This window comes from Meriones unguiculatus, chromosome 16 (genome assembly GCF_030254825.1).
Source record: "Meriones unguiculatus strain TT.TT164.6M chromosome 16, Bangor_MerUng_6.1, whole genome shotgun sequence".
NCBI lineage: Eukaryota > Metazoa > Chordata > Mammalia > Rodentia > Muridae > Meriones > Meriones unguiculatus.
The window spans coordinates 3,613,907-3,737,967 of NC_083363.1; the positions used below are offsets into that span (position 1 = coordinate 3,613,907).

Consider the following 124,061-nt stretch of genomic DNA (forward strand, 5'->3'; position numbering starts at 1 on the left):
TTGCGCACTGAATGCCCACCCCGTGTCACCAGAGATCTGTTTCCAGGCCCATCTCACCGAAAAGGAAACCGAGGCCCAGGGGAGCTCCTGCAGCCTGGTGGTGTCAGAAACTTCCGGGAAGGACAGGGACCCTGGCTCACTCTTCTTTAGAACCGGTTCTTGCCAGTTCAGCGCTGGGCTCAGGACTGTTGGAATTTCTCCTCACCCTATACAGCTCTGAGAGGCGGGCTGGGCGGGCACCATCAGCACCACGGCACACACACACACCCCCCAGGCATACCTCACGGCAGGAGGACGTGGATGAGGTCTCGGGCTCCCCGGCCCGCTGGGCCAGTTCCAGGCCGACACGGCCGGGGGTCGCACTTTCAGAACAGGCATTGCAACGCCAGCCACGACCACGAGGTGGCGACGGCGCTCTGCGCTGGGACCGAAGCCAGCCGCGTGCGAGCCTCGTTCTGACAGATTCCTGTGGGGACCCAAGTGGCGCCCAGGGGAAGCTGAGCCGCACCCCCGGCACCCCCACCCCGCAGGCCCGCTGACACCCAGCGCCCCCGACTGTGAGAGGCAGGCTGCGCCGTGGACAAAGGTCAGCGAGGACACTGCCCGGCAGGCCTCTCTGACCCCTAACCAGTCCTTCTGACCTTTGGGGACCGTGGGTCGGAGAACCCCGAGTCCGCAGGCCCTTCACTTGAGCCTCAAGTCCACCTTCGACCTTGGGGACTCCCCGACACTCCACACCCTCTTCCGGAGGGAGGGATGGAGTTAGTTACCCAAAGGACAGGACAGCGCATCTCACAGCTGTATGTAGGCTATTGCGGCCCCGAGAGTACCAGCTGTGGGACTCTGGACTAACCACGGAGCTTCCCTCCTCCCCAAAGGGGGAGGTAAAAGCTCTTGCTGCCATGCCTGACCCCCCACGTGCCATAAGGAGAGCACCGACTCCCACAACTTGCCCTCTGACCTCTGCCTACCTGTCGCGACAAGGACACACATAAGTCAATCTGATAATTTTTTTAAAGCATTTTTGAATGCTTTGTTCATGCATGTCAGTGTTTACCTACACATGTGTCTGTGCACCGTGTGGGTGCCTGGTGCCTGGTCAGGAGAGGAACTAGAAGAGGCCATGTAGGTGCTGGGACTCGAACCTGGGTCTTCTGCAAGAGCAACAAGTACTCTTAACTGTTAAGTCATCTCTCCCGCCCTATAATTTTTTTTTTTTTTTTTTTTATTTAAGAAACTATTACCTGGTATGGTGACACACACCTGTACTCCCAGCACTCAGAAGGCGGAAGCAGGGGGATCTCTGTGAGTTAGAGTGCAGCCTGGAGTTTCAGGAGTGCGAGGACCGTCCTGAGAAAGGAAGCACACTTGTGAAACAGGATACCGCGTGTGCCGACTGCCTGATACACTCTGCGTTGTGTGGTGCTGGGGACTGGACCTGGGGCTAGGCAAGCCCCGCCCCACTCCTGGCGTCATTACAGGCTAGCTCGCTGTGGCTCCTTCTCTGAAGGCCCCTTGCTGGCGCTGAGAATGATGGGGAGGATGCCGCCTCCAGCGATTAACTTGGCAAACAGTTGAGTTCTTCCGGAGATCAGGCCAGAGAGGCGTGTTCTTGCTGAAGGGCACCGGGAAAGTTCGGAAGAGGCCACACCACAATGTGGTGTTTTGTCAGGACACTGCAGGCGGCCACCGGGCCACAGAGAGTCACCGCTGGATGCATGACTCCGCTCCTTCACAGAGGCTCAGCCCACAAACACACCGTGGCGTTCTGGGACTCAGTCCCTCTGCCAGGAGCTGCGTGCAGCTGTGGCGGCTGCTCACCAAAAGGGGACAGTCTGGTGGGGAGAGGTCGGAGGTCAGGACAGAAGCACACTGAACTCATAGCTGAGGTGAGAGAGTGAGATTCCCAAGGGAAGGTCACAGGAAAGGTCAGCCGTGGTCTGAGTGTGCTCCCACCCCAACCCGCCAATCTGTGGTTGAGTAGTCCTTACTGCTCCTGCAGAGGACCTGGGTTCGGTTCCCCGCACCCACATCAGCGGTTCACGGCCTCCAGGATCTCAACCTCCTGATCCTCAGGTATGTGTATGTATGTGTGGTGTGCATAGACCTGTGCAGTTACACACGCATACACGCATACACACGCATACATGCATACACACACACACACACACACACAATTTTGTTGTTGTTTTTTACTTTGTTGTTGTTGTTTTTCTGACGCAGGGTTTCCTCATGTAGCCCTGGCTGTCCTGGGACCTGCTCTGTAGATTAGTATAGACTGCTGAGGTCAAAGACATGTCTCACCACACTCAACACTCCCCACATCCCAGACAGGGTTTCTCTGTGTAGCCCTGGCTGTCCTGGGACTCACTCTGGAGACCAGGCTGGCCTCACACTCACAGAGATCCTCCTGCCTCTGTTTGCAATATCTAATATATACAGTATATTTTAAACATGTATTTATAGTTGATATAAATATATTCTATATAAATATATATATTTTAAATTAAAAATATATCTTTTAAGTCAGCAAGAGCTAAAGCAGCTGCACATCAGTTAGCGTGCTGGAGCAAGCGAGGTTAGCCTGCACCCTGAGCTCCTGCACACCGGGCCCAAAAACCAAACAGGAAAAGGCGGCCTGCTCTTCATTAGCCCAGACAGCCTCCCTCCCCAGCATTCTCTCGGTGCCTAGGACCTCAGCAACGGCTCCTTGATGGCAACTTTCAATAATGTGCATGCCTGTTTCAAATTTTTATGACGTGCCCTTTAATAAACACTACGCTCTTGGGAGAAATGTGGGTCGCGCCGCTGCCACCCCAGATGAGGTGGGGACCCCGGGCAGGGCCTGCTGGGGAAGGCCGTGTTCTGAGACCCTATTGTCCATCCTCCAATACGGTAGGTTTGAAATAAACACGGCTGCTAGAAATGGTGTCACCACTCAGAGCTTTGATTTGTTTTCAGTTTTCAACTGGGAAGATGGTTTGAATGCCGCAGCAATGAGCCCGGAAGACAGCTATGGGCAGCTGTCGCCGCTGGGAACGGCTCTTCTGACACTGCATCCCACATAAAGCCTCACGTCTCGGGCTTTCCCCACAGCTGTGTGGCCCCGGCTTCATGTGAGAAGAAAGGTTTCCAAATAAAACTGAAGCAAAGTTTCCTCTGACCAGCTGGCATTGGTAGCTCAGCCCGTAGTCTTATTTAGCACTCACGAATGTACGGCAGGAGGATGACCATGAGTTCAAGGCCAGCCTGAACTACAGTAATGAGCTACATTTTAAAAAGTTATAAAGCCAAGAAGTGGTGGCGCATGCCTTTAATTCAGCACTCCGGAGGCAGAGGCAGGCGGATCTCATGTGGTTCAAGGCCAGCCTGGTCTACATAGTGAGCTCCAGGACAGCCAGGGCTACACAGAGAAACCCTGTTTTGAAAACCAGGGCGGGGGTGGGGAGGGGGAGAGAGAGAGAGAATACAAATTAAAGGTGGATCGCTGAAGCCATGGCTGAACCCAGGAGCCTGGTCTCCACAGTCAGCCTTCACTCACGGGAGGGCAGCTCTGCTTCTTCCCTTTGCGCTTTGAGCTGGGCTCCTCTTCCTCAGACTAGCCTTCAGCTTCCGGCTCAACCTGTCTGCCCACCTCAGCCTCCCATGGCCAGGGGCATTACCCGCTGCACCTGGCTCCTGTTTTATTTTGTTACTATGATGATTTAGCCGTGTGAAATTCTTTTTTTAAAGCTTTTGCATTATTATGATTATTACTATTGGCCATTATTACTGATGTATTGAGCATTATTCACATTAATGTGTAGAGGAAGAAAGCTTAAGAAATGTGTCTTCCAGAGCTGTTACACAGAAAAACCATCTCAAAAAACAAAAAAAGGGAAAATAACTAAAAGATACGTGTCTTCTCGGTGCTGGCAAGGCAGCTCCGTGGTTAGGAGCTCTGGCCGCTCTCACAGAGGACTTGTTTCTCAGCCCACAACTAGATGACTCCAGTTCCGGGAGAGCCAAGGACCTCGCACGCCTCTGTAGGCCCTGCACACAGAGACCCTCACACCTATCAAATAAAATGATCTTTTGAAAGAACGGAGAACAGATGAGCAGCTTGACTAGAGGAGACAAGAGAAACCCCGCACACACCCACGGCCGCCTTTCCTCCCCTGCTCCGGCCCAGTTAGCTCCGGTCCACACGTACCTGGCCCACCTGGCTACAAAGAGAGGCAGGAAATACGTCCTTCTCAATAACACCATGAGCAGCGGCTTGAGGGGGTTCCCTAAAAGAGAGAGGCGTGCTTTCTCAGTCACTGTCCTATCACTGTGAAGTGACCCCATGACCAGGCAACCCGAATGAAAGAAAGCATTTAGCTGGGGGCTGGCTTACAGTTCGGAGGTCTAGTCCTTTCTCGCCATCGTGGTGGGGAGAACGGCTGCAGGGCAGTAGCTGACAGCCACATCCTGCCACAGGAAGACAGAGAGAGGCACCAGGCCTGGTGTGGGCCTCTGAAGCCTCGGAGCCCACCCCCAGTGACACACTTTCTCCAGCAAGGCCTCACCTCCTAATCCTTCTAAGGCTTCTAAATCTTCTCGAGTGTTGCCCATTCCCTGATGACCAGGCATTCAAATATATGAGCCTGTGAGGGCCATTCTTACTCAAACCACCACAGACAGATATCAGGGGACAGCTGTTCTGTCACTCGGAGAAAGAATCAGGCTCTTCCGTCTGTCTGGTGGAGGCGGGGGTTTGCTGTATGTCTAAACTGACCCTGGACTTACTACGCAGCTTAGGCTGACCTGGAACTTTCAGAGTTCCCCCGGAGTGCTGAGATTAGAGCAGTGCGCCACCAACCAGGGGATTTTACGAAGAAAGGCGTGAGCTACAGGTGCATGGGAAGACCGGAAGGATCAGGTGGGCTTGGTGGCAGCAGGTGAGGCTGCTGAGGTGAGGGACGCAGAGGGAGAAGGGGAGGGAGAATCCTGTAAGGAGATCCCCTGGCTGGAGTGTGGCAGCTGTGGACCCCAGCTAGAGCAGAAGCAAGCTTGTGCTGACCTCCTGAGGTCCAGACCTGTGGCCACCCCAGGACAGTGTAGGGTAGGGAAGGAGAGGAGAAGGTCCACTGTGGAAACTGAGGCACCGGGCAAAGGCTGGGCCGACTTGGACAGTATCAGGCAAGAAAGAGAAGAAAGTAGAGAAGACTGAGAAAGGCCAAACGCCGGGAGACGAGGGGGGGGGGTGCTGAGCCAGGAATAGGACTTGGAGATGCTGTGGAGGAGGCCTTCTGTCTGCCTCACTCTGGGAAGTCAGGGAAGGCTTGGGTCCAAGGCCAGGAGCAAGTGGCCTGCGCTCTGTACATGCCCAGGCCCTGCCTTCCTGGCTCTCTCTGTAAAACAGGGGCAGCAGCTGCCCTGCTTTTCCAATACCATTCTCCACATGCCTCAGTAGAGCTGTGGGTTAACTGGGGGCAGCAGACCAAAGGCCTCTCTACCCTCCCACCCTATTCTATAGAGACAGGAATTCTAGCCAAGCAAGTGGCTGGACAGCTAAAGACTACATTTCCCAGTCTCCTTTGCAGTGAGATGCAATCCTATGATTGCAGGTGAGGCACCCAGGTATGAGGGAACATGAATTTTTCATAAGCAAGTCCACCTTCTGACCTGGAAGAAAAGCCATGGTCTGAGGCCGCTGCCTCCACAGCCTCCCCGGAAGGAATCTTGAGCAAAGGGCAAACAGTGCTCCCTGTTTGCCCTTTTCAAGGGTATACAGACACACCTGGTGAGAACTGCTTGGGAATGAATGGGAAAAAGAGGCCACGAAGACTCAGGCCATGGCTAGGGGCGTGGCTCAACGGCCAAGTGCGACCTCTGCCTGTGCAAGCCTTGGATTCCATGGCCAGAGCGGGGGAGGAGGGAGATGACCACACAGGATGTACTGTCGGCTGCCGTTTCTGTCCTGCACTCTATGTTTAGACATCGTGTTTGGGTTGCTGGCAGCCATCTTGTGGCAGCCATCTTGTGACCTGCAGGAAAACATGGCTGATACCTTCAGCAATGATGACAGGTGGCAGATGTGAAACTTAAAGACAACCTTAGCTCCCCGTGGTGCGTGGTGCGGGGTCACTTGATGAACCAGGGCTGGAGAGAGGGCCTCACCTCTGGCCCCATCACAGAGGAGCATAAATTGCCTCATGGCTGAAGTCATTCCCCCGAGGACATTAACACAGGCAGCCTGAGACTTGCTAAGAGACACTGGCCCTCTGTCGCAGACATCTGGGCCACTCTCAGCTCCTTCTAGCTCTGAGCCCTGTGCCTGTGTGGCTCCTGACCTGTGTCCCTCAGGAGGCACTGTCCCTGAGGACTGTATGTGGGGCTAAAAGGAGTTCAGCTTTGTGCCCCACCCTCCCAGGCAGGAAGGCTTGGGAAAGGGGCATGAAGGATTCCTGGGGAGCTTGGGGCTTGCTCCCAGGGGGTCAGGATCCTATGAGGGTAGAGCAAAGCTGGAGAGGAGGAAGCTTCCCGACACTCAGCACCTCACTCTCTGGCTTTGGGCTGTGGTGACAGGTGACTTGATGGACCATTGTTCAGTTCACAGGTGCAGGTTGGGAGGCCATATGCTGGCCCCAAATGGGGAGGGGGAATCCAAGTGCCTTAAGTAAGCTAATAAGGGAATCTGGACCAAAGCAAGCATTTCTTTACCTCGCAATGCCTCAAATTACCCCTCTCCCAATTAAATTCAAAATCTGACTCTTGAGCCCCAGGATATGAGAATGTAGGTGGCCAGAGAGTGGCGCTCACTGGTCACTTTGCTGGCCATGAAGATCCAGACCCTAAGATCCATTCCCAACACTATGAAATGCATGCATACACGCACGCATGCATAGCACGGACAGAGGCCTGGAACCTCTGTTGAGGGACGTGGAGACGGCATGCACCCTTCTTCCTGAATAGCATCGCAGAGCAACACAGGCCCAGCATGCCTGGCAAGCTGGCGGTGCCCCACCCATGCCCCATCGCCCAGCAGTCAGTTCCCCTGGGTAGAGCTTTGTACGGATGTGTCCACATGCAGTGAGCACAGGCTGGATAGGTAGCTCGCCTGAGGGGCAGCACCCCTTGGGTGTTAGAAGCAGGGCTAGCCTGGTAGATCCTGACACAGGGGTGTCTGTCACAGAGGCTGCAGGACAGGGACACCCCACGTCCACCCCTAAGGAGCTCTGAGCAGAGAAGAGGCCTCCTAGCTTGACTGGAACCACCGCAGGGACCAGGGATAGGGGGTGCCGTGTGGGGACAGGGTAGGGATGCCGTGTGGGGACAGGGTAGGGGGTGCCGTGTGGGGACAGGGGTAGGGGTGCCGTGTGGGGACAGGGGTAGATGGTGCCGTGTGGGGACAGGGGTAGGGGGTGCTGTGCTGTGTCCCCCGCAGTATGACCTCAGTGACAGACACAGGGACAAACTCGTATCCTCATGCTGTCCCAGCTGCAGCAGGTCACGGGCTACTTGAAGAGCTAACCACTCAGCCACTCTGCCCAGACCCTGGAACTGGGTCTGTCTCCCTCTTACAGAGGAGGAGGCGCTGGGCGGCCGGCCAAGGCTCTGTCTCCTGCCTGTATTGGCCTGCCCTGTGCTGTGCGGGGCATCCAAGGCTGGGGGGCAGCAGCCTCCGCAGGCATGCCACCTCACCCTGTTGGCTCCTTGTCCCTTCCACACAGTGACCCATGCAGGCCAACAGTACCCAGATTCCCGAGGCCATAACAGGCACCCTGCACCTGCCTTGCTCAGTGTCTGGGAATGCTCACTCTGGGGGACAAAGGTCAGCTCGTGAGGACACCCAGCCACAGGACAACATCGTCAGCTCTCAGGACTTACTCCTCCGCCTCATCTCCCTGCTGATGCGCTATGCAGCCAGCAGGCTCAGGACAGTGCCTCTGGTGCCGGGAACTCAGACAATGCCCTCCCCACAGCAGGTCCTCCAATCCCTGCCTCTTCATTACTGAAACTTCAGCCTCCGTGATGATTTTCCCTCCCTGAATGACCTTGGAGAAAACAAATGGCTCCCATCTGAATGAAGTCAACTCTCTTTCATGTTCAACAAGATACAGGCAGCCAAGGCTGACAGGACCAAGGCGTGCAGCAGGCCAGGACCCCAGGCTCCTGCTACCTCACTGAACATTCATCCTGAATGTTTTCTCTGTTTGAAACAGGTGCCTCTGCTCCAGCCCTCAGTCCCCATTCTAGCCACTAGAGAGGAAAAACTGCAGAAAACATTTCTTTCTCTTAGAAACACTTCGCTTATTTCCAACTGACCAGGGGAGGCAAGGAAACAATCTATTTTGAGGGCCAAAATGTGCCATGCGCTCAGCTAAAAATACAAGAGGGTTAGTACTCCGGGAGGCACGTGGGATGAAGGCAGCCTCTGCCGCACTGTTGCCCAGTAACGGGCCGCATGCTCACTCCTGTTTATTCGGCAGTGCGAAATAAAGCCGTTTAGAAAGCAGGCGCTGAGCCAGCATTTGGGAGGCAGAGGTAGGCACATCTCTGAGTTCAAGGCCAGCCTGGTCTACAGAGTGAGCTCCAGCACAGCCAGGGCTACACAGAGAAACCCTGTCTCGAAAAAATAAAAATAAAAACAAAACAGGGGTATGGGGTGGAGAAAGGAAGGAAGGAAGGAGGGAAGAAGAGAGAAAGAAAGGAAAGAAGGAAGGAAGGAGAAAGGAGGAAGAATAAAGAGAGGGAGGAAGGAAGAAGAAAGGAAAGAGGAAGGAAGAAGAAAGAATGAAGGGAGGAAGGAGGAAGGAAGCTGAGGCCAGAGAGAGGCCAGAGGTGGTAGCTGTGTCCTGAGTGTCAACCACACTGTATCTCCTTGGTGGATATTATTTTATAATTAAGGAATGAAAAGCACATCACAGCAGAACAGCCAGTTTCCACCTAAATTACAACATAAACTGAACAGACTATTAGTGCATGCGTGTGCGTGTATATGTGTATGTTCTCTTCATGTGCATGCGTGTGCGTGTATATGTGCCTGTGTGATTGTGTATGTATATCTGTGAGTGTGTATGTGTGTGTGTTTTCCTCTTCTTTTTGAGGGTCTCACTACATAGCTCTGGCTGGCCTGGAACTCACTATGTAGAACAGACTAGCAGTGACCTCACAAGATCTACTTGCCTCTGACTTTCAGTTGCGGCGACTAAAGGAGGTGACACCAGAGCCAGATGCTGTTTTGTTTTGTTTTGTGACAGTGTCTCTAGTGTTCCAGGATGAACAAAATCTCCCTATTAGCTGAGGATGACCTTGAACTCCTGAACTTCCATCTCTACCTGTGAGCGTTGAGTGTTGGAACACGGCTTCGCTCGCCGTTTGCCTGGCTGCTGAACCCAGTGCCCTGCGCATGCTCGGCGAGCACCGTGCCACCTGAACTCCTTGCCGTCATGACATCACACTTTTTAAAATAACCATGGTTGTGCTTTCTCGCCCAGCTTTTGGGATGGGAAAAGGCCCCCAGTCCTTCCTCTTCCCTCAGGTTCTGAGCCTAGGGGCACAGAACAAAGGCTGTTTGTTCTCTGTAGATGGGTGCTCTCTGGGAAATACCTGAGAGGTAGGCCATGCAGGCCACCCAAACTCTGGCACAAAGCCAACAGATAGATAGATAGATAGATAGATAGACAGATAGACAGATGATGGATGGATAGATATACGATAGATGAATGGTAGATAGATTATAGATAGATGGATAGATGGATACATGATTGATAGACAGGTAGTAGATAGATGAATGATAGATTGATAGACGATAGATAGATGATAGATGGATAGATATTTGATAGATAGTAGATAAATGATGGATGGATAGACAGATAGATGATAGATAGATAGATGTGTTAGATGATAAATAGAATCACAGATAGATATATAGATAGATGATAGATGGATGGATAGATAAGTAGATGATAGATAGATAGATGATCAACCACATAGAAATATCAGCAATAAGAAACAAACATGCAGTGAACTGAGCCAATTAGTGGGGTTTTTGTTTTATCTTCTCCTTTCCTTCTTTTCTGAGGAAAAGGTTTCACTGTGCAGCCCGGGCTGAAGCTGCACCGGAGCCCACAGAGCCTGCCTGCCTCTCCGCCCAGTGCTGGGATAACAGGCAAGCCATATCTTTTTGGATATTTCCATATTCTCAATCATAGTGCATTTTCCACTACAGACTGTGCTTTTTGCATTTTAATTTCCCCTCTCAGTGCAGCCTTCTGGGAGTTCTCCTCGACTCCTCCCAGTCTGGCCTCTGACATGCCTGAAGACCACCTCGGCCAAGCTCAATACCATCATACTAAATTACCCTTTCAGAAAGTTAGGCTCTCTAGCTTGCTCTCTCTCTTCCTCTCTCATTTGAGACAGATCTTAACTTGCTTCCAATTCATGTGCAGGCCTGGTCTACAGAATGAGTTCCAGTATGGTCAAGACTATGCAGAGAAATCCTGCCTCAAAAAACAAAACAAAACAAGGAAGGAAAAAAAAGGGAGGAAGGAAGGAAGGAAGGAAGGAAGGAAGGAAGGAAGGAAGGGAGACACACTAAAGCTGGGTGTCTTGGCGTATACCTTCTATTCCAGCATTAGGCACTCAGGAGGCAAGAGGCAGGCAGAGATCTGAGTTCAAGGCCAGCCTAGTCCACATAGTAAGTTCCAGTCAGGGCCATATGGAGAAACCTGTCTCAAAAAACAAACAAAACAAGATGAAGCTGAGTGGAATAGGCTGGGCTCTTTACCTAGCACCACTGACTTCTGGGTGAGCTTTGGAGCCATGGGCACATAGGGTGAATGACAGCAGAGGCAGAAGTTAAAGCCGACTCAAGCAAGCCACCAAGAGTGGGGGGCCATCCCAAGAGACCTCAGAGAGCATGGTCCAGTCCTGTCCCGGTCCTGCCTCCTTGCACCCAGGGAAGCAGGCGCCTCGCATCTGTGGTCTTCATCATTTTCTTGTGTGTGCTGTGTCTGATTTGTTACACCCAATGTCTCCTTTCTTCCTTCTTTCTGGAATCCTTATAGGTGGTAGAAGCCAAGGGCTGGGGCTGGGGCTGAGTCACAGGACTACAGGACTACACAATGGCATGAGACTACGCTCCCAGCATTCAGGACATGGAGGCAAGTTTGAACCAGTCTGGGCTACTTGAGACTCTCAAAAATTATTAAATAAGTAAATAAATAACAATAGAAGCCAAATATGTTGGCTCCTCAATAAAATCCTACCTCCTGGGACACTGAGGCCAGAGAACTGCCATAAACTCGATGCCAGTCTAGGGTGCAAAGGAAACCCTGTCCTAAGCAAATGGCCTTTTCCATGGTGGCCTCCACCTGCTGGCTGCTTACACCCTAGCAAGCCTTGTCCTTGGCGGCCGGCCTGCGGTCGACTGCGATCGGAAGCACCAGCAGCATCTTCTGGCTTCTGAGAGAATTTACTCTGAAGAGCCACGCTAACCCTTGTGAGACATTTCCATCACACTTCCCTCTTCGCTCCGCGTTCTCTGTGGACCGGTCCAGTTCTTGTTTTCACCAGGCTGGTGGTGGGACACCAGTCCCTGGCCCTTTCCTAATCCTGCCGGAGAAGGAGCCTAGAAACCAGCCAGGCCCGGTGGCGCATGGCTAGAGATGGCAAAGGCACCCCAGGCTTCCGCTCTTCCCGGCTCTGCACACACCTCCATCACCTTTCAGGACGGCAAACCGGTTTCCAGAAGCTTGGAGACCCGGAAGACTGGCTTTGTTACTGAGCTCCCAGAGACGGAGGCTGGCCTTAGGCTCGGCCAGCCTCTCACCCTGGGCCACACCCACTTCCAGGAGAGGTTTGGAGGGGCGGACTTGGAACCAGGCAGGTAGGTGGGTGGGAGTCCCACGTTCCTGTGTGGTCCTGAGAAAGTTACTTCCCCTCTCTGGGCCCGTCTCAACCCTAAGCCAGCGACAAGGAGAGTAGGTGCCGCATCTGGGCCCCTCCTGGCACTGGGGAGGCTGCTCTGACGGGGCCTCCTCCCTGACTGAACCTTTCCAGGAAACTGCAGCTGCGGCTGCTCCACGGTGCTCCTCATTGAATGAAGGCCCCTCTTCCTTCTGGTCTGCCTCCCCGGCTGGGTGGCCAGGGTCAGAGAAGGGAAGGTGGTGAGGCACTGGAAGCCCCCCACCCGCACCCCGGCTGAGAGGACAATGAGGAAATGCTGGACTGGACTCTGGGGCGACCCTCACAGAAGGCTGAGGCAGCAGCCACGCTAAGGACCAGAACTGCAGGTACCATTCTGCGCCGTCTCTCCTCCCTAGGGCTCCATCCATTCTGCAGATGGCAAGACTGAGGCCCAAAGACAGAGTTGGGAAGGCGCTGGGAGAGAGCGAGACTCTCTGCTGGGGTCCCCTGTCAGTCTCCCTGGATAGGGCCCCAGGAGACGGCAGGAGACAGGGACAGACTAGCTGCCTCTGTCATCAGCAACGTCACCCTCACTTTGCTTACCTTTTGCTTCCGCAGTCCTGGCCTCTGGGAAGAGTGCCCTTTCCTGAGTCCTTCCTCACGTGCAGGCCCCTCTCCTGGCTTTTAAGCAGGGACTTCCTCTCTCCATCTGACATCTCACTTTGCTCTGTTAGTCCCTGTGGAGGTTGTTTTTTTCCCTGATGACTATGTATCTCTGTATTTATTGTCCTTTCTTTCTTTCCTCTTTATGTTCCCTGGCTGGCTTGGAAGCCATGTGGAGCAGGCTGGCCTTGAACTTGATCTAGAGCCTAGACAACCTTGAGTTCTTGAACCTCCCGAGTGACGGGATGTATCATGCTAGGCTCATGTTTACTTTAGCTGTGGTTGAGTGTGCCTCTGTGGGTCTCCATGGAGAGTTGGGGAGGCTCCTACCAGCCCCTATGCCTGGCTCGGCCGCCCAGCCTGGACAGTACAGGGGGTGGGGCTGGCAAGGTGCCTGCCTGAGTCACCAGCATGAGGCAGCCTGAGTCAGGCTGGGAGGGAAGTCCCTGCGGAAGGGTTTTCACAGCGGGATGGACTCACAGGGAAAGAGAAAGTGTACGACTTGCCCCTTTGACACAGTGACCTTGTACGAGCCTGAGCCGTGGGCACCCTGCCTCTTGCTCCCTGCAGACCACAGCTAGGGATGGAGCCTAAGGCTCCAATGTCTCAGGCAGTTCGAGTGTGGGGTCAGGCACCTCAGCCTCCTGAGGACTCAGCCAGGGCCCCAGCCCACACCTAACCACACGGTGGCAGTAAGGAAGGACCCCTGGCAGTCTTCTGAGTGTGGTGCCAGGGCAGGCAGGCAGAGTGCCTCCCTTCTCCCAGGCTGTCCCCAAATGGACCTTTCCTTTCAATGATGGAAATTCTGAACATCTACTACATACCGGGTTTTCAAAACCTGAGCTAAGAGAGTGAACAAATATGTCTACACCTGCCTGGCCAAGCGCAAGTGTTCTGGCACAGAGGGGCGTTTCCCACCCTCAGAGGGCAGAGGCAAGCAGGTCTCTGTGAGTTCAAGGCCAGCCTGGTCCCACCACATAGTGAGACCCTGTCTCAAACTCCGACATCAAAAGGAGCAGGCATGCTGGGCTCAGACACAATAAACCATAAACACGAGAGCTGTCTAGGCCAGCTACCATACAGCAGAGATGCGGACTCCCCCAAGGAAATGGAGAATGTGCTTTTTCAGTTCAGTGTGTTTTTAAAAGACTTGCTTATGAGTACTTTGTGTGCTTGGATGTCCCTAAGTACACAATTGTTTGTGGGTTTGTTTGTGAGACAGGGTCTCACTTCGTAGCCCTGGCTGGAGCTCACCGTGTAGACCAGGCTGGCCTGCCTCTGCTCAGGTGTGTTGGGATTAAAGCTGAGGACCGGCAGGCCCGATTACTGCTTTTACTTTTTTTTTTTTTTTAAACAGGGTGTCAGTGTGTACTCCTGGCTGGCTTCAAACTTGCCACAATCCTCCTGCCTCAGCTTCCTAAGTGCTAGGATTATGTGTGGCACCCCATCTAGCTAAACATTCTAGTAGCCGTATTAAAATGAAAACAATGACAATGACAAAAATGCATGAGATTGACTGTTGACTGTAATCCTGCACGCAGGAGTAGCCATCATGGAGCAGCCAGATGTGCCCCACCCACCCAGCTGCCTGGGACACCCACTCTGATGACAGCCACCCTCCACCCTACCTTGGCGCCTGGACCTTTTACCTACCTTCATCCTTCGCTAGCTGTACCTAACTCCTGGGTCTCAGCCTGACTGTCTAAAGGAGTGCTCTGAGCTCTTGGGAAGTGGGTGCTTCCAGGGGAGGCCGCCCCTTTAAGACAGACATTGTGTGAGAGGGGACATCAGGAGGCAGCCTCAAGTCCATCTCTGTGGAAACTGTTAGAAAAGTTAGCTTCTTTTTCTCCTCTGTCTTCCAGGAGCTTGACCTCTGGCCCCGGGGCCCATCTGAGTGGTGGGCAGACCCAGAGCGGGGTGAAGGGGCAGAGCCATGCCAAGAGAGGCTGTCGTTGGTAAGGGCTTTGAGTCCCTGTATATTGATTCTGCCAGCCCAAGGGACTCTCAGAGGGTTGGCACCTAGCCCCTCCCGGGGCCCCTGAGCTCAGGACTGAGGCTGCTGCCAGACTGAAGGGGGGGATGGGAACACGCCCCAAAGGACAAGGACAAAGGCCACAGAGGGGCGTGAGCTTCAGAGGCACAGCGCACGCACGTGCTCCTCGCCCAGGCCTGGGAACTGGCAGGGACCCGGGATGGTGACCCAGAAACCTGGCCGTCAGCTGCTCCTGCCAGCACTGCCCGCAAGAACTGCAGCGGATGGCCACTGTCAGCAGGGCAAACTCTGGGCTCGCCGTTCAGCAGCCTGTGCCTGGGGACCCCATCCCAGATGCTTCAGGCCTGGAGGGGATTCCCAGCGCAGGGCAACTAACTGCTGCAGCCAGGTCTCGGCAAGTCGCTCACCTACGCTGCTGTGGCGAGGTTCCTACAAAGGAGGCTGCAAAGAGGCTGCCCGAGAGTCAAGGGGGACTAGGTGTGGAGTCACCTGAGACCTTGTGCGCAAAGGCCTGGAAAGCACTGGGGAGACTGGGACCAAGATGGTGGGAAGGCGGGGCGGGGCGCTGCACCACCATCTCCAAACCACATTCCAGGCCAACAGCCTGCCCGCTCCAGCCCCCACCTCCATCTCCTGCTCCACCTCCCCTCCCCAACCCCTCCCCGCCAGCTACCCATTTCCTCTGCTCCTCCTCCAGCCCTCAGGCTGCCTTTCATTCAACCATCCATTCACCAAACTTTCACTCAGTCATGGTTGCTGTGGGCCTGGTGTCCAGCGGCTGAGGTGGAAGGAGGTAGAGAAAGAGGAAGAGGAAGAAGAGAAAGAGAGGATGAAGGAGGAGAAGAGGAGGAGGAACAAAGCCTAAAAGCTCTGACAAGCGTCCTGGAGCGTGCTCATGCCCAGACCCAAAAGATCTGCTGGCTTCCACCCTGCTCAGTTCCTAACACTTCCCTCTGCTTAGACTAGCACTCAGGCCCGAGATAACGTTACGCTTCTGAGACCCTGTGGTCAGAAGCCCTCCTGGCCATCCCCACACAGAGACCAGGAGTACTCTCTCAGCCCCAAGAGAGGTCAAGTGAAGAGTCAAGGTGGCCTGGGGTCCCTCATCTAGGAGCACATCTGCTCTGAATTCAGTAGGCGGCTGCCTCATCCAGAGGCCGGGAAAGGGCTTTTCCCCACAGCTCCGGAAGGCGGCAGTTCCGGGGATCAGGCTTGCAGCAGCCACTGCTGCATCTGCTTCCCAGGATAATCCCACCTCTCCCTGCCCCACATCTGGTGGGTGGGCTTTTTCAGTTCCGAGACAAGGTTTCCCTGTGTAGTCCTGGCTTTGGAACAAGCACTCAGAGATCCGCCTGCCTCTGCATACCAAGTGCTGGGATTAAAGGCCTGTGCCATCACACCTGGCCTCCAACCCAGGTCTTAAGGAGCAGACCTTAAGAAACAGGGTGAAAATGACCTGTAACCCCAGGGCTTCTTCCCATCAGAGTCACATGGGTGGCAGCAGGCGGCTAGAGACGGCATTTCCAGAGCTGGCTGAGAGCTCCGAGTGTGGCTTGGACCTGGCTGTCAGCAGGCAAGCCAGCCCAGGCCTCAAATTAGAATCCTGATCCCTCTTAGTACTCAGAAGGCCCCAGGCTAGTTAATGGGCACTGCCCCACAGGCCTTAAACTGCTGGCTCAGGAGGACGCTGTGGGAGGGGCTCTCGAGGGCAAAAGAGGTCTTGGCATGTTACCTGCAGTCTGGAGGGGCTCTCGAGGGCTCTACAGATGCCCTGGGTGGAAAGAGGTCTTGGCATGTTACCTGCAGTCTGCCGCACTGGCCGGGCTCTGCATGCAAGTTCCCTTGACTAAAGGCAAAGTATTTGATCTTCCTTTTTTTTTTTTTTTTAAGATTTATTTATTATTTATGCAGTATTCTGTCTGCATGTCAGGAGAGGGCACCATATCTCACTATAGATGGTTGTGAACCACCATGTGGTTGCTGGGATTTGAACTTAAGACCTCTGGAAGAACAGCCAGTGTTCTTAACCTCTGAGCCACCTCTCCAGTCCGATCTTATTAGGAAGACTTCACACTGCCAGGCATGGTGGCGCACGACTTTAACCCCAGCACTGGGGAGGCAGAGGCAGAGGCAGGTAGCTCTCTGTGAATTTAAGGCCAGCCTGATACAGAGAAACCCTGTTTTGAAAAACCAAAACCAAACCAATCCAAACAAAAAACAAAACAGCAAGGAAAAAAACAAAAACAAAAAAACTCACTTTCTAAAACACTCTTTCCCAGCCCAGCTCACCCTGAAAACTAGGGACAACCTCTCTGTGGCCACCGAGCAGCCTTGCCAGCCTCTCTGCTCCTGAAGACGATGAGAAACAGCACTTTCCGTGTTGACAAAGGACAGCACGGGGACGTGTGGGAGGAGAGATCTGCTCCCTGAGGGTGCGGGACCACCCTGCCACCCACGGCAGCTGCCGTCTCCTGCCTTCAGCTTGCCCAGAGGTTTGGTGCAAAGCGCTGGCGCAGGATGTCTATGGGTAACAGACCCTCAATACTGTGCCAAGTCCTTGGCCTACTACACAAAAACCAGGAGACACAACTGTGTGACTCAGGGAGGTGGCTTTCCATACGAGAGCACGTGAACTGTTTACCGACAACAGTTAAATAGATAAGGAGGGAAGAGGAAGACAAGTTTTTTGTTTGGTTTTTTTTTAGATGGTGCAAGTTCTAGGTGGCACTGGCCGACCTAGAACTTGCAATGTTGACCAGGCTGGCCTTCAACTGGTGGAGATCTGCCTCCAGAGTGCTGGGATCAAAGGTGTGCACCAGTCTGGCCCGGCTGCACGCTGAGGGTTTTAAACTAGGAGGACAGGCCTTGCATTCCAGGGAGGAAGAGGTTTTGCACAGGTGCTTACAAAACTGTTGGAAAACTGGAGGAGCAGGCTCCAGGCCGGGCCTCCTAGAACAGGCCTGAGCTGCTGGCCTCTGCCCCAGTGAGGCGAGGAGGAGGACCGACCAGGAGGACAGAACAGGAAGCCTGGTTGCCACCATAACTGTATCCTCACCCCACAAGCACTGGCACTGGGCATTCCTCAGAGCTCCTGGTGGGGGTGCCACAGAGCCCCTTTGCCCCGGCTTCTCCTTTTGTCACTCTTTGTCCCGAGACCTAGCGCCTAAGGCAGCAGCCTCCAGAGTGGGAGCAAGGAGACTGAATGCCAGCCTGCCAGCCTGCCAGCCTGCCAGCCTGTCCTACCCCCACGCCAGCCATCTCTCTGGTCTGCGCTGCTGCTTCCCCGACCCAGGCCTGGGAGCCTGCACTGTATGTCGATGGACCACATGTGTCCTCCCCTTCCACCCAATGTGAGCGCCTTGAAAAGTAGCTACCCTCTTCAAGGCTGGGGCCCACAACGGTGCCCTGAGAGCTGCCTCTGCCTAGGCTGAAAGGAGCAGCGCAGCGCTGGGAAGAAAGGGACAGAAGCCTAACCGCAGTTCTGTTTGCTTTCTTTGAGACAAGGGTTTCACTGTGTGTCCCTGGCTGGCCTTGAACACAGAGAGGCCTACCTGCCTCTGCCTCTTCCATGCTGGGTTTTAAAGCCCATGCCCCCTTGGCCAGACCAAGCCTCAGTTTTAGTTCCCTGAGGATTGGGGAAGCAATACTGCCCCCCCGGTAGGGGAAACTAAAGGAGTGAAGCAAGCTTCATAGCTCTGTTCTTGCTCATCAAGCCCACCTCTTCCTCAGGTTTCTTCTGAAGGTGGATAAGAGCTGTTTTACCTGAGGATATATTCTCTCTCTTTCCCTCCCTCTGTGTGTGTGTCCTGGATTTCACAGCAGAGAGAAAGTCAGGCAAAGAGGTACTCCTTCTTGGTCTGTTCTCTCTGCCTGACAGTTTTTCCCTCGAAAGTTGGAACCAGAAGAGGCCTCCTCCCCGCTAGCCTGCCAGGCTTCCTGGCTGTGGAGCTTGTGGTCAGCAGGGTTGAGGCCTGATCCTGCCAGAGGACCAGACACACTGGTAGCTGGGTGACTCTGTGACAGTGGGCAAGCACCTTGTGGCAGGGTGGCGGGCCCCAACAGCAGCTGGCATGGATCAGACCTTGTTGGTGTGGCCCAGGGCCAGCACCGTGTGCCAACCTAACCCTGGCCGGCACGGGTCAGTCCTGGCTGGTTTGCGCTGGGTCAGGTTGATGCCTGCTGTCAGGTGGTGGCTATGAGTGGCCCTGTCACTTGTGTCCTGTGTGCCTGCTGAAGCCCAGCACTCATCTCCCATGGCCCAGCAGTTCCTCTCCCAGCCAGGCACCCAAAGGTGCCGATCTGCTCACTGCGGATCCTCAAGCCACCGTGGCAGCGTGCCCTTTAACAGCCAGAGGCAGCAACTATCCAGAAACCCTTCAGCAGAACAGGGTCAACAAACTGCTGGGCATTCACACTTGGTAAGCACAGGGTCCTGAGGGCGAACTCTGCAGCCACACGCGGTGGCGTGGATGACTCTGCCTGGCAAAAGGCTGGGGAAGTCAGTCTGAGGGACCACAGCCGACTGCCAGCGGATGTGCCTGGAGACAGCAGGTGAGATGTTGGCTCCGCCACGAAGAGGCAGACCTACTCTTTGGTCTTAACACAGTTGCTTCAGAGGTGTTCACTCTGCAAAAATCACGGCGCAAAACACTTAAAATGGGCAATTTCTTGCTTATTTTGGGGGAGGTTTTTTTTGTTTGTTTGTTTTTAATCTAATATTGCAGTGACAAGTACTTGCCACAGAGTGCAGCCTGGCCACAAGCTTTGGGGGATCTCTTGTCTCATTCTTCCAGTGTGTACAGAATTACCTTACATACATGTGTGGGGGCACACAAGGTCAGAGGACACCTTGTGGGGGTTGCTTCTCCCTCTTCACCATCTGGGATCCCAGGATGCAACTCCGGGAATCAGGCGTGTCCCCAGCTGAGCCATTGCTAGAGCTTAAAAAAAAAAAAAAAAAATCAAACAGGGTCTCATTATGTAGTCCTGGCTGTCCCGCAACTCAGTATGTAGACCAGGCTGGCCTCAGACACACAGAGATCCACCTGCCTCTGCCTCCTAGGTGCTGGGAGTAAAAGCAAGCCTCCATCATTCTATTTGTTTTGGGAGACAAGGTCTTTCTACATAGCCTTGGCTGGCCAAAAGCTCTTACCTGCCTCAGCCCTTGAGTCCCACCATGCTCGCTGTTTTTCTTTGGAGACACAGTCTCTACATATGTGCTGGGACTCATGAAAGCTGCCTGCCTCTCCTCTACTCCCACAGCTGGCCCTCAGTCATTTTTATTGAAGTTTGAGGCACAAACCTAGGGCCTCTCATTCCAGGCTTCCCTTTGTCAAAGTTCAACTCGTCTTTCTGTCTTCTTTTTGTTTGTTTTTGTTTTTTTTTTTTTTTAGGCAGGGTTTCTCTGTGTAGTCTTGGATGTACTGGACTCGCTTTCTGTAGACCGGGCTAGCCTCGAACTCAGAGCGTTTCGCCTGCCTCTGCCTTCCCGGGTGCTGGGATTCGTCTTCTACTTTCTGTGTAGGGCAACACAGAGCACCAGACTGCCCCTCACCAGGCCCCTCGGGAAACTGGCCTCCAAGTGGACAGCACTGTCTCTACCAGGCCTTCTATGTGTCCCAACAGACGAACTGAAGGACGCAGCTCACTTGCCCTCTGCACAGTGCAGCTGGGATCTCTGAAGGTCGCCGCCTGTGCTTGACTAAACATGGAAGACAGCTCTGATTCAGGCCCAGAAACCTGTTCCACCCACTCTCCAGATCCCAGGCCGGCCTGCACAGGCTCCTGGCTAGCTCAGCTGGCTTCCAGGAGCTCCCGCTAAATCTGTAAGGACCTGCAGCAAGTCCATGCTTCTAAGGCGCACACGGCCTTCCTCACTCACAGGCCTCTAAGAATGTGGAAGTCAAACAAGGTTTTCAAACCTCGTGACTGCCTCCTGCCTGGTCTGTTACATGGCTTTGTTTTTCTACAGACATGAAGTGCAATAGGAGGTCTCACCGCCCCCCCATCCCAACCATCCACTCTTCTGCTTCAATCTTATTACTACAAAAAGAAAGGAATGGAATTCAGGGCCCTGCAAGATAGAAAGATGGAGGTTGTGTGCATGGGGTCAGTGGGCAGTTTGTATTTCAGGAGTGGACAAGGCAGGAGACGGCCAAGAAATGTACTTATACCTGCCTCCTTCTAGAGTGGGTCTTAGGTAGCTGACACAAGCACACACAAGATACAAAACAAGGAAATCAGGATGAAGTGAAATAAGTGGAAAAATAAGAGCAAGCCAATTTACTAAAAGTAGACCAAGCAATTGGCCAAGTTTTCCCAAAGCCCACTCAGGAAGGATATCCCTTTCTGGGCTCCATTCCTCTCCCAGGGATGGCCGAAGGTCAGAGGCGTTACACGAGAGGGGTCAGTCGCTACTGCGTTGGGGGAAGCGGCCTGCAGAGCCATCCCCACACTTTCCCGCTTCAACGCCATTAGCAAGGGCCTAGAGGCCTAGGCTGCTGGCCATGGCCTGTACCCTGGGAAGATGTGCTGGCGCTGGTGCGAGTTGAGAGCTTGCTCAACCACACCTCGTTAAGGAAGGTTCCTCGGGGCTCGCAGCAACTTCGTGCCCCTCCAGCCAACTCCGCTCGCGGGGCACGAAGATGGAGGGCGCGGCGCGCTTCCACCCCGCCCCGCCCCCACAGCGGCTGCACACAAAGGGGCAGCCGCTCCTCCCCCAGACTGCCCCGGCGCCCTAGGCTCCCCTCCACCCGGTGGCCCGCCCCTCCGGGACTTCCTCCCTCTCCGGTGGCACTGCAGGGGTTGGGGTCACCTGGACCTTGCTCCCGGACCCCCCGCGGGCCGGCCGCCGGCCCTAGGCCTCCCGCGCCTTCCCGCCGCGCCCCACCCCCACCGAGCACGTGCTGCCCCGCGCCCAGGGCGCCATCCCACGGCCCGTGGGGGGCTGGGCCCGCCGCGCTCCCCACCCCCCACCGGAAACATTCCTGAGGCATTCCTGAAACTTGGGAGGCCCGCCTCCCCCCCCCCGCCCCCGGCCGGGCGCACGCTGGGCCCCGCGTCCCCTCGCACCGCCCGCGCGCCCCCCGAGGAGAGGGCTGACCCGCGGAGGAAGGGGGAGCGGAGCCGTGAGTCACAGCCGTGTGTCACCGGGCCCGCATTGCAATTGCCTGCATCACGGGAGGTGTGGAAGGGCCGCCTCGGGAACCGAGGTGGGGAGGTGCGTCCGGGGCCCGCGCCCGCCCGGCCTGCAGGGCGCGCCTGTGCGCCCGCTTCCCCGCGCGCCATCTTCCCACTCCGGCTTTCTCCCGGGGCCCGGCAACAAGTCTTTTGTTGAGCGAGGCCCCAGAGGCGGGAAACTCGAACCCCTGCCTTCAGGGCGCGTCCAGGTGCCCCCGGCCTCTCTAACTGCCTTGAGGTCGCAGTGGAGGGGATCCCACCGGTGGGGCAGCGTACTTCCCAAACACCGCGGAGCAGGTCGCTCCCGGCTCCTCCCTCCAGGGTACCCGCGGAGGAGCCAATGGCAGGGCTCCCCAGGAGTGCCTGCACCTGGGTGGCGGCCGTTACCACATTTAAACGGTTGGCATCTGCCAACTTTCACATTTGGGTTTCACAAGACCGGCGTCTCCACGCGCCGTATGGCCTCCAGCGACGCACATGCCGTCACCTGCCTGGCCACGGGGAAGGACGAAGGGGCGGCCGTCGGCGCGGGGACCGAGGAGGTGCGTGCAGGCCGTGGACCTCCGCGGGCATCAGCCCGCGTCCCGCGAGGCCACAGCCCGCGAGGGGCGTCCCTGGCACCCCGCGGCGACGGCAGACCCGCCGCCGCCCTCCCCGGCCTGCCAGCCCCAGAACGGAGGGAGAGCGGGGCCGTCGGCGCGCGCCCCCGCGCGTACGGAGCGCGCGCAACCTCCGCGGGCCCGGCAAGTACCCGCGCGCGGCGGCGGCGGCGGGCGGGCGGCCCCGCTTTTAAATCCCCGGGCTCATTTGCATGGCCCCGCCCCCCGGTGACACGGCTGGCGCGGGCGGGCCCGTCCCCCCTGCCCCTGGGTCGCTCTTTTTAAGCTCCCCTGAGCCGGGGCTGCGCTCCTCTAATTGGAACTCCGAGTCGGGGCTATTTCTGGTGTTGGCGCGGCTCCAAGAAGGCGTGAGTTCGCCGCCGCTCGGCTGGCTTCTTTTTTTCCTCTAGGTCTAGAATCTAATCACATTATTATTTATTGAGGCCGCGCACGGGCCGTGCCCAGCTTCCTGCCCCTCGCCATCCTCCCGGGGAGCGGGATCCGTCCGTGCTCCCTCGCCCCGGTTCGGATGTGACACACATCCCCGGCGGGGGCCCGGGCGGCGCGCACGCAGCGGTCTCAGCGCCTCTGCCCTCTCCCGGTTTCAGATCCGCATTTGCGACCGGCGGCGGCGGCGGCGGAGCCCAGGCCGGTGCCCTGCGCCCAGCCCCGCCGCGCCCGGCAGCCCCGAGCGCGCCCCGCCGGCGGCCTGCGGAGCTCGCGGTGAGTGTCCGCGGCGCGCCCGGGGGGCCTGCGGCGCGCGCTGCCCGCTTTATTCCCAGGCCCCGGGCTTGCGCGGGCCGCGGGAAAGGGGAGGCCGCACGGGGCGCGCGCGGGCGGCCGGCGGGGCCGGGGTGGGCGCTCCGCTCGGGGCCGCCGCGTCCTCCGGACCCCAGGCCGAGGGCCCCCCGCGCGCGCCCGCGGGGGTGCGGAGATCCCCCCGGGAAACGGCGCGCCGAGGGGGAGGGGGTGCGCGGCTGCGGCGAGCGCCGCTTGTGCACCCGGCGGCGCCCGTGCACCTCGCGCTCTCCGCGAGCCCGGCCTCCGGGAGGGGCGCGCGCTGCGCAGCGGCGGGAGGTGGGCGCGCGCCCCCCCAGCCGGGGAAGTTCCAGAAGTGCGGGGGAGGGGCCGGGCGCCCCGAGATTCCTCTCTGGCTTCTGCTCGGCCTTTCCCAGGGTGGCGCTCTGCGTGGACGAGGCCGGCTCGCGAGGGCCTGGGTTTCGGGTCTTCACCCACACACACCTTTGGCCCTGCCCTGCGCCTCTCCAGCCCCCAGGGCCGGGCCTGCCCTCCGCCCCCACAAACTGGTTCCTCTGCTTTGCCGGGTTCTGTTAGAACTAGTCCCTTTGACTCCCCGTTTTTCCCCCCCCCGGTTTTGGTTTACGGGGAGGGAGGAGGAGGTGTTCTTCCGACTCGCACCAGGTTTCCTGCCCCCAAGGCGGGCTTGGGTGCCCCCTCTGGCAGGAAGTGGGGCCGGGCGCACCCGCGTGGTGGTGCATGTGGTCGGGGTGCGTCGTTTCCCGCGCCTGCAGGCTCTGCGCCCCTCCCCCTCGCCCTAGCTCCTGGAAGCGCCGGCCTACAACCGCCAGGCCCGGGACACTGGCGGAGGCACCCTCACTCTGAAGTAGAGGGCGCCAGGGTCGGAACCTGCTTCTCAGTAAACAAAGTGGCGGTCTGTAGGCGTTCCGCAGGAACCTCCATTTTTGCCAAGTTGCTGTGTGACCTTGGGCCGCTCAGGGGTCTTCTCTGGGCTATTTAAAGGGAAAAAAAAAAAACAAACACGAAACAATGGACCTGCCAGGATGTTAATCCTCTGGTCGTAACTGCCTAGTGCCTTGAACACTGAGAGGCCACATGGCGAGTGCACCCTGTGAGGAGACAGCCTGGAGGCCCAAGAAAGCACAGCGGGCGGCCTTGGACTTTAATGTGACTTCTGCGCGCCAGGCCTGCCTGACGCTGAGAAACAGGTGGGGAAGAGTTTCCTTGGCCTCAGTGGACAGGGACTCTAATAAGGTCTGTGTGCAGTGGGGGCTTTGGGGAGAGCAGGTGGTTTAAAGGGCTCCTAACGGCAAGAAGCAGGGAGGCACCAGGTGGCATCACAGCGTCCCGGGGGACTGTCGGGCTGGGTGCTTGGTCCCTTGGCCTGGGGCTGGCTTTCCTCCATGACCCCCCTCTGAAGGGCCCCGGCAGACCTCAGTGTGAGGTCAGCGCTCCTTGAGCTGATTAATTTTGATGTTTGGTTTGAAGGAGACCTGTGGTGTAATGTAAGATTCTAATCACGGCCTGTAATTAGAGAACAGACCAAAGCCACTAATGACGGAGCTGGCCCAGCTACCCTGCTCTGAGGGGTCTCGAGGTTGAAGTATTGTACTAGAATAATTAGCTAGAGCCCCACCATCTGGAGGGTCTCTTACTGCTTGAATTAGGAAGACCGTTAAGTGTTTTTAAAAAAAAATCACAAAAGTTTTCGAAAATGTTTTCCTGCCAATGGAGTCAAAAATTATCAGTTGTCTCACAGGAGGGAAAGAGGGTTGGGCGACAGCCTGTGTGAGAAGAGCACTGCCCAGCATTGTGAGGCCCTAGCATCAACCCTCAGCTCAAAAGGAAGGACCTGGTCCTCACAGTGGCCCAAGGTAGCTCTGCCTTGAGGCTACTGCCTCTGGCTTCTGCCCTCCTTGAGGACAGGCTGTTTTGAGTCCCTGAAGGGGCTCCTGGGCCTGTGGCTGGGGGCGCACCCTGCTGGCTGTCTTGACCTCTCCAGAGGAGATCCCTAAGTGCAGGGTGCAGGCTCTTCCTATGCCAATCTCCACCCCCCTGCACACGCATTGTGTCCTGACCTGGAGTACCAGGCTTCTTACTACTGAAGTCTTTAGGTTGGGACCCGCCCTTCCCCCCCCCCCCAGATGCTATCCGTCAAGGAGACCCTCGGCCCCTCCCTCTGCCTCCTGCCCCTTCTCTGGCTCTTGAGGGTGTGGTGGGCTCTAGCAGTGTGTTCCGGTTCTCCGCCTTGGAGCTGCTGGGTGTCAGCCCTGGCAGGCAGTGGGCACAGGGCTTCCTAGGGCAGCAGCTGGCAGAGGGAGGGCAGGGGTGAGGGACCCTTGAGGTAGGTCTGACCTGGCGGGGCCTCGTGGGTGCTCTCCCGCCACTGTGCTGGGGAGGGGCCTTGTCTGGTCCAGGGTGGTCGAAACAGCTGTGTAACAGCCCTGTCTCCCTGCCTCACAGCCAGTCCCTCAGCTGCCCCCCGAGAGAAGGAAGATGAGTGAGTCGGGCTCCAAGTCCAGCCAGGCCCTGGCCTCCAAGCAGGAAAAGGACGGGGCTGAGAAGCGAGGCCGGGGCAGGCCGCGCAAGCAGCCTCCGGTGAGCCCTGGGACGGCGCTGGTCGGGAGCCAGGTGGGTGTTGCTTCTGTTTCCTTTCTTGGGGCGGGGAGGGGTACGGAACTGTCTCCTTCTGTCTGTGCATGTGTGCTCCCCATCCCCGTGTATGTTCGCTGCCCAAGGGCACAGTGGGGCAAGCCACCATGTCTTAACACTCACCCAGGGAAGCAGAGGCAGGTGTGGGGTCCAGGCAGGAGGATCAGGAAGGCTGGACCCTGCCGTAAAGGTGTCTAACATTTTTGCCCTGGCCAGAATGAAATCAAAGGCTAGGTGCCTTTTCACAGTTGTGAACGTGTAGTGATACTCTGTCACGTTGCTGTCAGGGTTTTTACGTCCTTACTACCCATTTCTGTACTTCCTCATGTCAAGTGAGAGAGCGTTCTTGGACTTCCATGTGGCCCTTTTTGTTTACTTATTTATGCTGGCCTTGGCCCTGTAAGTGGGCACTGAAGCCCTGTGCGAGGTCCCTGCAAGGGAGGCCAGCAGGATGTTGGCTGTGCCACCTGCCTGCCTCTGCTGGAGCTCTCAGCGCTCCACAAAGTTGTGTGGGGCGGGGAACTGTTGGTGGCCCTGGGGAGGAGGCAGAGTATGTCCCGCCAGGTCGTCTTAGCTGAGAACGCCTGCTGGGCGATGGGGTTTCGCTGCCGACTCCAGACGGGGGTCGTTGGACTGTGGCTGCCTCGGGGGGTCTGTGGCCCAGGCTGGCTTCCGGTGCACTGCGCTGCCGGGTTCAGTGCTGGGGTTGGTGAGCGGGAGCCCTCCGGCAAGCACAAGCTTGGGGTCTGGATGCGCAGAGGGGTTTCCTGTGTGAGGCGTGAGGGGCAGGAGCAGTTGTGGGCGTTGGCCTCTCCACCTTGTACAGGTGAGACAGGCTACAGTGTTGGGCATTTTGCAGGCCATCAGTGACACAGTAGAGAGTTGATGGGGCCACCTGACAGTGCTCTCCTTGCTCTAGAGACACCTTTCCTAGAGGTCCCTGCTTGTTTATCTTTGGCTGTGGGGCCCACGGGCTTGCCTGCTGCGTCTCCTGTGGACTCGGGTGGGGTGACCTCCGAGGGGCTGACACAGCTTGGTTGTTACTGTTTCCCTGACTCCGTCCTTGCAGAAGGAGCCCAGTGAAGTGCCAACACCGAAGAGACCTCGGGGCCGACCAAAGGGAAGCAAAAATAAGGGAGCCGCCAAGACACGGGTAAGGCTCTTTCTGCGTAATGTCCTGGGATTAGGCCAAGAGTGTTCATGGGTCTTTGCTACTGTGGAAATTGGGGTGCCCAGGACAGTGGGGAATAGATGGAGACTGAGGCCTGTGCCAGCTCAGGCCTGAGAGTGTCACCTTCATTCATTCTGAGGACACGGAGCATGCAGGGAGGGCCAGACTCACATTGGCATCAGCCTTTCAAAACTGTTGTCTTGTTTTTTATTTTCTAACACACGACTCATATCCTTTTGAGTCACTTGTGGAGGAGGGAGTGGGAGGGTGTGTATCTTGGGTGGGGGCTGGGGGCTGGCCAGTCATCAGCAGCTGGACTTGGGTGGGCCTGCTAGTGGGGTCCTGGGCGGCCCGAGCCAGCCCCTCGCCCGGTCACACAGGGCTTTGGTGTCTTGTACTGTTGACCACTCCGCACTTAACAGCTTGTTTTTTCCCCAACCCTCTAGAAAGTTACCACAGCTCCAGGGAGGAAACCCAGGGGCAGGCCCAAGAAGTTGGTAGGTTGCTCTTCTGTTTGTGTGTGTGGGGGGCAATGCCCGGGAGTGCGGCCAGGGATGCTGAGTATACGAGTGGACGTGAAGGTCAGGGTTAGCTTCTGCTTCAGAAATCCCTTGTCTCCAGAGAGGAATTCCTAATCTCAGGTACCCTTTGTGGGAGGGGTGCCATGGGACCGCATTGGGCCCCCAGAAAGTATCCTGCAGAAGTGCAGGTGTAGACCGGGAAGCCCCATAAGTGGGGCTCTGTAAGGAGACGTCAGCCCTAAGGGTGCTGTGCTCCTTCCTGAGTCCCTTTTCCAAGCTGTCTTTAAGATTCCTTGATCTGAACCACCCCGTACTGGAGGGGAAGGGGGCCCTCTGGCCGGGCCCCAGGATGAGTAACAGGAAACTAGTTGTTTTGGAGTTTGCCTGGCACTGTGGGGGCCATGGGGCCCTGCGGTGTCCCAACATTCCCGCCCAGTGAGTGAGCCCCCGGGGCACACGCTTCCTTCCCACCCTTGGCTGCCATGGCGCTCCCCCCCCCCACCTCTGGTTAGCAGCACCACACCTGTTTCATGTCACCTTAGAGTTCCCCTCCAGTTTTTGTCTCTTGCTCTTCTGCCTCTTCCCTGGAGAGCCTGCTGCTTCCTTAGCCCTCAGTGTAGGCCTGGGCCAGGCGCCTGGTCTGGCCTGTGAGAGCAAGTGTGTGTGTGTGGGGGGGTTTTTTTCCTCCCTTTAAATCCTTCATTTTTATGAATGAAAGCAGCGTGGAGGTTGCTGAGTCACCCACACACTCAGCCCTGACTCATCCCCCTTCTGCAGAGGAGAGCCTGGGGGGGGGGGGTGTCGCGGAGGAGGGCCAGGCCCAGAGTCTCCTTTGCTTCCCACAGGAGAAGGAGGAAGAAGAGGGCGTCTCCCAGGAGTCCTCGGAGGAGGAGCAGTAACCACCGCAGCGCCGTGCAGCCTGCTCCTCAGGCTGAGGAGCAGCTTTTCCCCTGGGACTGGAGGCCCTGCTCCCAGGCCCCTCCCCGCCCCAATGCACACTACCGCACTAGCTGCAGGCTCTGCAGCACCCACGGGAGCAGGCTTCGGCGTGCCCTCCTCCCCGCCACACCTGCCCTCTCCCGACAAGGCTAACCTCCCTCTTAGCCGCAGCCCATCCTGCTGCACAGCTCCCCTAGAGACCTGCTCTCCGGGCTCTTTGTTTCTCCAGTCCCTTCGCTCTGCTGGTCCTGGCTTCCTTGTAGGGGTCCTGGGCGCCTTCCCTGGCCTTAAGGGGCCCCAGCCCCCGCTCTGCTCCTGACAAGCCCCGTTGGCTGAGCTGGCAGCAGCAGGTGTGCTCAGGCAGGGGCTGCTCACGTCCCAGCATGCCCTCACCAAGCTCTGACCGGGTGGGTTTTTTCAGTCTCCTCCCCACCCTACCCAGGCCCCGGAGGTTGGCAAAGCCCCTTGGGCTACTGGAAGCAGGACAGGTGTGGGCCCACCACCTTGTTCTCACTGGGACAGTGACAGATGGAAGTTAACACCCCTCTCCAAGGTGAGGTCCTCTTTGGCTTGCACCTAAGGCAGAAGGGGGACTTACTCCCCCCCCTTCCACTCTAGGCTGCCCCCTTCCTGCAGCGGGCACTACGGAGCTAGCCTTGCTCCCTCCCTTTGCTCCTCCCCGGCCCCCAAGGTTCTGGTTCCCTTTTTTCCTCTGTTCACAAACTACCTCTGGACAGTTGTGTTGTTTTTTTGTTCAATGTTCATTCGTAGACACCCACCATTGCTGCTGCTACCAGCGCCAACATTTATCCTCCCGTTTGTTTTTTTTTTTTTGCCTGCACTCCTCCCCAAGACACTCTAGGGGAAGGGGGCTGGGGCGCAGCAGGCCGGTCACCTACTCCACACCAGGGAAGATGGGGGCCTGCCCCATGGATGCTGCAGCAGAGTGAGGAGGGGGCCCACTTTGATGGGAAAGGGTGTAGGGCCACCGACTCCCCTTGTTCTGTGGGGGAGGGGTGGCCAGTGTTTGTCCCAGCCTGGGGCCTCCCTCCGGTTTCCTATTTGCAGTTACTTGAATAAAAAAATAGCCTTTTCTGGACTGAGTTTCTGATGTGAGACCAGGAGGTAAGGCGTAAAGGAATCAAGGAATGAAGCCACGGAGCCAGGACTCAAAGATGGAGTCCACCCCAAGGAGGGTAGCTTGAAGTCACAAAAGTTTATTTACAAAGTATATACACGTGATACTACACAGCTGGGCCTGCCATACAGGACTGGCTCCAGGGACCTCTTAGGGAAGCAGAGCCACCCAAACCATGGAGAAAAAAGATCCGTGAGGGCCTGGCAGGCTTGGCTCGGACCAGCCGTGTACCGGCGGGTGGGTGGCGGGAGGGAGGGTCGTGGACACTCAGGTCTTGATGTCCAGCAGGGGCATCCTCTTGTGCTGGTAGCTGTTCTGCCAGCCGTGTACCACCTGTGGGGCAGGGCCGTAAGAGCGAGGGCTACGGCGGGCTATGGCCGTCCTGTGTTAAAGGAGCCTGGCTGGTGAAGGGGAGTGGGGGGGGCTTGCTCACTGACCTTGGGGTCTCCCACATCAGACAGCAGCTCCTGCTCAGCCTCATGGAGCTCTTCTGCAGGGTCATAGCTGTACATGGGGAGCAGGTGATGGCGAAGCCGGTCCACCCTAGGGAATGTGACAGCAGGCTCAGCCCAGGCCCTTGAACCCGGTGGCTAGTCCCCACCCTCAAGCCAATGATACCATCTCGGACCATAAAGGGACCTCTCCAGCGACTAGCCAAAAGCCTGGAAAAGCATTCAGCTAGGGCAGAAGGCATAGTGCAAGGAAGCAAGGACACTCACCGCTTTTTCTTCTGCACATACATTACCTGTAACAGAGACACGGGGCTGGGGAGGTCAGCCTGGCCCATCATGAGGGCCCACTTCCACACCCTTAAATAGCTGAGATGCTGTGGGCACCAGGCCAGGCCCACCCAGCAGCTGTTTCAGCCGCATCTGATGTGGGGGGCTCCTTACCACAGCCACCACCACCCCGACCAGGGTGATGAGGAAGAAGGGCCCCAACACATAGCCCACCATCGAGTCGCTGTTGGCCTGGGGGGCATTGGGCACTGTCGTGTTGCTCATGGCATCAGCTGCCAGATGGCTGAGTGGTCTGCATGGGCCGTGGTGGCTTCGGGAGGGCGCCTCCCCTGGGCTCCCTGGGGAGGAGGAAGGGAGGTTATCAGTTGCACCTATGGTGATCTGCAGGTCTGTGTCCCTCCCCGAGACTGGAAATCCAGGAAAACTTTAAGGTCAAACACTGGGATGATCAGCCAGGCGGCTGTGGCTCTGAGCACCAAGATCCCGGACTGGCCTGCCTGCTTCCTGCCCAGCGCTTAGGACAGGAAGGTGTGGCCCAGCGCGGATGCCTGGTAGGCACTTGCAGGGTGTCAACTGCAGGTGCAGGGCTAAATGGAGGGAAGAGAGGGACAGGACGGTGTAGGGGTGAGGTAGGGTCATGTGGAGGGATCCTGATTTTGTACTGCAGGCGGGGAAGCCCAGGCCTGGTCCTACACGCTTCTTGTCCCTGGAGTAACCCCAGACAACGGTCCTCGGCATCGGTCTCAGTGTGGTGTGGACACTGTAGAGATGGAGAGTATCTAATCTAGATGTCACCCGCGTCGAGTACGCCCGGGGCTCCGCCTATATCCCTCCCCTCCCGGCCAGGGCTGACAGGCGGAGGTGGAGAGGGTGGCCTCCACCGACAGAAACGAAATCATCGCGGGGCGGCGGCAATGAGATGGCCCAAGTTCCTGTCCGGGACTATCAGACAGAGGAAGAGGTGCGGGTAACTGCCCCAGGCCCTTGGGCCAGTTTTGCCAGTTCCCAGTCGCCAGCGTCTCAGGCCGAGGGGCCAAGCCAGAACGGGAAGGCTATGAGGCCGCACTTCTTAGGATTCTGGCCCACCACGGCGGGCAGGAGGTGGTTCCCGCGGCGCTGGGAGGCGCGGGGGACGCGGGGGGTGCCGAGGCGCCCCTAGCCGCCTGGGTGCCCTGGGACCCCGGCACCCCGAGCTGCCCGTGCGGGCGCGCTGCAGCCCATCCGACCCGGCCATGCCTTACCTCCCGCCGTGCAGCCCTGACAGCAACACCGTGGGTTGGCTCCGGCCCCGGAAGAGCCCTCCGGCGCGTGATCAAAGAACCCGGAGAGAAGGCGGGGCCTTAGCGCGACTCCAGCCTAGTGGCCAATCCGGAGACGGGTGGGCGGGCCGAACAGGGCCTGCAGCGTCCACGCCGCGACAGCAGGGGGCGGCCGAGCGCCGCGCAGCGGGAAGGTTGCGGGGCGGCGCGCTTTCCCGGCTGCACCCGGGCGGTGTCGGCGGGGAGCTGGCGCGCTGGGCCGTGTCCGCGCGGACGGGCGGGCCCCACGCCTGCAAAGCAGGCTGTCGTGAGGCTGAAATGATGGCGTGGGACCGGAGCCCGGCACATCCCGGGGCGGTAGGGCGCTCGCCTGGGTCACGGGCAGCTTGTTAAGTTTGAGTTCAAGCTGTTACGGTCTGATCATTACTCAGACCGGAGAAATCTGAGTATGACTTAAGTTTAGGTGGAAGAGGCGGCTCAGCGGTGAAGAGCGCGTACTGGGAACTCAGGTTCCCAGCCCCCGTGAGGTAGCTCGCAACCATTTCCAGAGGATCCGACACCCTCCTCTGACCCCCGCGGACTCCAGGCAAAACACACATCAAAATACATCTTTTTTTTTTTTTTTTTTTTTTTTTTTAATTGATGGGATTCAAAAATGTTTTGTGTTTGTCCGTGCCAGAGTCTCACGGTTTAACATCCCTCGCTGGCGACGTAGCTCAAGGAAAACCTGTACTTTTTGTGAGCCTCCTGGATGCTGGCTGCGCATGTGTCACCACGCTCAGGGAGGTATCACCCCCTGTCTCGAGTAGCCCAGACTAGTCTTGAACTCCTGATCCTCCTGCCTCCAGCTCACCTCCTGAATGCTAGCCAAGCGTTCTACCAGGTGAGCTAGCTCTTTCTCCCTCTCCCACCATTTCCCTTCTCGCCTCCTTTCCACCTACCAGATGCTGGGAGTAAAGGCAGGACGTGCATTCAAGGCATATGGACTTACAGTTACCCTGAGCATGTGTTATGGTGTGTGTGTGTGTGTGTGTGTGTGTGTGTGTGTGTATGCAGTCATGCAGCAGACCTCTTCTCCCGCTCAGTGACAACTGGACGGCTCTGGACTGGTGGTGCTGGAGCAGGCTGAAGCCTCCTGGGTCGGTCAGGCGGTAAGCAGGACAAAGGACAGCCCTAGGGGCCTTGTTCTTGCAGAGGAACCCCAGGGGGCAGGTACGAGGTGCCCAGGGAACTTAGGCCTACTGGCTACTTCCTGCCTGGCAAGGATGTTGTGTGTTACTTTGTCTGAGCCTAGATTTCCTCTGCCCCTTCTAGAGACAAGGGCAGGAGGGCAAACGGAGATACCACGGAGAAGCTCTTTCCTCGGACACTACCCCCTGACTGGGCAGGGTCAGGCAGAGGGAGAGAATCAAAGAAGCCCCGCAGTCCAGAGGTTCCAGGGACAGGCGCTCTCACCTTCAGCAAAGAGACCGGACACCCTAGGCTTCAGTCAGCCCTCCAAGGATGTCGGAGCACGCACAGGATCTTAGAGGCTGGGCCCCTTAACACCCAACTTAAGTTCACCGTCCAGACTTTCACAATTGACCTCTTTCCTCCAGACTTCTACTCCCGCCTCCCGAGCGCTATGAGTAACAGCCATGCGCCACAATGCCCAGCTGTTATACATCCAGATGTCTAGGAAGGGTAGTTCCTGTGTGCAAAGAGCCAGGGTCTCAGGGCCTGGCCTCACTCCTAGGACAGAAACCCCGACAAGCTAGGCAGGGCAGGGGCGCAGCCCGAGGCCCTGAGCAACGTGGTGACCAGCCTTCTGTGAAGGAACGTGGTTGGCTACTGTGTCTCTTCGACAGCTCTGTGCTGGCAGCTGCTCCAAAGCTGCATTTATTTAATAGCTATAATTTTAAATTTTATGTGTGCGTCTTAATTTTCATTGCTGTGATGAAACACCACAATCAAAAAGCAAACTGGGGAGGAAGGAGTTTAGTTGGCTTACTGTACTGTTTATCAAAGGAAGTCAGGATAGGACCTCAAACACGTGGGGCATGTGGACCACGCCACCAGGGGAACTGGCATAGAAGGAGAATGGGGTGGAGCGTGTCCAAACCCTGGAAATCTCAGCCTTGAGATCGGCAGTTCTGAGCCTGCATGCCCTGGCACACAGGGCCCCGACCCCCTACCTCTGCAAGTCTCAAGGTCACCAGGTAGCCTGGCAGCTGGAATTCCTTTCCGTGCAAACAGAGCGTCGGCCGCATCCCAGCTCCAACCAATGGCATGTGCTCGGGATCTCGTCCCCCTCCCTCAAGGCTCTATATACCCCTTACCCACTCAGAATAAACAAGCTATTTCATCGACTGTCCTCTGAGAGTGGCTGCGTCTGACGGTACCACCTGAAGAGCTGCTTCGAAGAGGGCTTTCTCCTGGCATTCACCGCTGGACGTGGGTGCGGCACTGCTCACCGGGCTCGGCTTTGTTCCTCCAGTACCCGGATGCCCGGAAGCGAGGAAGAGGACTGGGCTACTATGGCCCATAAGAGCTGTAACACTGAAAACTTCAGGGAAGGGCTTCTTCCCTCCGGACTGGAGAGCTGTAACGGAGAACTTTTGGAGAAAGGACTTCTCCCCTGGGCATTATCTTCCACCCCAGGATCCTGTGGACCCCAGCTGTTCGTGTTCTGCTTCCTCCTTTCCAGCCCAATGTGCAGCGGCACCTGGAAACCCCCGAGGAAGAAGCAGGATGAGGAACCACAAAACAGGGCAGAGGCCCGGAGGCAGGAGCCGAGGCAGAGGCCCTGGAGGGTGCTGCTTACTGGCTTACTCCTCACCGCTATTCAGCAGCCTGCTTTCTTATAGAACCCAGAACACCAGCCCAGGGATGGCACTGCTCACAGTGGGCGGGGCCTCCCCCATCAATCACTAATTAAGAAAGTGCCCTGCACCATTGTAGGCAGCCTGATTTTATGGAGGCATTTTCTCAATTGAGGTTTCCTCCTCTCAAATGACATTAGCTTGTGTCAAGTTGGCACAAAACCAACCAGCCGTGTCACAGTGTTTTTGTGTGTGCCTTGCCACTGAGGGGACATCCCAGTCCTGCTCCTTTTGCCTGCCTCCTTACTGGGGCTGCCATCTGAGGTCACTGTTGGGATTTGTGTGATCACACCCAAGGTCCTGGTCGCTCTGTGCCCTTTTGCACCATACTTGCCCGGCAAACCAGGAAACCAAGAAGGCTGAACTGTTCCCAGGTGACATAACTACATTTCACAACAAAGCTCAGCAAGCCGCAGGCCCTGGAAGGCAAAGGCGGTCAGGGCTGGGCATCCCTCACACGAGCCTTAGGGGTGCACGGAGCCTCTGTTCCATCCCCAGAAGTCCCTGACAACTACCCAAACACACTGGGAGGAGCCAGGCATGGCAGCACACACCTTCAATCACAACACTTGGAAAGCAGAGGAAGGAGAATCTCTGTTGAATTCAAGGACAGCCTGGTCTACACATAAAGATCTGTATATAAAGATACACAGATCTGACAGCCAGAGCAACACAGAGAAATCCGGTAGGTAGGTAGGTAGGTAGGTAGGTAAAGGAAGAAAGAAATCAACCCACCCAAGCAGTGGTACACACATCTTTAGGCCCAGCGCTTAAAGGAGGCAGAGTGAGGTGGATCTCTGTGAGTTCAAGGCCAGCCTGGTCTACAGAGAGTTTCAGGACAGCCAAGGTTACACAGAGAAATTCTATCTCAAACAATAAAAAAACATAAAAAGAAAGAAAAAAAGAAAAGCTCACTAAGAAGGCTAGGCTGGCTTGACAGCACTGGGGATCCATTTTCCTCTCCTCCCCAGTGCTCAGATTGCAAGGATGGATCAGAGGCGCTTTACATAAATGCTAGAGAGGAGGCTCCTCCGGTCTTCACGCTTGCGCAGAAGCTCTTGACTGACCAGACTGTCTCCCCACCCACTTTATAACAGAGCTGTAACCCTCCTGAGTAGCCCAGGCCATCCTTGAACTGATGCTCTCCACCTGGCTCCCAAGTGAATTTCCAGTGTTCCCATCCATGTCTAGCTGGCTGCCCCTTCGTCCTACCGTTGTTCTACAGCTAGGAACTCCAATATCACAAAACACCGGGCATACGGGGTCCAGGCAAAGTGTTGGCTTCAGCTCAACCCAGTCTGGGGTAAAGGTCAGTGGGCTAAGACACAGGAGCCACGCAGTCCCTGGCCCTGGAGCTTGAGGAAGTAGGGCACGGCCTTTGTTTCAGATCCGTTTCTGCTCACCCGCCCAGCCACGTGGCCCATCTACCCGCCCTTGGCCTTGTGGCCACGTTTCCCCAGCTCCTCCAGCGAAGGACGCTGCAGGGCTGCATCCCCGCCCCCACCCCGCTCTTCCCAGCCAGCCTCTTATCCTAGAGGTCTTCCTCCTCCTCCCAGGGCCGCAGGGCAGCATGTTTTGCGCATGTGTGCTCACCCTGTCTGTGTTAGAATGTGTTGAATGGATGGGGTGACTGCTGCTGGGCACACATGCCATTTATTGCATCTTCAAGATGCCATTTGGCTGTTTTCTCCAGCCGAAAAACGTATTCCGCAGCAAACTGAGCTGTGGGGAGGGACTATGCTCCGAAAGCGCCTTGAGAATGGGGCCACGTCCAGGGGGACACAGTCCAGTTTAGAGGCAAAGATCTGAGATCCTTCCCAAAGTGGGGCATGGAACATGTGAGCAGGGAGCCCAGTGCCCTGGGTGAGCTGCAGAAGCTCCCAGGACACAGGAGCGGCGAGGAGTCGGAGCCGGCTCAGAGCAGCCACTAAAGGCTCTGTGAGGGTTAGCGGGGCAGCGACCCACAGCCACTGCAGTGTAAAGGCCAGGCCACCGGACCTCAGCTGACCTTCCCTGCAGCACTGCCCCCCACTGCCACCAAGCCCGTCCGGCCAGGGGTTCCTCCAGCAGGGACAGCCCACCCTTATAATCCTGCGGTGACGTTTCCTCCTTTGAGAAGGACCCAGGTCTTTGCCCATCCAATTAAGTTTTCTGCCACCAACCCCTGCTTTTTACTTCAATGATTTCTTTTGGGGCGGGGGGAGAGACAGGGTCTCACTGTGTAGACCTTTCTGAAACTACGTAGGCCAGGCTGGCTTGCCTGTCCTTATCTCCTGAGGGCTGGGATTAAAGGCATGTATGTCACCATACCTGGCTTAAAATCTGTGTTTTCTGTACTTGTGCGTGTGTGGGTATGACACAGTGCATGTGTGGCGGTCGGAGGACAACTTCTAGTGAGCTCTCCCAAGTGGGGCTTGGCGATCAAACTCAGGTCATCAGGCTTGGTGGCATATGCTTTTACTAGCCATCTTGCCAGCCCTTTGCTATTTGTCTGTCTGTCTATCTACCTACCTACCTACAAAACTACCTACCTATGTGTTTGGAGACAGTCCACGTATTTCTGGCTACATTCTTGGAACTCATAAACAGGCAAGGCTGACCTCAAACTCACATCGACCTACTTCCCAAGTGCTGGGACCAAAGGTGTGTGCCACCATGCACAGATACTCTTTTTGTTTGTTTGTTTGTTTGTTTGAGACGAGGTTTCATTTACTGAGTTGTCCAGGCAGGTCTTGAAGTCACTCTGTAGTGTGGGCTGCCCTTGAACCAGACGGCCTAGCTTCCTGGGTCGTGATTCACTGCACTGACTGCCTGTCATGGTAATGCTTTTGTCTGCTGTATGATTAGCAAGCTGAGTAGCGGTGACAGGAGTGGACAGAAATGGCTGCTTTTCCTCACAGTCTCAGAGGTGCGTTTGTAGCTGTTCAGGCCATGGTGAACAAGAAACAGAGAGCAAGTCAGCAAGGTGCCAGAGACAAGAGAGCCCCAGGGATCATCCTCTTCCGGCTAGCCTCCAGGTTTCCAGGCAAACAAAATACGTGGGACTCGGCTTTTATCGTGAGTCTGTGGGGATACGTCATAACCTCCACAGTACCCCATCAGCTCTGCTGCCACATACATTGCTTAGAACACAGTAACTGGGTTTGGCAAATGGTCCAAAGCAGAGAGGCCATGGCTGCACCCTGGCCTGGCTCCTGCGATCACACACACTCACATCCTACCACACCAACAAGCTTCCTTTCCTTCTGTGGTCCTCGCCGACACAGCCCCTCCTACCCCGATTCCCATGGCTGACTCTCTCCAGATTGTCACCCCTCCCGTTTCATGCCATCTGTCAGCCAAACAGACGACTGCATGAGGACTGTTCGTGCCGCAGTTAGCACCAGGCTGGCATCCAGGACACTGAACTCGGAGGCTTGTGGCCGCATTCTCAGGTGTTCAGGATTAGCTGCGTGCCCTAAGACCACGGCGAGAAAACAAACCCCTCACAACCCACTGAGTCCAGACTGAAACCAGAAAGGGCACAGCTTGCAGCAACAGCACAAGAATCACATGTCAAGGGACAGGAGCCAAACCTGGACGGGTGGTCAGGGCTGCCATGCCGACATCAACACAGGGTGGCAGGAATGCAGTGCCCAGTGTCCTCAGTCAGGAGCCTTCGCTTTCTTTGGGGGACGAACCCCCCCAAACTTCTGGGGGCCTTTTACTATCTCTCTTTCCTAGGTCCAAAGCCTGGACGTTGCTAGGAGGCCAGCCTGCAGGAAAGCTTTGATTTGCTCTGAGAATGGCCTCAGCAACTGATGGGAGGAGTGCGACCGGCCTGCGGTAATCGTCACAATGTAGGTGAGCGCAGTCTCCTTCCAAATCCCAGCTACAACTACAGGACAGCGGGCTCATCCCTCTCTGTCAGGGAGAGGGGCTGGGCCAGGGCTGCACACCGGCAATCCCAGCCGAGGACGCTTAGGCAAGAGGATCATGAGTTCAAGGCCAACCCGTGCTACCTAACAAGATCCCGTGTAAGAACCAAAGAACAGGCAGCGGGAGACAGCTGTGCTCGTCAAGTACTGTGTAGGCCAGCCAGGCCAACCTGAACTCCATCCCTGGTACCCATGCATGCTGACACAGTAGCATGCGCCTGTGACCTCAGTGCTGTGGAGGCGGAGGCAGGAGCACCCCTGGGGCTTTGCTGGCCAGCCAGTGCAGCAGAGTCAGCGAGCTCAGGCATAGGAGAGGCTCTATCTCAAAGGAGTGTGCCTGGGAGACCCCGTGCTGACCTCTGGCCTCCACACATACAGGAGAGGGAGGTAGCCAGCACCGGAGAACGGACGCCTGCAGAACCTAACCTCAGAAGCAGGGTGTCCAACGCCAGGTGACCAGCCTATGGTGAAGTTAGCCGTTCTGCTACAAGGCAGCAGGCACGCCAAGCAGCCGACTCGACCTGACCTTTACGGTCGCCCAGGCGACTTCAGCACCTGCTGGGCGCGCACACTAGCCTCTGTGCTGGGGCCTCCTGACTCCTGTCCTGGAGGCCTCTCTTCAACCGGCCGGAAGAGGGATGGAGCAGTCTGTGCTGGGTACTATGGCTTTCATTCCCACCCCTAGTCCATGTGGTACACCTCTACAGGCTCTCGGACACTTCAGGGGTGGCTGCCACATGAGCCCTGCTCCAGGAATGTGCTGTGTTTATGGGTCATTATTCTATAGTGGGTTAGTGGGTTTTTGTTTGTTTGGTGTGTGTGTGTGTGGTTGGCCTCATTATATTGTTTTTAAAACAGGGTTTCTCTGTGTAGCCCTGGATGGCCTCAAACTTAGAGATCCACCTACCTCTGCCTCCTGGGTGCTGGGATTAGAGGCATGTGTCGCCAATCCTGGCAGATTAAACTAAAAATGTTCTTCAAGATCGATATGGTGGGCTGACCTACAAACCTGGAATTTGGGAGGCTGAGGCAGGAGGACATACCTCTGAGGTTGAGGCTGGCTGGTCTACACAGTGAGACCCTCATCTCAAAAGACAAACAATGAAGCCCCCTTTTCCACGTTGGGGTCAGGGGGCACAGCTTGCTGAGTGCTGCCCTCCCCATCCCCACCCCAGTGCCAACCTGTTTGTCGCTTCTGCCTTCCTCCCGTCCTGGCTGGGTAGGTGGGGCTGGCCCTTGCTCAGCACAGGGCACTGGCGGTCTAACCCCGCTCTCCCGCCTTCAACAACGCAGACGGGAGGAAAACAAAACAGACCCTGATGCCTCGCTCCTGCGCTGCCTGTCCCAGTTCCCTGAATGCCTCCACCACCTCTGACCTCCACAACTATTTCCAAGAACCCAGCAAAGGAGGGGAGGAGGGGCGGGGAGGGGGGCGCAGGGAGAGGCAGGCCAAGTGCAGTGAAATCAAAGGTTCATCTGACAGGTAAGAGGAGTAAAGGCAGCTGCTGGTCAAGCCTGAAGGACCGGCATTTGCCCCAGTAACGAAGGAAAAGGCGGAAACTGAGAGGCTCCACAAGCTGGCCTCTGCCATCTACGTGTGTGCCGTGACACAGCTGTGGGTAGACCCCCTCCCGCAACAACAATAAACAAAGTCAAGTTTTAAAAAGGGCTGGGAAGAACAGAGCGGGCTCCAACAGATGTTGCGTCAAACACCGGGTTTTATGGGTTGATCCAGTTCCAGCGCCGTCCTCGCAGAGCTCGAGGCTGTGCAGCAGGAAGGAGGCTGCGCAGCACTCCCAAGGGTAAGCCTTAGCTTTGAGGGGGCTGTCGAGGGGTGGAGGCCAGACTTGAGCTCTCCGAAGCAGGTGAGGGTTACCTGAGAGCCGGCGGAGCGCCTCCCTGCCAGCTGTACAGGGCAGGATGGTACTTGCAGTGTGCCTGTCGTGCGGAACTGTTCTCTGCTCCCCCTACAGCCCAGGGGAGAGGTGTGGAGGAACCCCAGAATACTGCGTCGAAAAAAGCCAACAGGAAAGCCCAGCTTCCTTCTGCTTTCTCAGGACAGGGCTCCATTTCAGGGCTCCATTTCAGCCTCCCTACAGGGCTCTAAGGACAGTGGGAAGGAGGCCAGGTTGAGCTGGTGGCAAGTGCCAGGCAAGGCTGTTGGGAAGATGGAAACCATGCCATGCCCCACAGGCTGCGAAGCTCTGAGACCCGGTGCACATTTAGCCAGGAGGAAGGGAATCACCCTCCCCCCACTGCTAGTCTCGTCCAAACGCCGAGAGCTTTCAGTCTGGCCCTCCGCAACCCTTCCTTCTGTCCAGGGGCCACTCCTCCCAACTCTACCCAGCTCACGTGGCATCACTCATATGACTCCTTCAGCGACTCTGCGGTGTCATCTCTGTGTTCTAGGAAGGCCAGGATGTCCAGCCCGGGCCTGTGTCGGCTCTGGCACTAAATCTGACCAGTTGGCCTTAGCTAAAAGTTCTGAAGGGACAAGACAGAATTAAACCCAGCATGTGGCGTGGCTACTTTCCCCAGGAGGTGGGCTCTTGGGTGAAGACAGCGTGTGTGGACAGCACACCTACAACAGAGGGACACATTCAGGTGGAATGGTCCCAGCCACGGGAACCTTTCTGCTGCCGAGTGGAGCAGGGCTGTAACTAGGGCCTCGCTACCCTCAGGTCCCAGCCCATCAAGTTCTAGATGAAGGCAAGATCCCTGAGCCTGGCACTCCGGCACGGCCTGAATGAGCTCTTTCCTCACATCACAGCAGCCGCTGTCGCCGCTTTAAGCTCTCCTGGCTTCCTTTAAGCGCTCACCCAACTGGGAGCCATCTGTGCTAACTGAAGTTTTACTTTTAACCACCAACCTTGTCTTTGATTATAACCAGCTGTAAGTGTTCAGACCATAAAAACAGGAGCACACAGGCAGCGCGCAGAACCCTTCCACAGGCTGTTTCATTTATAATAAACCAGGCCTGTTCACTGCGTCCCTCATAGGGCCTCGCTCTGCACAGCATACAATTGCCTGTCTGCCGAGGCTGGAAAGGCCAGGCCACACAGGCAGAGACACCCTCTCCTTTGCTTCCCAGCCCTCTGCTGAGGTTCTTAGAGGCCCCTTGGACAGTTCTGAGAATAGCACGCACAGACTGTCTGCGGCCTGCCGTTTTCAAGTTCACCCTCCCTTTCTTGAGAGGACATGGCCTCTTACTGAGAAAGGCCTTCTCAGCCTGCCTGTGCTGGGGTGTTCTCTCAAGCCTCAGCCGGAGCTGCTCCTGGGTGGTGCTGTCCTGTTGCTGGCTCTCCACACAGCCCCAGCCTCGGCCTGAAAGCTGGCTCTCTTAGCTATAGGCAAAGAGCAACCCACACTTGCTGTCTTCGCATTTCTGACATGTCTCTCCACCACAAAGGGGCTGGAGACCAAGGCTCGGCTGCTCCTGAGGGGCTTCTCGCTCTGTGAAAGGTGGGGAGAGGTCACCACTGCACCGCTGGCTCGGAGAGCACTCCACTCCAGGCTCCAACCAAGAAACGCCTAGGCAAAAGGTTGTCCTAAGAGGGACCACTTCACCCCACAGACGGGAGTCTGAAGGCCCAACAGCCAGACTGAGACCACATCATCCCTCTCCCTATGAGGTTACAAAGACTGCTCTAAAGCCAGGCATGGTGGCACACACCTTTACCCCCAGCAACTTGGGAGGCAGAAGCACGTGGATCCTTGAGTTCGAGGCCAGCCTGGTCTACAGAGTTAGTTCCAAGACAGCCAGGGTTACACAGAGAAGCCCTGTCTTGAAAAACCAAAATAAATAAAATAAAGATCTTTTCCAGTATTGTCTACTAAGAAGTCAAACGAGAGTCAGGGCTCAAAACTGGTTCTTTGTAAGTGATGAAGAACTGGGATTGAGCCAACAACTGGCCACTAGGGAAGGAAAAGCAATGACCCTGCCTCCTAGAGGGGCCCCTCACCGAGACTTGCGCCTCCCCAGCAGAGGCCCCGCCTGCGGGAGAACGGTCTTCCCATTGCTCTCCTCCTTAGGGCATATGCCAAGTTCTAAGACAAGTGAACACTCGCTGAACCACTCTACAGGGAGCTTTAGGGACAGGAGTGACTTTAAAACAGCTTCACGTCAGAGAGCCAAACTCACACTACCACTGTGCTCAAGGAGTGGACCCCAATACCACCGATGGAAGGGGGGGCAAATGAAAACAGGTGAGTTCACACCATGAAGGTGAGAGGCGCTGCTCTCTCGGGCCCCTGACCAAGCTCACGTCCTTCCAGCACTCAGCTAACAAGGTTTTCGGCTAGGACAAAGCCACGGCCAAAACACAGGGCTGCAGACAGTCGGGTAGGGGATCCAGGGCCTCAGAGCACAGGGACACTCTCAGATGGCAGTCAACCCAACAGTGCTATACAATGACACGGAAAACAGAGCTCTGTGGACACTGGGGTTTGCCTTATACTCCAAATGACAGGGTTCACTAAAGGGCCATCCCCGAGGCAGAGGCAACAGGCCCTACCCCAGGCAGCGGGTTTCAAGTACCTTTTGAAAGAGCCAAATGGCTTCCCCGTTCTCCCAACACTCTGACTGCACTGTCCTGCCTGCACATTTTGTCTGTCAAGAAAAGGACCATGTTGTGAAATATGTACGGAAGTATTGTCCCTTATAGCCAATTCCCTTTCCCTGAAGAGGTTTTTTCTTCATGTATCTCCTGCCCAATTCTACATCTTATCTCAACTAGAACATGCAAAAATGCAAAATCAGCAACTGCAACAAAAAACACGCCGCTTAGCCATGTATAGGGGCATAAACCTTTGGTCCCAGCCCTGTGGAGGTCGAGGCAGGTACTCTGTGAGTTCGAGGCCATCCTGGTCTATACTGTGAGTTCCAGGACAAGCAGGACTACATAGTGGGACTCTACTCAAAAAGGAAAAAAAAAACCCAAAAAACAAAACAAAAAAAAAAAACAAAAAACAAAAACACAACAGTGCTTCCTCAGGCTGAGAAGTGACTGAGAAGTAAGTGTGGCTCAGGCTGAGCTGTCTCTAAAAGGAAGACAGACTCGAACAAAGGTGTAGGCCAGCACAGAACAGACACGGGAAATAAGGAGAGCAGAGGAACAAGGGCCCGGCCTATCTGTGCTGCAGAACCTCTAGTGAGGGTTATAGCAGAGAGAAAGGAGAGGACAGAGGGGCAGCTGCAAGCTGTTCCTCCCCAGCAGCCCAGGGGCCCTCAGGCCAACTAATGCACGAACAGTATCTCTGCCACCAAGAAAGCTGGCCGTGCAGCTACGTTTTACAAACCACTGACCCACTCCCAGGGGAAATGACTCAGCCTGCTCCCCGGGGCTGCAGGAAGGGAGGCCTCCAGCAGGCCTCCCTGTGGCAGGCCCCGTGCAGTAGGGTCTGGGGAGGGGAGGCCCCGGCGCTCAGATTCCAGGCTTCCAGTGGCCTCGTGGATGGTGACGATCCCATAGCTCTCATCCAGGAAGAGCGGCGGAAGGAGCTTCCTCCCTGCATACTGACAGGGCGGCAGCACAACTGCTGCTCCACTGTCCAGCCGTCGGCCTGTGTGAGAAAATCAGGACTCTCGCTTGACCAGCTGCAGCTTCTGGGACACTACGACAGAAAAATCTAACATGGCTGATCAATATTCTCTCTCATTCTCTCAGACTATGGAGCGCAGGATACCCTTAACTGGCATCAATCCTCCTGCCTCAGCCTCCCAAATGTTGAGATTGTAAACTTGCTCTAGGCTTCTTGCCGGTTTGCACAGAATTAATTCCCGGTTCAAGAAGATCACATGATCTCACTGTTGTTTCCCCAAAGTCAATAGTCATAAATAACCAAAACCACTCTGCGCTCTTTTCCTGCCCCGTTAAGAGTATGGTGGACTCTTACAGGTATTTCAGTAGCAACAGAATCTAGGACATGCCAATGTACCGCGAGCCTGAGCCCAGGCATGCGAAGCAGTTCCCAGCATGCCTGGATGAAGCAAGCACGAGGAAATCAGCAGCGCCTCCATGTCGATGGCAGAGTCTGGACTCAGGGTGGTTTGTTTTTCACTCTCTTGTTCCACTTTCTTCGCCACGTTAAAGACCGTGGGTCTAACCAGTCTATCACAAAAGGACCTCAGCAATGCCAGCGTGCTGACGGTGCCAGGAAGGAAAAACACCAGCCCCACTCCTCCCGGCAGGGGAGAGCGCTAGAGTACGGACCGGTGCTGCTCCGAGCTGGCCTCTCTTAGCTGAACTTGGGGCCCAGCCTCTGCCGCTACCTGCTACACAGGCCACTGAAGCCACTGAAAAAGACTTGGCACATTTTGCTTTCTTGACCCAGTGACTTCAAAAACCAGCCTTGACGCAGGTGCAGGGAGCACCCCTTCCTCCACACAGCTGCTTCCTGCCAGGCAGAGTCAGGCTGCTTTACTTGACAAGCGGGACACTCCGGAGCAAGCTAGTCTCTGGTTCAAGTCCACAGGTGCTGCCCCGAAGTCTGAGAGCATTCCATGACTGCCCTGCCACCCCACCCACCCACACTTGGCGGAAACCGGTGTTTCAACAAATGACAAGTGTACGACTTAAAGTTTACCAGTTGATACCCAAAAAGTGTTGAACGCTGTTGGCGCGGGTCACCACATATATCTCTTAAGTGGAGCAAAGAGCAAAAAATGTTTCAAAGTTTGAGTATTTATTAGTTTTTAAATAAAGAGAAGTACTATTTTAACGTCACATCTTGGCTACGTTTCAACATAGGCAATGCCACAAAGAGTACCAAGTTCCCACGCTAAGCCAGGAGTCAGTTCCCTCTCACCCCCCCTTGCTGAAGGCTCTTTCCGAGACCCTTTACTTCCCAACTAAACACCACAACTGGCAGATGAGTTCAGCACAAAACCTGTATGAAACAGTGACAGGAGCCTGAAGCAAGCCAGGGGTCACAGCGGCCCCTCTACAGATGGCCTTCCACACTGGGCACTGAGCACGCTCTGGGTGAGCCCCTGGCGCATGCTCAGGCCTCGGTGGGGCCTCTCAGCACAGGGACGGCACTGCACAGGATGGCTGCGGAGCATGGGGCCATATCCAGGCCAGCGTGGAGTAAGGCATACAAGGGTAGGAGAGGCCATGTCAGCAATAAATAGCATTACGGGAAAATTCCCAGGCAGCAGGGCAGACGCGGTGCCTGACGGCCCAGTCTCTGGGACAGTGAAGGTGTCCAGTTTAAAGCTGACTGTGGGCATAGAGGGCAGAGTTCAGTTTTTGTCACTGCTTCTCCAGGCTTGGTAACAGAAAAGAAAACAGGTTCCCTTCTGTTTTCCTTGGCATGGGAACAGCCTAGACAAGGCCAGGGTCCCAGGAGCGTGAGGAAGGTGGCTAAGCCTGCCATAGCTGGGAATGGAGGACAGGGAAGCCTGCTTACTTACTCACTAGCGTTGAAACAAACATGTAAAGGGGGGAAGGGGTTAAACCCAGAAATATCTGGAATAAAAAAAATGAAAAAAGAAAAAACAAAACTTGAAAAACTGAACAGTTAAGACCCTCTTTCTAAGCCACTTATTTACATACCGTATGTCAGAATATAATGCGTGGACAAATGCATCCTGAGGGGAACGTGGCCAACCTACGGGACTCAACAGCACGTTACAGGACAGATTCTTAGAAAGGTTCATCTCACATGGATTTCTTTTAATGGAAAAAAAAAATCAGAGAAAATATCTGGCCAGGCTGGGATGAGGCAAATGGGCACGCTTCAGAACCCAAGGGGAGAGTGGGTTCCCTCTCTCGGAGGGCAGGGTGAGCAAGGGAGGAACGGAGCATGCAGGAAAGTACTCAGGAGTTACACCCCAGTCCCCACCCTCAGGAAAAAGAGAAAAAGTTCCCACCATGCCACACCCCACCCGCCTCACTCCACATCCCACAGCGGCACCTCAGTGTACCCTCTCCACTGCCCACCATGGTGAAAGGAGGCGTAGGAAGGTGAGGGGGTGGTGAGGAGAGCCACAGTTCAGTCTGGTTTCCCCTCTCCTGCTCTGACAGGAAGTCTGCAGTCATCTGATGCCTGACATGGAGCTGGAGTACGTGGCGGTGGCCACAACAGGGGTGCCATTGTTGGCGGAGTAGCCTTGCCGCAGCGTCTCAAAGTAGGACGCCTGCACAGGCTTGTGACACTGCAGCACCTTTATGGCCTCTTCTATTGTAAACCACTCTCTCTTCCTTCCTGCGGGGAGAAGAGGGAAGAACTGAGCACAGGCAGAAGCACTGAGGACCATCCCGAGAGCAGGCAGCAGGCTCTGTGGCCACTGCGGGGCCTGTGACCCTAGCACTCTGGAAGGCAGGAGGATCAGGAGCTGAAGGTCATCCTTGGTTACACAGGGAACCCAAGGCCAGCCTGGGCTACAAGAGAGCCTGCCTCAGCCCACACCCCAGAGCAGTGCTTCTCAGCGTGCTTTGTTCCTTACAGAAGCAAAGCCAGACTCCACATGGTTCCAATATTTTGCAGAGCCCACTGCAGTGCCCGGCTGGTCTGGGGCCCCAGATTAAAGACTGCTCACAGCAGCTTCTCCAGGGCTCTGAGCACCATCGGCCTGCATCTCCAAGGCAGGTCCATCCTCCTCACCTTTGGCAAACATTAACCAGCGTCAACTGCCAGGGTCATGGAGGCTGACTTATAACCTGCTATCCTTTTATTAGCCTGGTACACTGGGTCCGAGCGCTGAACTGACTCCACAGTGCTCTCTGACTCCGCACTCATGCAGTGGCACGCTTCTACGACACAGACGCCACACATGCTCATTTAGAAAAAGAAAATACAGGGCTGGAGAGACGGCACAGAGGTTAAGAGCACCTGCTGCTCTTCTAGAGGTCCTGAGCTCAATTCCCAGCAACCACATGGTGGCTCACAACCATCTATAATGAGATCTGGCGCCCTCTTCTGGCCTGCATGCAGACAGAACATTGTATACATAAAAATAAATAAATTATTATTTTAAAAGAAAAAACAACAACAACAACAACAAAAAAAAACATGAAACCTAACAAATCACTACTTTGAGTCAACTTTTATTAAAATTCATGTTTTGTTTTATTTTTTGAGACAGGTTTCTCTGTGTAGCCCTGGCTGTCTGGAACTTGCTGTGTGGACCAGGCTGGCCTTGAACTCAGATTGTCCTGCCTCTGCCTCCCGAGTGCTGGGACTAAAGGTGCACACTACCATGACCGGCTTGTGTTGCTCATATAAACACCCTCTTCTAGCTCTCTGGGAAGCACAATATGACTGCTTCAGACTGGAGAAGCAGAGCCGGAGTGAGCTCAGTGATGGACACTGTCCTCTCAACAGTACAGAAAAGCAGGTAATACAGCCAGCAGGGCCAGCAGCAAGGCCATCAAGTCAGCATGCTAGACTCCAAGCAGATCACTGGCTCCAATGAACTGGGGAGCCTCGGTCAAGTCACAAACCCTCATGCTCCATGTCCTCATCTGTAAGATGGAGAGTGAATAGGCCTGACTTCCTAATCTGCTTTGAGGATTAATTACAGGAAGCTGTGAGCCACCACATGGACTCTGGAATCTGGCCTACGTCCTCTGGAAGAATAGCCATGACCATTAACCTCCAGCCACCAAGGGGTAAATTTTTTTAATTAGAGTTGGTTCTTTTAAATTTTGTATTGTTTCTTAAGTAAATTTTTGTATTATAAAAATGAAACTTGGGGATTAAGAGACAGGTCAGTGGTTCTAGCCATCCCTCCAGAGGACCTGCCTTCAGCTACTAGCGCCCATGGTGGCCCACGACTCTCCTTAACTCTGGTTTGAGGGCATCTCTTCTGGTTCTGTGGGCATTAGACATGTATGAGGTGCACAGACATACACACAGACATGACATCCATAAACATAAAAAGGGAGAAATATTTAAAGAGAAAGCCTGATTTAAGAGTGAGGCCCCAGCCGGGCAGTGATGCACACCTTTAATCCCAACACTCGGGAGGCAGAGGCAGGAGGATCTCTGTGAGTTCGAGGCCAGCCTGGTCTACAGAGTGAGCTCCAGGACAGCCAAGGCTACACAGAGAAACCCTGTCTCAAAAAAATAAAAACAGTAACAGCAAAAGAGCTAGGCCCCAAGCCATGTATCAGACCACACTGCTGGCATTTAACCATTCCCTTATCAGGGATGCCGATAGCCTGCCATTTCAGCATTTATAAATAATGGCATTTTAAAATTTATATCTATCTTGGCACATATGTCTATATATAGACAGGTTGCATGTGTGTAGACAGGACCTGGGCCTTAATGTGTAATGGGCAAATGCTCTAGCACCAAGCTAAAACCTCAGGCTCTAAGAAAAGACACAGCTTGGTCCCGCTGTTTGCTTTAACCCCCAGGGGGGCTTCCAGCTCTGCCACTGCAGAGCTTCCCACAACACAGCTGGCCCCTCCAGAGCACGGAGAAAAGAACCAGAACGTCTGCATAGGGTCAGAGCTTTGCCACAGAAGCACAGTGCTAGCCTTAGCCCCTAGCTCTGTGGAGCCCGGCTGTCCTGAACTCACTTTGTAGACCAGAGACAAATGCAGCTCTGATCACTGTGATCTACATTTCAGACCCACATTTTCACCAGCAGAGGCAATGGGGAGCTGGGTGGGCTGGGGCTTGCTGCCCCTTCAGCACTCCGGAGGCTAGGCAGGAGTCGAGAGCAGCCACGTGAGACACAGTGACGAGGCTCAGGGGCTCAGTTCTTGCGCTTTAGATGCTCTCACTGGAATTAACACTGAATAATGCTGAGAAGCAAGGAAAGGCTAGTCTGGGCACTAAAAAGCAAGGGAACCCTAAAAACCAGGTGTGGCTCCTGCCAAGCTGAGTGACAAGGACAGACAGGTACAAAACATAAACATCTTTATCTGAAAAGTATAGCAGTAGAGCCATTTTGGGGAGGATGCGATTTTATCTTAGAAATATTTCTACTTTTTGTGGCCCTATTCCCAGCCCCAGCTTCTTATTAGACCTCCATATACTAATGTCCTAGGCGTTAGTATGTGTGTGCTGGCTTACCCAGCATACCTCACAGCATCGCTCCTAGCCAGCTCCTGGCTGGGCACGACTGAGGGAGCTGCCCCATGCCCTGTGGGGACTCACCAATGTTCACCGAGTCTTCCCAGTCTTCCAGCACCTCTGTGACAATAAGTACGTACACGTACGTCCTGTGCTTCCTCTCCTGGTTCTGAAGGGCAGAGAGAACAGGGAGAGGTTCTCCTTAGTGGGCTAAGATGCTTCAACATACAATCCCATGCACCGCCCAGGGAGCCTGGACATGATGCCCTCTGCTTCTGCCGCTTGCCCAAAGGGGTTTCCACCAGAATAGAGAGGGCACGCCCTTTGGACAGATTTCTTCTCTTTTTAAATATGTGTGTGCATATGCCCATGAAGCCCAGAGAAAGGTGTCTGATCTTCTGGAGCTGGACTTAGAGGTAGGTGTGGGTCCTCTGTGAAAACGGCAAATGCTTTCTTTTATTTCTGAGACAGGGTCTCACTGTGCAGCCTTCACTGTCCTAGAACCTGCTGTGTACACCACTCTGCCCGTGAACTCAGGGAGACCCTCCTTCCTCTGTCTCCCAGTGCTGGGACTACAGGTGTGTGCCAACATGCCCAGCCGGCAAGCACTCTTAATAGACTCTTCAGGTCCAAGCTTTACACTCTTTTCCTTCTTTCGCTAATCACAATGTCACAAGAATATGGTGCCTTGGAGGAAAGGGAGTGCACAGACTGTGGGTATGCACCACTATCATCAAAGTGAGTTGAGTAAGGCCTGTGTACTTTCTCCCTACTGACCTCTACACTTCCATTTCTTATTTCCTAAAACCTCCTTTTACATCTTCTCTTCCTGTCTACTCTCACCTTGGAAGAGCAGGAGGAATGGCAGGAAGGGCATAAACTACATTTCTGGGGCCAGAGTTTAACTCCAGAACCCACGTAATAAGAAGCTGGGCACAGAGGTTAAGCCTGGAATCTCAGCACTGGGGTAGGAGAGCGGGGGGGGGGGGGGTCTCTGGGACCAACCTAGCCCATCTGGTTAGCCCCAGGCCTGCATCCTGACTCCACTAATCCTGCGCCTCTCTGTTCCCAGTTCTTTTTTTGGGGGGTGGGGGAAGGGGTGTTGGTTTTCCGAGACAGGGTTTTTCTGTGTAGCGTTGACTGTCCTGTACTTGCTTTGTAGAGCAGGCTGGCCTTGAACTCACAGCAATCTGCCTGCCTCTGCCTCCTGAGTGCTGAGACTACAGACGTGAGCCAGTATGCCTGGCTCTGTTCCCATTTTTTATCTCCTGAAACCTCCTTTTACACGCACTCTTCCGGTCTTTATTCTACTTTCCTCTCACCTTGGAAGAGGAGGGTAGCATGGCAGTAAGAGGCCCTTTCTCAAAAAATGAGGTAGATGGCTTCTAAGGAACGACACGTGAAGCTGTCCTCGGGGCTCCAGCCATGTACGTGAATCCATATAAACACAAAACAAAAAAAGCCGAGGCTGGGTGGGACAGTGTATGTTTTTAATCCCAGCACTGAGGAAGCAGAGGCAGGTGGATCTCTGTGAGTTTGAGGCCAGTGTAATCTACAGAGCAAGTCCAGAACAGCCATAGCTATTACACAAAGAAAACCTATCTGGAAAGAAAGAAGAAAGAAGAAAAAGAAAAGCAGAGAATGTTAGTCTACTGTGCTGCCCGTTCTGACATTCAGGGAGACACACAGGCCCCTTCCAAGATCAGGACAACATGGCTATTAATGAGTCTTAGAACAAAGGGAACAGACGTAACAGACTTACCTCAAAAATTCCAACTAATCTTCCCAATGTCCCTTTTACTCCAGCCTGAAAGGAGGAAGAATGAACACAGTGAGTTGCCACGTTGCCCAGAGCTTTCCCATAGTCTTGTAAATAGGGGTGTGGGGGCTGCAGGGATGGCTCAGTGTCTAAGAGCACGGGCTGCTCTTCCAGAAGACCTTTTTGGGGCCCAGCACCCATGTCTGGTGACTTACAACTGCCTGGAACTCCAGCTCCAGGGGATGTCACAACCAGAGTGGTCGCAGGAGAGTCCCTTCATGTCTCTCCACTCTTTCTCACTCCTGAAGAGTTTGCCAAACAGTTGACTCATGAAGGCCAGTGAAGATATACCAAAAACATTTTGATAATTCATTTATTCACCATGCCACAATTACATGCTGAGCCAGGAAACAAGGTGAATGACAGAGGGACAGCAATGCCCGGGTTGGGGTACAAACATGGTCCAAGACAGACAGCAAAATGTGAACTGATATGTCCTTGGCTGCCTGTGTACAAGAGGCCGCAACAGAGTCCAGAAGCCTCAGGACCCAGCAAACAGCCAGGCAATGAAACACCACCACACGCTTCTCCTAGTGACGGGCATCTGATGGACGCTAACAAAGTGATGCAGAGCGCATGCAGCATGCTCTTTATTTTTGTTGTTGTTTTTCTTTTTTGATTGTTTTTCGAGACAGGGTTTCTGTGTAGCCCTGGCTGTCCTGGACTCACTTTGTAGACCAGCCTGGGCTCGAACTCAGTGATCCGCCTACTTCTGCCTCGACCACCCAACACCGCTTCCATACTCTTAATACACACTCTTTCTGTCCAAGGCCCTTCTGATTGCTGTTTGGGTTCATGAGCAATGAACATTTCACTTCATTCCAATTCACTGGCTTTCCCAAGTCCAGAGCAGTTTCCACTTCTAACTCTTCTTCCACTATGTTACTTTGGTTTCCACATCTCCCACCTCTTTATACAGTTGTTTATTCACTTAAAACTTTTTAATTTATGTCTATATGGTGTGTGTGTGTGTGTGTGTGTGTGTGTGTGTTGTGCGTGTGTGTGTGGTGTGTTCTGGGAACCAAACTCGGGTCTTCTGGAAGACCTTGCATGCTTAACTGTTGAGCCCGCTCTCTAGGCGTGTTTTCTAAAATTCTTAAGAGAAACAAAAAAAAGACTGATTTTTAAAGGACTAGATTAGATTCCAGCCTGGCGATGGTGGCACGCCTGTAATCCCAGCACTCAGGAGGCAGAGGCAGGCAGATCTCTGTGAGTTCCAGGCCAGCCTGGTCTACACAGTTCCACAACAGCAAGCTCCACCTAGGGAGACCCTGTCTCAACAAAACAAACAAAACAACAAGATTCCTGGGTGACTTGTATTTTGAAATTAACCTGTTAACTGTCTCAAGTCTATTCTTTTCTATCCATTCACCTATGGTGGCTTTTGGTATTCTTGTGTTATACAAACTGCTTCTCTTGCATTTCCAACAAAGATTTTTCTTCCAAGTCAGCTATTTCATGAGCTAGCCAGGGAATGGCCTGAACAAAGCTGTGCTCTTGGCAAGCCTAACTAGAAAGCCAACTCATTCTCTGCCTTGCTCCCAGGCAGCCTGAACACAAGCCACAGGCCTCTACCTTGGGTAGGGGAACTACAGAAGCCATCACTTGATGTGCGGTGTGCTCTCCCCAGCGGCCACCATCTGTTAATATACACTTTTCTTCAAGTCAAAAACTTAGCAATGGGAATGAGCTCCAAATTAAAAGTACAAACCAACCTGTGATCTTTAAAAAAGGCCTGTTTACTATTTTTATGTACATGAACACTTGCCTGCATGTCTTTGCAGCACGTGCAGTGCCTAGTGCCTGCAGGTCAGAAGAGGGGTCAGCTCTGATGGAGTTACAGTACAGACTCTTGTGAGCTGCCAAGCAGGCGCTGGGAAGCTGAAACACGCTCCTCTGCAAGCCCAACACGGCTCTTAACTACCAAGCCACCGCTCTAGCCCCTCAACTTACAATTTTGACAAGGCAAACAGTAACTTTTTAAGTCAGGGACTCATTTAGCCCATGCAGGCTGGCCCTGTATAGCTGAGATAACCTTGAACTCTGACCCTCCTGCCTCCACCTCCCACATGCTGGGGTCATAGGCATGATCCTCTAGCTTGTGTGTCGAGGAGATGGGACCCAGAGTCTCAGGCATGCTAGAAAAGCACTCATCAGCAGGGTCAGCTCTGAATGTAACCACAGTAATTTCTGCATTGGGCAACAACAGGAATGGCTCGCTTTGTCAGGAGCAGTTGGAAATCACAGAAAAGCATCTTTCAGAATGACACAGATGTTCTTGTAAGTGTAGTACAGCTCAAAAAGTGCTGTCACTGCATAGAAAAATCCTCACTTTAATCTTCAACTTATAAAAGTTAACAGTTTATTTCTCCCTTTACTTTACTTTTAAACTAGTGGGGCATAGTACGCCCACCACCAATTCTCCAATTAAAAGCAGAGCTACAGCAGGCATGCTGGCTCAGGCCATTAATCCCAGCACTGAGGGGCAGAGGCAGGCAGATCTAGCTCTTGAGCTTGAGGCCAGCCAGGGATACACGGTGTGACCTTGTCTCAAACAAGCAAGCAAACCCAAACAAATAAGAACACAGAAACACTCTCCTATTTACCAGCTTTAAAAGCTGGAACTTAGTTTCTTAGAGGAAATTCCCTTAAAGAAATGTCAGAGGCCAGGCACAGTGACCCATGCCTGGAATTCCAGCACTTAGGAGACTGAGGCAGGAGGATTATCTTGAGTTTGAGGACAACCTGGGTCACCCTGCCAAAAAACAGCAACAACAACGAAGACAAGAAAAAGGAGGGCTGAAGGGCTTCTTGGTATGTGTAGCAGGAGGACTGGGTGTGATCCCTAGCAACACACACAGCAGTGCAGACAGCCAGACAGCAGTGCGGACAGCCAGACTGCAGTGCAGACAGCCAGACTGCGGTACGGACAGACAGACTGCGGTGCAGCCGGAGGCTGGCGGAGGAGGGCTCTTCACGGCAGGATCCTCTGGAACCACTCCTATCCGTTAGCTCATGTTTTCAGTTCCCAGAGGGCAACTCTCAACTGCGCAGTCTCGAGGGCTGCCGCAGTGTGAATGCGGGTATTTTTACCACCCACATGACCTCGATGCAGGTTGGGACAGGCGCCAAAGCAGCATCTGGCAGCACCTGCCTCGGGCATCTGACTTGGACGTGTGCAAATTCAGTTCCATCAGTGCACACTTGATCCATCATCTTTAGGTCAAACTCTGATCCAGAAGGAGTCTCTAGTAAATGACACTCTTCACACTGGTAGGGCTCTGCCCTCCATCACCCACGACAAGAGAGCACAGAGAGAGTGCAGAATGCTGGTCCAACATGTGGCGGCCTGAAGTTTAATTCTCAATAGTGCAAAAGCAGCCAAGTGTGAGCCCACCAAACAAGGACACTGTGTCCATTCTAGTATTTTCTACCTAGTGAGCAAAATCGACTATTTGTTATTATTATTACTTGTTTGAGGCAGGTTCTTTCTATTAATCTGTCTGTGCTGAAACTAACTCACAGAGATCATCCTGCCTCTGTCTCAGTGCTGGGATCAAAGGCTTGCACCATCACACCCAACTTGAAAACCCTTTAAAAAAAAAAAAAAAGACACAAAACAAAAGAAACTTGTGTCTGTTTCTGCTTGAGGAAGAACTGTTCAGAGCCCTGAGTCTGAAAAGGCCATGTGGCTACACAACCCAGGCGAGGCAGTGGCGGGCCACGCAGGCCTAGTGCCACAAGGAGTCCTGCTTTAGCACCCAGGTGGACCAGCTCTTCCCAAATGGCTCTTTCCCTCACGGTAGGTGTCTGGCAGGCACAGATGGCACCCTACTTGCAGGAACACCCCTCACTACCAGGGCACCCAGATTCTGTCCAATTGTACAATGTGGCTCAACTGGGGAAGGTATGCCTGAGCATAGTACGCAGCGAGCATGGGCTCAGGGGTGCTTCATGGGACCCAATTCGGGTCAAAAGTTCCTAGGAGGATATCTCTTGGGGACTTGTGGGGAAGATTTCCTACCCAATAGACAGAGTGGACAAAAAGAAACACTATACTTCTGGCCCGTCCAGCAGGGACCTGAAACCTGGAGCTACTGCAGTTACCTTGTGACCCTAAAGTGAAGGCCAAAACCACCAGTGAGACACCAACATAAAGCTGTGACCGAAGCTGCTGACGCTCAAGTGGCCAACCTTGGACTGGAGAAGACAGGGTGGAAGTGAGCTCTAGCAAGGAGCGCTTTCCCCGTGCTGAAAAGCCCCTTCTTCCTTCATTCAAGGGCAGCTAGTTTTCTGTGGGAGATTAAGGACGGTGTGCTGAAGCTCCCTGTACATGCAGAAAGCTCAGTCCCAGGAGGAGCCCCTGGGGCCAGCTCTAATGTAAGGGCCGGCAGGAGGACACCCACAAACAGTGTGTGGTCATCAAACACTCGACACAGGACAAGGACCACACTGAGGGTACCTAGAAATGGAGGAAGGCCAGCAGAGGCCAGCAGAAACAATCCACAAGGTTTTTACTTAAAACTAAGTATTTTCAACAGCAAAAGGGAGAACAGGGCTAGAGAGAGAGCTCAGATGTTAGAAGCACATCGGCTTTTACAGAGGACCTAGGTTTGCTTCTCGCACCCACAGCAGGAAGCTCACTACTACTTCCAACTCCAGTTTTAAGGGGTCACGTGCCTCCTCGTCCCCATAGGTACTCATATGGCACACACACACATTCATGTAGGGACATACACATTAACAAAACAAAACAAAACTCTTTTTTAAATAAGGAAAATTTCACTGGGCAAAGGGCTCACACTTTTATTCCGAGGACTCATGGCGGCAGAGGCAGGCAGATCTCTGAGAGTTTGAGGTCAGCCTGGTCTACAAAGGATGCCCAAGGCTACACAGGAAAACCCCACCTCCAAAAAAGGGACATTAGTAAAATATTTCTATTGCCACTAGCTAGCCATTATCAAATATTAACATGTAATTTGGTACCTTAAAAATATATTTCTTTTTAAATTTATTTATTTTATATATATTTGGTGTTTGGCATGCATATATGTCTGTGTGAGTGAGTCAGATCCACTGGAATTTGAGTTACAGACCAGAAAGCTGTGAGCTGCCATGTGGGTGCTGGGAATTGAACTCTGGAAGAGCAGCCAATACTCTTCACCTCTGAGCCATCTCTCCAGCCCCCACATTTATATTTCTTATTTATTTTGTGCATATGCACAAGCCACAACACGTGTGAAGGTCAGAGGACAACTTTGGGAGTAAGTTCTCTTCTTCCATGTGCATCAGAAGGTTAAACACAGCTGTCAGACTTGACAGCCTTTGTGCCTGCAGCCATCTTGCAGGCCCCAGAAATAATAATATTATTGTTGTTGTTAAAACTACCATAGCCAGGTGTGGTTACACAGGCCTTTAACCTCAGCACTCAGGGAGGCAGAGGCAAGTGGATCTCTGAATTAGAGGCCAGCCTGGTCTACAGAGTGAGTCCAGGACAGTCAAGGCTACACAGAGAAATCTGTCTTAAACAAACAAACAACAAAACCCAGCAACAAGCCTCTGGTACGCCTGCCCCTCTGCTGTAAGGAGCCCTGACAGGGCACCCACTGCCCTGTTCACTGCCCCTCTTTCTGCTCAGGCTTATACCTGCTTTTCACAGCATATGGCATTTTCTACAGGTTTCTCTGTAACAACAACAAAACAAAACAAAAACAAAAACAATGACTCCCCTCATTGGACAGTTTTGGCTATGCTGATGCAGACAGCTCTAGTAAATTTGACTGACCTGTTCAACTTAGCTGTTTTAGGAAATTACCACTGTTTAGCCCCATAATAAAGATAATGTAAGGGGCTGGAGAGATAGTTGAATAGTTATGAGCACTGGCTGTTCTTGCAGAGGACCCAGGTTCGATTCGCAGCACCTACATGGTGGTTCACAACCATCAATAACTCCAGTTTCAAGGGGACCCAAGACCCATTCCTGGCCTCTGCATATAATTCACAAACGTGATGCATTTACATACATGTGGGGAAAAGAAATAACAAAATCTAAACACAAAAGCCACTGTCCCAGGGCCTTGTGTCCACATGGTCATGGGGTTGCTGCAGCACTGAGAGGCAGACCTGTCCATCATCCTGGATGCTATTAGCGGTCTTCATCACAGCAGAGCAGCTGCAGCTCGGCTCCATCCCAGCTCTCCCTGGGCCCAGGGCCTCTGAGGGACTTGGGCAGGGAGCTGCTCCTGTCCTCCCCTGTGACTTAACTCTGGCTGACAGACTGTATGGGGAGTGGCCTGATGGCCCCACACTGAGGCTGCAAGGGCTCTCCACTCTTCTTCGTGGGACCCTGCGGGGATGTGATGATGCCTTTTCTAGCTGCCCGAAGGACAGAGGACCACAGCTTCTCGGGCCTATAGCTTGCTAGTCTCTAACCTGGAGAGGGAGACGGGATCAAAGCTAACAGCACAAGTGAGCAGGCCACTGACTGGGAGTATTGTGTGACGGCACTTGAAGCACCCCCTCCCGTGGGCTGCCGTCACTTCTGTCCTCCTCCACACTCAGTGCTCACTGTTGGCTAATCCCTACTCCCTCCCTACTCAGTCAAGAGAAGTGAAGTTACATCACAGCACTTTTCATTTTCTTTGCTTGGTGGTTCTGCAAGATCTTGTGCCCCTTGGGAGCCCTTAACCGCAGGGCTGGCTAGAGCCTAGCCCTTGACTTTTTTGAGTCAGGGGCTTGCCAAGTAGTTGAGGCCGTCTTCGAGTTCATAATCCTCGAAGCTCTACCTCCCTGGTTCTGGGATCACAAGTTAAAACCACACACTTTCTTGTACATTCAAGGAAAAGCTGGGTTTTGTTAGTGTGGTGCTGGGGACTGAACCGGGGCTCCGTGTATGTGAAAAGCACCGTGTGATACCACTCTGCCAAGCTGCCCTTGAACTTGTTCTGAGTAAAGGATGACCCTGGGCCCCTGGCCCCTTGCCTTCACTTCCCAAATGGCTGGAGTTGTGTACTCCCATGTCTGCTCGGCATTCATGCTCTGGTGTGAGAATCCAGTATTCTTTCCAGATGCTTGTGGCTTTTAAATTTATGTTATTATTAGTGTGTGCATGACACGGCAGCACATGAAGGTCAAAGGACACCGCTGTGGAGTCAGTTCTCTTCTTCTACCAGATTTTATTATCTTGAGACAGGGTTTCTCTGAAACCCTGGACTATCCTGGAACTCACTCTGTCGACCAGGCTGGTCTCAAACTCCGAGATCCCCCTGCCTCTGTCTCCCCATTGCTGGGGTTAAAGGTGTGCGCCACCACACCTGGCTCTCTCCTTCTACCTTTATGGGAGCTCCTGAGTTTAAATTCAGGTTTGCCCACTGTTTTCGCTTTGAGAGAGGATCTTGTTTGCTCAGAATAGCTTAGAGGCCAGGATCTTCCCACAGGCCTCAGTGAGACGCTTTCCAGGACACAAGGTGGAGAGCTGAGGAACCACCGACAGCCCCGAATGCACACACATTTGTGCGCACCATGCAGGTCTCTATAGGACGGGCTACAAGTGGAGACTCTAAATTTACTTGCTGTGTAGTAAGCTCTGCTAGGCAGCTTGCCTCTGTAACTTCAGTGAGCTAAAGCTGCTAACACTGCTTTCCAGGCAGAGCATGTGTCCAAGCCCAGTGTCCTGCCCATGGAGGCTCTGCCGTTAGTGTCTGCTGAAGTCACTGGGAACCCACGCACACCCTTCCTGATGCCTCAAGGTCCTTCCTGGAATGTGGAGCTGGATGGCAAAGCAAACACAAGTGTTCTGGAAGGCTCTGCTGGACTCATTTCATTTAACAGGAGACTGGCTGTTGTCCCAGTAATTCAACTCTACTCAACAGGGTCCAACACAAGCTAGTCCTAACACAGCACAATACTCCCAAAAGCAGATCCTAATCTCCGTACTTAGCTACTGAATTAACTGCTCACCAATGGGTAGCATTCAATTATGTGTGAGAAGCTGAGTAAAAAGACAGCTTTTCTGTCCTTTTACATTTAGCTTTTGATACAGAGTTCTGGGATAGCCCAGGATAACTGTGACCTCCTGACCCTCCTGCCTCACCTTCCTGAAGGCTAGGAATCCAGGGTGAGTCACCTTTCTCAGCTCATATATCATTTCACTTCTGTTTTGGTTGGCTGGTTGGTTTTGGTGTTTTGTACAAGGTCTATGTGGCTCTGGCTGTTGTGGACCTTGCTGTGTGAACTAGGCTGACCTCAAACTCACAGATATCCACCTACCTTTGCTTACAGAATGCAAGTATGAAAGCCATGTGCCACCATACCTGGCTATTTCAGCTGTAAAATGGCTGGACGATAATTTGGATAGTTATTTACACTGAAAGTGTGCTACTGAAAGTATAATACCTTTAAATTAGGCCAATTCCTTTAGTAACGTCCTTGGACTGAAGACCTACTGGCAATGTCCGGCAACTAGCAAAATGAATGTATTTAGAAACTCATCCTCCCTGTAACTGGGAGGCAGGGGAAGAGTTAAGTACTGACAGCAGCAAAAAAGCCCTGATTAGTACCTTAGGTGCTTAGAGTGAAGGAACAAAGGGAAGTGACAGGCTGTGACAGGGCTGGAGAGACACTTGCTGCTCTTGCACTGTTGCTGTTTGTTTGTCTGGAGACAAAGGGCTTATCTGGCTCACAGGTCACAGCCCATCACCAAAGGCCAGGGCAGGAACCCAGGCAGCTCTTTTTACCTGCGTGACCACCTTTTCACCCCAACAGTTTCTCACAAACCACACACACACACACACACACACACACACACACACACTGAATAAAGGCTGTTGGAGGAACAGGCAGGGGAAGGTAGAAGGATGCCCACTGGCCATGCAAGTGGCAGCCCTGAGCGGGCAGGTAAGGTGAAAGAAAGCTGTGTTACCCAGGAAGAAAGGAGAACAAAGAGGCAAGGCACTCAAGCTCAGGATATTCAGGGCAAAGTGGAGAGGAGGAGGAGGAGAAGATGATGATAATAACACAATATTTACACAACTATATAATAATAGTAATTAATAATATTTAGGCAAGAGCTTACGTAGCGCTGGCTCACCTGCAACTCACTCTGTAGACCAGGGCGGCCTCGAACTCACAGAGATACATCTGCCTCTACCTCTTGTGTATGGGAATGAAAGGTGTGTGCTGTCATGCCCAGCATAGCTTTCCACATTTTTACTTGTGTGTGTGCGCGTGTGCGCGCGTGTATGTGCACCACAGCATACGTGTTGGGTCAGGACGACCTGCATGAGTTGTTTTCTCTTCCTGCCATTTGACTCCAAGGGCTAGAACTCCGGTTGCGGCCTTGCAAGCAGGTGCCCTACCTGCTGAGCCACCTTGCTGGCCTTCCACCTCCTCTCTTACGTGTTTTTAATGAACTTCCAGTTTGCTTCTGTAGCTGATATTTGAGAAGCCTTGAGAAGGCGACGGTGGAGAAGAAAGGCTACAGCAGGCAAAAATTCACAGAGAAGAAAACAGACCAAAATGCTACTGGTAGTATAAAAAAATTTATTTTCTTTTTACTTTTCTGTTTCCAAATGTCCACATTAAAAACAAATGCTTGGGGGCTGGAGGGATGGCTCAGAAGTTAAGAACAATGGCTGTTGTTCCAAAGGTCCTGAGTTTAATTCCCAGCAACCACATGGTGGCTCATAACCATCTATAATGAAATCTGGTGCCCTCTGCTGGTATACAGGCACAAATGCAGGCAGAACACTATATGAATAATAATTAATAAATCTGTAACAGACAAACACACACACACACACAAATACTAGGTGGGGCCTAGTGGCACTTGCCTTTAAACCTGAACTTGGAAGGGAGAGGCAGGTGGGTTTCTGTGGAGCCCTATGAAGGGGGGCTATATACAGAGACCCTGTCTCAAAAAATAAAACCAACAACAACAAATTGGCTGGGTGTGGTGGTATACACCTTTAGCCCAGCACTCAAGAGGCAAAGACAGGCAGATCTCCGTGAATTCAGGGTCAGCCTGATCTACCATAGATGCTACCAGGCTAGCCGGTATACAAATTAGCCCGTCTACAAACACTGGGGCTGGAGAGCACTTGCTGCTCTTGCAGAAGACACAAGGCCAGATCTCAGCACTCATATTAAGACAGCTTACAGCTGCCTCTACCTCTAGCTGCAGGGGATCCAACACCCTCTTCTGCCCTGCACAAGCACCTGCATACACGCGGCACACAGTCACAAATACAAGTAAGTAATAAATCTCTTAAAGTACAAATGCTACCAAAGTAGATACTACAAGGTGATGTTGTGAAATGTTCACACGCTCAGCTGCAAAGTCACAATCTTCCACAAAATGCAGTCACCAAGCTGCAAACCCAGGAGGTGCAGACAGCACGCAGACAGCAGGAGGAAACCAGCAGTCATCAGACGTGTGCTAAGCTCAAATGGAAAGCAGATGTGACAACTGCAGAAGACAGGCCAGCACCAACATAGCACAGATTCTGTGTGTGGGTACACGCATGCACATGTATGCAGGGCATGTGGGTGGTGGTCGGGGAGCAACAGCCAGCGTTCTCAATCACTCTCACTCTGTTTTTTGAGACAGGGTCTCTCAGGGATTCCAGAACTCGCAGACTGGCTAGGCTGGCCGGCCGGTACGGCCTGGCTCCTCCGGCCTTCCCCTCCGCACTGCGAGAGGACAGGCACATACCAGTGGGTGCCGAGGACAGAACGGAGGTCCTCACATGGTGCAGCGAGTACTATGCTCGCTGAGCTCTTTGCAGGGGCTTCAGGCTCTCAGTGTGTGCTAGCTTCTCTAGCGTCAGCAGAAGGGGTTTTTTAAATTTTGGCTAATTTGATAAGGGCATGATACCTGCTTGTTTTTTAGTTAAAAAAAAAAAATGTCAGGTGTGGTGATCCACTCCTTTAATACCAGAATCCAGAAGTCAGAGACACATGGATCTCTGCAAGTCTGAGGGCCACCTGGTCCACACAGTAAGTTCCAGGACAGTCAGAGCTATGTAATGGCTGGGCATGGTTTGGGACACAGAGACAGGTGTGGCAGGGACAGGCGCACAACAACCTGGGCATTCTACACAGGGCATTCTAGGCAACACTACACAATGAGACCCTGCCTCAAAAGCAACAACAAAGTGTGTGTGTATGTGGAGGCCTACTAGTAGGAGGCTTGGCACTGGAGTCACCCGTAGCTGTTAGCAGCAAAGGTCTGGGCTCTGCAGCCAAGAGCCATCTTGTCAGCCCCTGACACCAGCGAGATGGGCCATGTATCTGTCTTTATTTGCATCTTCCTTTCCACCTTTAGGAGAGAGCTACCGGCTCTCTCCAGTCCATCCACAGGTCTGAGCACCTCTGTGCAGGCCCCTGCTGCACTCATACCAACACCCTCCCTCTACATCTAAGAGCAGGCGCCTGACAGTTAACAGGTGACCACGAGTAACTCAGCAGCTGGCATCTACAAGGAGGACAAAAGGAACTCCTGACCTGCCAAAACAGCCTTCTCCACAAGTGTAGAAAGGTGCGAGGCTGTTTGCGGTTGCTGTGACCACAGCGGTATGGGGGTGGTGACTGGCACACAGTAGGAAGGGGCCAAGACAGCTTGATGCAATACAAAGGACAGTCTGAGAGCAAGCACAGCTGTTTCTGAAGCTCTGCCACGCATTTTATGTGGGTGGGAAATCTGGTTTTAACTCTCGAAGTCTAAAATACAAATCTCTTCTAGTTTGTGAAGATTAGCACCAGAGAACGTATTAGTTATGACACATTTACTCTAGAGAGGAGGTGAGTTAGATCATCACTCAGCACACGGAGGGCGGTGAACAGCACTGCGAGTGTGCAAAGGCCCACCGTGGCCCCCTCACCGTCCACGGCATCTGCCATGTGAGTGGGCGATGCACGCCTGGGGTTGTGGCAGGCGGAGGCTCAGATCGGGTGTGCTCCTCAATCCCTCTTTCTCAGTGTGGGTTTCTGCTGCTGTTTGTTTTAAAGGCAGGTCTCCCTGTTACTCTGGCTGGCCTGGCTTGGAACTCACAGATCCGCCTGTCTCTATCCCTGCGTGCTGGGTTTAAAGGGAACACCGCCACGCCTAGCTCAGTGCTACATTTCTGGGGGTCCCAGGATCCACCCTCAGGTCCTCGTGCTTGCACAGCGCACACTTCACCCACTGAGCTGCCTCGCCAGCCACTCTCCCCTTCCTTGCTTTTGTTTGTTGGAGGCAGGTGTCCTGAGGATGAATTGGACCACTGCTCCCAAATGCCGGGGTTCAGGTGTGCTCCGCCACGCCCAGCTTAGCACCTTACTGACAGGTAAGGTGTCTACAGACGTCACATCTACACTGAGGCGACGGACCAAGCGGCTACAGAGTTGGGAGGTTCTTTCCTGCCTTCTTTCTCTGTCTGCAAAAGCCCCTAATGGGCTGAAGGAGCCGTGGAGCTGATGTAAGTCACTAAGTGATGTCCTCCTGCCGCTGCTACCTAAGTTCCCTCTAGCGCTCTCCATCTGTCACCAACCCACATAGCCTAGTCAACCATGAACAGCCCACATCACCACCAAGCAGCATTCCTTTCCTGTGACGGTCAGTGCTGACTGTCATCGGGCTAACACTAACCACACTAACAAACAAGCCTCTGGCGTACCTGTGAGCGATAGCCTACATTGGGGTAATGGAGGTCGGAAGGCCCACTGTAACTCTGTGTGGCAACATCCATGAGCTGGAGTCTTGGGCTGAATGACAGGAGAGAGGGAGCCGGCACCATCATTCATCTTTTGCCTCCTGCCTGGGTACGATATGACCAAATGCCCCAAGCTCCTGCCCACACATCCTCCCTCATGCCACAATAAACCCGTCCTCCCTCCAGCTACTCCCCTCAGGTATTTTATCAAAGCAAGACAAGCAACCGGCATACCACCCTCCCCGAGCTCCTTCTGAAATCAACAGGCACGGTGGCAGAAAGAGCCACCGCGGGCTCCACAGCGTTGTCCTGGACACACTGGCAGCTCTGCTCACTTTAACTCAGTCTCACGTTTCAGCAGGGACAGATGTACAAGCCAATTAAAATCTTACAGTGCAAGCTGGTCGTGGTGGCCTGTGATCCCAGCACTCAGGGAGGCAGAGGCAGGTGAATCTCTATCAGTTCGAGGCCAGCCTGGTCTACAAAGTGAGTCCAGGACAGCCAAGGCTACACAGAGAAACCCTATCTCAAAAAAACAGAAACAAAATCAAAAAGAAAAAAAAATTTAGTGTAATTTAATTGGCTGTGAAGCAGAAAAGGTCTGGGTTCAAGGCCAGCTTGGGCTATACAACAGGACCATATCTCTAAAATCTACCAATCTATTAATAAGTCAATCTAATCGATTTTTAAAAAGTCCTCAGATGAGTGACTTGTTCGTACTGTAATGAGCGTGTGTTGCGGGGGGAGATGATGTTGGTTGGAAAGCTAGGATCCAGCTCCCACTCAGCCAGCATTCTAGCATGAGCTCTACTCCTGCCCCAGAAACAGTTCACTATGGTCCTTTCTTGTTCTTACCTAAGGTACAAGCAGGATAAGGGGAGCCACCATCAACCCTGGGCAGACACCATGGGGCAGGCTAGGAAGGCTGCAACAACTGAGAAGCAGCTGTGGACTCGGATGTGCCAGGAGGCAGGCCGGCCTGGAGGGCGCTGCAGCACGCAGACATTCTAAGCTGTCTGTGGGGAAAATCTTCAACGAGGATAACAGTCCAGCCTGCTATGGGAGCTATTTTTGCACAGAACAGTGTGCTAAAACTGTGAGGGAAGGCAGTAAGTCGAAGGGCAGCCCACTAACCTGGGCAGTGAGCCCAAACAGCAAAAGGCCGGAGGAGCCAAGGAATGGCAGGAAGGGCAATGTGGGGGTGGGCGGGGGCGGGGGAGCGCTGCAGAGAGCTGGCTGCACCCTGCTCTGCACATGTCCTACTCTGTGTCCGGTTCTCTATCACCATGAGAACACTCGTGGCTCACCGAGACATGTGAAGGGCAAGGCTCTTAAAAACGGGAGGTGGCAGTTTCAGATCCAGCCCCTCTCCCTTTTGGCCAAAGTTTTGCATTTCCTGCATGACAAGAAAGACTAAACCAGCTAGGCTTGGTGGCACACACCTTTAATCCTGGTCTACAGAGCAAGCTCCAGGAGAGCCAAGGCTGTTACAAAGAGAAACCATGTTAAAAAGAAAAGAAAGGGGGCTGGAGAGATGGCTGAGTGGTTAAGAGACTGGCTGCTCTTCCAAAGGTCCTGAGCTCAAATCCCAGCAACCACATGGTGGCCCACAACCATCTATAATGAGATCTGCTGCCCTCTGCTGGTGTGTATGCATACATGCAGGCAGAGTACTGTAATTAATTCCTGTGTCCTGTCCTGTGACTCACACATGTGAGATAGTATGGTAGACTATACACACATACACACTGGGGGGGGGGGGGGGGGGACAACCCAGCCATAGGACAAAAAGATGAGCTTTCCAGAGACATCAAACCAAAATGTGCTCTATAAGACAGAACTATCAACACAAGTGCTAACCTCAAGCGGGAAGACGCATGCGCACAGCTCTGAGCAGCTTCCCTTCTCTCTGTTCTCTACAAGCAGCACTCTTGATACTTTTGGCTGTGAGCCTCGCCTTTAACGGCTGAGCCGTCTCTCCAGCCCCAGCCATCACTCTTATTTCAGGCCTGTACCAGCCTGACTCCACAACTCATGGCAACAGCTCAGACATCACTTGGCCTTCGGCACTGTGAAAATGGCGGAAGCCAGCTAGATTTAGACCAGACTCGGGCAGCACGGTCCTCTTAACTGGGCCACAGCCTCATCCTCTTGAAAGAATCGCACAAAAGTCCTGAGAGGCCCAGGTCTAGGCAAGCAAAATACAAAGCCACAGTGGCCTCAGGAGCTGCCCTGAGCACACCTAGATCTCAGACCCTGTGAGATGGGAGACCCTCATCTTGCTGCAGAGAAAAATAAAAGCTGCCATTCACGTTCCTGCCCCCTCCTAACACTTCCCTCGGGGGGGGGGGGGATGTCAGACAAACCCCTCTGATCTAGCACATTCACAAACATGTAAGTCCTCCAGACCTTCCCTAGAGGAAGGCCCCAGCATGCCACACTCACTGTTCTTTCAGATACTAATTTTCAGATTGCAGTTTTTGTTTCCTTATACTTCCTATAAGATGTTAATCTCAATGAGGGCAAAACTCACATCTGCTGTGTAATTTCTGTATTTCTTGCAGGGGGCTCAGGGCTTGCTGCAAGACAGAACGGGCACAGGCTACTTGCTGAATAGCCACACAACATTCAGTTGGTGAGAAGCTTAAAAAGGTGCAGATCTGCGGGAATTCTGTCCTACTCTCACGGTCATGGACTCTCAGGAGCTGATGGATCCCTCATCCACTATGTCCCCCTTCCCTCTCGGTTAGCAGGGACCAGAAGGGAAGGGTGGCAGATATGAGCAAAGCAGTCGTTACTCACATGAGTCTGGGCCTGCTCAGAGCCGAGCCCACGAGCAACCAGGAGACTCCAATCTGACTCGGTTGAGAAGGATTTGCTAAGGGATAAGAACAGCTCACAGAATCACACTGACAGGTGAGGAGACAAACCTTCAGGCCAAGGGGCTGCTGCCTCTAGGAGGGTCCAGGAAGCAGCCAAATAAAAGCAAAAGAAACCAGCCAAACCAGGAAGCAAGCACTACTGCTGCCAACCATAGAATCTTGTCTCCTTTCTGGGACAGGCCAGCTTCTCCCTGAGGCCCCTGGCTTCCGCCCTGTGGCCAAGCCTATGCAGGGCTTGGGACTGCACCCATGGGAACTTAGCTTCATCCATATCCACAAGTCTGGAAAAGCGCTCTGCCCTTCTGGTCCCACGAGCACCAGGTGACTGGGATGGATGTGGAGTTGGCCCATCCAGAGCTGAGCCTCCAGGGCACCTCCAGCTCCGCTGGGAAGCTGAGAACACCACTTCATAAACGTCAACCGCAGCCACCTGGAATCGTATGAGCATCGATCTGCAGCTCTGGGTGGGGCCAGAACTCCCTGTTTCTAACACGCTGCTGGCCAGTGCGGAGGGCGCCAGTCTCCTACGCACACTCTTGAAGAAGGACGTCTCGGTCCTATTTTCACAGGGGCTGTCTTTGTTGACACACAGCCAGGCCCATAAGCTTCCGCACTGTCCCTCTGGCTATCTCTGTGATAGAGACTGATCATGTGGCACCTGTGTGGTGCTTTTGTCTAACTGCCTAAGGTTACAGATTATCATTTTCAGAGTGTCTCAGGTAGTCCAGGCAGGAGTCTACTGATCTTCCTGCCTCCACCTCCCAAATGCTAAGATCCCGGGTGTGCATCACCACACCTAACCACTCATTCACACTTACACTGTAGAAAAAGCATGTTAAGTTAAAATAGAAATAAATTTCTAACCAAATAAAGATTTTATAGCCATGTGGTGGTACACAGGCCTTTAATCCCAGCAGTTGGAAGGCAGAACCAAGTGGATCTCTGTAAGTTCAAAGCTAGCCTGGTCTACAGAGTGAGTTCCAGGGCTACACAGAGAAACACTGTCATGGGGAAAAAAAATTCTTCTACTCTTTTTTATTATTTACTTTCGAGGCAGAGACCCTCCTGCTTTGTCTCCTGGGTGATAGGATTAAAGATGTTTGTTTGAGACAAGGTTTTGATCTGTAACTTACTTGTCTTGAACTCAATTCAGTATGTAAACCAGGCCCACCTCAGATTTACAGTGATCCTCCTGCCTCCAGCCCAGTGTTGGAACTCTGGGTGTGAAACACTACAGTAGGCTGCTCACTCGGAAAGGTTCTCAAAGCCGAGCAGCAGCACGCGGCAGCTCTGCAGGCTGGAGAACAGTCGGCCTCTGGCAGAAGCTAGTGTGAGCATGCTCATGGGAAATGGCTCTGAAACACTAGACACAGTCTGCTGGAGGATTCAGGGAGAAGGGTCCTTTTCCTCCAAAGGTGAGCAAACATGCAGACCGTGTGTTTGAAGGTGAGAATGAAACAATGGTGGCCAGGCTGCTACCACAAGGAGGCAGGCCAGGACAAGAGCCAAAGTAGCAAGGGCAGTGGAGAAGGGAGGACTTAGAGGGGCGTGGCCACTGCCTGCAGGGGTCCCAGTCCAGGTGTGGCTGACAGACAGAGGAGAGAGACAGAGAGCAAGAGTGGCAGAGCCTGAAGAACTCTCCGGAACTTCAGTAAGAGCCAACCAACAGACACGCCAGGCAGGGCTGTGCTGCTGTCGGCAGGGGGTCACGTAGCTCAGGCTGCCTCCAATTCACTCTGCTGCTGAGGACCTTCAACTTGTGGTCCTCCTGCCTCCCCTTCTCAGTGCGGGATTTCAGGTGTGCACACGATCCCTGCTGATACAGTGCTGGGAACAACCTTGGGACGTGAGGCATGCTAGGTAGCCACTCTACAAACTGAGCCACAGCCGAGCCTGGAAATGTTTGTTTGATCTTGGTAGTGCTGGAGTTGACCCTTGCACATGCTAAGCAAGCACTTTACCACCGAACTGTCTTCTCGGGGCCCTAGGAGTGTCCTAAATGGTTCTGTATGTGCAGAAAATCAGACCTGACACCCTCTAGAACAAGCAAACAGATCTTTAAAAATACTGTGTGTGCCAAGGAAGACCACGAGGCAAGAAAAGCACACTGCTGTGTTCGCCACCCATTCTGAGTGAGGCTGTACTCAGAGCCGAGCATGGTAGTGCCAGCACAGGCTATGGAAAAACACCAGTTTCTTCCTCTTCACTTCCCCTCTTGGACTTTCTCTCTCCCCTGGACTGTCAACAATTTTAGAGTGGAGAGAACCTCTGAGGACTGAACACTGAACCACACCCCCAGCCCTCCTAGGCTGGAAGTTCCCACCAGGTGACTTGATTCTTCTGGCACATTTAATAAGGCCTGGGTGTGGTCAAGGACATCAGCCCATGCACAAGCAAAATGTGCCTGAGTCCTGTCATCTCTCAAGTTGTACCAGCACTAACCAGCTCACCAGCATGTGACAGGCACAAAGCCTCACCCCCCTTCAGGTACCTGAGAATGAGCTACAATGAGCAGCTGGCTCCTCTTAGCACTGATATTTGATCTCTGACAAGTAGCAGAGGTGATGCTGGGAGAGAGCCACCAGAAGTCAGGGAGGCCTGGCAGGTGTCACTAGATACCGCCACTACCCATATTGACTTCCTCCTGCAGAGAATTCAGACGCTGCAGCAGTGAGGGTGTGGTCCCCATCACTAGACGCCTCTCTGTCGTCACGAGCACACTGCTCCGTGGGCTGACAGGGTACAGTGGGACCTACAGGACAGGCCATACCTCCTCACAGACTTCCCGGACTGCTGCCACACTTGGCTCCTCCTCGGGCTCCATGCCTCCGCCGGGGACAATCCATCGGTCTGGATGGCGGCTACTGCTCACGAGCAGCACCTGAAGTCAGAGGGCACAGTGAGGTCACACTCAAGAAGAGACTCACAGATCAGTCCAAACAGAAAAAAGGACACAGTAACTAAGGACTGGCTCTTGTTTACACCTCCAAATAACATTTTACGAGGTAGTGCCTCATGTTGGGAACAGCAGGCACTCTGCCCGGGACATGCCAAGGGCATCTGCTGGGAACAACCTCGGCTATGGTCTTTACCCTGCCCCCACACTCAGCTGTCTCACGTTTCTCTTCCATCTTCTCCTTTTCCTAAAGCCCTCAGAACATACAGCTGATGAGGTAACAAAACAGGTGGAACTGCCAAGCCTGGAAAAGCTGAAAAGAGGACCAGGAAAAGGAGGTCGCTGGCTGTGAATGCCCCCAGGCTACAACTGCCCTGAGCCCACAGTGCACTCCCAGAGCTGAGCCTGCCCTGGCTCTGGAGCAGCAGTCCTTGCACTACTCAGCTGCAATGACAGCTGATGAGCAGAGTTCTTTTCTTTGTTTTTTTAAATGCACCTTTTGTGCATGGAGCATGTCTTTGCACCCTGTGCAAGACGGCCAGAACTGGACACTGGATCTCTAGAACTAGAACCACAGACAGACATGAACTGCCATGTCGGTGCTAGGAATCAAACCCAGGTCCTCTGGGAGATTAGCCAGTCTCTTAATTCCTGAGTCAGCTCTGCAGCCCTGGGTTCTTTTAATACACGCTGTCCTCACAAGTTCTGATTCTAGTCTTCTCTTAAAAAACAGGGTCTCATGCAGTCAGTCTGGGCTGGCCTGGACTCTTGAGCCTCTGCCTCTACTTCCCAAGTGCTGAGTTGAACGTGTGCCATCATGCCTTGGCTGGAATTTAACTTAGAATGTTTATTAAGAAGTAGAGAGCCGCAGGGTGCTGTGACGCATGCTTGTCATCCTAGCACTCAGGGAGGCAGAGGCAGGAAAATCTCTGTGAGATCAGCTGGTCTACAAAAAGAGTCCAGGTCAGCCAAGGCGACACAGAAACCCTGTCCAAAAACAAAAACAACAAACAAACAAACAAACAAACAAAACCCATAAAAACAACCTAAAAAAAAAACTTTAAAGATATAATTTTACTAATTCAGACTCAGCCACTATTCTGATGATGACTGAAATACGTTTTTATAACATACTTTATGTGTCTTTTATAACGCATAATTCCTCTATTTTGAAAATGGAAGCTCTGCTTTGGGCAATGTAATGTGCTGCTCTGCTAACGAGAACACTTCCGGATCCCTTAGCTGGTGTGTACAGGATGCTTTCCTTATGGCACGGCCCAATACCCAACAAGAAGCAACGTCAGAAAAGTGGGACATTTTTCCTCCTGGCAGGAAAGCCATGACTGCTGGGTGGTCTCACACAAGTGGAAGCAAAAGGCACCCAGTTCCCATCTCTGTGGGTCAGGAAACAGACAAACTGAGCCCAGTGACTGCCAGTTAGGCCCATGTCCAAAAGCTTCCACAACCTTCCAAAAGAGTGCCAGCAGCTGGGGCCAAGTGTCAAATACAGAGCCTGTGAGGAACATCTGTGTTCACACCGTATCCTTCATGCATAATGACAGGACGCTGAAATGTTAATATGGACAGGACAGAAAACTCACCACTGAAAACAAAGGTTCTCTTTGGACTGCCCAGTTAAAATACAAAAATTAAGTAAAAATGGACTAGTAACCTAAATACAATTGCAAAAACTATGATGCACTGGGAAGAAAACAGGAAACCTCTGTAATTCCAGGTTTAGCAAGCTATACCAACTTTGTAAGACAGGACCTCAAAAGCAGAGTAGCAGAGTGAAAACAAGGCAAGCCAGCCTCCAAAACTCAAAGGCGCTGGACCCAAGGAGTATACTCTGTTCTCAGGAGTGTAGCGGCTTTGGCAGGAGAGATGGCCCAGGCCCAGGCACTGGCTGCTCTTCCAGGGCCTGGGCAAGTCTCCACCTGCACTGCCAGGGTGTAGTGTGCATGGCAGGGAGAGGTTGTGGGTGCCCTCCAAAGGTTTTCCACAGTGATTACCTGCAGCCCGCGAAATCTCCATGAACGAGCCACACAGCTTGAATGCCTGGCTAATCTGCAGAGAATGGCATGCAGCAGGACACGCGCCTGACTCCAGTCCCAACCATGGCACTCTGCAGACTCAGCGAGGCTATTTTCCTGTGTGTGCCTGTGTGTGTCTGTGTCTGTGTGTGTGCCTGTGTGTGTATGTGTCTGTGTGTGTGTGTGTGTGTCTGTGTGTGTGTGCCTGTGTGTGTGCCTGTGTGTGTGTGCCTGTGTATGTGTCTGTGTGTGTGCCTGTGTGTGTATGTGTCTGTGTGTGTGTGCCTGTGTGTCTGTGTGTCTATGTTTGTGTGTCTGTGTGTGTGCGTGCGTGTGTGTGCGCCTGTGTGTGTGTGTGTGTGTCTATGTGTGTGTGTCTGTGTATGTCTCTGTGTGTCTGTGTATGTGTCTGTGTACTATATATGTCAGCGGCCAACTTGCAGGAGTCGATTCTCTCCTTCCACCATGTGGGTTTCAGGAACAAATGCAAGTTGTCAGGCCTGGCAGCAGGTGCCTTTACACAAGGGGGCATCTCTCTAGCTGAGGCCCACTACTGTGTCAGGCAGCTATGCTAATGCCTAGGTGGTACAAGGGCTACATGACTATCTCATCATTATGCTCTGTGAACTGCCCAACACACAAGTGTTTTGTCATCATTTAACACAGGTCTCCTCATAAAATATAACCAATACAAAAGTAAACAATTCTGTGCCCTGTCTGAATTCAACAGAGGTGTTCTCAGATAGAATTGAAAAGTCTTAAATTTTCTATGTGTCAGTGTTTTGCTGCCTATGTGTCCCTGTGCCATGTGTGCCTGGTGCCCGTGGAAGCACTACTTCAGAACGCCTAAGACTAGAGACACAGCTGAGAGCCACCATGTCGGTGCTAGGAACTGAACCCAGACCCTCTGGAAGAACAGGCAGTACCATCTCTCCAGCCCTAGAGAATGTTCTGAGGAGAGCTACCACACTTCCACCTAACAGCCCATGAAATGTTGGTAAGATGCCCTGGGCTAAAATGAAGTACTATATAAATGGTAAAGGACCGCAAGCTCAAGTATTAGGGACTTCAATTCCTAGGATTGTAAAGCATTTTGACCTTCAAAAGTATCGACTTTAAAATTTTAACACTATTGTTTAGTCTACAGAGGAACTAAAAACAGAAACAAAATGTGGCTCAGTGGAGGTGCTGCTGGGGGCCACCTCCACCAGGCTATTTCCAGCGGAGCAGTTCCCTGCCTCCTTAACAGGAGCGTGCACTGCGTAGTTGCCAGATAACTGCCGCTCTTCTATCGTGACAATATGGAGACGTGGGTGTGGTCACACCACCATGCACAGAATCATTCTTCAGCATGAGCCCTATGAGTGTAAACGACAGAAGTGACTGACTCTGTGGCTTGGGGAAGAGGTAGCATGTCCCTTTAAGACCTTGTGTACAAGCCGGACACAGTGGCATATGCCTTTAATTCCAGCACAAGGGAAGCAGAAGCAGAGGCAGGCGGATTGCTGTGAATCAAGGCCAACGTGGTCTACAGAGCCAGTCTACGACAGCCAGGGCTACAGAGAAAACCTGTTTAAAAAAACACAGACAGACAGACAGACAGACAGGTAGATAGGTAGGTAGATGGAGAGAGAGAGAGAGAGAGAGAGAGAGAGAGAGAGAGAGAGAGAGAGAGAGAGAGAGAGAGAGAAAGAAAGAGAAAGAAAGAAAGAAAGAGAGAGAGAGAGAGAGAGAGGAGATACAGATTCCCTATGTGCAGCTCTGGGAGCCGGGAACAGGTGTTCAGGACTCCCTCCCAGGGACAGAAGAGCTCCAAGCTCCCGGTCTAGGCAACTCCTGCCAGAAGAATACAATGTATTCAATACTCTGACTTCTCAACTTCACTGAAACAGATAAAGCATCTCCATTCCTGACCTCGTAACTGGGTATTTCCGCCTCAGGGCTGAGCTATAGGATCGCACTGGAAAACCCCAGCTTGTGCACAGCCACATTCTCTATTTTCTCTGAAAGACAGGCTCATAGAAAACAAAGGCAAGCATCAATCAAGCCCATGTGCAACCTACCTTAAGGCGTGACAGAGAAAGCACAGGTGTGTACTGTCAGCTTGCGGTACCAGACTGCTGCTAACTCCTCCCACCAGCCCACATCACAAAGGAAAATCCAGCTCTCCAGCCTTCTCAGCTTTACAATGAGGGGGCCCCAAGTCTCCAGGTCCTCCTCAGGAATAACTTTTCTATAATACTAATCTTATACAAGTGTCTAGATTTTGGTTCCTAGTTCCACTTGCAAATTTTTTATTTTTTTTCAATAATAAGATATACAAGAGGACAAATTGAAAAGCAGGTCTTGTAGTTTGGCACAGTAGCATATGCCTGTCATTTCAGTACTTAGGGGCTGAGGCAAGAGGATCAGGAGTTCAAGGATAGCCTGGGCTACTGAGACTGTCTGCACAAACCTTTGAAGAAAAAGGCATAGCAAGCTCCCCTCTTACTTCTACGCCCAGACCCCTGCGACAGCTTTGGGCCAGTACAGCACAGCACAGCTCTTCCCTATAAACGAGCACACGCAATGCCTCTCCTTTTGGTGCCCGAGGGTAACAGTGGACCATCCATACCGTCCACGTCACTGTCCCACGTGTGCAGAGATCATCAGCACACCACACGGAAAGTCTGGCTTACTTGTTCACCGTGGTGTTGTGAGAAAGGGCCTTTACCTGAAAAGCCTGGGCTCAACTCTCCGGCTAAGACTGCCTCCCGGCAGTGCCTAGCTCTCATCCAAACCTCTTGTGATTTTTTGTTTTGTTTTTCAAAACAGGTTTCTCTGTGAAGCCCTGGCTGTCCTGGAACTCTGGGCAGACCAGCTTGGGCTCCAACGTGAAGATTCCCCTGCCTCTGCCTCCCAAATGCTGGGATTAAAAGTGTGCACCACCACAGTCCAGCACCTCTTGTGATTTTTATTTAAAGCTCCTTTAATTATAGAAAAGTTTCAAATATACTTAAAAGTATAGAGAAAATACAATGAATTCTCAAGTAATTGCCAGCCAGCTTCAATAATTAAGGCTTTGCCAATCTCATTTGACTTACCTGTAGCCCACACTAGTCAGTATTTCAAAGCAAACTCCAGACATCAGTAGGTTTTTATTGCTGAATACTTGTTTTCTTTCTTTAACTGACAGTTAGCACAATACCCATCATGTCATTTCTGCACTTAGCAGGACAGACAGTTCCTTATGCTGATCTAGGAACACGATCACATTCGATCTCTCAGGTAGTAACACACACGTCTCCACGCCTATTTACAACCCTGGCAGCAGATCCCACTGGCTGCATTCATCGGCACACAGCTCTCTCAGACACTGACCATGACAACTGACCTCTTACGCTGCCTCCAGGCTTCCCCCACAGAAACTGCATCCTCAAGCCCTCATTCCACACAAACCCTCCTTCCGTCAGTTGTTCTTGTCAGGGATTTTGTCCCAGCAACAGCCAAGAGGAACTAAAATAGCTCCCTCCCCACAAGCCATCACCACTGGGGTCGGCACCACCAGGGACAGCTTGTGCTTAGCCTAGACCTCCCCTAATTACTATGTGTGTGTGCTCTGCCTGCACTCATGTGTGTGTGGCACAGGGATATCAGGCTGGCAGGAGAGATGGTTCAACAATTAAGGGCCTGCTCTTCCTGAGGACCAAAGGCTCAATTCCCAGGACCCACGTGGCCACTCACAACAGCCAGTTCCAGGGGATTCAAAACCCTCTTCTGGTTTCTGTGGGCACTGCATGCACAGACACACAGGCAAAATGGCTATTCACATAAAACAAAAACAACCTTTCAAAAGGGGGAGGCATCAGAGCCCCTGCAACTGAAGTAACAAACATTTGTGAGTTGCCATGTGGGCTCTGGAAACTAAATCCAGAACCTCTGAAAGGACAGCAAGTGCTCTTAACTGCCGACCATCTTTCCAGTCCCTCTGAAGACTTCATGAATATGGTTATACCATAGTTTAGTTAACCAGCCTCTTTGTTTTCTATTTGTTTTTTAGTGCTGGGAAGCCAAAGTCGAATCTTAAGTGTGCTGGGTGAGCGCCCCATCACTGAGCCACATGCAGCCCTCTCCCTGGAGACTTGGGGCACTTCCAGTTTGCTGCTGTTAAGATCAAGTCACAGCGAGTAGTATCCCTTTCCACCAACCACTTCCCACACGGGAACACACTAGCAGATTACATAATTCACCCAGCTAATTCTCACTGGCAACGAAAAGCTTACTGGGTATTAGGGTGTCTTAGTTACTTTTCTACTGCTGTGAAGAGACACATGATCAAGGCAACTTATAAAAGAAAGCATCCAATTTGGGTCTCACGGTTCTGGGTGGGGGGAGTTATCGAGTCTACTAATTGGGAATGGGGTGAGCTTCTTAAACCTCAAAGCCCATCCCCAGTGACATACCTCTCCCAACAAGGTCACAACTCCCAATCCTTCCCAAACAGTCCCGCCAACTGCAGAAAACAAACATTCGTGGCCTATAGTGGCCGCTCCCATTCAAAGCACTGCATATGATTTGATTCTGGAATGTTCCCAGGAATCTCATGTTTTCCCAGTACTTGGTCCCTTGCTTGAGGCCCTATTTTCACTATGGCAGAACCTTCTGAGGAGCCCGGCTGGCAGAACTGTGACTTGGGGCACGCCTATGAAGGCTGTGCCTGTCCCATGTCTGGCCTGTGTGCTCAGCTTCCTGCCTGCTGCACCGCAAGCACTCTACCCTACTTCCCTGAGTCACGGTCCGAACCTCTGAGCCCCGAGTCACGCTGACATTCCCACCTGTGAGTTACTTCCGCCAAGTACACGGTCAGAGTAATACAAAGGAGTCTAACACAGAAAGCCGGAGCCAGGTCAATGCAGCAACTAACCCTGAACATGGAACTAGTTTGTGGGAGGACGAAGAAGAGGTTGGAAGTGCGGGATGGGAATCCTGGGCCACTGTGAGCCTTGCTTAATAGTAATTCTTCTGTGAGTTAAAAAGATTAGTATGGGGCTGGAGAGATGGTGCCGAGGTTAAGAGCACTGCCTGTTCTTCCGGAGGTCCCGAGTTCAATTCCCAGCAACCACACGGTGGCTCACAACCATCTAAAATGAGATATATTGCCCTCTTCTGGCCTGCAGGTGTACATGCAAATACAACATTGTCTACTATTTAATAAGTAAGTCTTAAAAAAAAAAGATTACTGTAATGGAAGTTTTGGTTTCTTTGTAAACTCAGTTATGTTATGTAAATATGCTTTTGTTTTAATCCCAAGTGTGGGATTTTAGCTGGGCTATAGTTTGTCCGCACCAGTTGTCTCGTGCGTGGCTTTTGCCAGCTGGTATCGGCCTTCCACATGCAGCCTGGAGAGGGCCATGGCCTAGGACTCTGAGGATATACCTTGAGAGCTGAGAAAGAGAAGGTGTGGCATTAGTTGTTGGCTTGTGGCGTGTAGCTGAGACCAGAAATGATATGGTGGTTTGGAGCAGGCAGATGGAGAAAAACCTTCAGGGCCCAGCAGTGTGAAGGAGACCCCTGGCTGTGTCTGTGGATGATGGAGATGGTACACAGCCCTAAAAGAACCCCTTGACCCTAAACAGCCGGGTAACCTTTACCCTAACAGCCTCACTAACCTTCTGTCTCTCCTACTTAAGGTTGGGGGGGGGGAAGGGAGGAGGAGGCCTAAACACCCCAAATAAAGTAGAGTTTTAAATAGGACCGATACAGGTGGCTCTCCGCTACAGACTAGCATGTCAAAGACACTGACAGTAAAAACTGTTCTCTCAGGTCTCAGTGGGAACTCAGCTCCACAAATCCCATGCTACATTTTGACAAGTAATCTAAGATTTGTTCAAATCCTAAAAATCTGAGGTTGAGCTTAAGAGTGATGGGCTGATAGTTCTCAGTTGGCAGTGTTTGCCCACCATGCATGCTCATCTAGTTCCCGGCGCCTCATAAAATCAAACATTACAGCACACGCTCATCTCAGTACTTGGGAGGTGGAGGCAGGAGGATCAGAAGGCCAAGATCATCCTAGGAAGTTGACAGCCAGCCTGGCCTGGAGCACAAGAGATGTTTCAATGCCACTCCCACCCCTATAAAAAAAAAAAAAAAAGACTAATTTATTTAGCAGAGGAAATTCCAGAGAGTATACATCAGCCTATAGCTTTGTCAGTGTTTACTGCTTTTGGCCTTATAATTTGGATGTGGAACAAAAAGCATAGCAGGAAGCTGAGAAAGAGTTTGGGAGCACATGTTCACAGCTCTAGATGAAGCAAGCCCTGGGATGACAATGCTATTTAAAAGGCAGGACCTCTGGGAAGGCCCCAGGGTATAAAACTACAAACCAATTTCAAGGAGCCAAAGGAGTCCACTGCTGGAAAGGGGCTGTGCAGGAAAATGCCGTCACATAGGCTCTCGGAGGACATGCAGCCACAGTCTACAAGGCCCGCCGGGCCTTCAGGGGCAGGCCGCATGCTTACACACGGTGCTAGTCTGCAGGTCTGCAGCATTAGAGTGACAGGGTGATAAAGTAAAAAACTAGGGTTCAGAAGAAAGCAAGGAAGGCCAGGCACCACGCTGCAGGGTGAGATTTCCTTCAGGCTGTGTGACGCCGTGACAATGGAGATCTCAGGATGGCTGCTGAGGGAAGCTGCAGGGGTGGACTGCCATGGCACCACATGCCCCAGATGCTGGACACAGCTCTAGGCTCTGGTGGCTCTGCCAGGTCCATTCCTTCCTTGACACTCCTGCTGCTGGTTCACACCAGGAATGTTCACTCTGTCACTGTATACTCAAGTTTCTAGCATTCTTTTTCATCTTGCCTGTAGCCTCAGAAGACATCCCAGACTTCATTCACTGTTTTGCTTTGTATTCAGCCCTCAGGAGTCAAATTTATGGCTTTGTAGGGAGCAGGCAAGGGCTCTACCACCGAGCAGCATCTTCCAGTTGAGAGTGGATTCAGAACAGAGTTTGCTGAAACTCCTCAGGAGGAACGGAATTCATTTGCATTCTAAGATGGCTATGAAGAGATCCCAGAGGACATGGGCAGAATATAGCCTGAGTCTGAAATGCCCCCCACAGACTCAGCTGTGGCTCTGGCTTTGGGTTACTAGATCAAGGCTGTGAGAGCCTTAGGTCGAAGCTGGGGCCTGGCCTTGCCTCAGCAGAGGCAAGCCCTTACAGCTTTAACCTGGCCCTAGTTCTGTATTTTCTGCTTCCTGGGTCACGGTGTGAGGGCCAAACATTGCTGTCACCACAGACAGCCTCTGCCCTCCCTGTTGTGATCCACTGAAACCATGAACCAAAGTGAGCCTCTCCTCCCTCAAGTTATCTGTCAGGCCTGTGAGGTGAGGGGCCACCAAGGCTTGTGGTGCCAGGACAGAGAGCTGTGACTCCTCCAGTGCTGCGTCACTACTTGAAAGGCACACTGTTAGCAGGGTGTGGTGGCTCTTGCCTTTAATCCCAGCCAGGGCGACCTGGGTCCGTTCCCAAGTTAATTCTGCTTAGTGACTTTCCATCATCTGCTGCCATTTAATAACTTCCACCAGAGGAAGGCAGCTACACAAGAGATCCCCTAAAGTGTCAAACAGCTAACGGGAAGCAAAGTGGCAGATTCAGCTCATGCACCTGCAACAGCACAACACTACGCAGCATGCCAGCTGCGGCGGGCTAGAGGAAGCAGGCTTGTCACTTAAGGGGAATGCACACTCAGCATTTGTGGGGGATTAGGGTGTCTTGGCAGTGGGAAAAGGCCCCAAAATAGACGCATTAAGCACAGCTAAGGGAGAGTTCTAAGCGGCATATTTTTAGAAATGGCAGACTTACAACTTTTACATGTCCAGGGGAAAACTAATCCAGCCAACAGCCCTCAGAAACGGCAGGCACTGCCCGCCCCCCTCAGAGCCCTGTGACTGCGGACAGTAGCCTGTAACCTACTTCACCTGGACATCAAGAGTTAAGGAGGCCTGGTGTAAGGCCTCATCTGGTAAAGATAAAACGGCGCTTGCTGAGCAAGCTTGGCCATGAGTCGGATTCCAGGAAGCCACGTAAAAAGCAGCATATAGCAGCGCATTCTGCAACCCCAGCTCTCCTACAGCAAGATGAAAGAAAAAGACAGTAGACCTGCCTGCAACAGCTTTACCAGACACACAGCCTGGAGCTCAGTGTAGTAGCACAAAGAACCAGAGAATGTGTGCACTGTGGCACACACACGTCCACATACATAAACAGAAAATAATAATATTTTTGGAGACATGTCCCCTAGCTGGCCTGGAACTTGATCTATCGACAGGTTATATCCAAATTCACAAAGCTTTGCCTGCCTCTGCCTCCCAAGTCCTGGGATTTAAGGTGTGCACCACCATGCCTAACCCAATAAATAAAAATACTAAAAAAAAAAAAGACGACACTGGATAAGGAACATGTTTCAGATTATTGTACTATTTGAGTTTTGTTTTGTTTTGTTTTGTTTTTTTTAAGACAGGGTTTCTGTGTGCAGCCCTGGCTCTGTAGAACAGGCTGCCTCTGACTCCCAAGTGCTGGAATTAGAGGCGTGCCGTGCCATGCCGCTGACGCCGAGCACAGGTTGCTGTAGTTGTGACTAAACTTGAAGTAACTTACTAAGGTGTTGCTCCCTTCAGGAAACTACACTTGCTTGTTCTTTAGCACTAGCAAAACTCCCAGATCCCTTCTAATATTTCCTACACAAATTCACCAGGTTGTTTCCCTTCTGTACATTTTCGTTTCTTATGTTTAAACACATATGACTGTGTTTGTGCAGGTGTCCTCAGAGGCCAGAGAGGGCATCAAATTCCCTGGAGCTGAGCTCAAGGGTGGAGGGTGGTAAGTGCCCCTCCCCCAGCCATGGGCGCTGAGAATGAACTCTGGCTCTGGAAGAACATGGAGTCTTAACTCCTTGGTCATCTCTGATCTTTACCTTTGTGCGTGAATGCGCACTGTGTGTGTATTTGGGACCTGAGGAGGTCAAAGAAAGGCATCAGATCCCTGGAACTGTAGTCATGGGTGACTGTGAACCACCATGCTGGTGCTGGGAGTTGAGCTCAGGTCCTCTGCAAGAGCAGCATACGCTCTTAAGCACCGAGCCATGTCCCCAGCCTCTCTCCCCCACCAGCCTGTGCAGGTGAGGCCTGAGTCCTGGTCACTCTACAGCCAAGTGTAATCTTCAAAGTGCACGCAAAGCACACACTCTTCTTCCTATTTGACCTGTTCCCTACTTCAGGAAATCTCTCCCTTTGAATCTCTGACATCTGCTCCCATTACTCACTCACTTGACTGAGGAACATGAAGTCCTAACTGGTCTCACTCCCTGTGCATGGCCTGACTCCTCTCCCGTGTCCTCTGCAGCCTGAATCTGCTTTCAAAGCAGGTCTGTGCTGACATTCTCACCCTCTCCGGCCTCCATCAGAACCGCTCAAACACCCCCTTTACCTTTTTCTCTGACGTGTTCTTAGTGCACGTACTTGTGTCTTTGTATGCAGGAACACTCCACGGCACACATCAAAGCAGTGATCAACCTCAGAGAGCCAGTGCCCTCCTATCACATGGGTCCCTCAGGCCGAGCTCATGTGGTCAGGCGTGGCGGCAAGCCACTGAAGCGTTCGCTCCATTTCTTCCACCGCCTCCTTCCCCTCTGTTTTTCTCAACAGGGTATTTCTGTGTAGCCCTGCCATGATGGAGCTTACAGAGACCCACCTGCCTCTGCCCCCAAGCGCTGAGATAAAAACCCATGCACCCCACCACCGGGCACTCTCTCTCTCTTTAGGACTAGTAGCCCTGACTGGCCTGGAACTTACAATGACTGATCCTCGAGCCGCTGTCCCTCGTTGTTTTCACCATCAGAAGAACCAGATGGTTGAGAAAACGGGCACAGTGCTCACTACAGCAGCACATGCTCTAGATGTCTGACACAAACAAGATCAGTGCAGCTGCGCAAGGATGATGTGGAACTCTGTGAAGTATCCCCTAGTTTTCCATCATCAGAATATACTGTGAGAAAAAATTTTTTTCTTTCTTTTTTTTCTTCTTCAAAAATTTTTGTTTTTCAAGACACGGTTTCTCTGTGTAGCCCTGGTTGTCCTGGAATTTACTCTGTAGACCAGGTTGGCCTGGAAATCAAAGTCACCTTTGGGGGGCTGGAGAGCTGGCTCAGAGGTTAAGAGCACTGGCTGTTCTTGCAAAGGTCCTGAGTTCAACTCCCAGCAACCACATGGTGGCTCACAACCATCTATAGTGAGATCTGGTGTGCAGACACATATGCAGGCAGAATGCTGTATAATTAATAGAAAAATAAATCTAAAAAAAAAAAAAGTCACCTTTGCCTCCCATGTGCCACCACTGGCAGGCCAATTTTTATTATTATTATTTTTTTTTATTTCAGTTAAAAGAAGAAAATCCTATGTGGGCAGTGTACTGTACCTTTAATCCCAGCACTCAGGAGGAGAGGCAGGCCAGCTTCTTGGCTACAGAACAAGGTCCAAGGCAGCCAGGGCTACACAGAGAAGAAACCCACCCTCAAAAATAATTGGGGAAGAGAGAGAATACAGAGACAGTATGACTGGCTGGTGATGATTAAGAATATGACTGGGGACTGGAGAGACGGCTCAGTGGTCAAGAGCATCAGCTGTTCTTCCAGAGGTCCTGAGCTCAATTCCCTGCAACCACTTGGTGACTCACAACCATCTATAATGTGATCTGGTGCCCTCTTGTGACATGTGTACATGCAGATAGAGCACTCATACATAAAATAAATAAATAAATCTTTAAAAATGTTAAAAAGAAAAAGAGAGTATGACTCGGGGTGGGAGGGGAGATGACATGAAGGCCCCTGGTTGATCAACTCAGCTACCACACGGGCCAGGCCAGAACTTAGAGTTGGCCTACCCCAACATCTACCCCATCTATGATCTGCTGGAGTGCATGAAGGGGCTGGTCCTGGCTGCAGGACCTCCATGACACAGGGCAATGACAGAGGAGTCTTGGCAAGGGTCCTGTGCTAATGGTGTGGAAGAAGCCAGAGGCCTTGAACCAGACCAGCGACTCAGTGCAACCAACATTTGCATGTAAATCTGCTTGGGCAAGAGGGGACACTGTGTGACACCCTGAAGCATATTGTGCCACTGTGACGAACGGCTACGTGATGGAGACGCAGGAAAGACGAGCTAGTAGGCCAGCACATGGGAGGTGGAACTGGAGATGCAACAGCTGTGATGGATGAGAGAAGGCTGGGTTGACAGAGGAGCAGGTCCTTATCCAGGAGGGTCGGCAGGAGAGTGAGCAACAGCCCCTGGGCTTGCGTGGATTCACCCCTCAAACAAGACACCCAGCCACACAATCATTCTGGACAGCAACAGGATGTTTTCGACAAACAATGGTCCATTTACTGGACTGGACCTCCTTGAAAGACCTCCGCAGCCTGTGTTTCTCCCGGAGGCCATGCTGGTCAGCGGTCTATGCCTAGGCAGAGAACCATGTTGCTATCAGCTGTTCTAGACCAGGTGGAGGTCCTTGGCAGGTGCTTGATGCTGGGGAGCAAGCGGATGTCCGTCGTCGGTGCTGTTGCCAGAAACCGCGTGGAAGCCTAGGATCTGTGCTCCCACTGACTGTGAAGCGCGAGGAAGCTACTCCTTCAGTGTTACTGATGACTGCAAACACCCAGCGGATAAAGAGGACCATAAAAGGCTTCTGTGACAACTCCAACCTCCGCTCCCCAGAAAAGTGACAGCCTAGAGAGGAAGCCCTCAGGGGTAACTCCTGAAGTCACTGGGGCGGGTATGCAGAGGTGCAGCTCTCCACACATAGGGCTTCTGGCCGGAGTGCAAGGGGAGGGCTCAGCCTCCCTCAGGGGCGGGGAGGCGCAGAACACCGAGAGGTTGACCATGCTCCAGTGAGTATACGGACAACATAAAATGGGCTTTTTTTTTTTTTCTTTCTGAATTTTTTTTTGGGGGGGTGAGGGTCGGGAGGCCTCAGGCAAGGGAGGCAAACACAGGAAGCCTAGGAGGTGGGCAAAATCAGGGTGCATGGTGTGAGTTTCCCAAGTAATCAATATAAATATTATGTTTAGAAAAAAGAGTATGACCACAGAACCCTTGTTCCCACCCCATCTGCAATGCACTGCCCACTGCACCCCTCCCACTCTCTGAGTCACTGGAATTCCAGCTGGTGCTTTCCTGCCTGGACCACAGAAACGACGGCAGCCCACCTAATTACCATACCCTGAAGCAGGCCCATCACCACATCTATTAAAGCTCATGGCTGGTCTTTTTCTAGACACTGTCACCTCAGTCTGTGACAATGTCTCTGAGTTTCATTATTGCAAGCAGAGGCCTTGGTTTTGCTCATAAGGGCCCAACAAGAAGCCAGTGCTTTAAAGACAGTTGTTGCCAGGTGTGGTGGGCAAACCTTTAATCCCAGGACTTTGGAGGCAAAAGTAAATGGATCTCTATGAGTTCAAGGCCAGCATGGTTTACAGAGAAGTCCAGGACAGCTAGGGCTATAAAAAGAGACCCTATCTCAAAACAAAACAAAAAGTTGTTGAATCATCTTTTACTGTCTAAGATTTCCAAAAGGGGTTGGAGAGATGGCTCAGCAGTTAAGAGAGCTTTGTCAGCTCTTCCAGAGGTCCTGAGTTCAATTCCCAGCAACCACATGGTGGCTCTCAGCCATCTATAATGGGGTCTGATGCCCTCTTCTGGCATGCAGGTGTACATGCAGATGGAGCACTCATGTACAATAAATAAATCTTAAAAGAAAAAAAAACTTCAAAAAGAAATCTTAATATAAAAATATATTAGGCTGGGAAAATGGCTCAGCTGGTATAAGTTTAAGCTCTAAGCTCCATTTAAAAAAAAGAAGGGAAGGAAGGAAGGAAGGAAAGAAGGAAGGAAGGGGGTAGTGAGGGAGGGAAATGAAATGAGAAGAAAAAAGAAAAGAAAAGAGCATGGCTGAGCTGGAGAGAGGGCTTACTGGTTAGGAGCACTGGCTGCTCTTCCAGAGGACCCAGATTCTATTCCCAGCTTCCACATGGCGGCTCACAACCATCTGTAACTCCAGTTCCAGGGGATCCAATGTTCTCTTCTGGCCTCCACGGCACCAGGCAAGCAAGTGGGACACAGATGTATTGCAGACAAAATACTAAGTCTTAAAAAATGAAAACTTAAAACTGCATAGTGGCCAATGTTTGTAAGCTTGGATCTAAGAGGGCAGAGGCAGATCGCTGGGGCTCCCAGACTAGACAGGCCTGCCTCACTGGTGAATTCCAGGCCAGCGAGAGAGCTGTCTAAATAAAGCAGAGGTAGGCTAGGGAGACGGCTCAGTGAGTGAATGAATAAATAAATAAACAAACAAACAAGTCCTGCCTCACCAGTGTGAGGAACAGAATTTGGAACCCCAAAAGCCACATCAACAAGCTAGCAGACATAGCTGCAGGCTAACGGCAAGATGAGGCAGAAGCAGGCAAATCCCTGGAAGCCTGGGGTCCAGGAAGCCTGGTGTACGCAGTGCTGACCCCAAGACCCTGACTCAAAACAAAGTGGAAGGCGAGGAAGGACAGCAAAGTTGAGTCTGAATGGCCATGCTCCACATGTGGAGATTTCACAACTGGAAATCAAACCTGCACGTCAGTTAGTACAGGTCAGAGCTGTGCTGGCATCATAAGGCCTAGCAGGGGAGCCCAAGCGGGGAAGCTCCAACAGCTCCACTAATGGGCCCAATGTGCTTATCAGCCCCTTCCTAGAGAACTGTGTAGGCCAGACGGGAGCCGCTGTCCGCTCTGGCCAGGGAAGCGGCGACTGCGGAGATCTCAGGTGATCTGAGGGTTGACAAAACAGCTGCCGCTCAGCCCTCCGGGGCTCGGGAGAAATAGTAGACAGTGCTGCTGGAACTCTAGGCATTGTTTCAACACTAAAGACAGAGTGGGTGAGGACAACGCTTTCCTGGGTCCCGAAGCCTTTCTCAACTTCAGAGAAACCTGGGAGGTACTTTGTGGAAAGCAGGGAGGATGAAGAAGTATTTATCAGCCAAGGAGCAGTGTAGTGACAATTCTGGAATCTTGGTTTCTTCAGAAAACACAGAAATATTCTAAGAATGTGTTTTTGTTTTATACCAGGTGTGGGGATGTGGGACTGCTTTGGACTCTCCACAGCAGCTGACTGATTTGCCTCATGCTCTAGTAGAAGCGTGGTTTTGCCAGCTGCAGACAGTTTCTGCGATTGTGTGACATTTGGAATTCTGGGAACTTTTCAGAGGTTATGTACACGCTAGGGTCCTGAGAGGCGGGACTGGTGGTTATTGGTCATTCAGGGAGGGGTGATTTGTTAATAGTCGTGCTCAAAGAAAAAACAAGAAGAAAGGAATTAAATTACAGGATCTCTCTCTATCTCTCTCTTCTCCCCCCTCCATCCTTCTTTCTCTCCTATACAGTAGTGATAGGGGGCAAAAACAGAGGGATAAAGGATGGGGAAAAGACGAACCCACAATATGTAAAGACCAGCTACAGAGCAGTGTCTGCTATTTCACGGAGTCCAGTTCTGTTCTCAGCACCCATCCAGAACAGCTCATCACTCCAGAAGATGCTACACCTCTGGCCTCCACAGACGCTTAAAAATTATAAAAACAGCCACTCAGGAGGCAGAGGCATGTGGATCTCTATGGGTTCAAGGCCAGCCTGGTCTCCATAGTGAGTTCCAGGACAGCCGGGGATACAACACTGAGACCCTGTCTTGAAAAGAAGAAACAAACAATTTTTTAAACAAACAAAACCCAGGGTTTTGTGCATGATAAGAAAGCTCCTCCAGCCCAGAACAGTAACTTTCAGAGCTGATTTGCTAAGTGTCACATAAATGTTGACAGTGTGCACTTGTGAGATGGGAACAATAGCAATCACCGTGGTTAGCAGCACTGCCGTGGTGTGTGAAGTGATGGATGATGCTCCCACAGCAGGGAGAAACGCCGAGTTGCTCACATAACTTTGTTATTTACCCCTTTATTTCATAACTAACTAGCTGGCTGGCTGGTTGGTTGGTTGGTTGGTTACGAGGCAGCAGCGTCTCACTCTGCACCTCAGAGATGCTCACTGTCAAGCAGCACTTCTGACATCGGGCTCTAGGGCTCTGGGTTTACAGACCTAAATCACTACATCCAACTCCACAGAACAGGGAAATCACATTGTATTTTTTAACGTTTTGTTTTATGTATACGGTGTTTTGCTTACATGTATGCTTGTGCATTGCATGTGTGCCTGGTCCTCTTGGAGGCCAGAAGAGGGCAAGAATTACAGACAGTTGTGAGCCTCTATGTGGGTGCTGTGAATCAAGCCCAGATTCTCTGGAAAAGCAGCCAGTGCTCTTAACTGCTGAGCCATCTCTACAGCCCTGGAAATCCGACTTAATGCACACAAAGCCATTAAAAGCATGTACAGAATTTAGGCTAAAAAAAAAAATGCTTACTGTATGTACTGAGACATCATACAAACACATGTAAACCATTCACAATGTAAAACCAACCTTAAGAGCGAGGAAACGAATGTCCTTCATATGCACTGGCACACACTACCTGCAGGCTGAATGGTAATGACAGAAGGGCGACATGTGACATCACAAGGACAGACCACACAAGAGACATTTTACAACTCAAATAAGTCACGTCTGGTGGACTTTTCAGAGGACATTTTTGGGCCAATACTTCAGAAGCAGAGGCAGGAGCATCTCTGTAAATTCAAGGCCAATCTGGTCTGCCTAATGCCCACTAGGCCAGTGAGAGCTGCAGTGAGAGCCTGTCTCAAAAACAGTAAGGGACCAGAGAGACAGCTCGGCAGTTACGAGTACTCACTGCCCTTGCAAAGCACCTAGGTTTGCTTCCCGGCACCCACACTGTGGCTCACAACCATTTGTAACTATAGTTCAGGGGATTTGACACCCTCTTCTGGCCTTCAAGGGCATCAGGCACAAATACGGTGCACAGATATACCTGTAGGCAAAATAGCCATACATATAAAATAAAATACAAATGTCAGTAAAAAAATAATTTGCCCTGAGTGTGGTGGCACATGCCTTTAATCCCTATAAAGGGAGTCCAGGACAGCCAAGGCTATACAGAAAAACCCTGTCTCAGAAAATAACAACAACAATTTGCTAAGGCAAGTGTGAAACATCTTTATAATGAAAAAAAAAAATAGTAAAGTGGACTTCAAACCTGTTTTGAGACTTGCCCAAAATAGCAAGTCCAACAATCGCCTAAGCCTCTGCCCGCAGCCTGCACACACTGGACACAGGGCTCACGGTCAGTGGAGCCGTGCAGGCCACACTTGCAGAGCTCTGTTGCTGCCTCTCATACCACCATTTGCGTATCTTTAACACTGATGTAGAGTCAAGTCCATTTTAGAAATATATTTTCGTTCAAACTTTTTCCATTTTACTTGTTCAGCTCCTTTTGTGGATTTGCCAAAAGAAAATGCATGCCCTTTCTTATGTGCATTATTTTACCAGAAATAGCGCCACAGACAGAGCTGAGCTGCCTTCTTGGTTTCAGTTCCCGCATCTCACCGAGGTAGATGGATAGGTCACGGCTAAAGTTACTTCCAGGCTGACAGACTTAAGACTGTCTAATCTCAGTCTTCCCTCTTCCAGAAAGTAAGATACAGCACCGATATATCTTTCCTTTCTTCCCATAAACCACAGTGGAATCTATCTTGTGCAGTTAGAACTAGGATTTTTCCTTCAGTGGCAGAGCTGAAAATGAAGACATCTAGACATGCGCCCCAGCTTTTAACGCCTGCAGAATCTACAGTGCGTGACGGCAAACTTCCACTTACCTTCGCAGCCACATCCCCTTCCTGCCATTCCAAGCTTCTTATGCAGTGTTTGTCCCTAGTGCACTGGACAGTTGTGTCCCAGCACTAAGCAAGCTGAGCCGTGTGCATCTGTGTCACAGCAACAAGAGCTAGTGTTCCTCTCATCATGTCTCCAAAGGGCACCTCTCTCTTTCCATCAAGTCTCAGGACTTCAGGAAGGAGGCATGTACCTCCATTTCACAGACAAAACAAGCTCCCCAGATGTTCTCTACATGCCCTAATTCTAGCACTTGGGAGGCATTGGCAGGTGGATCTCTGAGTTCAAGGCCAGCCAGGACTACATAAAGACCTTATCTTAAGGAAAGAAGGAAAGAGGAAGAGAGGGAAGGAAGAAATAAAATTCTTAGTCAACTTCTACCTCCTGATCTCATACCATGCTCTAAAATCAGTTCCCAACCTGGACACACCTCCCTCTCCAGCTTCTACAACAAGCCACAGTGTGTCACTCCTGGATTAACACATCATCCTGCAAGGACTCAGCATCACCTAGGAGACACGGCCCTGGGGATGGGCGGCATCCAGACATGATTAACTGAAGCTAAAGGCCTTCGGAAGGACAGCACAGAGACAAAGAGGTCCCAGGGAGAACTACAGGAGTGCATCTGCCATTCCCTCCTGGGCCGCTCCAGCCTCCTTAGCCTTCCATGTGCACTCAATCCCAGCCGCCGTCTGCAGAGCCTCTAGCCTTCAGCTTTGGAATAAGGCCACTGAGGCGGCAAAGGTCACATAGGAAGCAGCTATCACATCCTCTGCTTCCCCAGGGCAGACAGGCACTGTGGCCTCCCCACTTCCCCAGTGTAGAAACAGCCACTGTGGACTCCCGCAATTAAACAATGCACGCATGCACGCACACACACACGCACACACGCACACGCCACTCTAACTCCCCCTGTGTACTGCCCCCAGCACAATTCTGGCTTCACTCATGGCTTCCCCACATCAAATTCTGTCACATCTCACTATTCAACCTGGCATGACAAAATGCCAAGTTCCAGCTTTTCTCCAAAACTAAGCACTCTTGTTAATTTCCACTGTCTTGTCCCTGAAAGGAGACACTGAGTACTGCGTATGGCCAGGCTTTGCTGGTAAGCCTCAGTCTGGGCCTTTGCATAAATACACGCTCAGCGTCTCCCAGATGCAGGCTCCCACCTCCCCACCCGCCCTCTTCCACAGGGGCTACCACAAGGAAAGCTAGCTACTGGCCAGCCCACTCTACAGCCAGACCAAGAGGTGGACCCTGCTTCCTCCCTAAATGGACTCTCCAAAAAGAAGAGAAGGACGCTCTGAGGAAAGGGTTGGCCAGACCCTCGACTCCTCTCCCCACAGCCACAGCTACTTGTATAATTACCCACAGAACAACCTTCAAGAAACAAGTCTATCCTTTGACCTTATGCCCCACACTCAATCATTCAACACACACTGTCACCAGAACGGGCCGAGCTTTTCTTAAGCATCCATGTGTACATTTGGGGTCAGGAGAGATATAAGGGTGGCCGGGTCCCCTGGAGCTGGAGTCACAGAGAGCTGGGAGCGCCCTGCCTGTGTGCTGGGAACCAAACTCAGTCCTCTGCAAAATCAACCACTTTGCCATCTCTCCCACACCAGCAGGAATGGTCTAAATAATAAAAAACTTAAAAACATTTGCTATTTAGAAAACAAGGTATATATGTAATTTTTAAAAAGCAAACATTTAAAACGAATTTCCTGTATTCTTAAAAAAAAAAAAAAAACCAAAACACCTTTATTTATGTACATGCCTGTCTGCTGTGTGTGTGTGTGTGTAGGTGCCCTCAGAGGCCAGAAGACTGCGGTAAGCACCATAGAACTGTAGCGAGAAGGCAGATGTGAAGCGCCCAATGTGGCTGCTGAGAAACAAACTCAGGCTCCCTAGAAGAGCAGCAGATGCTTTAAACAGCTTAGTCATCTCTCCAGCCCCCACTCCCTGCCCCAGGTTACTTTTATAATGAAAAAATAAAATAAAATAAAGTTAAAAGCTAGAAATAGAGTGCTGTAAAATTAGAAAAAGGGGAGATACCTTCTGTCCTAGTTAGAGTTTCTATGGCTGCAATGAAGCACCATGATCAAAAGCAAGTTGGGGAGGAAGGGGTTTAATTGGCTTATACTTCTATATTACTGTCCATCACTGAAGGGCGTCAGGGCAGGAACTTAGCAGGGCAGGAACCCGGAGGCAGGAGCTGATGCAGAAGACAAAGAAGATGCTGCTTAATGGCTTGCTCCTCATTCGTTGCTCAGCCTGCTTCTCTCGCTCTGTGTGTGTGTGTGTGTGTGTGTGTGTGTTTTCAGATAGGGTTTCTTTGTGCAACCCTGGCTGTCCTGGACTCACTTTGTAGACAAGCCTGGCCTCGAGCTAACAGAGATCCACCTGCTTCTGCTGGAATTAAAGGCGTACAACACCATGCCTGGTAAGGCTGCTTTCTTACAGAACCCAGGGCCTCCTGCCCAGGGATGGCCCCACTCATAGTGGGCTGCCCCCACCCCAATCAATCAGTAAGAAAGTGTCCTACAGGCTTGTGGGCAGCCTGATCTTATGGAGGCATTTTCTCAATTGAGGTTCCCTCCTTTCAGCCTGCTGCAGCCTGTGTCAAGGCTATGCCGTGACCAGGCTAGGCACAAAAGGCCACAGAAGGAAGAGGTAATGGCTTCACGGGTGCCTCCTGAGAAACTCGAGTAGTTCTGGTGGCGGAGTATACTGAATGACTGAGTTTGGGGCATAAAGTCAAAGCATAGAATGCTGTTTCTTGAGGGTTGTTCTGTAATTTTAGCAGTGTCTGTGGCTGTGGGGAGAGGGTGTTTATCATATCATGTCCCTAGACAACCCTCTCCTCAGAATGCCCTTCCCTTGTTTTTAGAGAACGTCCATTCCCCCTCCAGCCTAGACTTTCTTTCTTTCTCTTAGCACAGATGGAGCTGCAGAGCAGGAAGGAGACAGTTTTCTTTATCGTCAACACTCTGAAACAAGCGAAAGAACAAGGTGTCCAGAACTGTGAATTTCCAACCTGGCTCACCTAAGATATTCTGACTTCATAAAGCTGCCTGCTTCTGGGGGCTAAAGACAAAGCTCAGCAGATAATGGACTGGCTGCCAACAAGGCTGACACTGAGTTCAACACCTAGAACCCACATCTTGGATGGAGAACCGACTCCTGAAAGCTGCCCTGACAAGCACGCACATAACCCCACCGCACACAGTAAGGAGTTAAAAACATATTTCAAAGATTTTCCTGGGCTAGAGAGTGGTTCAGCAGTTAAAAGCACTGACTGCTCTTCCAGAGGACCTGGATTCAATTCCCAACACCCACATGGCAGCTCACAACTGTCTGTAACTCCAAGATCTGACACCTTTACACAGACATGCAGACAGAACAGAAATGAACACAAAATATAAATAAATAAATAAATGCATAAATAAGTAAATACATACATAAAAATATTTTCTTTTCCTGGGCATGGTAGCGCACACCTTTAATACAGCTCTTGGGAGGCAGAAACAGGTAGATCTCTGAGTTTGAGGCCAGCTTGGTCTACAGAGTGAGTTCTAGGACAGTCAGGGTTGCACAGAGAAACCCTGTCTCAAAAAAGCAAAAGAAGAAGAAAGAAGGCCCCTCCTTTTCCTATCTGTGTATGCCTGTGCACATGTACCCTGGAGCTAGAAGAGGCGTCCAATTCCCTGAGGCTGAATGTCACAGAAAGACCTTGTGAGCCCCTGTCTGGGTGCTGGGAACCAAGCTCGGGGCCTCTGCAAGAACAGAGGCTCTTAGCCATTTCTCCAGCTCAAGAAAATATTTTTAAATTATTATTTTAAAGATGTATTTATTATGTACACAGCATTGTGCCTGCATGTACACCTGCACACCAGAAGAGGGCACCAGATCTCATAAATGGTTGTGAGCCACCATGTGGTTGCTGGGAATTGAACCCAGGCAGGACCTTTGAGAGAAGAGCCAGTGCTCTTAACCCCTAAGCCATCTCTCCAGCCAGAAAATAATTTTTAATTTATCTATTTTTGTTTTACATGCATTGGTGTTTTGTCCACATGTATGTCTGTGTGAGGGTGTTGGGTCCTCTGGAACTGGAGTTACAGACAGTTCTGAGCTGTCATGTGGAGGTGAACACGGGCTACACAGAGAAGCCCTGTCTCAAAAACAAAATAAAGATTCCAGGATGTCAGCAGAAAGAGAACCTTCTGGCCTCAAGAACTGCACCAGGAGGCTTGGGGGTCCAGTACACTAAATGTCACTCTCCCAGCACAAATGCTTTCTGGTAGCACAGTTCAACGTCTGAAAGAAATCTTGTGTCCTTTCAGATGATCCAGTAAAATTCAGAGAGGCCAAGCCTGGTGCCATGTCTGTAATCCCAGCACTCAAGAAGCTAAAGGCAGAATGGACAGGTGTGAGGCCAGCCTGGGCTAGAGAATGAGTTTGAGAACAGGCTAGGTGATCAAGGCTGTCTCAAAAACTCCCCCTCCTGGGAGTAGAGACCCCTCAGCACTTAAAAGCATGTGCTGTTCCTCCAGAAGACACAAGTTTGATCCCCAGAACCCACATCAGGCAGCTCACAACTACCTGTGACTCCAGAGGGAGCTGCCACCTGTCCTCCGTGCGCACCAGTACTCAATGCACGAACCTGCACACACATAACTAAAAATAATAAAAAAGACAAATGTCGAAAATCCCTTCTCGAGTGGAGAGATGGCTCAGCAGTTAAGAGCACTGTCTGCTCTTCCAGGTCCTGAGTTCAAGTCCCAGCAACCACATGGTGGCTCACAACCATCTCTGCCCTCTACTGCCCACTTCTGGCCTGCAGATGCACATGCAGATAGAGCACTAATATGCATAAAATAAATACATAAAATCTTAAAAAAAAAATCCTTTCTCTCCCCAAAAAAACATTTACAATATATGAAACATAAACTCCATTGGGCTGATATTCAACACTATCAACCACCCCCTCACAAAGAGTCTGGAAAGATAGAAGAACCCTCAGGATAAACTCATTAATGTGTTCCTGGAAGGCAGTGGCATTTCATGAGTTTTGGTTACTCGTTCTTCCATTACACAGTAGTTTGGTGGCCAAGATGGACTGTTCAGGGCTCAACCACGCTGTGGGTTTAACAAACACTGCTCAGCACCTCCGCATTCAAAGATAAAGTACAGAAGCAACGTTACACTAAGTAAATAAATGGAAAGGCCAAGTCCCTCTAAGGACTAGCTTGCACTCTAGAGCAAGCAGACAATCTACAAACACTGCACGCAAGCTGTCAACAAAAGCAGCACCAGGGCACACAGTGACAACAGGCAGTGTTGTTGGTTTTTTAGAGACAGGTTTTTCTGTGAAGCCCTGGCTGTCCTGGAACTCACTCTGTAGACCAGGCTGGTCTTGAACTCAGAGATCCACCTGCCTCTGCCTCCTGAGTGCTGGGTTTAAAGGTGTGTGCCACCACTGCCCGGGCTTAATATCTTTCTTAAAGATGGTCTGGAAAGATAATGGGTGAGGGAGGGAGAGAGCCTGGTAAGTAACATGAGAGAGAACAGAGGCCAAGCAGCTAGAAAACAAAGATGAGTAAGGAGTGACAACATCAGAGCCATGCCAGGGGCCCCGGCAGTCTAAGAGTGGACTTACTCTGCAAGGGATGTGATCCGACGTCTGGCTCAGAAGAACCATTCTAGCAGCTGGGGTGGAGAATGAGAGGAAAGGCGAAGCAGGGAGGCCAGTTAAGCCATGGCCACAGTCCAGGAAAAAAGCAAAAATGGGCTAGGCTAGAATAGCACAGTGAAGGTTGCAAAGATGTGGCTGCAGTTGGGATTCCAGCCAGATTAGACCTGAGCGTGAAATAAGAAAAGTCAAGGATGAATCTGAGGTTTCCAACATGAGCTATACAGCACAGGAGATTTCTTTTCCTGGGTCTGATTTGCTATAGGAGAGACAGGTTTGTGTAGCGGTGTGTTGGGGATTTTGAGAATGGAATCACAATTTCAGTTTGAGGGCTGAGGGTGGGTATATTATAGCTCAGTGGGAAAATGTAGCATGTATGAGGCCTTAAGTTCAATTTCTAACCTACCTGCTTCCACTAAAAAAATTGAAAGGCATGTCTGCAATCCAGAACTTGGGAGGCTGAGGCAGGAGGATCATAAGATCCAAAATAGCTTAGACTAAACAGTGAAGCCTGTACCAAAAAACTAAAACATAATCATTCCAGCATCTGAAACCTGAGATGTCTATCAGGTTCCCAAATAGAAACATGGAGTAGACTGCTGGCCATTAGTCAGGGTTTCAGGAGAGTTCAGAGCTAAAAACAGACTTCTGAGAATAATCAGTGTGAAGCCCCGACTACCTAGGAAATGGAGAAAAGAGCTCAAGATTGTGCCTGACACACTGCAACCAAGTCGGAAAACTGTGAAGGAATCCGTAAGCAGGGCCAGAGGTAGAGGATGCCACAGAAGCAGCAGAAGAGAGGGGAGTCGGGTGTGATGGTCTGTGTAGCACTTGGGAGGCAAGAGGGTCAAGATTCAAGATCATGTTCAGCTACAAAGTCAGAGTTTCAGATCAGCCTGAGCTACATAAACCTGTCTCAGAAAGGACTGAAAGGCCAGGCGTGTTAGCTCATTCCTTTAATTCCAATACTCAGAAGGCAGAGGCAGGAGGATCCCTGTGAGTTCAAGACCAGCCTACAAAGTGAGTCCAGGACAGCCAAGGCTACCCTTGAGAAACCCTGACTCAAAACAAAACAAAACAAAAACAAAAACAAAGAAAACCAGAAGACAGAAAAAAGATCAAAAGAGAAGAAGCAACAGGTAAGTAACATGAAGAGCTGAAATTGGCTCCCAGACTTTGAAAGCTTGCAGGGTTGTCTGTAAGGGTGGCTTCAGGAAGTGCTAGACAAAAGCACCTGACTGGAATGACGTCAGGAGATGATGAGAAGAGGGGGAGACATGATCACAGAAGCAGTCTGCCACAAAGGGGAGGTGGGCATCACCTCAGGGGAACAAGGGGCTTCTCTATTCTTATGTGGGAGTCAGATGACCTGGAGCTGGAAGATTATGAGCTATGGGTGCTGGGACCCAAACTCAGATCTTCCCCAAGAGCAGCAAGCAATGCTAACCCAGGGGTGTCTCTCCAGCTCCTTTTCAAGATTCTGCCTGCATGTACATTTGCACACCAGAAGAGGGCAGCAGATCTCATTATAGATGGTTGTGAGCCACCATTTTTTTGCTGGGAGTTGAACTCAGGCAGGACATTTGGAAGTACCTCTGAGCCATCCCTCTACCCCATCTTTACTTAACATGGATATAATACAGCCTCCTCTGAAAATAAAAAAGTCAGAAACAAAAGTGATGGTGGCCAGGCACATGACTTTAATCTCAGCATTGGAGAAACAGAGGCAGGAAGATTCCTCAGTTTGGAGCCAGCCTGGCCTAACAGGGACTTTCAGGCCATCCAGAGTCACACAGTGAGACCCTGTTTCAATTTCTACCCCCAAAACAGAAAAGTGATGGTGTAGGAGAGAGAGCATCACTGTAAGAGAGAGAGCATCATGTAGGAGAGAGGGAGAATGACTGTAGGAGACAGAGAATGACTGTAGGAGAGAGCATCACTGTAAGAGAGAGGGAGAGACAGAGACGAGTATCACTGTAAGAGTGAGAGAATGACTGTAGGAGAGAATGACTGTAGGAAAGAGAGAGCATCACTGTAGGAGAGAGTCATTGTAGGAGTGAGCTCACTGGGTATGCAAGAAAGGATAGACACAGGTACAGGATAGACACTAATGCATTGTAGAGTTCTCAAAAATATTTTGTAAGCTATCCATGGTGATGTACTCCTGTAATTTTAGCCTAGAGAAGATGAGGCAGGAGGATTACCCAAGTTTGAGGCTAAAATTCAGTGATCTAAATAACACAGTAACACCCTTTCTTAAACACATACATACCTACCCCTTATATATGTGTCTATACATGTGTCTATACATATAGGTATATGTAAGTATATGTGAATGTGTATGGATGGATAGATAGATAGATAGATAGATAGACACAGAAAGAGAGGAGAGAGATACAATACACGTGTGCACCCACACACGCATACCTGGGGAGACAGCCTCACTGGTAAAATGATCACTGAGCAGCTGTAAGAACCTGAGCGCGGGCCCAGAGCCCACGCTGCTGTTGTTTTTAAGAGAACACACGGAGTACATGCTATAACCCTAGCATTGGAGAAGTGGAGGCATATGGATCTCTGAGGCTCACTGACAGGCCAGTTTACCTAATCAATGCACTCCAGACCAATGAGAGGCCCTGTCTCAAAAACAAGCAAACAAAATAGAAGGTGGACAACAAATGGGAATTACAGTTTGACCTCTGGCCTCCACATGTGTAGTTATACACATACTCACTCTCTCACTCACTCTCTCTCTCTGAAGAAATAAAAATGAGAAAACAAATGTATTTCTAGGTGGCCATGATGATGCACACCTTTAGTCCCAGCACTCAGGAGACAGAGGCAGGCAGAGCTCTGTGAGTTCAAGGCCAGCCTAGCATACAAAGCAAGTTCCAGGACAGCCGGGGCTACACAGAGAAACCCTGCCTCAAAAAAAAGCTTATTCTTAAAGAAAGATCCTTCAACACGTGTACCAGGTAATGAAGACAGACCCAGGCTGCACACAGTACTATGTGACCTGTGACTGCGAAACAAGAATCATGTAGAAGACGGGTGGCGTAATCCCCGCACTCAGAGGGCAGAGGCGCAGGCTCTCTGGGAGTTCCAGGCCAGCCTCTACAGAGCCAGTTCCAGGCCAGAGTTACACAAGGAAACCCTGTCTCAGAAAAACAAACAAAGAGCCCTCTAGAAAAAACAAGCAGGCTAGGGCAAGGAGCAGTCTTAGAAGTGGAACAGAATGGCAGCTGGCTGTGGTGGTGAATGCCTGCAATCCCAGTACTTGGGAGGCTGAATAAGGAAGGAGGAATGGGAGTTCAAGACCATCCTGGCCACCCTAGACAACATGGTGGAGACTTTGTGAAGGGGGGGGAACCTTCAAAAAAAAGTATGACATCAGAGCAAAGCCACACTCTGGGAGGGAAGGAATTAGTAAAAGCCACCAGGACTGACTTAGAGACACGAGGAGCAGAGACCCCACTGCTTCCTTAGAGCGACGTAGTGCTGGACAACAGCCGAGATGCCCAGCACAGGGGCCCTCCACGGAGAGCCCCGGGCGCCCTCTGTCTTGGCTCTCCCATGTGGGGACTGCCACCAGGGCTCTGCTGGCCGGAAGGTGTGGTCTGCAGTGGCGTCCTTCCACCTGTCCCTCTGAGGGGCTTCAGACATGAACACTCAGGCCACCAGAGTCTCTACCCACTAACTCCAGAGTCAGCCCACTCCCAGTGGATGTGGCGAGCTCGAGGGTCTGAGGAACCTGCCAGGCGAATCCAACCTCGCCATGGAAGCCATCAGGTGCTCACCTCTTTCTAAAGCAACACACAGAGCTAGGGAGATGGGTGGATAAGGCGCCTGAGCTAACAGCGATCCTCGACCTCACGCAGAGCCAGTTGGGGTGGCCTGCATCTGCAGTCCTAGCACTCCTACAGTCGTGGGAGGTGGAGACAGGAGGATCCCTGAAGGCCAGCTAGCCAGGCTTGCTTAGCAACAAGGAAACCCTGTATCAAAATGGTGGAAACAAGGGTTGATGCTCTTCCTGTGATCTCTACACAGAGCCATGGCAAACACAGGTCCCTATACTCACACACACTCACGCTCGCATCACACACAAATGCATTAAACACAGAGGAAACCTAACTGCTGTGCTATTAAGCCTCACTGGGCTAACACAAACCTTTAGGTGCTGGCTGCCCTGCTCACAGGCACTGGCCAGAGCATCACCTTGTTCTCGCCCAGCATCTGACCTTTCTCAGGTCAGAGTCCATCACCACCCATTCCTAGAGACGCTCTTCAGCCTTCCTATCAGGAGGGTACAAAGCACAAACACGTCCTCTCTTCTCAACAAAGGTTCAAAAAAAAAAAAAAAAAGGACAGAGGAAGAGGAAGAACAATCCAAACAATCTCACTGGGATGACTAGGAGGGTCAGAGGCGAGTGTGACAAAGATGGTCTGCATCACCCAATTCCTGAAGAATATGGACAATTCAGAGAACATGGAAGTATATTTACTTGCTGATCTTCGCAGAGCAGGATTTCAGGGTGAAAACAGAAGTGCAGGTCGTGGGTGTGGCTTAGCGGTAGAGCACTGCAGAACATGCAATGCTCTGTGTTCAGCTGAAGGAGAAGGAAAAAAAGCATCTCAAGCATGTGTCGGCTGTGCGTGTGTTCCCAGCACCTAAGAAGTAGAGGCAGGAAGACCTGGGTTCAAGGCCGGCTGGGGCTCCAGTGTGTCTCAGTAACAAAACAAAACAAACAGAAGTACTGAATACAAGCTGACTCTCTTTTCTGTGCCACCCACATAATGAATGACCTGTTCCTAGGCCTCGCCTCTAAATGGGATAAAAAATCCGAACACTAGAAGCATCTATGTGTGCCAAGTCCCACAGTAGCTGCTCAGCCCTTCCAGTTCCTAAGCATGTGCCTAAGCAGTGATTTCTTCCATGACCCGCATTTGCGGTCTTTCTGAAGCATTTCAAAGGCCTTCCCTCACCCCGATCCTCTTTAAGCTGGAGTTTTATAGTGAGTTGAGCTCCGCAACCGAGTATTCCCCAGCGCACGGCTCAGCTTCGGAGACAGCTGGGAAACAGCTGCTGAGTTCAGCAATAACTAAGGGCACCAAGTCACGGCACAATGGCCACCATGCCAGCTATCGAGATCGCCCACTTACGGCAATGTCGGGGCGGCTAGTAGTGGTCCCCATAAGCAGGGGACTTTTTTCCTGTTAATTTCAGTTTGCCAACAGGAAACCCAGCCAACAGTCTGGAAGGAAGAGCTTCTGTGCACCACGTGGTCGGGTAGGCGCTTCTATGTCTGCGCTGAGCTCTCAGCTTGCTCCTGTCTATTTTCCCGTCACTGCACAGCGCCTTCAGTGAGCCCTCAGCACTCGCCATCCTGACCTGGATGTTTCTGCTGCTCTCACTGCTTGGCCTCTAACTGCTACTAGCTCCCTGGAGCTGAGTGGTTTTGGTAAATTTGTTTTGTTTTGTTTTATTGAGATAGGGTTTCTCTGTGTAGCCTTGGCTGTCCTGGACTCCTTTGTAGACCAGGCTAGCCTCAAACTCACAGCAATCTGCCTGCATCTGCCTCCCTCCATGCTGGGATTAAAGGTGTGCGCCACCACGACCGGCTTATTTTTAGTGTTTTGATATCTTTCTTCACAGTGTATGCATGTTTCTTGACAATTGCCAATTAAATTTAAAAATCAAGGTTCCGTTTACACTTACGTTACTGTTGTATTATGCTAATAATATTTCCTACAAAAATTCCCTTTTGATTAAAGCCATTAGTGCTCATTAAAAAAAATTGGCCTGAGTGCCCTCTCAAGTGTGAATGTCAGCTTCCTACAATGGCGGCGGCTAACACTTCCAGTCTCTGGCACATCTACTGAAACAGAAAAGTTCCCCCTGGAACTAACAATCCCTCCCCTTCCAGCACAATTATATAATCTGAATGCTAAACAGTTCCCTAGAGATTATTTTGTGGTCCAAAATCCCTCCGGACGAAGAGACTATCAAAGCCCCTGTGAGCAGACAGGGGTGACTCTGTCCATCCCACCTAACAGGGGCTGCAGCTTCATTTAGAGCTGCTTGTTTCCCTCAGCAGGACAGGCCTCTCACACAGGCCCTGTCCATTTAACACTCTTTTTCTTACCACTCTTTTGACTGTAACACCCACGGATCTGTAATTCAAGATTAACATGCCTGTTCTGCTCATTAACCAATGTGCAAAAATAAATTTTAAAAAGGAAACTCCACTTTAATCCTCTTTTAACAGTTTAAAATGTTAAGCTGCTAAAAACCAAGTCCCATGCCTGTCTGACCTGCACCAGGCCGTAGGTGGCCAACACACCCAAGTTAAGCACTGGCCTCAAAGCTGCTGGCAGTCCTATAGAACTTTTCACCAGAAACAGAAGCTCAGTTGTTCCTTTGCTTTAGGATCTTAAGGTTCTAGAATGTATCCAAAATGCTCACGTTTTCACCTCTAGGATGATCTTTTTAAAACAAAAGGTCTTGCTGTGTTCCAGTGACTAAATCACACCCCCTTCCAGTTTTAACAGGGGTCCAGACCTAAGCAGGTCGTTATGTTCCTCCTGGTGTTCCTCCTGGTTAACAGCCCCAGATCCCATCTGACTTCCCATATGACAATGAAGAGAACAAAGCCTTCAGAACAGGCCTCACCAAGGACAGTTGTTTTACGTAAGTATCTGTTCTAAAGGCCACTCAGCACTTACAACTACAAAGCACCTCTTTAGGGACCTTCGCAATAAAGGCAAAGTAACAAAGTATACATTTCCGAAACTCCTGTTTTGTGGGGAGGTAAGGCAAGCAATCCCTCAACAGCACAAGGAACGCTTTCACTGATTTTCTCCAGGCCGTAATTTAAATTCCCTCCTCCTCAGAAACATCTCCGGACAGTGATTCCCGGCCGTCCATCTGTCTCTTTCGTCACAGCTTTTCATAACTAGCGGGTCACGTTCCTGTCCCCCGTTTCAACACGGTGCACTTTACCGGAGGCTTGCCACCTCAGCCCACCGCTGCTGGCTGGGATAAAGCCCACTCTGTTCCACTGCCCTTCATTGTTTTCGAGCTAACTGCCATTTTACCACCATGCACACGACAGAAATGTGTTCCCACGGGCATTTTATGAATTTCCAAAGCGGCTATTCTTTGTGGATTTACAGAACATGCGCCTTTTCTGAATTCCCTTCATCACCACAGAAACGGCTTTGTGAAGCTGAGATTTTTTTTACCTAAGTTGCTTAAAGCAAAAAGAAACGGACTGTAAGCATGCCTGTTTTCCTAGCATATCCTACGAGCCATCATCCTACAGGGCACAGCAGAGAACCGTCAGGACAGCGACCTTATTTGATTAATGCAGCTTTTGATGTCTGTGAGATTGTTCGGCCCACGCACACGCACACCATCGTACCCAATGCCCTTTCTTTTCAGGTCCCTCCACACGCACCCATCAGCTCAACGTTAGAATCGAACGGCTGGCTCTCCGTCCCCGTCCCTGCCCGGGCTCTCCCGCAGCCACCAGCCCTCGGCCGGCCCCGAAGCGGCCGGCGCGGCCCTCGGCTCCGCCACAAAGGCCGGCCTGCGCCTCGCGCACGTGCGCCGGGCTGACAAGCGCCGAGCCGCCCTCCCCGGGGCAGAGCCGCGGCCGGGGGAACGGCGGCGGCCCCCGCCTCGGGCGGGCTCCCGGTCGCCGCCGTCCCCGGGGAAGCCCGTGGGGAGTCCTCGGGGCCGCGGCCCGCACGGCCCCCGGGGGGCCCCCGGCCCGGAGCCTCACCTCCTCCTCGCTCTCGCTGCGGAAGCACAGGCACGCGGCCCGCTTCTTGTAGCCGTCGCCGTCGTAGGTGCGGGTCTGGTTCGACTTGAGCTTCATCATCCTCCGGGCCCTGGTGGGGGTGCCGTGCGGGGCCTCGAAGTGGAGGGACGAGGCGGAGGCTGCTGCGGACGGCCGCGCGCGCGCGCCCCCGGCTCGGCCGAGGAGGCGGGGGGAGGGGGAGGGTGTGTGTGTCCGCTACGCGGCTCCGCGGCGGGACAGCCTCATTGCCCCCGGCCCAGGCCCCGCGCCTCCGTCACGGCCGCCGTCGCCACCGCCGCCGCCCCCTCTGCCGCCGCCGCCCCCGACGACGACCGCGCCGCCATTTTGGGCGCGCTGCGTCAGCGGCGTAAGGGCGCGCGGGCCCGCGGGACGGCCGCGCGTGCGCAACGCAGGCGGCGTTCGGGAATCGCGCCCGCCCCGCGCGCCCGGCGCAGGGCAGCATCTGCGCGGAGGGCGGCCGGGAGCTGGCGCGGCCGCTACGTAGACGGCGTCGGACCCGCGGAGGGCGGAAGCCGGGCGGGTCGCGGCGCGTGGGCGCTGCTCGAGAACCCCCGACGTGCACACGCGGTCCGCGGCGCCCCCAGGCAGAGAGCCCGCCCAAGGGCACCGGGGGAGCGGCCTGACCCGAGGTCGTGCCGCTCAGCCGACGGGGGCTCAGCGGTCCGCTGGGAAACGGGGAGCTGTGCCTCGCCGCAGACCGTCGTCCCTAGCCGCCGGGCATCGGGAGCGGGGCGGGGCGTGTGCCTGCTCTCTGCAGCCCTCCGAGGCTATCAGAACGCGTGTGCAGCCCGTTTATTTGTGCAAAAAAAAAAAAAAAAAAAGCTCCTGGGCGGGCCACTGGCTGGGCATGTTTGAGGACTGGGTTCGAACCCCAGCACTGGAAAAGGAAAAAAAAAAAAAGAAGCAAACGCGTCCTCTTAAACTGGAGAAGCAGGACAGATTGTGTGTGTGTGTGTGTGTGTGTGTGTGTGTGTGTACGTGCCCGCACACACACAGCACACTTGTGTAAATCATGAAACATCTCTTCTGGCAATGAGTATATATATTGGAGTCCCCTTGAAGGAAGTGAAAGTGGGGTACCGCGTTCCTGGGCCAAACCCAGCACCATTACCATGCACTTGGCGCTCCGTGATACTTAGGTGAGGTCGGAGGGCAACTTGTGTGAATACTTTTCTCCCCCACCACGTAGGACCAGGAGCCTGGCTGCAGATGACCTTAGTGGGCCATCTGGCGGGCCGTGGTTACATATTTCAATCAGCTTGTATGCAGTACACTCCTTGGTAGTCTAGAGGGGTCCAAGAGATGGCTCAGGAAATAAGGCACACGCCCCGAATCCAGACAACCTGGGCTAGATCCCTGGGACCACACGGTGAAAGGGGAGAACCACCACCCACAAACTGCCAACCCCACACGTGCTCGATGACATATGTAGCCACACACACAGGAACTTTTAGTAGTTTGAAATGTTCATGAAACAAAATAATTAAAGGGGCTGGAGAGCTGGCTCGACGGTTAAAAGCACTGGCTGCTTTTCCAGAGGACCCGGGTTCAATCCCAGCACCCACATGGCACCTCACAGCTGTTTGTTTGCAGTTCCAGTTCCTTTACACAGACATATTATATATGCAGGCAAAACACCAATAAACATAAATAAATAGGTGTGGTCTGGCTGGAGGGGTGACTTGGGTTGGGAGCACTCTTGGCTTTTGTAGAGGACCTGGGTTCTAGTCCCAGCACCCATACAGTGTTCTACCATCTGAATTCCAGCTTCAAGAGAGCCCACGCCCCCTTCTGACTTCTTCAGAGACCAAGCACGTACATGATGGACATATCAAAACATCCAAAAGGAAGATGAAAAAAAAATCTTAGAAGAAAAAAAGATCAGGAGGTTCAGGGATCTATCTGCCATGTACTCAGCCCCCAGCACTACATAAAAGTCCACCCAGTGAGGTAGCGCATTCCTCTATCCTAGCACTGGGGAAGCAGAGGAAGATGGGTCTCTGTGAGACTGAGGCCACAGCAAGGAAAGCCAGGGTTGTACAATAAAGTACAAAGTAAACATATCTCACCAGAAAATATACAAGGAAGGACAAAGCGCGGGACATTATCATTAACAGCAAAACACAAATTTAAACCGTAAGGAGGGCTGGGACTGTAGCTGATTCGGTAGACTGTTGGCCTAGTGTATATGAAATTCTGGGTTCCATCCTAAACACCAAGTGCACTGGGGAACAGCACAGTTTTTTAACCAGAGTGCTCAGGAGGTGGTGGAGGCAGGAAGATCAGGAACTCCAGGCCATCCTTGGCTACACAGCAAGATTGAGGCTAGCCTAGGCTACATGAAATACTGCTCCAAAGGGGAAAAGGGTAGGAGAGGAGCTGTGGAGGGATGGCTCAGCAGTTAAGAACACTTTCTGGTCTTGTAGGAGACCCCGGTCTGGTCCCCAGAACCTGTATGAGGTGGCTCACTACCACCTGTAACTCCAGGTCCAGGGATCCATCCAACACCTTCTGGAGCCTGCAGGCACCGCACACATGCAGTACTCCATACATACATACATACACACACACACACACCAAATAAAAACAAGGCGGGTGAGGTGGTGCACGCCTTTAATCCCAGCACTCAGGGAGGCAGAGGCAAGGGATCTCTGTGAGTTTGAGACCAGCCTGGTCTACAAAGTGACTCCAAGACTACTCAGAGAAACCCTATTTTCAGGGAAGAAAAAAAAAATGAAAGAAAAGAAATCTTTAAAAAAACAAACTTTAACTATGTATGTTGAGGCTCCCTTCACAATTCTGGAGTCCCATTTCATTTACAGCTTCGATAAATTTCGCTTCACTGTTAGGCCTTTAGTCTCTTGGCTTGGTATCCTCTCCCAGTTCATATTTTGTCCTCTTTAAAGACGCCCTTTTCTCACAATGGCCTCTTTGATGTGTCAGTCAAGCAGGCAAGGCTTATTTCTCAAGCGGCTGCCTCTGGACCCAGGCCATGCATTTATCCCAAGCTTCCAATAAAGCTGTTCTGAACAGCACTGGCCTCTGGGCTTCCACAGGCTGGAACTTCCTTCTCCCTATGCCCTCATTCTGTCCTCGCGTCCTTTTCTAAACCAGAGAAAATGATGGATTTCCCTCCCTTTTTTGCTAAGTTTCCCTGTTCTGCAGTCACTGCTGACCCAGTGCTGCTTGGTGACCCGTCACTCAGTGCCCAGCCGCCAGTGGCCAGCCTGAGCCCTGATGCTGAGGGCTTCGATGTCTTGAGACACGTTTCTGCCAGTTCCCACTTTCACTGGCCTTGTTTCTCGCCTCCACATTACTGAAGTTCATGGGGTTTTGTTTTTAATGATCTACTGGCCACAACATACAATCCCAGCACTAGTCTGCAGGGTGAGCTGTCTCAGAATACACACCTAAAGCCCAAACAAAATTTACTTTGTGTGCACACTAGTGTCTGTCAGAGTGAATGCAGAGACCAGTGAATGCCCAGAGGCCAGAACGCCAGGTCCCTTTCAGTTGTTACCTGCTTTTCTAAGCCACCCAACATGGCTACCGGGATCCAAACTCTGGTCCTGCCTCCCGGCCATCTTTTTAATTGGTAAATGATGCACAACTGTGAAAACAATGTTGACATTTGATAAATAGGTATACATTAAATGAACAAGCCAACTAATCAATATATCCATTGCCTCCGCTGCTGACCTTTTATGGTGGTAAGAGTATTTGAGTAATTTTTATTTTCATATGTATTTGCCATTTTGTCTGCACGTATGTCCATGTGAAGGTGTGCAGAGCATCAGTGCTCTTAACCATCCCTCTGGCCCAAGTTTTGGATCTTTTTCAAGGCAGGATTTCTGTGTAGCCTTGGTTGTCCTGTACCAGGCTTGAAATCAGAGGTCCACCTGCTGCTGCCAGGAATTAACAGGCATGCACTACCAATGTTGACTACAAATCTATGTAGCAAAGCTTGCCCTTCAACTTCTAATCCTGCCCCATCCCCCACGTGCTATCACAGGCCAACACTGCCAACCTGATTCTGCTCATCCTGAACACTTAAGTCCCTAAGAAATGACTAGCAAAGGGCAAGAACAATTGCCCAGGCTGTGGGTGATTTTAGAGTTTATTTGGGTCTTGTGTCACAGGCTTATAACCTTAGCACAGGGAAGGCTGAGATGTGAGAAGAGTTTGAGATGATCCAATATAGAGGAAGACCCTGGCTTTGTTTTTGGGGCCTTTTGAAGCATCTCAGTGAGTGGACTAAAACCTGCAGACCCACTTGTCACTGCCTCCCTAGTGCTAGGATTCAAGGTATGCATGCCAGGCCGAGATTCTGGTCTATCCTGGGGGATTGTGGGGGAACTGAGGCATGACACACTCATGTCCAGCATACGGGCCAAAGCAGAACTTGTTTACCATCTCACAAACACCTAGCTTTAGATTGTGAGACTGTCTTGCAGAGCTCCAACTCTGTCATTTTAGGAACAGAAAAGTCGAGGGTGTGGAGGAAATCCTTCTACAGGCCAGGAGACCCCAACCACAACTGCTCTTGACCAGCATTAAGCTTCTGTGGCTTGGTGCTCAGGTTCCAAAGCCAGCTGCCCAGGACTTAAGTTCAGCTGTGCACGAAGACTCAGCACCTGCCACCTAGTGGTCCAAGTCACCAAGGAGCACCAGAACTCTGCAGGTGACTCTCAAATACTGGCCCTACCTCCAATCCCTAGACACTTATTAGGGATACAGTTTTGATGGCTGGCTGTGCTCTACCAACCTCCCACACACAGCCCCAACCTTAAACTATGGGTGGCCAGTGACTGGCCTGCAGACCAAGAATGCCCTAAACCTCACCTAAGTTCCCTTCTGGAACCATAATAGGCTGTCAGCAGCCTATGAAGGCTCAAATTTTGTCTCCCCCACAGAAAACTGAACACATCCTTGTAACCTGTCACCACTGAAGGACCCAGAAAAAACCTATTCGGTTCCCCCCCCCCCCCCGCCCCAGGTTGCCCTGAACAGCACCAGCAGCTTACTTTCCAGTTCCAGAATAATCCAGCCTTTACAAGCTTCGGCATGTACTTCCAAGTTGTCAGGCCAGGATTAGAGTCCCAGGCCTCTCCTTCCAGAAAGGGTAGCTCACTCTACAACTAAGCTACACAGCCCAATATTAAAATAAGTAGCCCAGTAGTTCTTACTGTAGCACAAGCCAGGTGACATTCAGGGAGGTGCAGTCGTCAGTTCAATGTCACCCCTAAAGCTCCAACTGCTCTGCAACAGAGCCCCACACTGAACCACCTCTGCAGGGAGATGCTTTATCTGGCAAGGCCAAGAACAGCAGCTGAGACTAGGCAGGGTCACCAGGACACTCCTGAAAGCAATGCAGTCTCACTCCATCACACCGACCCCTGAACCAGTCCCTGTTAGGCCACAAAATAAAATGGACACGTTTGTCTTTAAAGTTTATTCAATACAACACAATCTCCATCTTCACTGAGGTGGCTGACCACGGCCACGACCAAAGCCGCCTCTCTGAAAGACAAAGCACGAGTGTTAGCTTCAGGCCCAGCTCTGCCTCTCCAGATTCCTAGGCTTGGTCCTCCTCACTGGAGCACAGACCACCACATCACAGTCCCACCCATTACTGGCTGTGGGGTGAGATTTGAGCCTGTTCCCCATTGCTGGAAGAAGGGCAGAACTTCAAACAGTGCTGAGAGAACTAGATGGCCCCAGCACACAGGGTCCACGCCCTCTCTGCCTCTTCTCAGATGAGAACCGAGAGCATCGGCCCGCAAAGCCTGCCACAGGGCTACACGCAATGTGGATTAGCTCACCTAAAGCACCTTTCTAGCGGTGACTACCTCTACTCCACAGAGAAACCGAGGCAGAGGGAACCAAGATTGTACCTGAAGGTAATCTGATTCTAGAGCAAGCATTCTGAACCCACAGCATCTCAGCTGAATTTCAAATATCAAGTAAATTCAGAGGCTGGGCCTTAACCATCAATCAATACCAGCGTGCCATGGGTACTGACATCATAAGATCAGCAGGCACAGTTTACAGTGTTCCACTGCAAGACTGATCTTAACATGGAGGAGAAAAGAGATACCACACCCCCAGAATGCACTAGGCTAGGCCACCCCAGTGACTCCAGGAATCAAACAGGAGATACTCACAAACTGGAATTCCGTTGCTGAGCCAGCCCCAGCCTCGGCTTTCTTGTCAGCACCAGCTGGAAAGAGAGTAAGTTAGAGTCTAAGAGCTGGTCTCTGGGTGATAAAGGCAAGCCAGAGACCCCTCCCCCAGTAAAGGTCACCTCAGTAAGCACGCTGATCCCTCCTGTCTCAAAGTCCCTTCAGCCACTTCCCAAACTCATTAAATGTACAGCTTGGCCGCACAGAAACCAACTTGCTAACCATCCCCTCCAGGAAAGCTGCTTGTGAAGAAGCTCAGCCAAGGGGAGAGTGAAGATAATGGAGCAAGGAGGGCACCAGACACAGGGCAGCAGGGTGGTGCCGGGCACCCAGGACTCAGAAGCCAAAGCAGGACTGTGAGACCCGTTCAAAACTCAGCCCAGTTCAAGCTGAAATGTGAAAAGCATGACAGGTCCAATTCCAGGGAGTGAAGGGAGAAGTAATGTAAAATAGCTCAGTGTTTAAAACGACACCTTAGGGCTAAATATAATGTATTGACAGCCAAGTATCATGTTCCCGCTAAATGTAGGCATTACACTCAAATTCAGTTCATATGGGTTGGATGAGCTGGAGCCAACAGAACAGAACACAGCTTCAGCATTACAGCTGAAGACTGTCCTCTTGCTGATTCACTTCCTGCCCCTTAACGTATGCTCATCCCCACAGGTCCTACCCTCCGAATGAGGATCTCCTCAACCAGGAGCTGAGGAGATGTTCAGGCCGTGTGCTCGGAGAATGCAGAAAGGTGGTAAAGAGTCTGGCCCTCTCCACCCCAGGCTCCCCTGGATCTCCCTAAGGGTGTTGGCCTACAATGGTTCTTCCCTCAAGAGCCCAGCTCTTTCAGGCGTTTGCTTAATCCTCACTTCTACAAAACTTTCTCTACACACCTGAAACCTCAAGTGCCCTCTTCTCTCACACTTCCCCAATTACGAAATAAATGCAAGCTCAGTGACACAGGCAATTCAGGCCTGTTCCCAGCTCCTCCCAGAGTCTGGCACACAGCAGGCACCCAACACAGCCACCTGCTACTCTGCCTCAAAAACTGCTTTTGCTCTCCTGAGGCAGCAGCTCAGCTCCAACGACAGGTCTGTGCTCCATCATACAGGCCGTCCCCCCAATTCCCACATCAAGGACTGGACTGCATCCAGGGCTAGTGAGAACCTGGGCTCTACCCTGGGAAAAGACATGATACTCACGGGGCACAGCGCTCCTTCTGTAGGTGTCCCTGTCTGCCTCCCCTCTTGTGAATCTCGCAGGCCTCTCACCCTCTGGACCTACAGAAACCAGATCACACAGTGAGGGAGGGCAGCAAATGAACAAAGAGCAGGAAAAACGAGCTGGCAGTGCAGCATCCTTCCGGCTCTCACTGCAGCCAGACTGTAAGGAAATATCAACTCCTCAGACCCAGAACTGTGACCACAAACTTAGATGTCCCCATGGGAATGTGTCACTATCAGTATTTTGGTTCCTCATTCTGATTTAATCCCAGCACTCTAGAGGCGGAGGCAGCTGGATACAAGTTCAAGGCCAGCCTGGAGAAACTTCATACTGAAAACACAAAACAAGAACACAGAACCAGACAGCCAGTGATAGGTCAGTCCATGAAAGCTGCCTCCTGTTGCCTCCTACACATACCTCAAAGGAACTTAGCACATATTCACTCTGTTCAAAACTTAACACACATTCAAAAAAAATTTATTTTTTGAGACAGCGTCTGGCTATGTCATCCTAGCTGTCTGGCTTAGTCTGCTTCCTGAGTGCTGGGATTAAAGCTGTTGTCACAAAACACAACAAACTTTTTTTTAGGGGGGCTTTTTGAAACGTTTTCTCTATGTAGCCTTGGCTGTCCTAGACTTTTTTCACCTCAAACTCAAGAGATCCAGCTGCCTCTGCCTCCATGAGCATGGGGATTAAAGGTGTGCGCCACCACTCCGGGCTACAACTAAAGACGTTTTAAAGACTTATTATTTACATAGTAATCTACCTGCATGCCATAAAAGGGCACCAGATCTCATTGTGGATGGTTGTGAAGCACTATGTGATTGCTGGGAATTGACCTTTGGAAGAACAGCCAGTCTCTTAACCTGACCCATCTCTCTGACCCTGTTTCTTGATTTGTGACTCACAAAACATCATGTAGCCTGGCTGTCCTGGACTCAACAATGTCCTGCCTCTGCCTCCCAAGTGCTGGGGTCAAAGGCATGTGCCGTTACTGGCTCCTTAACGAACTTTTAAAAGAAATACATCCGATCCTGTAGCAAACAGCCAGACCCAGGGCAGCCAGCCCAGACTAATCCCCCCCCCCCCCGTGGTTCTGAAGGTTCAGCAGAGAACCTTTTTGGCTCTGAGGACACAATCCCACCTAACCACTAGAATCCCTTAGGTGGTTCTCTACATTTATAGGCTAAGCACTCTCCAGGCAAACCCAACCATGTTCAGGAATCTCTTTACCCTGCTGCCTCTGCCTGTAGCTGCTACAAAGTTCAAGCAACTGTGTAAGCCAGTCAGAGGAAAGTTCCAGACCCCCAACAGAGGCCATGTGCCAAGTAAATACACAAAACACTACTTCTTTCACACATGGTGAATAGCTCCGCTTTGGGCTAAACACAACCTCATTCTTCTTGACAAGTCAGTCCGTGCTCTGCCATAGCATCTGGTCACCTGCAGACACTGGGGGGAGGAGGGTAAAAGCCGCAGCCATGAAAACTTGTCAAACTTAATGCATTCTTACGGAGTCTCTAAAATCAACAGAGTGCTACGAGAGCATTTCTGAGCTGGGAGTGGCGATACACACCTGTAACCTCCAGTACTTAGGCTGAGTTGACGACCGTCTGTGCTTTATGAGACCTTCAACCTCAAAAACAAACACCACTCACTCCACCAACCAGTACTTCCCCAGGGCTTCTGGGGAGACCCTGGGGCTATTCAGAATACGTACCTTTGGGCCGAGGCCTGCCAGTCTCAGGACGGCTGCGGCGTAGAGTGGCGGGCACGATCTCAGGGGGTAGGTGCAGGTAATCTCGGAGATACTGGATGCCCTCGTTCGTAAGGTACCAGTAGAAATGTCTCCAGGCAAACTGCTCCTTCACGTAGCCCCGGGACTTGAGAGACTGTGGCACAGGGAAGCAGGGTTAGAATGTAACTACAAGACCAGTGCGGAGGATGAGCAGCTACGCAGCCCAAGAAATTCTTTGGGGGGGTCAGGGCTTTCCAGGCCTATAAGGTCATTTTTGGGCATGTAGATCTAAGAGAGGCTCAGCTAGGCTAGCCTCTGGCCTTGGAAGGGGCTTCCAGCACCAGCCTACCTCACCTCCACAGAACCTCACCAAAAGAAATGCCTCTGTGTCCCCGGCTCCATACCTGCATGGCCTTCATTACGTGAAGGTTGGGCACATTCTTGTCTGCCAGCTCCGGGTGTTTGGGCATATGGACATCTTTCTTGGCAACCATCACTCCCTCCTTGAAAAGGAGTTCATAGATGGCGATCCGGTTCTTCTTGGGCATCAACATCTACAAGAAAGAACGTCCTCAGCACTGTGCCCAGGAGCCGGTCTCCAAGCTCACCATCACCACTGCCACGGGGAGGAAGGACTCAAGAGACAGCACAGCAGACCCGAAGATGGTTACGACCACAAATTACAAAGCCAACTGCCCCGGGCCCAGATCACCACTGCACCTCCGAGTCTCAGCGGAGACTGCCAGGACGCGGAGCAAGCCGGAAGCAGGGGCACAAGCCTGCCCCACTGTCACAGCTCTCACAACAAGCGTCTAGGGATGGTGGGGAGTGACAGACCCCAAGTGTCAGCAACACCCGGGGGATTTCAGAACCCGAGGTCGTACCCAGGGTGAAGCAGGGGGTGAGGGGTCTTCCTTAAGGCTCCCCTGTAACTCCTTCCCAGAGGTGAGGCTGGAGAGGGGCAAGCAGGGGCTAAGGGGGCTTGCCGCGAGGGAACGCACGCAAGCGGACGCCGTGGCCCCGGCCCGGGTGCTTCCCGCCACACGTGGCCTTCCAGCTTCGCTCCTCCGTCCCCCGCCACCACCGGGACGCCAGTCCTCGCCGGTCAGCGACGTCCCTCATATTCCCAGTACTACGGCCCCGGCCCTCCGGCTACGGCGCGAAGAGCCTTGGGAAGGGCGAGAAAGGCCTCCGCCTCTCCCCGCGAGGGCGCAGGCCTGCCACGGCAGCGCCTCGGCCCCGATGGCGGCCGATGGAACCCGAAAGCCAGAGGAACTCACCGCGGCGGCTGCAAGGACCGAGGCGGAGGCTGGAAAGGAAGGGGCATGCGCGGCGCAGGGTCTCTTCCGGTCTGCGTGGCCCCGCCTCCCCGCAGGACCCGCGCGCCGGCTTGGGTGGCCTCGCCAGTGCCTGAGGAGCGCGGGCGGCGCTAGGACGCATGCGCGATCTTAACCCCGCCCCGTCGCGTCTCTTCCCGCCCCCCCGCCCCATTTTGACGGTCGGAGCCTGCGCGTTGTACCCGGAACCGGTCTGCACGCGTGTTTTCACGTCGCGTGGTGGGGGATGGAGGCGAAAGGGTGTGTGTTGGGGACAGACCCAGCTCCATAGCGAGTCCTGGACCAGCCTGGGCCGGCGGAGGCCTTGTCTCAGAAGGACAGAAGGAAAGCTAGGCTGCTTTTGCACTACCGGATTTACTCGCAGGAAGAAACTGTCGCAACCTGCCAGCCGTAATTAAGACGCGCTCCCCATTAACCCTTCTTTTTTCTTGTTTTTTGTTTTTGTTTTTACCGAGGACAGCAGATCTCACTATAGATGGTTATGAGCCACCATGTGGTTGCTGGGAACTGAACTGTAGGAAGAACAGCCAGTGCTCGTAACCTCTGAGCCGACTCTAGCTCCCATTAACCCTTCTTATACTGAGGAAAATTTTACTTAAGCTTCTTAGTCCCTCAGATAAGAAATGTTAATCATCAGGCAGGGCAACGTTCAGACCAGCCACATCCAAGGAAGAGCCTCCCTAAAACCACATAATAATAAATTTAAAAGTCATAACGTGGCAATGCTGAGACAGAGGCAAGCAGATCTCCGAGTTCAAGCCCAGCCCCGTGTAAATAGTGGGTTCCAGGCCAGCTAGAGATTCACAGCCAGATCCTGTCTCAGATCCTGACAGCAGGCATCTTGGCACACGCCTTTAATCCCAACACTCTGGAGACAGGCAAGTGGATCTCTGTGAGTTCCAGGCAGGCCTGGTCTACAAAGTGAGTCCAAGATAGCCAGGGCTACACAGAGAAACCCTGTCTCAAAAAAAGCACAACCCCTGAAGAAACCGTACTCAGATTGCTCTTTTTTAATTTACAATTCTGCTTTGCTAATCTGACTAACCATTTATTTATCTTGACACAGGTTTTATTCTGTAGCCCACAGCATTGACTTTGCAGCAATCCTGTCTCAGCCTCAAATGCTGGGATTACAGACATGCACTTCCAGGCCTACTTGATGAGCTGGCGTCTCAACACAATTTCCTCAGTAAAATTGGCCGCCCATTGGTGGAGTGCTTGCCTAGGATGCACAGAGACTTGGGTTTGGTCCCCAAATAAACCAGGCATGGTGGCAGCCCTGGAGGAAGTGGAGCCAAGAGGATCAGGAGTTGAAGGTCATCTTTCTACCCAGACCTTGGAGGGAAGAGACGTTCTCAGGTGTGTTGAAGTTTCCTGTCAGTCGATCAGCAGGAACGACAAGCTGGACGCCAAGAGGAGGAGTGTTTCTCCCTCCCCGACGTTGCTTTAATCTTCTGTCTTTCTACCCGCCACGGGTCTACAGAGGTCTGATGGGTGACGGAGATGGGATGCCGGGGTCTCACTCAGGGTCTCAATCTTGAGACCAGCCTCAAGTGCTGACAAACCAGGGCGGCAGCAGCCAGTTAAACGTCGAAAATAAGGTGGCCTCCAGCCACCCTTGTTTGTTCGTTTGTTTTAGAGTCTCTGGCTGGCCTAGAACTCCCCATGTAGGCAAGGTTGGCCTGGAATTCATAGATACCCACTGGCTTCTGCCTCCCAAATTTGTTAGGGTTTTTTTGTTCGTTTGTTTGTTTTGTTTTTTGAGGCAGGGTTTCTCTGTGTAGCCTTGGCTGTTCTGGACTCACTTTGTAGACCAGGCTGGCCTCAAACTCAAAGATCCGCCTGCCCCTGCCTCTGCCTCCCTGAGCACTGGGATTACAGGCTTACGCCACAGCTCCTGGCTATTTATTTATTTATTGTCCCTTAAGTTTGTAAAGGTCTGAGAGCACCCAGCCTTTACCCTGTACCTCAATATCTCAGGTCTATCAGGCAGGTTGATGACCTCACTCCTGTCAGCCCACCCGGGGAAACCCAAAAAAGCCTTTTGTTCATAGAGTACCCTGGTCTCCTCTATGATCCTCACAGGCTCCTTCTGAATCTTTCCCAGGAAAGATTCACGGCCCTTCAACGTGAGTCTCCCTGCTTGGGCCGAGGCAGGGCCAGGCAGACAGGGCCCCGGATACTGAACATGGAGAGGAAAACCCATTCCTTCTGCCCACCAGAGTCCTCGGGAAGGCTTTCAGGGGTCCTGCAGTCCGGACCACAGTGGAAGCAGACAAAGTCAGAGTCGCTGGGGTGGACCTACCTCCGGGTGCACGTATTCCCAGAGCATTCTTGGGTGGGCGCGTCTGGGCCAGCAGTTCTCATCGTGTGAGTCTCAACGCCTCCGGGGGTCACGTATCAGACATCCTGCATTTCAGATATTTACATCACAGTTCCTAACTAGCAAAGGTACAGTTCTGAAGCAGCAACAAAAATAATTTTATGAGTGGGGGGGGTCACCGCAACATGAGGAACTGTATTAAAGGGTCGCAGCACTGGGGAAGGTTGAGAACAGAAGGGGCCACGCTCAGGTAACCCTGTCTAGCCTGCACTCACTCCACCGTGACTGTCCCGGCAGTGAGCATTTGGAGGGGCATTCCCTGCTCCACCTCCATCACTGCACCAGGCCTCTAGGGTTCAGTGGGCAACTCTGTCTCAGACTCTGTGACAGGTGCCACCCAATAGCTGTGGCATCACAGTGACCCGGATTCTCCTTGTGCCTGTATCTTTCTGATTCAGGTTTTCCATATGGGAACAGATTTATAATTTTTTCTTCATATTTTTCTTCTCTGTCCTTTATTTGTTTGCTTTTTGAAGACAGAGTCTCACTTTGTAGCCCTGGTTTTGCTGAGCCTCATTATGTAGACCAGTCAGTGTGAGGGTGTCAGATCTTGGCTTTACAGACAGTTGTGAACTGCCATGTGGTTGCTGTGAATTGAACCCGAGTCCTCTGGAAGAGCAGCCAGTGCTCTTAACCGCTGAGCTATCTCTCCAGCCCCTTGTTTATAAATTGCTGAGATAGGGTCTCATGCAATTTTGTTGTTATTGTTGTTGTTGTTGTTATATAGCCCAGGCTGGCCTCACACTTGATATGAAGCCAAGACACCTTTGAATTTCTGGCTCTCCTGTCTCACCTCCCAGATGCTGGGGCTACAGATGTGAGCCGTGTCCAGCTGATGGCCCTCTGGGCACTTCAAACCCAGGACCTCCTGGCTGAATTGCTGAACCTCCTGCCTCTACCTTCCAGGGGCTGGGATGACAGGCCTGTGCCACATCCCCTCACCTTAAGCGGCCGCCTGCCTTCCCTGTGGCTGTTAGTGTCCGTCACCCCACCCCACCCCCCGGGACTGTGGGCATCACTGCTCACCAAGTGTTGTAAACCTTTCCGGGTCGTTTATTGGCAGCCCACGGCCACTCTGAGCTGGTGGTAGGCTAAGCTAGAGGGTCCACAAAACCTTAACTTGGAGCCCCAACAAGGCCTCTCTCCTCTACCAGCAACACGCCGATCAGGGCTGGGGCAGCCTTCTGGTCCAGTAGAAGCTTCCAGAGGGAAGCAGTGTGGGCGCTGTCTGCCATCTGCCTTCGTCAAAGCCAGTCCAGAGACCCAGCAGGGAGCACAGGGAGCTCAGATCAGGCTGGTGAAATGGTTCGAGGAGAGTGTCAGCGGGGCCTGCTGCCATGTTGGACAGGGGACCATGGTGAAAGACAAGAACACACACACGTATATACACACATATTCACAAATATACCCACATACACATATACATATACACACATGCACATAACAACACGTGCACATACACACATACATACCCAACATACATACACACACACACACACACACACACACACACACTTTTAAAAGAAGATTCCACTATAGGCTTGTCCAACCCAGAGCCTGTGCAAATGGGGTCTCGGTGGTTTGGGACACTCGGCTGTAGCGGTGGTCAGCCGGGGAGGGGAGCAGTGTCCCCATCCCACCCAGGCGGCCAGGCAGTTGCTCTGTGGATTCTAGGCGCTCCAATCCCGGCAGCCAGGATGGCAGAAAGGAATTAGCTCTCATCCACCTCCCGCCCCTTCACTCTCGGGCCTCCCTGGGCTGGCGGACATATGGCCCTGCCCTGGGAAAGTCGAGCCGGGAGCTCTGCCAGCGAAGGCCAGATGGAGCAGCAAGAAATCACAAATCAGCTCACGGACCACACCATAAATAACGCTCGTGGGTGGGCAGAGCTCTGAGGAAGACACCTCTCCCAGCCCTGCAGCTCTGGGCCGGCCCTCTCTGTCTTTAACCTGAAAAACGCTCATCTCTAACGGAACAACTCCCCGCCATGTCCGGGACACGGGCTGAGGGCAGAGGAGTGGAAGACAGATGAGCCGACCATGCCTGGTCACCTCCAAAGTCACTCAGGAGCTAGGGCTGGGGCTAGCTGCTGGGCTGCTTGTCTGGAGCGGGGGAGGCCCTGTGTTGGGAGGCCGAGGAACCACAGCTAACGGGGTGCCACAGACCTGTAGCCCCGCATTTGGGAGGCAGAGGCAGGAGGATCAGAAATTCTAAGTCTTTTTGGCGACACATCAAGTTTATAACAAACAAACAAATAAATAAAAATGCCAGTAATATAACCCCCAAGTGGCTCTCTGCCCCCTCCTCACTGCGCTCAGCGCTGTGGCTGAGCCTGGCGCAGCTGTGCGGGACGAGAACCGCCCGTGGAGCCCTGTCATTGGATGGATAAAGGGCAGTGTGTTCTGCCTTTTTTCCCTTTTTCCTCTGAGCGGTTGCAAGCCAGCCAGGCTGTTGCCATATGGCCATTGCACGCCTCTAGTCACAGGAGTGGCCTTGTGTAAACTGGGGAATGGGCTCTGAGCCTCTCCCGGACGCCCTCTGCGCCGAGCTTTATCCCCTCAAGGTGAAGATCCACTCTTTTGTTCAAGGTGAAGATCTCACTCTTTTGTTTGGCTTTACCGGGGCCCCACCGGGCAGCCCTGGCTGGTGTGGCGCTCACTAGGCTAACCTCTAAGTCAGAGACACTCATTCCTCCGCCCCCCGAAGTACAGGCATTAAAGGTGTGTGCCCAGGCCACCGGCGATTTTTACGCATCGATTTATTTTTTGAGATAGAGTCTCACTCTGAAGTTCATGCCAGCCGGAAACTCACAACGTTGTTCAGGCTGGCCCTGAACTCACTGTGCCTCAGCTTCTCGGCGCTAGCATGGCAATCATACATCACTAGGCCTGGTCGAAGGTTTCACTTACCGCCTCTGCCTCCACCGGCGGGCGCTGGGATCACAGGCTGGCAGTGCGCCACCGCTCCCGAAGGACTTGGGAGGTGGAGGCAGGAGGGTCGAGGCTCTCCAGGCCAGCTTCCGGGACACTCGGAGCTTGAGCTCAGCCTGGACTGCGTGACTCCTCTTCCATCCATCCGCACGCCAGCCAGGCTTGAACTTGCTTAGCTTCTGAGCTCACATGAGATCAGGTGTGTGCTGGGTGGTATGACCATTAGACTCAAGAGCGTGTCTTGAAACTACCGCAGAAAATTAGGGCTGGAGGATTGCTCAACCGTTAAAAGCATGGGCCGCTCTTCCGAGAACGCACAGGGCAGCCTACAGCCGCCTGTAATTATAGCTCCAGGGTGCCTGACGCCCTCTTCTGGCCGCCATGGGTACTGCACGCACATGGTGCTCATACACACAAGGACACAAAACACCCTGTACACAAAATAAAAACAAATGTGTTTCTAAGAACAAGTTGTTGCTTGGAGTGCAGTCCACGGGCAGTGGGCTCCCCGCTTCCTTGCTGTGTGCCTCAGGGGGGCGGGGTGTGGGGGCGGCACAGGTTCAGCGTGTTCAGCTGTAAGCAGTCTGCCCCTAGCCTCTCTAGACCGGATGGGGCCGGGGACTCAGCCTCAGGAGGTCTCCGCTTTGCTGGGTTTGCAGCGGCAGGCTCAGCCACATCCTCCCACGCACCTTGTGCTCCATCTGGGACCACAAGCTGTCATCCCAGCACTTGGGAGCTGGAGGCAGGAGAATCACGAGTTCAGGGTCATCCTTGGCTACGGAGTGAGTCAAAGGCCACAGCAGTGTGTTGGAACCGGTTCCACCCGACATTTCTTCCAGTGTCCCTGAGTGGTGACTGTCTCTGTCACTGCAGGTGGTTCTCATTGTGGGACACTGACCCACGGTGCCAGGGACCGAGGTCATCTCGGGAGCTCCCTTGGTGTGGCTCCCGGTAGCTCCTTCTCTGAGGTCAGCGCTGAGCAGGCCAGGCGGGCTGGGGGTGGGGTGGGGCCGGGGTGGAGGGCTCGGGAGCCAGGACGTGTTACCATCTGAGCAAGTCTCTCTGCTCTGGAGGGTTGGGGACTCTGCTGTCCTTGAGCCCTCTGCGGTCACCTCCATGGCCTTCTTTTCTGGCTTGAGTTCAGGATCAGTGGGGGCAGGACAGAGCGTGCTCCAAAATGGGGGCCTGTTTCATTCTGCTCCTGCCACTCTGTTGAGGTTGGCTCCAGTGGACAGAGGGGACTGAGGGAGGCAGGGCTGAGGGAGGGAGGCAGCAGACCTAGGGAGGCCGGGCTTGCTTCCTCTCAGGAGCACTGCAGGTATTTTTGGACAGAGACCAAGACAGATGCCAAAGACTGTGGAAGGACTCACCCTTGGCACTCCTTTCCAGCCAGCCTCTCTACTCCCAAACCAGAGAGGGAGAGACAGCCTGGCCTTCAGGAGCACAGGCTCCTGCAGAGAGCCGAGCTGTGGGAGTCTAGTGTGCCAGCCTCAGCCCCGGCGCTCTGATGCCAGCCAAGCTGCCGCTGGCAAGGACCTTTGATTGTTTCCTTGAGGTCACTTTTTAATATCGTATTGATGGCGTCCTTGGGACACGTAGTGACCTCCCTCATGCAGAGCAGTCGGCTGTCCACTCTGTTTCGTTGTCCTTGGCTTTGGTTTGGTTTGGTTTCTGAGACAGAGTCTCACTGTGTAGCCCTGTCTGGACAGAACGGGCTTTGTGGATGAAACTGGCCTCAGAGCCACAGAGACCCACCTGCTCCGACTCCCCACTGCTGAGCTCAAAGTCCTGCACCACCACACCGGATACATGAACATACGCGCAGCCAAAACACCCACAAGACAATGTCACCCCAAGACCGGAGCCTGGGGAGAAGGCTCAGCTGGTAAGGTGCTTACCGTGTAAGCGGGAGGACCGAAGTCTGGAGTCCCACCATGTAAAACTTCCACGGTGGCGACACGCTTGCAATCCCTGTGCTGAGGAGACAGACAGGAGGGTCCCTAAGTGTCACTGCTCAGCCAACCGAGCCCCCCACCAGGGAGCTACAGGTCAGTGCGAGACCCTGCCCCCAAAAATAAAGTGAGGAGAGACTGAGGAAGGCACCCGCCATAAACCTCTGGCCTTTACACACCCACGCCAATATGCACACGCAACCATAGGTACACACACACACACACAAACGCACACGCGCGCACACACACACACACACACATGCACGCACCGCAAAACAAGAGGCCAAGGAGCACTAGAGAGCAGAGAAGCAGAGGGCACAGGCCAGGAGCGTCTGCGCTGCGCCTGAGTGTTGTCTCAGCATAAACCCCGTCTTCCTCCAGTGGGTTTGGTTTTGGAGGAAGAAGCTGGCGACTGAGTTCTACAATTCAAGAGAATGGGGCTTGAGTACCACTGGTGTCCCCAGACCTGTGGGCAAGTCACCCAACCTTGGAGCCAAGAACAAGAGCGTTTGACAAAACCTGGCCTCTCCAGTCTGGCACGCTGGGCTGGGCTTCAACATCAACTCAGTCCTCTTCCTTACCAAAGCGATGTGGGCTACAAACTTGTGTCGGGTGTGGAGTGGTTAATTCTTTTGTTGTTGTTTGTCTGTTTGTTTTTGGAGACAGGGTTTCTCTGTGTAGCCCTGGCTGTCCTGGAACTCTGTCTGTAGACGAGGCTGGCCTCAAACTCACAGAGATCTGCCTGCCTCTGCCTCTGGAATTACGGGCAGGAATCACCACACACGGTAAGACCCTGTCTCAAATATGATAAGAATACAGGAAAGTGGCCCCTGGGAGAGGCTGGCACCAGGAGAGGCAGGCTGGTGAAACGCTGGGCTGTCACGCCGGAGGCCCTGGGCTTGATCCCAGCCCAGCAGAAACGGGGGTGTTGGGGTGGGGGGACGCAAGTGTAATCCGTGCACTCCAGAGGTGAAGCAGGAGGTTCAGGGGCTCCTCAGCACCAGGGCGAGTTCAAGGATATCTTGGGCTACATGAGACCTTGTCTTAAAGCAACAAGGTGTGTGTGTTGGGGGGGGGGTAGAGCAAACTTCTGGGTGTGTCAGTTTCTGGTTCAACGTGTTAAATCAAGAGGACCCAGGATGGATATGGCATGAGAACAAAGTAAAAGGTGTTAGAAAGAGAGGCCCAAGCCAGGGGTGATGGCGAGGGCCTTTGATCCTAGCACTAGGGAGGCAGAGGGAGGCAGATGTCTGCGAGTTCCAGGCCAGCCTGATCGACATAGTGAGTTCCAGAACAGCCAGGGCTACACAGTGAGACCCCTGTTTCAGAGAAAGCAAAAGGGGGGGAAGAAAAGAAAAAAGGAAAGAAAGACAGAAAGAAAAAGAGAAAGAAAGAAAGAAAGAAAGAAAGAAAGAAAGAAAGAAAGAAAGAGAAGGAAACCCAACCGACACTAGTGGGATTTGTATCTACGGCCTGGTACTAAGAATGCTTCCTGCTGCCGGTTTACTCTGCTTGGCTTTGGGCCCAAGGCAATAGATCCTGCCGACCCTGGGTTCGCACCACGAGCCAAGATAAACCCTTCTAAATGGGTTCAGGTGTTTGTCACAGTGAGGAACGACCAGCTCAGTGTGGGGAGAGGCTAGCCGTGTGTGAAAGCCTGGAACACCCCGGACAGACGCCTCTCCCCCAGCAAGCCCTATTTCCTGTCGGATTCTCTGAGACAAGGTGTTGCTCTGTAGCCCTCTGTATTTGAAGCTTTTGGTCTTCCTGGCTCCTCCAGCTTTTGAGTGCCGAGATTGCGGGTGGGCACCACCACGCCGGTTCTAAGTGTCGGTGTTAGGAGCAGGTGAGAGTGGGGTGGCTGTGTGGCCGAGGATGCTTGCAGCCAAGCCTAATGGACCATATGGTAGAAGGAAGAGAACCACTTCCCAAAAGATGGCCTCTGACCTCTTCACACCTTACCACCCCCACCCCGAGACAAACAGATCATTTTAAGAAAAGGGTAGTAAGATGGTCCAGTGGGTAAAGGTACTTACTGCCCAAAGATACAAGCCTGGGGAGCTGAGTTCGAATCCAGGAGACCACATAAAGCTAGTCAGAGAACCGACTCTATGAAACTGTCCTCTGCGCCCCAAACCTGACACACCCTATAAAGAAAAAATAATAATTAAAAAAAGACTAGATGAGCATGGTGGAACTTGTTTCTGTGGTCTCAGGATTTAGGAGTTTGAGGCAGGAGGATTACACTGGGCTCAAGGCCAGCACGCGCCTCAGGGTGAAAGCTTGTCTCAAGAGTCAGAGGCTGGAGAGACGGCTCAGTGGTCAGCGCGCACAGGGCCGCTCCCAACTGTAACAGCTCCAGGGCGTTGGGGAAGTGGAGGCAGGAGGAGGACAAGTCTCACACTGTCCTCAGCTACACGGTGAGTCCAGGCAGCCTGGGCTACCTAAAACCTTACCTCAAAAACCCAAATCTACACCCAAACCAGCCAAACAGCGCTCCGGGCCGGCCCCCACCCAGTGCCCGCAGGCTGACTAGGCCCCTGCTCGGGGACTCCGCCTGTATTTAAGGGACACGGCCACTAGGTGGCGAGAGTGCGCCGGCCCCGGGGGCGCCGCGAGGCCGAGCCCTCCTGCCGGGAGGAACCGGCAGCTTTCCAGCTGTGTGGCATCGCCCAGGTCGCCCACCTCTCCGGCCTCCGTGTCCACGCCCACGACGGGCACTACTCACTGCGTCCCGTGGGCGAGCCGCCGCAACCTCGGAAGGAACCTGGTACGACCAAGGCTCCGTTTGTCTGTGTGTCCTGGGCGACCTGTCCTCCAGGTCAACACGGGGGGCTGAATCTGGGCTCCACCCAAAGGCCGAGGGCTTTCCTACAGGAGGCTCAGATTCCAGAGTCACCCGCAGAGAAACCCGCCATTGCAAGACCAGGCTGGCCTCGAACTCACAGAGATCCACCTGCCTCTACCTCCCCGAGTGCTGGGGTTAAAAGCGTGCACCACCTGGCCTGGCTACTAATATATAATTTTTAGTTAACATGGTGATGCATTCCTGTGATCCCAGCACTCAGGGAGGCACAGGCAGGCGGATCTCTGTGAGTTCGAGGCCAGCCTGGTCTTCAAAGCGAGTCCAGGACACACAAGGTGACACAGAGAAACAATGCCTCAGACAAACAAACAAACAAACAAAAAGCCTGGGCACAATGGTGAATGCTTTTAATCCCAGTGTTCTAGAGAGAGTAAGAAGGGTGAGAAGTTGGACATCACCCTCAACTGCTCAGAACCTGTCCTCCTGCTCCCCTTTCTCCTAGGTCTTTCTGCCACAGGGAAGTCAGGGGAGCTGAAGTCTCCCTCCTGCCTGTCCCTCTTCCAGACCTGACACACAGTATCCGTTTCCAATCCATTATTCATTCATTGATTTATTTATTCCCACGCCTTTCAGCGCCGGCCCGCCCGCCTTTCTGTCCACACGTCTTTTGTGTCCTGCTGGCATCTGAAAACCCCTCGGGGACAGCTGCGCCTGGCTCCTTGCTCTGCGTGGCAGAGAGCCTGAGGGAGGATGGGCTGAGGGAGGCTGGGAGCTCTGGGTGGGAAGGACAGACCTGTGGGCACAGAGGCAGGTCAAGTCTTAGTGGGGCGGGGACACAGGAGATGTGGGAAATGCTCCAGAAAGTAAGATGTGCACAGCGGGGGACACCTACACTGAGGCACAAAACGGGAGGGAGGGACCGTAGAGGATGCAGAGCAGGAAAAGGCTGGGTGTGGCAGGGACACAGAACAGGAAGCCAGGTCAGTCCCATCTCTCAGGATAAGTCTGCTATCAGCGCGTCTAGAAGGAAGCTGGCGTAATTTAGGAATCGTGGACATTCCATATCAGTCCCTAGAACATTTTATTTTGGGTTACACAGGGCAGGAGTGTGTGGGTGTGTAGGTGTGGGGGGTGTTCTCATGTTTTTTTCCAGCTTTGTGGCTGCTGAGGTCTGAATTTAACCCTCGCCACAGCTCAGCTCTGCACACAGGGCCCTTGGCTGCCTTCTCTCTTACCCATCTCTACTTTTGTTTGTTAAAAGAGGCTTGTTTATTTTTAACTGTGCGCGTGCCTGTGGGAGTGTGTGTCTGTGTGGGTGTGCTCGCATGCAGGTGTCTAAGGAGGCCACCAGAGGTCGTGAGAGCCTCTGGTGTTGGAATTATAGGCATTCGTGTGCTGCCTGATAAGGGTGCTGGCAACCGAAATTGGGGTGGCTGGAGAGCAGCAAAATCTCTTCACTCCTAAACCTCTGTCAGTTTAATTTTTTTTTAAAGGATTTTTTTTTTTCAAGGCAGGAT

At 52.5% G+C, this 124,061-nt stretch overlaps 4 protein-coding genes and 3 long non-coding RNA genes across 17 annotated transcripts; 3 read left to right on the top strand and 4 right to left on the bottom strand.

The window, feature by feature from the left end:
• Window positions 1-1,045: 1,045 nt before the first annotated feature.
• On the bottom strand, window positions 1,046-4,271 carry LOC132648310 (uncharacterized). The gene is made up of 3 exons (XR_009586677.1): window positions 4,193-4,271; window positions 1,264-1,350; window positions 1,046-1,154 (listed from the first exon to the last, which is right to left on the bottom strand). It is a non-coding gene; the product is annotated as an uncharacterized LOC132648310 (long non-coding RNA).
• Window positions 4,272-11,811: 7,540 nt separating this feature from the next.
• On the top strand, window positions 11,812-15,907 carry LOC132648311 (uncharacterized). Its single transcript, XR_009586678.1, has 3 exons — window positions 11,812-11,857; window positions 12,031-12,263; window positions 14,403-15,907. It is a non-coding gene; the product is annotated as an uncharacterized LOC132648311 (long non-coding RNA).
• A 6,615-nt stretch (window positions 15,908-22,522) lies between these two features.
• Hmga1 (high mobility group AT-hook 1) lies at window positions 22,523-29,452 on the top strand. 2 transcript variants are annotated; one of them, XM_060369145.1, is made up of 6 exons: window positions 22,553-22,679; window positions 22,920-23,034; window positions 25,534-25,701; window positions 26,792-26,875; window positions 27,340-27,390; window positions 28,260-29,452. In XM_060369145.1, the coding sequence occupies exons 3-6, from the start codon at window positions 25,567-25,569 to the stop codon at window positions 28,311-28,313; spliced, it is 324 nt and encodes a 107-aa protein (XP_060225128.1). In that variant the 5' UTR covers window positions 22,553-22,679; window positions 22,920-23,034; window positions 25,534-25,566; the 3' UTR covers window positions 28,314-29,452. The 2 variants fall into 2 exon arrangements, with proteins under 2 accessions (XP_021485695.2, XP_060225128.1); XM_021630020.2 differs by lacking the exon at window positions 22,920-23,034 and having other exon boundaries at window positions 22,523-22,679.
• A 70-nt stretch (window positions 29,453-29,522) lies between these two features.
• On the bottom strand, window positions 29,523-31,604 carry Smim29 (small integral membrane protein 29). Of its 7 annotated transcripts, none has more exons than XM_060369151.1 (6): window positions 31,473-31,523; window positions 30,925-30,991; window positions 30,445-30,569; window positions 30,211-30,236; window positions 29,929-30,034; window positions 29,523-29,824 (listed from the first exon to the last, which is right to left on the bottom strand). In XM_060369151.1, exons 3-6 carry the CDS (start codon window positions 30,493-30,495, stop codon window positions 29,759-29,761), a joined length of 249 nt encoding a protein of 82 aa, XP_060225134.1. In that variant the 5' UTR covers window positions 30,496-30,569; window positions 30,925-30,991; window positions 31,473-31,523; the 3' UTR covers window positions 29,523-29,758. The 7 variants fall into 7 exon arrangements, with proteins under 7 accessions (XP_060225134.1, XP_060225130.1, XP_021485216.1 ...); XM_060369147.1 differs by having other exon boundaries at window positions 30,385-30,569; XM_021629541.2 differs by lacking the exon at window positions 30,925-30,991 and having other exon boundaries at window positions 31,473-31,604.
• Window positions 31,605-31,739: 135 nt separating this feature from the next.
• On the top strand, window positions 31,740-34,517 carry LOC132648313 (uncharacterized). Its single transcript, XR_009586679.1, has 2 exons — window positions 31,740-32,373; window positions 32,576-34,517. It is a non-coding gene; the product is annotated as an uncharacterized LOC132648313 (long non-coding RNA).
• Window positions 34,518-44,935: 10,418 nt separating this feature from the next.
• On the bottom strand, window positions 44,936-102,345 carry Nudt3 (nudix hydrolase 3). Of its 2 annotated transcripts, none has more exons than XM_021630045.2 (5): window positions 101,960-102,345; window positions 69,460-69,570; window positions 51,062-51,106; window positions 49,384-49,468; window positions 44,936-46,476 (listed from the first exon to the last, which is right to left on the bottom strand). In XM_021630045.2, the coding sequence occupies exons 1-5, from the start codon at window positions 102,056-102,058 to the stop codon at window positions 46,307-46,309; spliced, it is 510 nt and encodes a 169-aa protein (XP_021485720.1). In that variant the 5' UTR covers window positions 102,059-102,345; the 3' UTR covers window positions 44,936-46,306. The 2 variants fall into 2 exon arrangements, with proteins under 2 accessions (XP_021485720.1, XP_021485727.1); XM_021630052.2 differs by lacking the exon at window positions 101,960-102,345 and adding an exon at window positions 98,678-98,779.
• A 5,090-nt stretch (window positions 102,346-107,435) lies between these two features.
• Rps10 (ribosomal protein S10) lies at window positions 107,436-112,547 on the bottom strand. 3 transcript variants are annotated; one of them, XM_021630056.2, is made up of 6 exons: window positions 112,417-112,547; window positions 111,541-111,690; window positions 111,119-111,290; window positions 109,377-109,454; window positions 108,163-108,218; window positions 107,436-107,518 (listed from the first exon to the last, which is right to left on the bottom strand). In XM_021630056.2, exons 2-6 carry the CDS (start codon window positions 111,688-111,690, stop codon window positions 107,477-107,479), a joined length of 498 nt encoding a protein of 165 aa, XP_021485731.1. In that variant the 5' UTR covers window positions 112,417-112,547; the 3' UTR covers window positions 107,436-107,476. The 3 variants fall into 3 exon arrangements, with proteins under 3 accessions (XP_021485731.1, XP_060225136.1, XP_060225135.1); XM_060369153.1 differs by having other exon boundaries at window positions 112,138-112,419; XM_060369152.1 differs by lacking the exon at window positions 112,417-112,547 and adding an exon at window positions 112,021-112,039.
• Window positions 112,548-124,061: the final 11,514 nt, after the last annotated feature.

Bases quoted from the DNA above. Each gene is read 5' to 3' on its own strand.
- Rps10 (XM_021630056.2), bottom strand. From the start codon at position 111,690: ATGTTGATGCCCAAGAAGAACCGGATCGCCATCTATGAACTCCTTTTC. The intron at 111,291-111,540 runs GTATGGAGCCGG...CCTGTGCCACAG, and splicing joins ACGTAATGAAGGCCATGCAG to TCTCTCAAGTCCCGGGGCTA. The intron at 107,519-108,162 runs GTGAGTATCTCC...TTTGTCTTTCAG, and splicing joins CAGCAACGGAATTCCAGTTT to AGAGGCGGCTTTGGTCGTGG.
- Smim29 (XM_021629537.2), bottom strand. From the start codon at position 30,495: ATGAGCAACACGACAGTGCCCAATGCCCCCCAGGCCAACAGCGACTCG. The intron at 30,035-30,210 runs GTGAGTGTCCTT...CACATTCCCTAG, and splicing joins TATGTGCAGAAGAAAAAGCG to GGTGGACCGGCTTCGCCATC. The intron at 29,825-29,928 runs GTCAGTGAGCAA...CCTGCCCCACAG, and splicing joins CTGATGTGGGAGACCCCAAG to GTGGTACACGGCTGGCAGAA.
- Hmga1 (XM_021630020.2), top strand. From the start codon at position 22,524: ATGGCCCCGCCCCCCGGTGACACGGCTGGCGCGGGCGGGCCCGTCCCC. The intron at 22,680-25,533 runs GTGAGTTCGCCG...CCTGCCTCACAG, and splicing joins TGGCGCGGCTCCAAGAAGGC to CCAGTCCCTCAGCTGCCCCC. The intron at 25,702-26,791 runs GTGGGTGTTGCT...CCGTCCTTGCAG, and splicing joins CGGCGCTGGTCGGGAGCCAG to AAGGAGCCCAGTGAAGTGCC.
- Nudt3 (XM_021630045.2), bottom strand. From the start codon at position 102,058: ATGATGAAGCTCAAGTCGAACCAGACCCGCACCTACGACGGCGACGGC. The intron at 51,107-69,459 runs GTATGGCCTGTC...TCCTCCTTTCAG, and splicing joins TCCGGGAAGTCTGTGAGGAG to GCTGGAGTAAAAGGGACATT. The intron at 49,469-51,061 runs GTAAGTCTGTTA...TCTGCCCTTCAG, and splicing joins GATTAGTTGGAATTTTTGAG to AACCAGGAGAGGAAGCACAG.